This window comes from Salvelinus fontinalis, chromosome 9 (genome assembly GCF_029448725.1).
Source record: "Salvelinus fontinalis isolate EN_2023a chromosome 9, ASM2944872v1, whole genome shotgun sequence".
Taxonomy (NCBI): Eukaryota; Metazoa; Chordata; class Actinopteri; order Salmoniformes; family Salmonidae; genus Salvelinus; species Salvelinus fontinalis.
The window spans coordinates 45,486,438-45,596,155 of NC_074673.1; the positions used below are offsets into that span (position 1 = coordinate 45,486,438).

The following is a 109,718-nucleotide window of genomic DNA, read 5'->3' on the forward strand; positions in this document are numbered from 1 at the left end:
TCGTTTGTTGTTTTGTTAGTTTGTAAGTGTTTTGTTTCGTTTTTCCTTCTTCAAAATAAAAAGAAGATGTCTTATTTTTCACATGCTGCGTTTTAGTCCGTCTCTCCCCCACACGATCGTGACAGACAGTTTGAAATAACAAATGTTTATTTACGAAACGGAGCAGGCAAACGACAGGTCAAGGGCAGGCAGAGGTCAGTAATCCAGGGCAGTGTCAAGAGGTACAGAATAGCAGGCCTGATCACCCATGACAATGAGACAATCTAGAGGGAGGTGGTCAGTGACCTGATTGTGGACTACAGCGCCGCTTCCCAATCAGAAGGTTCAAAAGATTTGGCACGGTTCCTCAAATCCTCAAAGTTATACAGCTGCACCACTGAGAGCATCTTATTATTCTTTTTTTGTCTTATTTCTTGTTTGCTTCACAATTAAAAAATATTTTGCATCTTCAAAGTGGTAGGCCTATTGTGTAAATCAAATTATACAAACTTCCCAAAAATTCATTTAATTCTAGGTTGCAATGCAACAAAATAGGAAAAATGCCAAGGGGGGTGAATACTTTTGCAAGCCACTGTAAGTACTGTAAGTACCTTCCCACTGCACGCTCAGTGCCATTTTTGACATATTTCATAACTTTTGATTGATTGGACAAAATATATTTATTTAAACATTTGGTCATTTGGGGTCCCTTGTTAAAGCAAGTAGGTACATGGCATGCTATACCGCATTTTAGCAGGCAATCACTATTGTTAAGAAATAAATTAGATAAGCAGACCTGAACTGAAATAAACCGAGGAGGTGCACAGCTGTAGCCTATTGTAAGTTGTAGTGGTGTTGTAGGAGGAGCTCAAGACAAACCAGGGTCAGTGAACATAAAGGGTGTGGTCTCCTTTTAGTTTCAAAGGTCATTGAAGTCTCTGCACCAACAACAACAGTCTCTCAAGGTATGTTTAATTTCAAACTTACAATAGATTTTAGGTTGAACAGAGAACAGTAACTGCTTGTGTTGCATGTGATCTTTTCTGTAGCTGAACTGTTATACTAACTGTACTTAAAAGTTCAAATGAACTGTATCCTAAAGCCTGCTTCCTGCTGTTGAGAGCAATGCATTTTGTTCAAATCAATCCTCATATATCCATGAGCAAGGCCTCCAAATTTGGGCCATCGGGCTCAGTTGGGGTGACGATGTCTCATAGTGATTTTGGGAAATGCGTTATAGCATTGCAGCAATATGGTAGTGTGGTGGAAAAAACACTTGTAAGACATTCCAGTCTCAATATGCACGGGAAAACCAATTCAACTCGCTCTTAGTTCTCACATACATTTTTTTATAGACCCAGGATGGGTGGGGTGTTTCACATGCCATTCGTATGAGTCAGGAACTTCTGCTTATCCCTAGTTAGCAGTCCCATAGGCAACAGACAAATCATGCCAAGGACACACGATTGAGAGCATAGCAGAGAACAGAGCAATCTTACAGAAATTAAGAGGAAAAAAATGATCGGTCCCTTCAGGCCATTTAAGATACCAAATTAAATGTTCCTCTTCCACAGTTGCTTTCTCTGTGTTACCACTCATCCCTCTATCCCATACATTTTTCCCCATAGGGATTTTACCCTATGACAAACGATGTCAGTATACAACAAGTTATTACTCACCCGTTAATTATAACTTTTCACACACACAGCTAGAACAGGGTTTTAGAGATATTTTTTTAGATATAGGACCAAAGCAGGATCCACGCATTAACCCCACAGAAGCCTTTTTCCAATATGGCCACTGAACAATTCTATTCTCATCTGACCATACCAGCATGAAATATTATTGTAGTATGCCCAGTAATATCTTAAAATGTACATAGTGATGTAGAATACACAACCAAATGAGTCCAGTGTACCAGATATAAAGATGTTAAATTATTCACAGAAATGTGGTAAGAATGTGTCCTGTCAGAATCAAAGCTGTCAGAATCTGTGTTTTCTGAGTATGCTATGATCCTTTTTTGCTATATTTAATCTTCAATCATTTAAAATGTATTTATACATGTAAATAGTAATGAATGTGCGCTGATTAAAATGATATAAAATGTTATCCTATTAACTGTTTTAATTTTGAGGACTATAAACCTGCCCCGTACATTCCATTACATTGTTCTCAAATCCAATGTTGGACCTGTTATCAGGTTTTAGGTATGACCCAGATGCAAACAGTGTCAAAGAAACAAACGTTTATTTCTAGTACATTGGCAGGCAAACGACAGGTCAAAGACAGGCAGAGGTCAGTAATCCAGAGAGGGTGTAAAAGGTCCAGAATGGCAGGCAGTCTCAGGGTTAGGGCAGGCAAAACGGTCAAAACCGGGAAGGACTAGAAAATAGGAGCAAGAACAGACAGGAGCAGCGGAACAAACGCTGGTAAGTTTCATAAAACAAACTGGTAACAGACAAACAGAGAACACAGGTATAAATACACAGGGGATAATGGGGAAGATGGGCGACACCTGGAGGTGGGTGGAGACAAACACAGGTGAAACAGATCAGGGTGTGACACCTGTTGAGACCACTTATAATAATCTATATTTTTGGCATTCTAGTAACAGACCAATCTGCTATGGCCCCATAGTAAGGATACTTCTTAATTTAGAATAGCTATGTGTAATGGTTTGCTGCTCTCATCATCAAGATATTAGGTTAAAATGTATTGGTATTCCTATGGAATGCTGCAAGTTTTTAATCCTGTTTTATGAAATTTGAATAGGATAATGGGATAAAGTTGTATAGGTTATAAGATAACTTTGTACTGTATATAATTTTAATCATCTTATATCCACGAATACTCACATCTACATATCCATTTTACATGTTTGAAGATTAAATATAGCAATTATTGATCATGTCATCTTCAGAAGTCAGTGATTCTGACAACTTTTTGGGCACATTCTTACCAAAATTTTGTGAATTATTTAAAATATTTGTATACACGCCCCCCTCCGTATTAATCTGGACAGTGAAGCAAAAACTTTTAATTTGGCTCTATACTTCAGCATTTTGGATTAGATATCAAATGTTTCATATCTGTTTTACCGTTTAGAAATTAAAGCACTATGTATCTAGCCCCCCCACCCACCAATTTGAATGTCTCGTAAGTATTTGCACAAGTAAAGTGTTCATGTGTATACGAGATAATAGAGTATTTCAGGTGTACTGTACTGGTTGAGTAACTCTGCACATCTCTTAATGGTGTTACAGTATGAGATACTCAACACCAATGTATTACTGAGACTGACCTCCCAAGGACCTTTATATTTGATTTTATTTCACTTTTATTTAACTGGGCAAGTCAGTTGAACAAATTATAGGCGAGTCAGTTGAACAAAGTATTATTTACAATGACGGCCTTCTCTATGGACTTACCTTTCACCATTACTACATTAGTTAACAGTTTACTACAGCAGTCACCAAGTTGACACAGATTCTCAATCTCACCCATGTGAAGGTGGATGTAGCGAATAAAATACATCTCTAAAAAAGGTATCGTACCATTGAGTATGAAGGTCATCAAACTTGTTTCTGCAAGTGGTATGCAATTACCATTGATATGAGTGGGTCTATATCAGCATACATTTAAATGTGAAGATTTACAGTATCTTATATAGGGTCCCGCATTAAATGACGTACAGTTTATAAAGGCTTCATAAAGCCTTCGTAAAACGCTACATAAATGTGTTAAATCATCTAGAACCATATGTCATGCTTTATAAAGGTTCTTTAATGTGGCATAACTCAATCAAATGTATTTATAAAGCCTTTTTTACATCAGCAGATGCCACAATGTTCTTATACAGAAACCCAGCCTAAAACCCCAAACAGCAAGCAATGCAGATGTAGAAGCACGGTGGCTAGGAAAAACTCCCTAGGAAGAAACCCAGAGAGGAACCAGGCTCTGAGGGGTAGCCAGTCCTCTTCTGGCTGTGTCGGGTGTAGATTATAAGAGTACATGGCCATTAAGGCCAGATTAATAATCCCAGCGGTTGTAGAGGGTGCAACAGGTCAGCAGCACGACCGGTCAACTGGGGACGGTCAGGAGTGATCAGGCCAGGTCGTCCTGAGGTATGGTCCTAGGGCTCAGGTCCTCCGGGAGGGGAGGGAGAGGGAATTAGAGGGAGCATAGTTAAATTCACACAGGACACCAGATAAGACAGGAAAATTATACCAGATAAAACCCTAACCCCCTGGTACATAGACTAGAGCAGCATAAATACTGGAGGCTGAGACAGGAGGGGTCGGGGGACACTGTGGCACGATCTGACGATACCGCGGACATGGCCAACCAGACAGGATATAACCCCACCCACTGTGCCAAAGCACAGCCCCCACACCACTAGAGAGATAAACAGACCACCAACTTACTACCCTGAGACAAGACTGAGTATAGCCCACGAAGATCTCCTCCACCGCATGAGCCTGGGGGGGTGCAAGACAGAACAGGAAGATCACATCAGTGACTCAACCAACTCAAGTTGAGTATAGCGCAAAAAAAGTCTAGCACAACATGACACACCCCTCCTAGGGACCGCATGGAAGAGCACAAGTAAGCCAGTGTGCCTCAGCCCCCGTAATAGAGTCAGAGGCAGAGAATCCCAGTGGAGAGAGGGGAGTCAGCCAGGCAGAGACAGCAAGGGCGGTTCGTCATTCCAGTGCCTTGCCGTTCACCTTCGCACCCCTGGGCCAGACTACACTCAATTATAGGACCTACTGAAAATATGAGTCTTCAGTAAAGACTTAAAAATCGAGACAGAGTCTGCATCTTTCACATGGATATGCAGACCATTCCATTAAAATGGAGCTCTATAGGAGAAAGCCCTGCCTCCCGCTGTTTGCTTCGAAATTCTATGGACGGAGGCCTGGGTCTTGTGACCGCAGTGTATGTGTAGGTATGTACAGCAGGACCAAATCGGAGAGATAGATAGGAGCAAGTCCATGTAACGCTGTAGATTTTAGGGCTGACCCCATTTAGTCGATTGGGCGACTGTTTAGTCATAGACTGTTGGACAACCGAGATTTCTTTAGTGGAGCAGTAGCTAAATATGTGTTATATATATATATATATATGTGTGTGTGGGTGTGTGTGTGTATACATATATATGTGGGTGTGTGTGTGTATACATATATATGTGGGTGTGTGTGTGTGTATATATATATATATATATATATATATATATATATATATATATACAGTTGAAGTCAGAAGTTTACATACACCTTAGCCAAATACATTTAAACTCAGTTTTTCACAATTCCTGACATTTAATTCTAGAAACAATTTCCTGTCTTAGGTCAGTTAGGATCACCACTTTATTTTAAGAATGTGAAATGTCAAAATAATAGTAGAGTGAATAATTTATTTCAGATTTAACTTCCTGACTGATGTCTTGAGATGTTGCTTCAATATATCCACATAATTTCCCTCCCTCATGATGCCATCTATTTTGTGAAGTGCACCAGTCCCTCCTGCAGCAAAGCACCCCCACAACATGATGCTGCCACCCCCGTGCTTCACGGTTGGGATGGTGTTCTTCGGCTTGCAAGCCTCCCCCTTTTCCCTCCAAACATAATGATGGTCATCATGGCCAAACAGTTCTAATTTTGTTTCATCAGACCAGAGGACATTTCTCCAAAAGTACGATCTTTGTCCCCATGTGCAGTAACAAACCGTAGTCTGGCTTTTTTATGGCGGTTTTGGGGCAGTGGCTTCTTCCTTGCTGAGCGGCCTTTCAGGTTATGTCAATATAGGACTCGTTTTACTGTGGACATAGATACTTTTGTAACTTTGCTGTTGTTCTGGGATTGATTTGCACTTCTCGCCCCAAAGTACGTTCATCTCTAGGAGACAGAACGCGTCTCCTTCCTGAGGGGAATGGCAGCTGCGTGGTCCCATGGTGTTTATACTTGCGTACTACTGTTTGTACAGATGAACGTGGTACCTTCAGGCATTTGGAAATTGCTCCCAAGGATGAACCAGACTTGTGGAGGTCTACAATTTTTTTTCTGAGGTCTTGGCTGATTCTTTTTGATTTTCCCTTTATGTCAATCAAAGAGGCACTGAATTTGAAGGTAGGCCTTGAAATACATCCACAGGTACACCTCCAATTGACTAAAATTATGTAAATTAGCCTAACAGATGCTTCTAAAGCCATGACATAATTTTCTGGAATTTCCAAGCTGTTTAAATGCACAGTCAACTTAGTGTATGTAAACTTCTGACCCATTGGAATTGTGATACAGTGAATTATAAGTGAAATAATCTGTCTGTTAACAATTGTTTGAAAAATTACTTGTGTCATGTACAAAGTAGATGTCCTAACTGACTTGCCAAAACGATGGTTTGTTAACAAGAAATTTGTGGAGTGGTTGAAAAACTAGTTTTATTGACTCCAACCTAAGTTAATGTAAACGTCCGACTTCAACTGTATACTTAATTCAAAATAAATGCCTCATCCTATTTTAGATTCCTCGCACAGGGCGTCATAAATGTTGTGTCTTTACTATCATTAACAGAAGTTGTGTTTAAAGCTAACATCTGGAATTGTTTTACGATGGTCATACCAAGGATCAGTTAACTATTTGATTTTGATATTTAGGACCCCTTAAAGTATCCCCCCCAACATTCCCCAAAAATGTCAACGTCTGTAAAATACCTATTTTGAACATCAGGAAAATAAGTATTTTCAACTTTCATTCAGAATGGAAAATGAACCTGATTTCAACACCCGTAAAATACGTATTTTTCAACGTCCGAAAAACGATGCCAATTTATTTTAACCATACATAAAATAAATTTTCACCTTTCATTCAGAACCTAAAATTAACCTAACTTCATCGTCTGGAAAATACATATTTTAGACGTACTTTCAATGTCATTTTGCTTACTAGTACTATACTATTTTTGTGGTAGGCGTAATTTTTTGGTCTCGCCTATGATCGGTCCTGCCTATTGTGCCCTATTCGGACAGGATTCGTTTAACTATGAGGTCGGATAATGTAATTATGTGCACGAGCACAAAACATCACATCTGTAATTTTAGTCTGGTCTGAAACTGCCATGTCAGTAATTTGTACATGTCAGGAGAGTAACAATTCCAGCCAGAATAACCTACTGTTGTATTGGCGAACTCCAATGTATTCTGATAATAGACCCATGCGAATCGACATCCCTCTGTTTTGAGAGAATTGTCTGAGTTTGACAGGTGATGCTCGCGGTTTGGGATAGAAAACAATAACTGATTTGATACATTGAACTAAGTGATGCGCATAAGCTATATATGAATAGCCTACATTAAAAAATATATAAATAGCCTACATGTTAAATAAAGGTTAAATAAAAAATAAGTAAAAAAACATGTAGCCTATCAAGTTTCACAGTAAATGCTTTTGTTTATGTTTTGTGTGTATGAATTGAATATTGCCAAATGCATCAGTAAGCCTATTTAATGCAACTTTTGATGTTAATATATTGAAAATCAGATGCATACAACTGACCTAAATGTTTGGAAATGATAAGTTAACTTTCTAATTTATAACTTTAAAATGCATCTTAAAAGTGCAATTGCACAGTTTAGCTCACATCTGAAGCCTGGTGGGAATTTAGGACGTACTGTGGATCGCTAAAATATCCTAATGATTATGAACAAAACACTTCTCCAATTGAAATATTATGGTGACACCATAGGAAATATGGTTTGGTATGGTTTAGAAACTTTTGATTGAACATGATTTGGAAAGACACACACCTGCCTATATAAGGTCCCACAATTGACAGTGCATGTCAGAGCAATAACCAAGCCATGAGGTCGAAGGAATTGTCCATGGAACTCAGAGATATTTTAACCTTTATTTAACTAGGCAAGTCAGTTAAGAACTAATTCTGATTTACAATGATGGCCTACCCCCGACAAAACCCTAACCCCGGACGACGCTGGCCAATTGTGCCCCGACCTATGGGACTCCCAATCACGGCCGGTTGTGATACAGCTTGGAATCGAACCAGGGTCTGTTGTGATGCCTCTAGCACTGAGATGCAGTGCCTTAGACCGTTGCACCACTCGGGAGATCTGTGTCGATTCACAGATCTGGGGAAGGGTATCAAAACATTTCTGCAACATTGAAGGTCCCCAAGAACACAGTGGCCTCCATTCTTAAATGGAAAAGGTTTGGAACCACCAAGACTCTTCCTAGAGTTATATGGAAAAAGTTTGGAACCACCAAGACTCTTCCTAGAGCTGGCCGCCCGGCCAAACTGAGCAATCGGGGGAGAAGGGCCTTAGTCAGGGAGGTGGGGATATTTTTCAGCGGCAGGTACTGGGAGATTAGTCAGGATCGAGGCAAAGATGAATGGAGCAAAGTACAGAGAGATCCTTGAATAAAACCTTCTCCAGAGCGCTCAGAACCTCAGACTGGGGTGAAGGTTCACCTTCCAACAGGACAACTACCTTAAGCATACAGCCACGACAACACAGGAGTGGCTCTGGACAAGTCTCTGAATGTCCTTGAGTGGCTCAGCCAGAGCACGGACTTGAACCCGATCGAACATCTCTGGAGAGACCTGAAAATAGCTGTGCAGCGACGCTCCCCATCCAACCTGACAGAGCTTGAGAGGATCTGCAGAGAAGAATGGGAGAAACTCCCCAAATACAGGTGTGCCAAGCTTGTAGCATCATACCCAAGAAGACTTGATGCTGTACTCGCTGCCAAAGTTACGGAGTAAAGGGTCTGAATACTTATGTAAATGTGATATGTTTTTTAACTTTAATAAAATCTACAAACATTTCTAAAACCCTGTTTTTGCTTTGTCATTATGGGTATTGTGTATAGATTGATGAGGGGGAAAAAACGATTTAATACATTTTAGAATAAGGCTGTAACGTAACAAAATGTGAAAAAAGTCACAGGGTCTGAATACTTTCTGAATGCACTGTATGAGGGATACAACAATCCCAGCTCTGCAGATTTTGCTGCGAAGAGACAGAATCGTTAGATCATTTGTTTTGGTAATGTCCATATGTAGCTTGTTTTTGGTCGCAGGTTCAGAAATGGCTGAAGATTTGTTTACCTGGCGCTAACTCTGCAAATAGCACTGCTGGATGTTTTGAAAAGTCATAGTCAATTGATCAATAAAATAATAATACTCTTAGCAAAACATTTTATCTTTAATTTACAATATGTAGAAACTATGAGAATAGAAAGGTTCAGACATTTTGTGAAACGTCACAGCTCAGTTGAGAAATATATGGCAAATAACTGGATAATGTTCAGAGATAGATGGGAGGGATTGATGGTAGCTGAAAGATGGGACTAAAAACAAACAAAAGATAACTAATGTCAAATGTACTGTGTCCGTAAAATGTATATAGTATGTATAAGCTGGATGTAGAAGCCTAAGTGTTGTTGTCCATTAGTTTACTCCAATTTGGGGAGGGGAGGTAGGGTTAAGGGAAATTATTCAAGGAAAATATATATTTATAAAAAGTATATATGTATATACACTGCTCAAAAAAATAAAGGGAACACTTAAACAACACAATGTAACTCCAAGTCAATCACACTTCTGTGAAATCAAACTGTCCACTTAGGAAGCAACACTGATTGACAATAAATTTCACATGCTGTTGTGCAAATGGAATAGACAAAAGGTGGAAATTATAGGCAATTAGCAAGACACCCCCAAAAAAGGAGTGATTCTGCAGGTGGTGACCACAGACCACTTCTCAGTTCCTATGCTTCCTGGCTGATGTTTTGGTCACTTTTGAATGCTGGCGGTGCTCTCACTCTAGTGGTAGCATGAGACGGAGTCTACAACCCACACAAGTGGCTCAGGTAGTGCAGTTCATCCAGGATGGCACATCAATGCGAGCTGTGGCAAAAAGGTTTGCTGTGCCTGTCAGCGTAGTGTCCAGAGCATGGAGGCGCTACCAGGAGACAGGCCAGTACATCAGGAGACGTGGAGGAGGCCGTAGGAGGGCAACAACCCAGCAGCAGGACCGCTACCTCCGCCTTTGTGCAAGGAGGTGCACTGCCAGAGCCCTGCAAAATGACCTCCAGCAGGCCCCAAATGTGCATGTGTCAGCATATGGTCTCACAAGGGGTCTGAGGATCTCATCTCGGTACCTATTGGCAGTCAGGCTACCTCTGGCGAGCACATGGAGGGCTGTGCGGCCCCACAAAGAAATGCCACCCCACACCATGACTGACCCATCGCCAAACCGGTCATGCTGGAGGATGTTGCAGGCAGCAGAACGTTCTCCACGGCGTCTCCAGACTCTGTCACGTCTGTCACATGTGCTCATGTGCTCAGTGTGAACCTGTTTTCATCTGTGAAGAGCACAGGGCGCCAGTGGCGAATTTGCCAATCTTGGTGTTCTCTGGCAAATGCCAAACGTCCTGCACGGTGTTGGGCTGTAAGCACAACCCCCACCTGTGGACGTCGGGCCCTCATACCACCCTCATGGAGTCTGTTTCTGACCGTTTGAGCAGACACATGCACATTTGTGGCCTGCTGGAGGTCATTTTGCAGGGCGCTGGCAGTGCACCTCCTTGCACAAAGGCGGAGGTAGCGGTCCTGCGGCTGGGTTGTTGCCCTCCTACGGCCTCCTCCACGTCTCCTGATGTACTGGCCTGTCTCCTGGTAGCGCCTCCATGCTCTGGACACTACGCTGACAGGCACAGCAAACCTTTTTGCCACAGCTCGCATTGATGTGCCATCCTGGATGAACTGCACTACCTGAGCCACTTGTGTGGGTTGTAGACTCCGTCTCATGCTACCACTAGAGTGAGAGCACCGCCAGCATTCAAAAGTGACCAAAACATCAGCCAATAAGCATAGGAACTGAGAAGTGGTCTGTGGTCACCACCTGCAGAATCACTCCTTTTTTGGGGGTGTCTTGCTAATTGCCTATAATTTCCACCTTTTGTCTATTCCATTTGTACAACAGCATGTGAAATTAATTGTCAATCAGTGTTGCTTCCTAAGCGGACAGTTTGATTTCACAGAAGTGTGATTGACTTGGAGTTACATTGTGTTGTTTAAGTGTTCCCTTTATTTTTTTGAGCAGTGTATATATATTGGAAATGATGCAGACAATTACATTGATAGAAGCCACAATCTTTTTGCAATATTAAAGATGATCTACCCCCTAAAAAAATCCCCCAAAATGTATACTGTAGCTAGAGACATTCTCAGACCTCTGTTTGGGGGGGAAACTTGTCTAATGCATTTCTTAACCTTTGTCTCTTCTCCTCTCTCCCCAGCCATGGACATCATAAAGCCCATCTTGGGCATAGCGAAGAAGCTCTATTCTTTATGTGCTGAAGTGAAAGCCAATAAAAAGCGCTGTCAGCGTTTGGCCCAGCGCGTAAAAGCCTTGGCAGATACGGTGAGTATGGTAAAGGGGCTGGGGGAAGACCCTGCCCCTGTGGAGAACAGCCTGCATGAGCTCAAACTCACCCTGGAAAATGCCCAGGACATGGTTGAGAAATACGCTAGCGCCAAATACATGAACCGCGTCTTGAAGGCCTACAAGCAGGGAGAAGAGTTTGAGAGTTTGACCATGCGCCTGTACGATTCAGCTCAGGTGCTGTCGCTAGCCCTGCAGGTGGATCACAGAGAGCAGCTACAGCAGAGATTCAATGAGGAGACGCGATGGAGAGAGGATAAGGCGGACAGGGAGATCGATCATCTGGAGCTGCAGAAATGTAAGACGCTTCTACCATGCACTTTTTAGTGCAAGGTCTTAATCATGTAGCCACCCTATATATGTGTACTTTGGTCACTGCCAGGAGGTCTGGGCTGTTTTATGGCCAGTCACTGATCCTGCCGACTACACCATATGTAGCAGTGTGTGTGGCTTGACTGGGGGCAATTTCAAGCAGGTGACATTGTGCATATTTATCCCACAGTGCTACATGAGAAAGTGGAAGAAGTGCAAGGGAAAGTGGACTCCACCCAAGAAGATGTAAAAGACATCAAAGCCATTTTGGAATCCTGTAAGTAAGCCTCTATAGATTAATGTCCAAATGAATGAAACTAAGATTGTTTCATCTTTATTTGTTTACTAGCAGTACTACTTAATTTGGAATCTGAGCAATCTATGACTCGTTGACCTTGACCAGCGTCTGATGATAAAGGAGACTGTGTGTCTGTTTGCGTTTTTGTTCCTTTGTGGTTTTACCCTTCCCCATTTTTGTTTGATACTACAAGCACTCAAGTTTCACTCATACAAACTCATCCAAACTACAAAACACAGCATAGTTTACATCCTACACCAGGAAAGCACTCCATGGTCTCAATGTATTTTGCATGATGGTGTGTTTTCCTGTTGGACCTTTAGTTATGTGATATTGATTTGTTATGTTCCTAAGTTCCTGTATGACTTGCTATCTCATTGACTTTGTTGTGTGTTTCCCATTGACAGTAAAGAAGCCGAGAATTTTAGATCAAGACATAAGAGAGATCAAGCCAGAGGAGCTGATCTACAACCTGCCCAAAGAGCCCTTCATTAAAAATGACAATTCAGAGATATTCAAAGGAGAGTACAACAAATTCACAGTGGCCATCAAAAGATACACCTACTCAAGTAGCACAAGCCTGAGGTATGTAGCATAGCATACAAGACGTCTCAGAGAGTTCTTGTAATATCAGCTTTGGTGCTGAACATCTATTTATTTAATGGGTTATGTTTGTCCCACACAGTCAGGTGAGAAGCGTCTTTAAAAAGGAAGTGGAGACAATGAAACGCTTTGAGTCACCAAACATCCTGCGAATGTTTGGGATCTGTGTCCAGCAAGAGAGCGGTGAGTGAGCTTCTTTTTGCAGTCTGTGAAATACTGTAAATAGGAGACTGGATACAATCAGAATCATCTTTATTCACCATGTACACCCAGAATTTGATTTTGTGAAATGGTGCTGCCACAGTAAACAGAATAAACAAGCAGAATATAGAGGAAGAATTTACATGAATCCACATACAGTCTGTACACTATGAACAGCATAAAAAAAAAAGAATAATTGTGCATGGTATGGATGTATAAACAAATGTACAGTCCATGATGTGCAATGGAGTGGAACTACATATGCAGTCAGTCAGTGGCAGAGGGAAAATTGGCAACCGCATATGTGCAAGAATGTGCATAGCGAAGTACAGTTACTGTATAATGAGCAAAGTAATCAGGACATGATATCAAATCAAATCAAACTTTATTTGTCACTTGTGCCGAATACAACATGTGTAGACCTTACCGTGAAATGCTTACTTACAGGCCCCTAACCAGCAGTGCAGTTCAAGAAACCAAATAAAATAAAGTAAAAAATAAAATAAATAGTAACACAATAAAATAACAATAAAATGACTATATACAGGGGGCACCGGTACCGAGTCAACGCGATGGGGTACAGGTTAGTCAAGGTAATTTGTACATGTAGTTAGGGGTGAAGTGACTATGAATAGATAATAAACAGCGAGTAGCCGCAGTGTAAAAAACAAATGGAGGGGGGGGGTGTCAATGTAAATAATCCGGTGGCCATTTGATTAATTGTTCAGCAGTCTTATGGCTTGGGGGTAGAAGCTGTTAAGGAGCCTTTTGGTCCTAGACTTGGTGCTCCGGTACCGCTTGCCGTGCGCTATCAGAGAAAACAGTCTATAACTTGGGTGACTGGAGTCTGACAATTTTTTGGGCTTTCCTCTGACACGGCTTAGTATATAGGTCTTAGATAGCAGGAAGCTTGGCCCCAGTGATGTATTGGGCTGTATGCAGTACCCTCTGAAGCGCTTTATGGTCAAATGCCGAGCAGTTACAATAGCAGGCGGTGATGCAACCGGTCAGGACACTCTCGATGGTGCAGCTGTATAACTTTTTGAGGATTTTGGGATCCATGCCAAATCTTTTTAGTCTCCTGAGGGGGAAAGGTGTTGTCGTGCCCTCTTCAAGACTGTCTAGGTGTGTTTGGACCATGATAGTTCCTTGGTAATGTGGACACCAAGGAACATGAAACGCTCGACCCGCTCCACTACAGCCCCGTCGATGTTAAATGGGGACCTGTTCAGCCCTCAATTTCCTGTAGTCCACGATCGGCCCATGAAGCTTTGTTTGTTTGATGGGGTACGATTGTTCGTCTGAGGGCATAGCGGGATTTCTTATAAGCGTCCGGATTAGTGTTCCGCTCCTTGAAAGCAGCAGCTCTGGCCTTTAGCTCCACGCGGATGTTGCCTGTAATCTATGGCTTCTGGTTTGGATATGTACGTACGGTCACTGTGGGGACGACATCATCAATGCACTTATTTATGAAGCCAAGGACTGAGATGGTATACTCCTCAATGCCATGGATGAATCCCGGGAACATATTGGATGAATTCAGGAACATATTCCTGTCTGTGCCAGTCTGTGCTAGCAAAACAGTCCTGTAGCGTAGCATCTGAGTCATCTGACCACTTCCGTATTGACCGAGTCACTGGTACTTCCTGCTTTCGTTTTTTCTTGTAAGCAGGAATCAGGAGGATAGAATTATGGTCAAATAATTATTATTATTATTGCCAAATGGAGGGCGGGGGAGAGCTTTGTATGCATCTCTGTGTGTGGAGTAAAGGTGGTCTGAGTTTCTTTCCTCTGGTTGCACATGTGACATGCTGGTAGAAATGAGGCAAAACGGATTTAAGTTTGCCAGCATTAATGTCCCCGGCCACTATGAGCGCCGTTTCTGGATAAGCATTTTGTTGTTTGATTATGGCCTACAGCTGGTTGAGTGCGGTCTTAGTGCCAGCATCTGTTTGTGGTGGTAAATAAGACGGCTACGAATAATATAGATGAGAACTCTCTTGGTAGATAGTGTTGTCTACAGCTTATCATAAGGTACTCTACCTCAGGCAAGCAATACCTCGAGACTTCTTTAATATTAGACATCGCGCACCAGCTGTTATTGACAAATAGACACACACCCCCACCCCTCTTCTTACCAAACGTAGCTTCTCTGGCCTGCCGGTGCATGGAAAATCCCAACAGCTCTATATTATCCATGTCGTCGTTCAGCCACGACTCAGTGAAACATAAGTTATTACAGTTTTTAATGTCCCGTTTGTAGTATAATCTTTATTGTAGGTCATCCATTTTATTTTCCAATGATTGCACGTTGAACAATAGAACAGATGGCAGTGGGAGTTTTCTCACTCGCCTACGAGTTCTCAGAAGGCAACCCGACCTCCGCCCCCTTTTCTCCTTCTTTTCTTCAAATAAATGACGGGGATTTGGGCCTGTTCCCAAGAAGGCAGTATATCCTTCGCGTCGGACTAGTTTAAGAAAAAATATTCTTCCCGTTTGAGGTAGGTAATCGCTGTTAGGATGTCCAGAAGTTATTTGAGGGTCATAAAAGATGGTGGCAGCAACATTATGTACAAAATAAGTACACAAATAAGTTACAAATAACGCAAAAAAAAAACTAACCAAATAGCACAGTTGGTTGGGAGCATGTAAAACGTCAGCCATCCCCTCCAGCGCCATTTACCAAAGCAAAATGTGATTTCAGAATATGATGATGATGTGCCCTTGTTGCATTTAATAATCCTCTTCTCTACCGTGGTTGTATCGCAGGACCCAATCCAAACTACCTCATTGTCATGGAGTTTTGTGAGAAGGGCAGTCTGAGAGAGGTGCTGGATTCCCAAAGGAAGCTGCCCTGGGACAGAAAGGCTCGCATGAGTCTGGATGCAGCACAGGGCCTCTACAGGTAGCAGGTTGATGTTTATTGTCATGAGTCTGGATGCAGCACAGGGCCTCTACAGGTAGCAGGTTGATGTTTATTGTCATGAGTCTGGATGCAGCACAGGGCCTCTACAGGTAACAGGTTGATGTTTATTGTCATGAGTCTGGATGCAGCACAGGGCCTCTACAGGCATACCACCATAGAAATGAATGTCTTTACCCTGTGCCCTACACAAGTAGACCAGTCACAACACCTATTGCACATGACACAAAGAGCACCACCTCTATCATATTGTTGCCATAAATGTGTTAAGTCGATACAATAAAGAATCGATCTATAGTCTAATCTTTTATTTGAATAATGTCTCTGTCGGGTACCTTCCCTTTCTAATCTCCACCCTTCTACCTCTCCAAAAGTAGAAAGTCATGTGTCCTGTACACACATGAAAGGGCTTCACCAGGGCGGTGGAAAGCAACGCCAATAGCTGGCTAATAAAGTCGCACTTCTAATAGCCATGCCATGGCCAAGTGTCACAGGTAACACTGCAGGTACAATTTGGCCATATTCGAAAGAGGAACGTTAAATACCTGTTCATGTGTCTACAATCCACCTACTAAAACTTCTGTCCACCATTATTAGTATGTGCTGCTTCTTCTTCACTAAAACAATAGGTACACTGGATCTGTGCCCTGTACCTCTGTCACTAAAGTTCACAGCACTAGAAAGTGTACCCTAATCACATTGAGCTACCCTGTCAAGACTAGCTAATATCTCTATCACTATAGATTGCACCAGTCGGAGGAGAAGTTCAAAGTGCATGGATGCATCAACAGCAGCAAGTTCCTGGTAGATGCCGGGTACAGAGTGAAGGTATGAGGTTCAATGCAGTCCTCTACACATCCATGTGTGTTGGCACCACTAAGTGATAGACCCAGAAAGTAAGGCCACTGCTAAATAGAGGCAGAGGTTGTTTTGAAGATGTGTAGTTGATGTTCCGTCTATACAGTGTTGCAGTACTCTATCGCAATGTAATTGTTTTGGGGTCTGCTGTGTGTGGACAGCTGGCAGGTTTTGAGCTGGCCCAAACAGAGACGTCGTTGAAGAGGACTAAGGACAGGAAGAGGAGCTCCTTATGCTACAGCTCCCCTCAGCAGCTTGAGAGTGTCAACCATCCCTACAACAAAGCTTGTGAGATGTACAGGTCTGCTTCCAATCAGACTTACAACACACTCTCCACTTTTGTAAATTAATGAATGTCAAAATCACAGAAATGATTTTGTATGTTCAAATGTTCTCTGTTGGTGTAATGCAGGCCCTAAGTATACTGCCAGTTCACTCTGTTTGAATTGTTGTGTTCGTTGCAGTTTTGGCATTGTCCTTTGGGAGATTGCAACCTGCAAGATTCCCTTCAAAGGTGTGTCAACTCCATTAATTTAAAGGCTGTGTGTAACAAACACTATCAGCAATAACAGTGATACTGTATATCTGAAAATAGCATGGTTGGGTTTTCTCTCTCTCTCTATAAGCATGCAGTAGTTGCTCTGTCATATTTAGAAATGTATCATTCAATGTCTGTTCTCTTGTACTTCTGATCAGACTGCTCACACAAAGAGGTGTATCAGAGGGTGTGTACAGAAAAATATACTGAACCTTTTCTTGAAGACTGCCCTCAACAGTTGGGAGAATTGATCAACGACTGTCGCTCCTACGACAGCTTCTACAGGCCGACAGCGGGCGGTAATGCAACACAACTAAATGGCATATGATGAATGTGCAGGAACATACATTTCTTTCAGCTGTTCCATATGGATTCCTATTTGTCCTCTCAGTTATTGTTTCCTAATCAAGTTTCTCTGTTCCACAGTGTTGGTTGACAAACTGCGCAATGTGGTGGAGCAGTTAGAGGACGACTAACAAACACAGAGGTTCATCTCCATCTCCAGAGTTCTCAGAAACATGGCCGGAGAAGAGAAAAACCATGAACCGCTATCATCCCCACTTCCCAGGTCAAAGGAAGACCAACCAACCCCTTGCCAAAACCTTTGTTTCTGGCAAACCTTTGGCCAATTTGTTGCAAATTTGCAGCAAACTCATATTTTCAAATGCAAATTAGTTTTTGGGCAAACTGTCGCTGTAAATTTTTCACGCAACGCGTGAACTTCTGACAAAGAATCTTGGGAAACTTGTGGTGAACATTCTATTGTTTGCTGCAAATTTGCTGCAAACTTAATATGAATATGCGAAATTGGATCAGGTTTTTGGTTGCCGCGTGTTGACACTGAAATGTTGTATCTACATAAAACAAGTCACATAACTTAAAATGAACTTACTTCAAAGAGAAAAAACAACATACTAAATGTAGTAAATATGCTAAACATGTATTCTGTGTCTTAACAGATACAAATAAATCCAACTTGAAATCATTAGCATGGTATGGACGAAAAGAGCAAAGACTGGACATTTCCCAAATAAATACCTTCAATTAATTACATATCTTTACATCTGTACCTCTGTCTCTCCCCCTTTGGGTGTGTGGGTGTGGGGTGTCTTTGAAGACCCTGTTTTACACCTGTTTCACCTTTACCCTTTACCCTTTAGAGAGAGCACTCAGCTATCCATATTTAATGGTAGGCTAATCTAGGGGGTCCCATGTGGGGGGGGGGGGGGGGGGGGGGGGCTCTCCGAGTGGATGTCTCAGTCAATAATTTTTTAATCCAGAGGCCTCACACTCCTCTTTGAAAGGGTCATTGTACTCTTTAAGATGGGCTCTTAATTTATGACATAGTAAACAGTTAATTTTACCCCCTTAAAACCTTTCTGGACTACCCATCCCGGATCCGGGATCATTCTCATCAGAAATGCTGACTAGCATAGCCTAGCCTAGCGCCACAGGGAATATAATATAATATAATTTCATGAAATCACAGGTCCAATACAGCAAATGAAAGATAAACATCTTGTGAATCCAGCCAACATGTCTGATTTTTAAAATGTTTTACAGCGAAAACACAACATATATTTATGTTAGCTCACCACAATAGCCCAACACACAACGCCATTTTTACACCGCAAAGATAGCTTTCACAAAACACACAAATAGAGATAAAATTAATCATTAACCTTTGAACAACTTCATCAGATGACAGTCTTATGACTTCATGTTATACAATACATTTATGTTTTGTTCGAAAATGTGCATATTTATAGCTACAAATCGTGGTTTTACATTGGCGACATGGTCAGAAGTGGCTCCAAAATGTCCGGAGAAATTTTAGAGAGTCACGTAATCTAACAGAAAAACTCATCATAAACTTTGCTGAAAAATACATGTTGTACATATAATTAAAGATACACTGGTTCTTAATGCAACCGCTGTGTTAGATTTAAAGAAATAACTTTAGTAAAAAGCACAGCATGCAATAATCTGAGACAGCGCTAAGCCATTCTCCGCCATGTTGGAGTCAACCGAGTCAACAAAAATACGAAATAACATCATAAATATTCCCTTACCTTTGATGAACTTTCATCAGAATGCAGTGCCAGGAATCCTAGTTCCACAATAAATCGTTGTTTTGTTTTAGAATGTCCATTTCTTCTGTCAAATTAGCAACTTTGGCTAGCATGTGTAGCTCAGGTGTCCATGAAGATTTGACACAATGAACGAAAATTTCAAAAAGTTATAATAAAAGTCAAATAAACTGGTCAAATTCAGTTGAGAATCCATTTTTAGGATGTTTTTCTCATATATATCCAATAACGTCCCAGACGGAGCATTTCTTCGTGTCTACCTAACGCATTGCAGACAAAGATATGACATACCCAAGTGCGTAGCAAAATACTGCCAATATGGCTGACCTGTCACTCCAAAGATTCTAATCCGGTCCCACATAAGGCTAGACACTTCATTCCACGTTCTACTGCCTGTTGACATCTAGTGGAAGGCGTATGAAGTGCATACAGATCCATAAATACAAGGCAATTGAATAGGCGATGCCTTTCCCAGAGACCCATTTCAGAATTTTCACTTCCTGTTTGGAAGTTTGCCTGCCAAATTAGTTCTGTTTTACTCACAGATATAATTCAAACAATTTTAGAAACTTCAGAGTGTTTTCTATCCAATAGTAATATAATATGTATATCATATGATCTAGGACAGAGTACGAGGCCGTTTAAATTGGGCACAATTTTATCCAAAAGTGAAAAGGGCGCCCCCTATTTCCAAGAGGTTTTAATAACCTTTTACTGCAGTGGGCTAAATCAGGGGCACACAGAATGTTTCTTGGTAGTCTTAAACTAATTTACTGTGAAACAAAAGGACACACCTCACACACAGGGTTATGGACTTAAAAAAGAAGACATCAGTAACATCTCAGATATAGTTTAAATGTATTCATTTTTGAGTGTGTATCCCAATATGACACCTTAAATACATCACAGAAGACTGAAATGTAGAAAAATGCATATTGTGTTTATTGAGCTGTACACTGATGCTCAGTTGGTCAATATTCCCCTCCAGTGATTCCCCAACAACTTGTCAACATGGGCCCCTACATGAGCAGATATCTTACACCAATCTATCTTTATAGACATTTATCCATAACAAGGCCTAAGCGGCCCCTATATTGTCCAAAAATCTCTCCAAAATGTCATGTTTTTCCCCACCCCTTTTTTTCTCCCCAATTTCATGGTATCCAATTGGTAGTAGTTACAGTCTCGTCTCATCGCTGCAACTCCCGTACGGACTCGGGAGAGGTGAAGGTCGAGAGCCATGCGTCCTCCGAAACACAACCCAACCAAGCCGCACTGCTTCTTGACACAATGCCCATCCAAACCGGAAGCCAGCCGCACCAATGTATCGAAGGAAACACGTACACCTGGCTACCGTGTCAGCGTGCACTGCGCCTGGCCCGCAACAGTAGTCGCTAGTGCGCGATGAGACAAGGATATCCCTGCCGGCCAAACCCTCCCTAACCCGGGCGATGCTGGGCCAATTTTGCGCCGCCCCATGGCCTCCCGGTCACGGTCGGCTGCGACAGAGCCTGGACTCGAACCCAGAATCTCAAGTGGCAGCCCGGTTCAGACATTGTCTCTTCCCTGCATGATATCCCGCTCCATCCAGATTTCGTATGTTTTCTTTTCCAGGTTAGATCAACCTTCTTGCCTTTAGGCCCAGGTTCTGTCTTAAGGTTAGAATGGCCCATCGACGTAAATGTTCACGATGTTGGAAAATATTTTCCACTTGTTTCATCATGTCAAGGACTTCATGATAATCTCCCCACCTGAAGGTAAAGACAGACACAAAATAGTTGACCCCTGTGCAGGTTTTTGAAAATACATACAAACTAACTGATTTGGTTGCATTTGAACTACTGAATTCGGCACAACCTAAAATTGTCACTTTGGAATCTGGACTATATGCCACTGACGAGATTCTTATGGCTTTCAAATCAAATCACCTCTTCCAATGCGTACCCCAGCAGGGTTGTTCCACTCAGGGCCTGTTTGATCTGACATAGAGCAAGTCTTACCTTAAGACATTCTTTCATCTGCAACGCAAGAGAAAAACTCCCCTGTTTTTGGTTGAAAAAGGGTGATGAGGCAGCTGTTTGAAAATCTTCACCGTTGAATCCAGCACACCATTAAAACAATCAGGGGCATCATAAAGAATGGCTTCGATGGTTTTGTCATTGTGTTCATGACACGAAGTACACAATACACCGACAATTGGTCAAGGAGCCATGTTTTATTTATTTATTTTTTAGAGTCTTCTGTGGTTTAGTTCTCTTGAGGTTTCTTGTCGCTTGTAGTGTTCACAGATCTTACTTATACTCCGGCTGACCTACCCCGGAAATTACTGTTTCATATACAATTTCCCTAAAAAGCAGAGCCATAAGTTCACTACAACATTTCCCTACTCTTTCAAATGTTCAAACACATTCCACAGGTCAACAAGGTCACTACACATCAATCACCACTACAGCTTTAGTGCAAACACATGCTTTACTTCAAAGGAACAGCTGCACTGTCAGATTACAGAAACACTCACTCATAGCGTGAGAACATCCGGACAGGATGTACATATATGGGCATAACCACGTGACACATAAAAGAGCTCATCAATCACTTTCGGACACAAGCCGAATACTGTCCGAATAAAGTAAGGAAAGTGATGTTAGGATATAATAAAGTTAACCTGTATGAGCTTTTGTGCTGAATACATTATGTTGTTACAGATGTCAAGCTTATGGGCATGTGGCAGCAGTGTATATGAGGGAGGTTCCTAGGTGTGAGAAGTGTGCAGAAGGGCATGAGACAAGGGAATGTGTAGTATTGGGGAAAGTAGTGGTATGTGGTAATTGTAAGGGTGCCCATGGGGCTGGGGATCAGAAATGTCCTGTGCGAGAGAGGCAGGTTGAGGTTTCCAGGGTTAGAGTAGTGAAGAAAGTAGAGGAAGATGGGTCAAGGGTGAGTAGTAGATCTTTAACAGTACAAAAAAAAGTGTGATTCACATCAATGCGCTGTGTAGATATCAATAATAAATGATATCCGTATCGCCGCAAGACTACACCACAGCTGGATAATCTTTGGATGCCTACAGCAGTCGCACAATTGGAAGACATAGTTTAGACTGAAAGCCTATTCCTGCTCTTTTTCTGCAATCCATCGAACACATTTGGTGTGTCATCATAGTGGTCTCTGACTTGTGGTCAGACTCGCTCAAGTGGAACAAACTTAAACTTGTGCCTTTTTTCAATGTTGATTTGAATGTCATTGAGAAAACCGAGAAGTATCAAATATTTTTTCCCCACAAACATCCTTTCTGAATTTAAAAGTAATCCTCAAAGTAATCATCTAGTTTTTAAAAAGTATCTGTAATCTGATTACAATCATTTGGGTCGATTAAATTTGTTTCCCTATCACATATGGACTTTCTTTTTACCTTGTTTTGGTTTTTCAACCCGTCCAGTTGGTGGCGGCAAAACCATTTTTGGGGTTGTAGTCCGCCATATAACCCACAGAAGAAAAAAAAGACAATGGGGATAGCAAAGAAACTATGACTGCGATCAGATTATTACACCAAATGTTTTACTGTTCAAGTTAAAAGCAATGTAGTTGAACTATTTTCATGGTAACCCACGAAGTGTTACACTGGCAAGGATAGTTTTGGTCACTCGCAATATTTCAAGGTAAGAAGTAGATGTGAGATGCTACACTGCCCATGCAACTAATTTAAACAGGGATATTGATGTTGTAGTTTCAATGAGCAAGGCAAAAACCTGGTATGGACAGTGATGGTGCAGAGATGGCAGGAGCACTGGAATAGAGATACTAAGGGCAGACATGTATTTATTTTAGGTACAGAGAAGTCGGGGAGGACGAGAGGATGTGACAGAAGAGGCTATTTTTTTTACAAGATTACGGGTGGGACACAGTCGGTTGATTAAGACTTTACATGTGATAGGAAAGTGTGATTATTGGCAGAAAGCAGAGACCGTGGCGCATATATAGCTACAGTGTGGGCAGTATCAGAGGGAAAGAGATGATGAGGTATAATAAGAGATCAGGGGACACAGCAAATTAAATAGTATATTGTAGAACGTAATTAGATATAGTCTCATATGTTCTATTTTTTAAGAGCAACTAGGCTGGCAGGATTTAGTTTCTCCCTGTCTCTGGCCCACACTCCAGTACAGTATGTGTTGGTAATGTAATGCACTATGGATTCCAACCGCCGATAAACCCTAACGTTACATAAGAAAAAGCAATGGATGGTTTAGTTATACAAATATTTGTCAACACTGCCAGCAGCAGAGACTGATCTGCGGTGAGCTAGCTAACGTTATCATTCTAGCTAATTTAGGCTATTTCCAAAAAAGTATATAGTTATGAAAACCATGTGGTAACGTTACTTCATTGATCACGTTCGAGACTCACCAAATAATCAAGTTGTTAATGTACTTTAGCTAGCTGCTTCAAGTAGCTAACGTTACTGTAGCTAGCTAGCAGAGCGGCCTTTGCTTTGGCTTCTGCCAATGTAAACTTCGTTCACCATGGAGTTAACTTCAGCTAGTCTCTCAATGTAACGTTGGCTACTTGCCAGTTCCAAAACCTGCATCCGTAATCCTGTTCCGAGTCTTGTTTCGCACAGCTTGTGTAGCTAGCAGCCGGCTATGGCACGGTAACTAGCTATATAGTTCGCTACGTAGTTAGCAATGGCACGTGGCTAGCTAACTAACGTTATAATTGTTAGCTAATTAGCTATGTCTATTGTCACCTAACTTTTCCCTTAAAACGGCCAATCTGCAGTTTAACAATAACAAAGCGAATTCCCGCCAGTGTTTTGGTAAAAAGTAATCACGCTCAAATTCATAGACCGAGTTATGGATGTTTTAATCTTGTTATGAGGCTATGACGTTTGTTTACAAACATTGGAGTAAAACATCCGTATATTTTGGGTTCTGATGGGGTACGACAGTTAAACTAAGCCATGAGGCATTTATAGGAAAAGTTAGCATTGCATGCAAGTTACATAACCTGATTTTTGTTGTCACCCTTTGTGGCTTCAGTCAGAATTGGTTCACTGTACTCACGTTTGCTTGCAATTAAAACCTTTGGCTACGCTAGTGTCTGAGAACACTGAAGTCAAGAGGGAAATCATTTGTAAACATCTCAGGTTATCCTGCCTATTGAAGGCAATTAATTTTTAGCCCCCCACCCATAGGTTGTGAGATGGAGGTGATGGAGGCGATGGAGGTGGACTTGCAGCTGGGGGGCCCTAGTAGGGAACCAGAGCCAGATGTTGTGGCAGACCAGGTAGATCTCCCTATTGTCATCCCTGACTCTGGCAGTGAAACAGAGGACGAGGCAGACGCAGCTCCCTGTGACCCACCACGGCTCCCGAACACCTGGGCGTTCAGTCAGAACAGAGCCAGAGTGGAGGGTCAAGTTGGATCCAGGATCAGAAGGGAGGGTCATATTGAGCCGACTGGATTCCCTGTAAACTGTGTATCCATACTGGAGACATAATTGTATGCTTCATTGAGAACCTATTTCACCCCATGTTATACCCATTGATTGTACCTGTATTGTTTCTGTGTGGTTAAAGGCCAGGCCTCAGGGAGCACTACTCCACCCAGACCGCTGCGCTTGCTAGCAGCTTCCTGGATTTCCTGCTGCGAGTCCCTGCAGCCAACCAGGCCGAGGGCGACTCTGGGAGTACGACAGAGCTGAGCGAGTCGGAGGATGAGGCAGATCCCCTGGGGCCAGCAGCAGACCCTCCCAATTCGGCCGTTCCCTCCAGCCCTCGTCCAAACCCTCCAGTTACGCCACCCGAAGGCCTTTATTCTTCAGGTAGACCAAGCTCAAGACTGATCAATACATAGCCATTTTCCACTGTAACCAATAAAGAGTTAATCTCACCATGCCATCCTGTGTATAGATTCTAATGCAACCACAGAGGCTGCGAGGACTGTGACTGGAAATCAAGTGAATCCTGAGGTAAGACCACATTCATTGCCAGTGATAGGCCTACACTTTTTCAGGACCCTGTCTTTGAAAGATAATTTGTAAAAATCCAAATAACTTCACAGATCTTCATTGTAAAGGGTTTAAACACTGTTTCCATGCTTGTTCAATGAACCATAAACAATTAATGACCATGCATCTGTGGAACGGTCGTTAGACACTAACAGCTTACAGACGGTAGGCAATTAAGGTCACAGTTATGAAAACTAAGGACACTAAAGAGGCCTTTCTACACCAAAAGAAAGATGCCCAGGGTCCCTGCTCATCTGTGTGAACGTGCCTTAGGCATGCTGCAAGGAGGCGTGAGGACTGCAGATGTGGCCAGGGCAATAAATTGCAATGTCTGTACTGTGAGACGCCTAAGACAGTGCAACAGGGAGACAGGATGGACAGCTGATCGTCCTCGCAGTGGCAGACCACGTGTAACAACACCTGCACAGGATCAGTACATCCGAACATCACACCTGCGGGACAGGTACAGGATGGCAACAACAACTGCCCGAGTTACACCAGGAATGCACAATACCTCCATCAGTGCTCAGACTGTCTGCAATAGGCAGAGAGAGGCTGGGCTGAGGGCTTGTAGGCCTGTAGTAAGGCAGGTCCTCACCAGACATCGACGGCAACAACGTCGCCTATGGGCACAAACCCACCGTCGCTGGACCACTGCTCTTCACTGACGAGTCGCGGTTTTGTCTCACCAGGGGTGATGGTCGGATTTGCGTTTATCGTCGAAGGAATGAGCATTAAACCGAGGCCTGTACTCTGGAGCCGGAGTACATGATCCTCCAGCATGACAATGCCACCAGCCATACTGCTCGTTCTGTGTGTGATTTCCTGCAAGACTGGAATGTCCGTGTTCTGCCATGACCAGCGAAGAGCCCGAATCTCAATCCTATTGAGCACGTCTGGGACCTGTTGGATCGGAGGTTGAGGGCTAGGGCCATTCCCCCCAGAAATGTCCGGGAACTTGCAGGTGCCTTGGTGGAAGAATGGGGTAACATCTCACCGCAAGAACTGGCTAATCTGGTACAGTCCTTGGGGAGGAGATGCACTGCAGTACTAATGCAGCTGGTGATGATTAGCTCGTTAGTGCAGTTTTTTCTAGTAGCATTGTGTCCCATTTTAATGTATTCCCATGCACTGTCAGAAATGTCATGCATCATCTCTCTGTCCCCTCTAGGTTGTATCAGACCCACTAGCCTCCAGTGAACCGGCCCTTCGATTGTCCCAGGGGGATGAGGGGGAAGGGGAGACCTGCTCCATCTGCTTTGAGCCCTGGACCACGTCAGGGGAGCATCAGCTGGCCACCCTGCGCTGCGGACATCTCTTTGGCTACACCTGCATCGACCGCTGGGTGAAGGGCCAGGGCCAGGGAGCCAAGTGTCCCCAGGTCAGTGTCTTCATGTCTGTCTGTCAGCCTTGGTATGTCTGGGGGGAGAGGACTGGAATTGCTCCTGGTTCCACTATGATCAGGAAAATTAAAAAGGTCTGCACTCGAAAGAAAGGAAAATCTATTCCATCCTAAGGGGGAAAAAACGAGCTCCTACTTCCACTGTAGTGACTGGCACCAGATGGAATCTGTGCTGGAGGCGCAGCTTCCTCAAGCATTCAAAAATGAGTCAAAACTTAAGAAATCCCCTCTGAATTACTTAAATCAGAGGAAATACCGCCATAAAATATTACCCTCCAAAAACAATTGAGGGGACAATACGCAGACAGTGACGTGAAGGCGTCACATCAGACTCCGCCTGGCTCTTGTAATGATCTTCTGCTGTATGTCTGCAGTGCAACAAGAAGGCCAAGCGCACCGATATCGTCCTCCTGTACGCGTGCAAGCTGAGGGCTCTGGACAACACCGAGCAGGAGAGTATGAAGAGGTGAAGTAGCTGCTCACGTCTTTAGTTTTTTTTTCCTGAACTGCTGATATTGACATGAATCTGACCTGATTCACTACTGTAGGGAGGGAGCTGTTGAGAGTGAGTGTGTCTGCATGTGTTGTTGTGTGCAGGTCACTGGAGCAAGAGCATTCACTGCGTAGAAAGGCTGATCTGGAGTCAGCGCAGTGCCGACTACAACTGCAGGTGGTGACAGACGAATGTGGGAAATTGCATAAGCAGCTACAGGTACTTTATTCCCATTGCTTTTACCGGTCATCCCCCAGTCTCCCATCCATTTATCAGGTGGACTAGAATACCGAGCCCTAATCATTGAGATTAATCTACCCCTAAATCCACTATGATTGTATGCTGACTTTCAATGTTTTTCTGATCACATACTGTATCTGCTATTCTTGACTTGACTTCCATTTGTATTGAACAGTGCAGGTGGGTCACTTTTTTTTCTTCCTTCTACATCTGTCAGGAGCTGAAGACGCTGATGGCCCAGCCTGGCTGTGGGCCCTCACAGAGCTCAGGGGCTTATCTCTCTGGGCCCTTTCAGAGACAGGACAGTACCCAGGGGGGCCACTATGTCTTCTCCAAGGCCGTGCTGGTGTCCCAGGTGGGGGGATGCAGGGTGCTGTCCTACTGTGAACCCCTCAGCTGCCTGCTGGCCTCTCAGCCCTCCCCACACACTACCCTGGTGCCCGGTAAGACCTTTGATAAGCTTTGATACGCTTTCAGTACAAAATAGCTGTGAACGTTTGTTTTTTTTGCACAGATTGTATAGATGTGAAAATATCAAAGGGAAGTATTTGCTACCTCTTGTAATAATTTCTCTACCTTTGCTCTCTCTTCCCCCTCCTCCCTCTGTGTCTACCTGCCAGGCTGCGGTGTGAAGAAGGTGAGCACGGTGAATCTGAAGGCCTGCCAGTACATTCCCATCCATGTTAAACAGATCAGAGGCCTAGCCTTCAACAGACAGGCCGACAGTCTCCTGCTCTCCGCTGCCCTGGACAACACCATAAAACTCACCAGGTAACCAGATAGTCTGTGTCCAAGCAGAGAGATTTATCAGGACAGTGTGTTCCAGAATGGAGTTGACTTCATAGCCCCAGGCTCTTATGGAGAAGAGCATTGAACTTTTCTGAGTTGCAAGAACCATTCAGACCTAATATTGATAATTAAACCCTTGATGGTTAATTAGGACAGTATTTTCCCTTCTAAATCTAATATCCTAACTGTATCATTATTCTCCTGCAGTCTAATGACCAACACAGTGGTGCAGACCTACAACACAGGTAAACCAGTGTGGAGCTGCTGCTGGTGCCTGGACAACAACAACTATGTGTACGCTGGTCTCAGTAACGGCTCCGTGCTGGTGTATGACACCAGGGACACCAGCACACATGTCCAGGAGCTACAGCCGCTACGTTCCAGGTCAGTCTGACAGCCAGGCCAGGGGGCAAAGGTTATCTAGTCTGTATGCAACACCACAGTTTGAACTACACCTGTCAATATAACCTAGGTAGGGCCCAGAGTTTTACCTCTTTCACAACAGGATCTGACCAGGTACATTTCTGGGCTTAGATTTTGTATTTTATTTGTTTTGTTATTCATTTTCAAAGATGGTGGAATGAATATTAATTTATATGGTGTGTGTGTGAAATGTAATTCACATAGTGTATTATAATATGTTATACAACTTTAGAATGCAGTGTGATTTTAAAACCACAGGCACCAACCATGACCTCTGGCTTCTCCCAGGTGTCCCGTGGCATCCCTGTCCTATGTGCCTCGCGCCGCCTCCAGCTCGTTCCCATGTGGTGGCCTCATCGCAGGCTCTCTGGATGGGGGCTGCTTCTGGGAGCAAGTAGACGGGACCACCTACAGACCCCACATGTTGCCCCTGGAGACAGGAGGCTGCACAGACATCCAGGTGCAGCCAGAGAGCAGACACTGTTTGGTCACCTACAGACCAGGTGAGACTACCATCCTGGGGAGGACTATGAGGGGCAATGAAGGGCCTAAATAAGTGTGTGTGTCTATACACTACCGTTCAAAAGTTTGGGGTCACTTAGAAATTTCCTTGTTTTTGGAAGAAAAGCAAATTATACATTTTTTTGTCCATTTTAAAATAACATCAAATTGATCAGAAATACTGTGTAGACATTAATGTTGTAAATGACTATTGCAGCTGATTTTCTATGGAATATCTACATAGGAGTACAGAGGCGCATTATCAGCAACCATCACTCCTGTGTTCCAATGGCACGTTGTGTTAGCTAATCCAAGTTTATCATTTTAAAAGGCTAATTGATCATTAGAAAACCCTTTGGCAATTATGTTAGCACAGCTGAAAACTGTTGTCCTGATAAAAGAAGCAAAAGAACTGCCCTTCTTTAGACTAGTTGAGTATCTGGATCATCAGAATTTGTGAGTTCGATTACAGGCTCAAAATGGCCAGAAACAAAGATCTTTCTTCTGAAACTCGTCAGTCTATTCTTGTTCTGAGAAATTAAGGCTATTCCATGCGAGAAATTGCCAAGAAACTGAAGATCTCGTACAACGCTGTGTACTACTCCCTTCATAGAACAGCGCAAACTTGCTCTAACCAGAATAGAAAGAGGAGTGGGAGGCCCTGGTGCACAACTGAGCAAGAGGACAAGTACATTGTTTCTCAAACTAGACACTAGACTCCTCACAAGTCCTCAACTGGCAGCTTCATTAAACATCAGTCTCAACGTCAACAGTGAAGAGGTGACTCTGGGATACTGGCCATCTAGGCAGAGTGCGAAGAAAAAGCCATATCTCAGACTGGCCTATAAAAATAAAAGATTAAGATGGGCAAAAACACACACTAGACAGAGGAACTCTGCCTAGAAGGCCAGCATCCTGGAGTCGCCTCTTCACTGTTGATGTTGAAGCTGGTGTTTTGCAGGTACTATTTAATGAAGCTGTCGGTTGAGGACTTGTGAGGCATCTGTTTCTCAAACTAAACACTAATGTGCTTGTCATCTTGCTCAGTTGTGCACCGGGGCCCCCCACTCTTTTTATTCTGGTTTGCGCAGTTCTGTGAAGGGAGTAGTACACAGCGTTGTATGAGATCTTCAGTTTCTTGGCAATTTCTCGCATGTAATAGCCTTCATTTCTCAGAACAAGAATAGACTGATGAGTTTCAGAAGAAAAATCTTTGTTTCTGGCCATTTTTAGCCTGTAATCAAAGCCACAAATGCTGATGCTCCAGATACTCAAGTAGTCTGTCCAGTTTATTGCTTCTTTTATCAGAACAACAGTTTTTTTTAGCTGTGCCAAAAAAATTGCTGAAGGGTTTTCTAATGATCAATTAGCCTTTTAAAATGATGAACTTGGATTAGCTAACACAACGTGCCATTGGAAAACAGGAGTAATGATTGCTGATAATGGGCCTCTGTACACTTATGTAGATATTCCAAAAAAATACATCTGCCTTTTCCAGCTATAATAGTCATTTTCAACATTAACAATGTCCACATTGTATTTCTGATCAATTTTATATTATTTTAATGGACAAAACATTTGCTTTTTTTTCTCCAAAAACCAGGAAATTTCTAAGTGACCCCAAAATTTGAAAAGCCCATTGAGACCCAGAGTCTTTTTCTTTCAAGGGATACCTGGCCAAGAAGGCAGCAACAATTAATACATTACATAATTAAAACATACAACATGATCCAGCCTAAAAAAAGCATTTACACTCCTCCGTAACAGTCTCCCATCAATATTTTAAATTCATTCAGTGGCACTAACATATCTAGATGAAGCATGGATTGTAGACTATTCCATGCCTCTGGTGCGCAAGAAGAGAAGGCAGTCTTGCCAAATACTGTGAATGTCCTGGGGATTTAAGTAGCAACCACCTAGCAGACCGGGTATTGTAACTGCTGGTGGTGTAGGAGACCAGACTACAGAGGTAAAGAGGGAGTTTAACCAAACGGGCTTTGTAGATGAACACATACAAATGTGTCTTTCTGTGCGTATAAATTGATGTCCGACCTACCATTTGGTGAAAGGTGCAATGGTGGGTGAGTGACTTGGCATTTGTAATAAAGTGCAAAGATGCATGATAAAAAGTGTCCAGTCTCTGTAAGACAGTGGAGGCTGCATGCATATACAACAAGTCACCATAATCAATTACAGAGAGAAAAGTGTCCCAATCAAGAATATTTCTATCCATAAGCGGGAAGCAAACCTTATTACAAAAATAAAAACTCAATTTAAGCTTTGTCATGAGATTATCCACATGAACTTTAAAGGACAACTTGTCATCAACCAAATACCTAAGTATTTGTGGATGACACTTTTCCAGTGGTTAAGGCACCAGATGTGACAATGCTAACCTTCTCTGGCAGAGTTCTAGCTCTGGTAAAGGTCATGATTTTAGTTTTTTGTACATTCAAGATCAGTTTGAGAACATTAAGAGAGGCCTGCAGTGACTAAAAAGCAGTCTGGAGTTCTTCAACAGCCTGAACCAGAGAAGGAGCACATTAATATATGACTGTATCATCTGCATATTTGCTGCCCCTTCACTGAGACCAATGTTTCTGAGTCTAGCTAGCAACAATTCATGGTCAACTGAATCAAAGGCCTTTGATAAATCCACAAAGAGTTATAGAAAGATTATTTCACTTATAATTCACTATCACAATTCCAGTGGATCAGAAGTTTACATGCACTAAGTTGACTGTGCCTTTTTAAACAGCTTGGAAAATTCCAGAAAATTATGTCATGGCTTTAGAAGCTTCTGATAGGCTAATTGACATATATATTTTTTTTACCCCCTTTTCTCCCCAATTTTCGTGGTATCCAATCGCTAGTAATTACTATCTTGTCTCATCGCTACAACTCCCGTACGGGCTCAGGAGAGACGAAGGTCGAAAGCCATGCGTCCTCCGAAGCACAACCCAACCAAGCCGCACTGCTTCTTAACACAGCGCGCCTCCAACCCGGAAGCCAGCGCGATGAGACAAGGATATCCCTACCAGCCAAACCCTCCCTAACCCGGACGACGCTAAGCCAATTGTGCGTCGCCCCACGGACCTCCCGGTCGCGGCCGGCTGCGACAGCCTGGGTGCGAACCCAGAGACTCTGGTGGCACAGCTAGCGCTGCGATGCAGTGCCCTAGACCACTGCCCCACCCGGGAGGCCCTAATTGACATAATTTGAGTCAATTGGTGGTGTACCTGTGGATGTATTTCAAGGCCTACCTTCAAACTCAGTGCCTCTTTGCTTGACAGCCAAGACCTCAGAAAACAAATTGTAGACCTCCACAAGTCTGGTTGACCCTTGGGAGCAATGTCCAAACGCCTGAAGGTACCACGTTCATCTGTACAAACAGTAGTACGCAAGTGGGACCACACAGCCATCATACTGCTCAGGAAGGAGATGCGTTCTGTCTCCTAGAGATGAACGTACTTTGGTGTGAAAAGTGCAAATCAATCCCAGAACAACAGCAAAGGACCATGTGAAGATGCTGGAGGAAACGTGTACAAAAGTATCTATATTCACAGTAAAACGAGTCCAATATCGACATAACCTGAAAGGCCGCTCATTAAGGAAGAAGCCACTGCTCCAATCACGCCATAAAAAAGCCAGACTAAGGTTTTCAACTGCACATGGGGACAAAGATTGTACTTTTTGGAGAAATGTCCTCAGGTCTGATGAAAGAAAAATAGAACTGTTTGGCCATAATGACCATTATGTTTGGAGGAAAAAGGGGAAAGCTTGCAAGCTGAAGAACACCATCCCAACCGTGAAGCACGGGAGTGGCAGCATCATGTTGTGGGGGTGCTTTTCTGCAGGAGGGACTGGTGAACTTCACAAAATAGATGGCCTCATGAGGAAGGGAATTTATGTGGATATATTGAAGCAACACCTCAAGACACCAGTTAGGAAGTTAAAACTTGGTCGCAAATGGACAATAATCCCCAGCATACTTCCAAAGTTGTGGCAAAATGGCTTAAGGACAATAGTCAAGGTATTGGAGTGGCCATCACAAAGCCCAGACCTCAATCCTATAGAACATTTGTGGCCAGAACTGAAAGTGTGTGCGTGCAAGGTGGCCTACTAACCTGACTCAGTTACACCAGCATTGTCAGGAGGAATGGGCCAAAATTCACTGAACTTATTGTGGGGAGCTTGTGGAAGGCTACCTGAAATGTTTGACCCAAGTTAAGCAATGCTACCAAATACTAATTGAGTGTATGAAAACTTCTAATCCACTGGGAATGTAATGAAAGAAATATAAGCTGAAAAAAGAATTTCTCTTATTCTGACATTTCACATTCTTAAAATAAAGTGGTGATACTAACTGACCTAAGACAGGGCATTTTTGCTTGGATTAAATGTCAGGAATTGTGAAACTGAGTTTAAACGTATTTGGCTAAGGTGTATGTAAACTTCCGACTTCAACTTCAAATATATATTCTCTTTCTAATTAATTCTGCCAAGTTATCTGAAAACCAGGTATTGTACCTTCCACTGATTCTAAATTTCTTTACAGGGGCATGCTTATCACAAATGGACACAAATTTCATATAAAAATAGTCCCAGGCAGTGTCAACATCAGGAATCAGACACACTCTGTCAATATGATGGTACAGATCATGTAAGAATGCTTGCTCATCAAACTGTCTGAAATGTCTTTGAAAAATATAACGGGGTTTGGCTTTGGTAATTTTTTTCAGATTTCTAACACAAGCAATTGCACAGTGATCACTGACATCATTTCAGAATATCCCAGTCGATGTGTATTTGTGAGGGGTATTCGTTAGAATAATGTCCAATGATTTGTTAGGTGCTCTGGGATTTGGTCTTTTTGGCACATTAATTAATTGAGCGAGACTCAGGGAGTCACACAGTTCTTTAAAAGAGTCCAATACATATGTAAGCATGTCCCAGTTCAAATCTCTTAAAATAATAAATTCAGTGTCATTTAGCTAGTGCAGGATACCAGAAAGAGTTAAGCTGCTTCTCCCGAAGCCGAGGGCGGTCTGTAGCAGCCGGCTACAGTGATGTGGGAGTCCTTATATACTTTAACCGCAAGCAATTCAAAAGGTTTGTCTTTGGAAATCGAGAGAATTTCAGAGGTGTTAAACTGAGATTTAACATAAATTGAAACCCCTCTTCTTTTACTCATCCGATCAGCTCTAAAAACTTGTACCCGTCAGTAGAAATCAAGTTATTTTACACAGGGGGGGGGGGGGGGTCAAAATCAAAAGGAACAGTCCTTATCTGGTGTGGCCACCAGCTGCATTAAGTACTGCAGCGTATTTCCTCCTCATGGACTGCACCAGATTTTCCAGTTCTTGTTGTGATGTGTTACCCCACTTTTTCACCAAGGCACCTGTAAGTTCCCGGACATTTCTGGGGGGAATGGCCCTAGCCCTCACCCTCTGATCCAACAGGTCCCAGATGTGCTCAATGGGATTGAGATCCGGGCTCTTCGCTGACCATGGCTGAACACTGACATTCCTGTCTTGCAGGAAATCATGCACAGAACGAGCAGTATGGCTGGTGGCATTGTCATGCTGGAGGTTCATGTCAGGATGAGCCTGCATGAAGGGTACCACATGAGGGAGGAGGATGTCTTCCCTGTAACGCACAGCGTTGATTGCCTGCAATGACATCAAGCTAGGTACTATGATGCTGTGACACACCGCTCCAGACCATGACGAAACCTACACCTCCAAATCGACCCTGCTCCAGAATACAGGCCTCGGTGTAACGCTCAATCCTTCGATGATAAACGCAAATCTGACCATCACCTCTGAGACAAAACCGCTGCCTTACAACAGGCCTACAAGCCCTCAGTCCAGCCTCTCTCAGCCTATTGCACACAGTCTGAGCACTGATGGAGGGATTGTGTGTTCCTTGTGTAACTCGGGCAGTTGTTGTTTCCATCCTGTACCTGTCCCGCAGGTGTGATGTTCGGATGTACCGATCCTGTGCAGGTGTTGTTACACGTGGTCTGCCATTGCAAGGACGATCAGCTGTCCGTCCTGTCTCCCTCTAGTGCTGTCTTAGGCGTCTCACAGTACGGACATTGCAATTTATTGCCCTGGCCACATCTGCAATCGTCATGACTCCTTGCAGCATCCCTAAGGCACGTTCACACAGATGAGCAGGGACCCTGGGCATCTTTCTTTTGGTGTTTTTCAGAGTCAGAAGAAAGTCCTCTTTAGTGTCCTTAGTTTTTATAACTGTGACCTTAATGTAATGACCGTTCCACAGGTGCATGTTCATTAATTGTTTATGGTTCATTGAACAAGCATGGAAAACCGTGTTTAAACCCCTTACAATGAAGATCTGTGAAGTTATATGGATTTGTTTTACTAATTGTCTTTGAAAGACAGGGTCCTGAAAAAGGGACGTTTCTTTTTTTGCTTCGTTTGTCTCACTCACTACCGGTCCAAAGTTTTAGAACACTTACTCATTCAAGGGTTTTTCTTTATTTTTCTACAAAGCATAAAAAAGTAAAAAATATCAAGACTATGAAATAACACATGGAATTATCTGGTAACCAAAAAAGTGTGTGAGATTTTCATATAGCCACCCTTTGCCTTGATGACAGCTTTGCACACCCTTGGCATTCTCTCAATCAGCTTCACCTGGAATGCTTTTCCAACAATCTTGAAGGAAGATGAGTTCATTAGAGTTACAAGCCTCAGAAATTGTAGCCCAAATAAATGCTTCAGAGTTCAGTTAATACACATCTCAACATCAACTGTTCAGTGGAGGCTGTGTGTATCAGTAAGGACACCAATAAGAAGGAGAGACTTGCTTGGGCCAAGAAACACGAGTAATGGACATTAGACCGGTGGAAGTATTTCCTTTTTGATCTGAGTCCAAATTTGAGATTTTGGGTTCCAACCACCGTGTCTTTGAGACGCAGAGTAGCGATCATCGTAGATGATCGCATAGTGAAGGAAAAGCAGCCAACAAGTGCTCAGCATATGTGGGAACTCCTTCAAGACTGTTGGAAAAGCATTCCAGGTGAAGCTGGTTGAGTGAATGCCAAGAGTGTGCAAAGCTGTCATCAAGGGGTGGCTACTTTGAAGAATCTCAAATATAAAATTCCTATATTTTTTTACTACATGATTCCGTATGTTACTTCATAGTTTTAATGTCTTTCACTATTATTCTACAATGAAAAAAATAGTAAAAATAAAAACCCTTGAATGAGTAGGTGTTCAAACTTTAGACTGGTACTGTATATGTAATAAGATGTATAGGCATATTTGTCTGCTTAGTACTTAGTACTGGGTCTTTGTTGTCCTGGCATCTCTCTGTTTGCTGGATTAATTCTAATATCCCAAAGCAGGTGTTTTGTTTTAGCTTGTGCTGGGCTGTAACAAAAGCCTGTACTCCCCATTAGCTCTCCAGGACCAGGGTAGGTGACCACTAGCGCTCGTATTTAGACTGACAGTCTCTGTGTTTTGATCCCGTCCAGGGCGCTCCAAGTCATCGCTGCGCTGTGTTCTGATGGAGCTGAACAGGACTCCCCAGCAGGACGCGGCTCAGGAACCCTCGTGTTCCTGCTACCCAGTCCAGACATTCAGTGCTGGCTCCTCCTGCAAGCTGCTCACCAAGAATGCCGTGTTCAGAAGCCCGGCCGGGGAGGGCTCCACTCTGGTGTGTGCCGGGGACGAGGCCACCAACTCCACCATGGTGAGCCACTGGCATGGTTGCAATTTTGTGTGTGTATTTTTACTTTATTCAGTTAATATGGTTGAGATTCATCATAATCCCAAAAAATGTAAACTTTGACTGCATTTACACATGACCCCTCAGTCCCAATATCTCTGCCCCAGTCAAGATGATGTGCTTATTGTTCAGAAGTGTCTCTCTGAGAAGATTGGGAGTAATTAGTGGGAATCTATACTGTCTGAGAATTATTTTGGTTTGCTAATGCCCAAGTTTGACCAATATGATGGGACATGCTGTATGCTTTATCTGTTTATATGCATGGCTTTGAGGATAATAATTATACCAAAAGCAACTATACATATGTTTATTCCATAGTCTAAGTATGTATTTAAGATTTAAAGTATGATTTTAAGTTTGTATTGACTTGCTCAGTAAATTTGGATAGAATCTGCAACCATCCATCCTTTTTGTCTGCTTGTACTTTTTACCACTTAAAAATGCCATTATAGTTTCAATTTCTCTGGCCCAGAAAGTCTGAATCTTACGAGGTAATATTCTCCTGGGTCAATGGGGTCTCCTGCAGTTTTCTGAGAGGGTCTACATCATCTCTGAGATTGGTCTTAAGTGGCGCTACAGACCACAACTGTAACTGAACACATCTGAATGTTCAATTACAGGAAACTAATATAAATGCAACATGCAACAATTTCTACAATTTTTTATTTTTTAGGTCATTTATTTTTATTTTTAACTCAGTCAATTTAAATAAATGCATTAGGCCTTAATCTATGGATTTCACATGACTGGGAGTACAGATATGCATCTGTTGGTCACATATATAAAAAAAAAAACTAAAGGGTAGGGTCGTGGATCAGAACCAGTTAGTATCTGGTTTGACCACCATTTGCTTCATGCAGTGTGACACATGTCCTTCGCATAGAGTTGATCAGGCTTTTGATTGTGGCCTTTAATGTTGTCCCACTCCTCTTCAATGGCTGTGTGAAGTTGCTGGATTTGGTTTGAACTGGAACACGCTATTGATCCAGAGCATCTCCAAACATGCTCAATGGGTGTCATGTCTGGTGAGTATGCAGGCCATTGAAGAACTGGGACATTTTCAGCTTCCAGGAATTATGTATAGATCCTGGGGCCATGCTGAAACATGAGTTGATGGCTGCGGATGAATAGCACAACAATGGGCCTCAGGATCTCGTCACAGTATCTCTGTCTGTTGTCCGTAGCTTGTGCCTGCCCATACCATAACCCCACCGCCACCATGGTGCACTCTGTTCACAATGTTGACATCAAACTGCTCGCCTGCACGACGCCATACACCTGGTCTGCGGTTGTGAGAAAGGTTGGACGTACTGCCAAATTCTCTAAAACGACGTTGGAAGTGGCTTATGTAGAGAAATTATCTTAAAATTATTTGGCAACAGCTCTGATGGACATTCCTGCAGTCACCATGACAATTGCACTCTACCTCAACTTGAAACATCTGTGGTATTGTTTTAGTTCCAAAACTACATTTTAGTGGCATGTTATTGTCCCCAGTACAAGGTGCGTGCACCTGTGTAATGAACATGCTGTTTAATTAGCTTCCTGATATGCCACACCTGTCAGGTGGATTGATTATCTTGGTAAGGGAGAAATGCTCACTAACAGACGTAAACAAATTGGTGCACAACATTGGAGAGATGTTTGTTGTGTGTTTGTAAAATGTTGGCTATTTGTTATTTCATGGCCAAAAGTATGTGGACGCTTGCTCGCGGAAGATCTCAATCCGAAATCATTGGCATTAATATGGAGTTGGTCCCCCCTTTGCTGCTATAACTGCCTCCACTCTTCTGGGAAGGCTTTCCACTAGATGTTGGAACATTGCTGCAGGACTTAATTCCATTCAGCCATGAGTATTAGTTAGGTCAGGGCAGGCACTGATGTTGGGCGATTAGGCCTGGCTCACAGTTGGCATTCCAATTCATCCCAAAGGTGTTTGATAAGGTTGAGGTCAGACCTCTGCAGGCCAGTCAAGCTCTTCCATGCTGAGCTCGACAAACCCTTTCTGTATGGACCTTGCTTTGTGCACGTGGGCATTATCATGTTGAAACAGGAAAGGGCCTTCCCCAAACTGTTGCCACAAAGTTGGAAGCACAGAATCATCTAGATTGTCATAGTCTTAAACTCTACATCATACAAAGGGGCCTAGCCCGAACCATGAAAATCAGCCCCAGACCATTATTTCTCCACCACCAAACTCCACATGCATTCAAACCCAGATTTGTCCTTTGGACTGCCAGATGGTGAAGTGTGATTCATCACTCCAGAGAATGTGTTTCTACTGCCCCAGATTCCAATGGCGGTGAGCTTTACACCACTCCAGCCGACGCTTGGAATTGCGCATGGGGATATTAGGCTTGAGTGCGGCTGCACGGCCATGGAAACCCATTACAAGAAGTGCCCGACGAACAGTTATTTTGCTGACGTTGCTTCCAGAGGCAGTTTGGAACACAGTAGTGAGTGTTGCATCTCAGGGCAGACTATTTTTACGCTTCAGCACTTGTTGGTCCCATTCTGTGAGCTTGTGTGGCCTACCACTTAGCGTTTGAGCAGTTGTTGCTTCTAGACTCTTCCACTTCACAGTAACAGCACTTATAGTTCACCGGGGCAGCTCTAGCAGGGCAGAAGTTTGATGAACTGAGTTGTTGGAAAGGTGACATCCTATGATGGTATCACGTTGAAAGTCACTGAGCTCATCAGTAAGGCTATTCTACTGCAAATGTTTGTCTATGGAGATTGCATGGCTATGTGCTCTTTTTTATATATATATATACACCTGTCTGTAACGGGTGTGGCTGAAATATCCGAATCCACTAATTTGAAGGCGCCTCCACATGCTTTTGTTTATTAATGCATTGAGTCTGTTTGATCATCTACTCCGTTTTAGTTAATTTCAGGATATTTTCCCTACATCTATTGCCATTTCCATTATGACCATTTTAACCATATTTGACCTTTGACCACTTAAATCAATTTTACGTGATATCTGGCCTTACTTTGTATTACACCATTGTTTGATCTAGGATGGATGACAGCCTGCAACAACAAAAACAAGCACTTTTTCCAGGTTGGCTGGTTTATTATTAGAAGTTAGGCTCAGTTGAACTTTACTCCACTGTTGATAATGATTCTTCCCAAATGGTTCAACTGTTTTGTGGTTGAAAGAAATCCATAATAGTGAGAGGCTTGACTCTCTGGTTTGAGGCATTTGGGGGATAGTTTGAATGAAATAAAACTGTCTCGAGCTTCACATTGAGCCATTGTTTCTAATCATGGTATCTTTTTTCTCCAGGTGTGGGATGCAGGGAGTGGAACCCTGATTCAGAAGTTGTCTGCTGACCTCCCAGTGTTGGACATCTGCCCGTTTGAGGTGAACCAGGGCAGTTACCTGGCCTCTCTCACTGAGAAGATGCTCAAAATTTACAAGTGGGAATGAGGAGGAATTATGGAGGACACCACCAGCATAGAACATGTATGAGTAGCACGGCTGCTGCACTGTATAAATGGAATCCATTTAGTACAGCCTTTTCTTACCCAAAGTCACTACAGATAAACTTTTATTGGATTTGCATTGCAGTAGCGGGACTGGAGAGCCATCACATTGCTGCAGTGTTATGAAGGAACTGATAACTGGAGTGCCTGTACAGATACACTACTGCCCTAAATGTTTACATTAAGAATCACAGAAAAACATCTCAAAATTATTTTGCTTTCTTGTTTTTTGATGCATGTGACGATCAGTTAGTGTTGTCAGTTAACCATGCTGCTGACAAATTTTTCAATGTTGTGTTCCATCTCTGGTTTTAGAGACGGATCCATGAATAAAAATCAGGACATCAATGGGTTGTTACATTTCCTGGATTCTGATTGGCACAACTGATCAGCAAGCTGCATTAAAAATATTATTTAAAAAAATCTTTCTGGATGTTTCATTTTTTATTAACTTATTTTATTTCCAGAGGAAATTGTGTATTTTATATTAAATGTTTTTTTATGATTTGTAATGTAATAAAATATAAATCATTGGCTATTTTTCATCTTGACTTGTGATTGTGAATCTTCAGTTTCAATGTTTAATGTTATTTTCATAAACCATTTTTTTTTTCACTAAATAAGATGTTTTCAACCATGTCTGTATTCTGTATAGAACTATATTTTAGAGGTCAGTAATCAATCAGTTTATATTTTCATAGGTAAAATATCCGTAACAGTACAGGGGTTTGCCAAAAACAAAAGAGCTGACAGGAGTCGGATAATAGAAACAAAAGTACTAGATTATCCCATAGTTGGCTAATGAAAATGTATTAGTGGTTTAGATTCCGAACTATATTCAACTGTGTTTATTCATTGCAAGTAAAATGCTGATTGATGGTGATCCATTGTCTTTGAAGGCATTACAGAGAAACAGTAACGAAGCGGACCGTATCTGTTTCCGCAATTCGAGATTCACTCTAGAAAATGTAGATCTATGACTGAGATTGCCAACAACGCACACGCAGACGTATGCAAGAAAACGTCCCATCACTGTAGTCGTAATTTGCAGCTAGCAATCCTAGCTAGCTAGTTATCCGAAGATGGCGGCTTGTAGACGTGTTCCTTGTCTCCTGCTTTTGATGTCTATCCTTTTGTATGTGCATCCCATTCGAGAGGATAAATATCAGATCAATGGAGTCGCCAAGCCTCCAGTTAGTGTTGTTATCCCGGCTCAAAATCCAGGCGGAGTACCGGCTGCTGTAAACGGAGCTCCAGTACTCGCGGCCCTGCCACTTCGTAGACGCATTAGCGGCTGGAAGCTGGCGGAAGAGGGGGCTTGTCGGGAGGACTTGACAAGGCTTTGTCCGAAACATTCCTGGAACAATAACCTGGCTGTGCTTGAGTGCCTCCAGGATAGGAAAGAGGTATGTTGGATTGTGGGCGATATTGTGGCCCGACCAAAACTTGGGTGTGCCTTGGCTTGGCTTTACTCAAGGTAGCATATAACGTTATCCAGTTAACGTTAGCTAGCTAACTACTAGCTGATGCTAGCTATTAGTTGGCTACTTAGCGAGCATTTACTATCTCGCTGGTAGTGTTGCAAAAAGATGATATAGAAGTGATTGCAATGGATTATTCAATATGCTTTAAGAGCTTCATCATTCGACAAGTATAGCCACTGAAATAGTGCCACTTTTTTTACCAGCCATTTAGGACCGTGGTAACGTTATTAAAGTCATAAGTTTAGCTAACTAGCTAGGCAGCTACTGTAATGTTAATACCTACAGATGTGCCACGCTAACTATGTTGACCTTTGTTAAACTAGCAATGGCTAGCTTGATCTTCTAATGATCTGTTGTGAGTCATGTCCATTCCTTGTCTAACACATTTGTCATCCTATATGTACATTTCGCCAGCAATGTCCTGTTCAGAGTAAGGATAGGAGATTGTTCGATTTTAAGTGTAGATCCAGTGACCTTTTTTAAGCTTCCAGCCAATGGTTATGGTTAGGCTTGGGACAGGGAAAGTCAATCACTACAGTAATATGTGGTGAGGGGCCAGTCTACCCTAATCAGGTGTTTGCAGCCTGAGTCTCAAGGCAATGGTCCTGTTAGTTCAAGGGGCTAGTACCAGCAGTGGTCTGAGAGTAATCAGCTTTTTGGTTTGTTTTCCTTGATTGTTAGACTAGACTAGAGTATATCTACAGAATTAGTATCTATTGTTTACTTGGTCAATTCACAGAGTAGGGAGGAGGCCATGACAGTGTGACTTTACTTTCAGGACTCATGGCTTGGTTCGTTTAGTTCTGAGTTTTGAAGGTCCTCTTGAGTTCTGTGTTGTTGAAAAAGCTTTTCTGGTGGAATTTGAAGCATTTTGGCAATGTTTCTCAGGTTGAAGAGTTTCATGGCTATTTATAGTCTCAATATAGCTAAACATGCATTGTAAGCTTATAGTTTTGTTTTAAAGAAAAATCCCAAAATGATATTGTTGGTCCTTTAATGAAATAGCTTTTCATTCATTCTGACAACTGCTGTTTTGTTTACAGCAAATAGGCCTAAACGTTGACGTCTAGCCTTAATCACTGTAGGAAATGTGTTGATGACATTTCATTTCACACTATAGTTTTGTGCAGAGCGAGGTTAATTCTGGTTCTGCTACCTTGGCTCTCAGCCCATGGCTCTTCTTTGAGTGTGAATTAAGTGGACAGATATTTTCCTCTCAGCTTGATAAAACCTAAAAAAAAACTGGTCCATTCTCAAATTCACAGAAGCTCAAAATAGGCACCTGTGCAGGCGTGCACTGCTTTCATGGTTTCTGAGGTCAAAACTAAATTGGCTAGATAATTGCTGAAATGGTTACTTCACTCTACCACGGCCCCTGAGTGCCATGGAGAATACACTGAGCGCAGATTCATGATCGTCATACTTGCACCATTACTACCAAAAAAGGATTTTTACCCAAAATATTTTACTTGTGCTCCTACATTTTTCAACTTCCACTACATGACTAAATGTATGTGGACATCTGCTCGTCGAACAACTCAATCCAAAATCATAGGCATTAATATAGAGTCCCCCCCCCCCCCCTCTGCCGGGACTTGGTTCCATTCAGCGAACACAGCATTGAGGTTGGGCACTGATTTTGAGTGATTAGGCCTGGATCGCAATGGGCGTTCCAATTCATCCCAAAGATGTTCGATGGGTTGAGGTCAGGGCTCCATGCAGGCCAATCAAGTTCTTCCACACCGATCTCGACAAACATTTTTGTTTGGACCTCGCTTTGTGCACGGGGGCATTGTCATGCTGAAACAGGAAAGGGCCTTCCCCAAACTGGTGCCACAAAGTTGGAAGCACAGAATCAATTATCTAGAATGTCATTGTATGCTGTAGCATTAATATTTCCCTTCACTTGAACGAAGGGGGCTAGCCCAAACTATGAAAAACAGCTCCAGACCATTATTCCTCCTCCACCAAACTTTACAGTTGGCACTAAGCATTCAAGCAGGTAGCGTTCTCTTGGCATCTGCCAAACCCAGATTTGTCCGTTGGACTGCAAGATGAAGTGTGATTGATCACTCCAGAGAATGCATTTCCACTGTTCCAGAGTCCAATGACCGCAAGCTTTACACCACTACAGCCGACGCTTGGCATTGCGCATGGTGATCTTAGGCTTGTGTGCAGCTGCTCGGCCATGGAAACCCATTTCAGTAAGCTCCCGACGAACAGTTCTTGTGCTGACGTTGCTTCCAGAGGCAGTTTTGAACTCAGTCGTGCGTGTTGAAACCAAGGACAGACAATTTTTACATGCTTCAGCACTTGGCGGTTCCGTTCTGTGAGCTTGTGTGGCCTGCCACTTCGCGGCTGAGCCATTGTTGCTCCTAGACTCTTCCACTTCACAATAACAGCACTTAGTTTGACCGGGGCAGCGCAAGCAGGGCAGAAATTTGACTTGTTGGAAAGGTGGCATCCTATGATGGTGCCACGTTGAAAGTCACTGAGCTCTTCAGTAATGCGATTCTACTGCCAATGTTTATCTATGGAGATTGCATGGCTGTGTGCTCGATTTTATATACCTGTCAGCAACGGCTGTGGCTGAAATAGCAGAATCCACAAATTTGAAGGGTTGTCCACATGCTTTTGTTTGTATATATTAGAGGTCGACCGATTATGCGAGGACCAAAAAAGGCCGATACCGATTAATCGGCCAATTTTTTTCTATTTTTTTCCCCTTCAATTTAATTTAACGACCAAACAATCAACCAGTCGACTAATTGGGGTCAGCCCTAATCTGGGGACAAGCCCTTATATACTAATCGGACAGCATCAAATGTTCTAAAACACCAGCCAGAGAGGCTTGTAGGAAGTCAAAACAAAAAGGTTGTGACTTTATGGAAAGCTGTTTTAACATATAAAAATTATATTAATATATCAATAATTCCCACAAAATTATATAGATAATTGACGTTATCATATCTAGTAGGAAGCTAAGTGTGACTGAAAAAGTGCCGCAGGCATTGAAAAATATATTGTTTAAAAACCACTAATTGAAAGTAAGGGGATATCGGTGAACAAATGCCATGGTCAAGGGCAAGGCCACAACGGCGCCAGTGCAATGAGTGGAGTTACCTCAGATGTTCAAAAGCGCATATCAGACCGAGAGCCTAATGCTTCTTAAGTAGTTCATTATAAGTTTAATTTAGAAAACAATCTCTCACCGCAGAAGCGACAGTTACAGGGATGGTAAAAACAGCTTGATTGCCGTAGCAACATCAGGGAAACTGGACAGAAGGAAGGGGTGCTTCAAATACAGCAGTTCTGCAATGTCTTTAATTGAGCCTCTCATTCTCCTTAATTGCCGGCTCTCAACATGTTACAGAAGGAGATTAACTGTACAGGAAGCTCTGGGTACAGATCGTCTTGATAGTAGATAGACAATAAATTGGCAGACGCAAACAGACTCATCTTTAGCCGAAAACAGACCTTGAACAAAAAAAGTGGCTAGTGATTTAGTTCATACTGTTGAAACGTCGTTTGAGTTGTGTGTTCGCAGTCCCTTCTCTCTGGTATACTGGCATGCATCATTCAAGAATACGTTAAAATTGTGTGCAGCACAATGGACATATAATGCACAATGTCTCAGGAAAGGCTCTCCGGATTGGCAAATCAACATAGAAAACAAAAATCGGGCCTATAACCTGGACCGACAGTGCGTGGTGAAAACATTTTCACACAAAAATACAGGGCAACAAAGTCGCATACACTAGCTACTATAGGCCTCTACTTAGAAAAAAAGAGAAGCACAGACACACAGAAAGAAAGAGAAAAGAGAGAGAGAAGCAGCAATGAGGACTTCAGGAGACCAGGCGAGTCTCAAGTTTGAATTTATCCTCAAGCAGACTTATTCCCCCTCATTGTTAGGTTATATGAAAACGTTTATAAATGGCAGCTAAATACAGTATATAGCTTACACACTGAGTGTACAAAATATTAAGAACACTTGCTCTTTCCGTGACAGACTGACCAGGTGACTCCAAGTGACTGCCATGATCCCTTTATCCTGTCCCTAGTTAAATCCACTTCAATCAATGTAGATGAAGGGGAGGAGACAGGATAAAGGATTGTTAAGCCTTGAGACAATTGAGACATGGATTGTGTGAGTGCCCTTCAGAGGGTGAATGGGCAAGATAAGAGACAAGTGAACAGGGTATGGCAGTCCATCAAATCTTACTGAAATGCATCAATTTGTTCCCCTAATCAAGCTGAATCGCACCCAATAGTTTCAAAATATAACGTATCGTTAATGTATCGTATCGGAGCACAAGTATCTAGATGCGTATCGAATCCTTCACAAATATGAGAAATATATATAACTAGTGACCATCAACCCGCACGACCTTGAATGTCACAATTAGAACACTGGAAATCATGTGTATTACAGAAAGGGGAAGTATATAAGTACGCTAAACATTGTGACTCATTCAAAACTGAATACGAACTTCAAATGTATTGATCTTAGTTCTCTATTACATGGGCAGGGCTAAGCTGACCTTTGTTACAAGGAGCACGTACACCGAGTATACATAACATTAAGAACCTGCTCTTTCCATGACAGACTGACCAGGTGAATCCAGGTGAAAGCTATGATCCCTTACTGATGTCACTTGTTAAATCCACTTCAATCAGTGTAGATGAAGGGGTGGAGAAAGGTTAAATATAGACTTTTAAGCCTTAAGACATTGATTGTGTGTGTGCCATTCGGATTGTGAATGGTCAAGACAAAAGATTTAGTTGCCTTTGAACGGGGTATGGTAGTAGGTGCCAGGTGCACCGGTTTGTGTCATGAACTACAGCGCTGCTGGGTTTCTCACGCTCAAGTTTCCCGTGTGTATCAAGAATGGTCCACCACCCAAAGGACATCTAGCCAACTTGACAAATGTGGGAAGCATGTGAGTCAACGTGGACCAGCAACCCTGTGGAACGCTTTCGACTAGGGATGCAGGATATAAATCGTTGAACATATCGGATTGGCCAATATTAGATAAAAATGCCAACATCGGTATCGGCCCGATGTCTAGTTTAACGCCCATTTTAAATACCGATGTCAAAGCTACTGTGCATACCTATATAACATAGGTACATGACGTAATGACGGCACGTGTAATTTTGTGCTACACGTTGTTAGTGGAATTAAATAATTCCTCTAATGTACTCATTAATTAAATTCAATCTGTCTATTTATAAGAATTTGTAAGATACTTATTAACATAAAATAGACAGGATACAGTCTTATTAAAATTAGATAATAGTGTTTATTCTCGGAGCACGCTGCCATTTGATCATAAACACAGGTTTTTATACAAGATATGACGTCATAGGTTACAGAATAAATCTCATTGTCCTGACAAATAGAAAACAGGTTCAAAAGTTCATTCCAACTTCACAGGGCACTCACATGACACACAATATAATCATTTATCCTGAAGGCTCACTATAATTTATTACCACTTTAGCAGACAACTCAAGATAATGGAAGACCTAAAAAGTTACCCACAGCCTTATCTAAACACCTCAGGGCTAAGTTGGGTCAGTTCAACCAACCATAGTTTAACGACCCTTTCTGCTTATTTTATGACCCACAACACAAATCTCTTTTCACCAGGCGTGCAGAGTTCAATTTGTTATAGTTTTATCTATAGCTAGAATTTGTTTTAACTATTTATTAACAAAATTCCTAACAACGTGCAACACAGCATTCCTGACCTAGCCCACAATGTCTGCTGTGTGGATCGAGCAGTCAACAAGTCGAGCAGTCATTTGAAAGAGTAAGAACATTTCAGCGAGACAACTCAAAGGTGAAATCCATTAAAGCCAAGATAAGGGAATACCTTGCCCTTGACAATCAACCATTCTCTGTCATGGGTCATGTTGGCTTTCGCCGACTGGTCGAGCACCGGTACATACTACCAAGTGTACTATTTTTCAGATGTTTCCCTACAGGAGTTACACAGTAATAGCGTCACTGATATTAGATTCACAACATACACACTATGGATGCCGTTTGTGTCTTTGCGTGTCAAAAAAGATACAGTAGTACTCTCAAAGCTGTACAAATAAGCCTGCAAATAAGCAAACACCGGCTACGAACGACGTGTTTACAATACCGCGTTGGTAATAAAGCATAATTTGTTTGACCGCAACTTCTGGGGTAGCTAGCTTTAGCTTGGTACCTAGCTAGCACTAATGCAACCAGCCTGAAAACAACAACCAGTAGAAACTGCAGTCATTTTCTTTATTCTTAGTAAATCATTTAGGAATCCTTAAGTATTCGCTGGGTTGCCACTTGTTGTCCACCTATTGAAATTGAACTTCAGTTTATGAAAACAATAGCTAGCCAGCTACTTAACCCTGTTACCCAAAGCTAACGTTATAAGCAGCCAGCTAGCTTCTTCTGGCTAGTGAGGCTCAATGGGACCGGGTTATGTGCTGTGAAGCTAGCCACAATAAGGATTAGGCACAATAGTGGAATTTGCCTTCAAAAAATAAATAAAATGTAATTGACAGTGATACAAATGAATACAAATAGTAGAATAATGCCATACTTTTTTTTGAAGGCTATCCTCAAAGTCCACTATTGTGGCCAATCCTTATTGTGGCTAGCTTCACATAGATGGGTCCGACCTCCATTATTCAAATAAAAGCTGTCTTATAAAATCAGGGTTATTTTAGATGATGACACCTAGCTATATAGTTAGCTAGCTAACTATAGCTACAGAAACAGATGTTTTGCTATGTTTATGGGGAAGAACATTGTTTGCATCCATGAGCTAGCTAGCTTTTTTTATGACCAGCACTGTAGGTGCAAGAGACAACTTTACCAGCATCATAGTATACGTGTCGAAGAATTGTTGTGATAGTGTAATCAATGTGTAATAGCTATGCAAAATAAATAAGAACGCGTTAAATTATGACGTGCCGTCATATTCAGGTCCTGATTGGTCAAACAGTGTTTTTGACACGACAAACAGTGTTATTTGACACGCAAAGACCCAAACGGCGTTCCATAGAAATCCTGGTTGAGAATGAAACAACTGAAAAATGAACAACGAAACAGCACAGCAAGTAAGTGAACGAAATAGGTTTTGATCATGTTTTACTGGTAATGGGGACATACGTAAATGCCAACAAAATAAATCTTTGGTCAGTGTGGTGTGTGTAACCTATATTTAACTAGGCAAGTCGGTTAAGAACTAATTGTTATTTACAATGACAGCCCGGTTGACGCTGGGCCAATTGTGCTCCGCCCTATGGACTCCCAATCACGGCCGGATGTGACACAGCCTGGATTCGAACCAGGGACTGTAGTGACGCCTCTTGCACTGAGATGCAGTGCCTTAGACCGCTGCGTCCATGTTTGTGTGTGTGTGAACTATTTAACTCTACTAGAATGGCGCTAATTTTTAAAAATTAAATCGGTATGTTTTTTAGCAAGGAAAACATCGGTATCAGCCAAAAATGTCATATCGGTGCATCACTACTTTGGACACCTTGTAGAGTCCACGCCCAGATTTTTTTTTTTAGATATAGATATAGATATAGATATAGAGAGAGAGAGAGGTTGACTGATTTAATCGGAATGGACGATGAATGGACGATTAATTAGGGCCGATTTCAAGTTTTCATCGGTAATCTGCATTTTTGGACACCGATCATGGCCGATTACATTGCACTCCACGAGGAGACTGCGTGGCAGGCTGACTACCTGTTATGCGAGTGCAGCAAGGAGCCAAGGTTAGGTGCTAGCTAGCATTAAACGTATCTTATAAAAAAACAATCAATCTTAACATAATCACTTGTTTAACTAGTAATATCATCAACCATGTGTAGTTATCTAGCTTGTCCTGCGTTGCATATAATCGATGCGGTGCCTGTTCATTTATCATTGAATCATAGCCTACTTCGCCAAACTGGTGATTTAACAAGTGCATTCGCGAAAAAAGCGCTGTCGTTGCACCAATGTGTACCTACCTTTAATCAGGATCTGCTTTTTTTGGTCCTCCAATAATCGGTATCGGTGTTGAAAAATCTTAATCTGTCGACCTCTAGTTTCTTTGCAGCAATTCAACTATGAAGGCCTGATTCACAGTCTCTTCTGAACAGCTGATGAGTCTGTTACTTGAGCTCTGAAGCATTTATTTTGGCTGGTTACTCTAATGAACTTGTTCTCTGCAGCAGAGTTAACTCTGGGTCTTCCGTTCCTGTGGCTGTCCTCATGAGAGCCAGTTTCATCATAGTGCTTGATGGTTTTGCGATTGCACTTGAAGAAACTTTCAAAGGTCTTGAAATGTTCTGGATTGACTGACCTTCATGTCTTAAAGTAATGATGGACTGTCGTTTCTTTTTGCTTATTTGAGCTGTTCTTGCCATATGGACTTGGTCTTTTACCAACTAGGGTTATCTTCTGTATATCCCCCCCAACCTAGTCACAACACAACTGATTGACTCAAATGCATTAAGAAGGAAAGAAATTCTACAAATTTAACTTTTAACAAGGCACACGTAGTTGAAATCCATTCCAGGTGACTACCTCATGAAGCTGGTTGAGAGAATGCCAAGAGTGTGCAAAGCTGTCATGAAGTTAAAGGGTGGCTATTTTAAGAATCTCAAAATATAAAATATATTTTGATTTGTTTGACACTTATTTTGGTTACTACATGATTCCATATGTGTCATTTCATAGTTTTAATGTCTTAACTATTATTCTACAACACTCTGACATCTAGGCTTCTTGCCGATCCCGGTATCCGATATTTTCCATGCCAAAAAAAAGATACAGATAAAAAAATGATGGCCTCTTTAAGCATTCTAGTACAGTTAAATTGTTGAAAAACACACACACACACTGACCAAAAAGTTATTTTGTTGCCACTTGCTGACTTGCTATGCTATATCGTTGTTCATTTGTTCAGTCTCAACCAGAATTTCATCATACATGTCAAGCAGTGAAGTTTCATCTCTGTCTGTCCCTGGCGCCTCTTCCTCGGTAGGCACTGTCACTGTGTCCGTTTCCGTCTTGTCCATCTGTGTCTGTAACATTTCACGTAAACCCTGTTTCTTGTCTGCATCGAAGTAGCGGCCCTTGTACCTAGCATCGAGCATGTTTGAATCGCCGTGTCCCCAGCCAGCCCAACCACTCATATGATCACTTGGCTACGCATGCTTCTCTTTAGTATCAATATGCCTCGTCCATTACTGTCCTGGTTAGTGAGTACTGTCTTATTTCACTGTAGAGCCTCTAGCCCTGCTCAATATGCCTTAACCAACCATGTTGTTCCACCTCCTACATATGCGATGACATCACCTGGTTTAAACGTCTCTAGAGAATATATCTCTCTCATCATTACTCAATGCCTAGGTTTATCGCCAATGTACTTACATCCTACCTTACCTTTGTCTGTACACTATGCCTTGAATCTATGCTATCGAGCCCAGAAACCTGCTCCTTTTACTCTCTGTTCCGAACGTGCTAGACGGCCAGTTCTTATAGCCTTTAGCCGTACCCTTATCCTACTTCTCCTCTGTTCCTCTGGTGATGTAGAGGTTAATCCAGGTCCTGCAGTGCCTAGCTCCACTCCCACTCCCCAGGTGCTCTCATTTGTTGACTTCTGTAACTGCAAAAGCCTTGGTTTCATGCATGTTAACATTAGAAGCCTACTCCCTAAGTTTGTTTTACTCACTGCTTTAGTGCACACTCTGCCAACCCGGATGTCTCAGCCGTGTCTGAATCCTGGCTTAGGAAAACCACCAAAAACCCTGAAATCTCCATCCCTAATTATAACATTTTCCACCAAGATAGAACTGCCAAAGGGGGCGGTGTTGCAATTTACTGCAGAGATAGCCTGCAGAGTTCTGTCTTACTATCCAGGTCTGTACCCAAACAATTCGAGCTTCTACTTCTAAAAATTCAGCTTTCCAGAAACAAGTCTCTCACTGTTGCCACTTGCAATAGACCACCCTCTGCCCCCAGCTGTGCCTTCGATACCATATGTGAATTGATTGTCCCCCATCTATCTTCTGAGCTCGTGCTACTAGGTGACCTAAACTGGGACATGTTTAACACCCCAGCCATCCTACAATCTAAGCTTGATACCCTCATTCTCACACAAATTATCAATGAACCTACCAGGTCAACCCCAAATCCGTAAACACGGGCACCCTCATAGATATCATCCTAACTAACTCGCCCTCAAAATAGACCTCTGCTGTTTTCAATCAAGATCTCAACGATCACTGCCTCATTGCTTGCATCCGTAATGGGTCTGTGATCAAACGACCCCCCCTCATCACTGTCAAACGCTCCCTAAACCACTTCTGCGAGCAGGCCTTTCTAATCAACCTGGCCGGGGTATCCTGGAATGACATTGACCTCATCCCATCAGATGATGCCTGGTTATTCTTTAAAAGTGCCTTCCTCACCATCTTAAATAATCATGCCCCGTTAAAAAAATGTTGAACTAGGAATAGATATAGTCCTTGGTTCACTCCAGACCTGTCTGCCCTTGACCAGCACAAACATCCTATGGTGTTCTGCATTAGCATCGAATAGCCCCCGTGATATGCAACTTTTCAGGAAAGTTAAGAAGAAATATACACAGGCAGTTAGGAAAGCTAAGGCTAGCTTTTTCAAGCAGAAATTTGCATCCTGTAGTACAAACTCAAAAAAGTTCTGGGACACTGTAAAGTCCATGGAGAATAAGAGCACCTCCTCCCAGCTGCCCACTGCTCTGAGGCTAGGAAACGTTGTTACCACCGATAAATCCACTATAATTGAGAATTTCAATAAGCATTTCTCTACGGCTGGCCATGCTTTCCACCTGGCTACCCCTACCCCGGTCAACGGCCCGGCACCCCCCACAGCAACTCCCCCAAGCCCCAACCATTTCTCCCTCACCCAAATCCAGATAGCTGATGTTCTGAAAGAGCGTCAAAATCTGGACCCCTACAAATCAGCCAGGCTAGACAATCTGGAACCTCTCTTTCTACAATTATCTGCCGAAATTGTTGCAACCCCTATTACTAGCCTGTTCAACCTCTCTTTCGTATCGCCTGAGATTCCCAAAGATTGGAAAGCTGCTGCGGTCATCCCCCTCTTCAAAGGGGGTGACTCTAGACCCAAACTGCTACCGACCTATATCTGTCCTACCCTGTCTTTCTAAGGTCTTCGAAAGCTATGTTATCAAAGAGATTACCAACCATTTAGAATCCCACAGTCCCAGTGCACCTCAGCCACGCTCAAGGTCCGAAACGATATCATAACTGCCATCGATAAGAGGCATTACTGTGCAGCCGTATTCATCGACCTGGCCAAGGCTTTCGACTCTGTCAATCACCACATTCTTATTGGCAGACTCGACAGCCTTGGTTTCTCAAATGATTGCCTCGCCTGGTTTACCAACTACTTTTCTGATGGAGTTCAGTGTGTCAAATCGGAGGGCCTGTTGTCCGGACCTCTGGCAGTCTCTATGGGGGTGCCACAGGGATCAATTCTCTGGCCGACTCTCTTCTCTGTATACATCAATGATGTCGCTCTTGCTGCTGGTGATTTTCTGATCCACCTCTACGCAGACGACACCATTCTGTATACTTCTGGCCCCTCTTTGGACACTGTGTTAACTAACCTCCAGACGAGCTTCAATGCCATACAACTCTCCTTCCATGGCCTCCAACTGCTCTTAAATGCAAGTAAAACTAAATGCATGCTATTCAATCAATCACTGCCCGCACCTGCCCGCCCGTCCTCTACTCTGGACGGCTTTGACTTAGAATACAAGGACAACTACAAATACCTAGGGGTCTGGTTAGCCTGTAAACTGTCCTTCCAGCCTCACATTAAGCATTTCCAATCCAAAATTAAATCTACAATCAGCTTCCTATTTCGCAACAAAGCATCCTTCACTCATGCTGCCAAACATACCCTCGTAAAACTGACCATCCTACCGATCCTTGACTTCGGCGATGTCATCTATAAAATAGCCTCCAACACTCTACTCAACAAATTGGATTCAGTCTATCAGTTCCATCCGTTTTGTCACCAAAGCCCCATATACTACTCACCACTGCGACCTGTACACTCTCGTTGGTTGGCCCTCGCTTCATACTCGTCGCCAAACCCACTGGCTACAGGTTATCTACAAGTCTCTGCAAGGTAAAGCCCCGCCTTATATCAGCTCACTGATCACCATAGCAGCACCCACTCATAGCACGCGCTCCAGCAGGTATATCTCATTGGTCACCCCCAAAGCCAATTCCTCCTTTGGTCGCCTTTCCTTCCAGTTTTCTGCCAATGACTGGAACGAACTGCAAGAACTGCAAAAATGACTGAAGCTGGAGACTCATATCTCCCTCACTAGCTTTATGCACCAGCTGTCAGAGCAGCTTACAGATCACTGCACCTGTACATAGCCCATCTGTAAACAGCCCATCTATCTACCTCATCCCCATGCTGTATTTATTTATTTATCTTGCTCCTTTGCACCACAGTATCTCTACTTGCAGATTCATCTTCTGCACATCTACCATTCCAGTGTTAAATTGCCATATTGTAATTACTTCGTCACCATGGCCTATTTATTGCCTTAACTCCCTTATCTTACCTCATTTGCACTCACTGTATATAGACTTTTTGTTTTCTTTTTTTCTACTTTATTATTGACTGTATGTTTTTTCATTCCATGTGTAACTCTGTGTTGTTGTATGTGTCGAATTGCTATGCTTTATCTTGGCCAGGTCGCATTTGCAAATTTGGAGTTAGGTGTGTGTTCATGTTCTCAAATGCCATTGAAATGGCAGCAGCGATATGAGAACCAGCACATTATTGAGCATGCAATAAGGCTTTCATCAGTACGAAATCTTCGTTGACCCATGGTGCTGTCAGATTCAGCATGGTCATGGGGCTGACATCGCTGGTCCAAATGTCAGTTGTGAAGCTAATAGCAGTGACCCCCATAGCAAGTAGCTCATGGATGTGCGTTTCAACAATGCTATGTAACTCCGTTAGGGCAACATCTGAAAAATAGCACCTACTTGGTGGTGTGTACCTGGGCTCGAGGTGCTCGACCAGTCGGCGATAGCCAACATCATCCACGGCAGAGAACGGTTGATTGTCAAGGGCAATGAATTCCACTATCTTGGCGTTGTTGGATTTCGCCTTTGAGTTGTCTCGTTGAAATTTTCCTACTCTTTCAAATGACTGCTCGACTTGAATTTGTTTAGTTGTTGGAAGTGTGCGCTTATTTTCTGCTTTTGCTCTGTGTAGTGTTCTATTTTTCATGGCGTCATTACGTCATCTACCTACGTTATATATAGGTATGCACGTCAGCTTTAACATCGGTTTTACATATCAACATTAAACTACACATCGGGCCAATGCAGATGTTGGTATTTTTAGCTAATATCGGCCGATTCCGATATATCGTGCATCCCTAGTCTCAGCCACTACCTGTCACCAAGGCAGTACTCCAAGGCTCGATTCTAGGCCCCATGCCCCAAAACAAAATATGTGACTCACCACCTGGATTTGGTCTTAGGGAGCAAAAATGTAAATTGTGTATTTTTTATTTTTTTACATTGGATAAAAGTAGAGACTCAGAGCTACAAAATGGAATATCATACACTACAGTTGAGGAACAATGGGAATGTAATTATTCTTTGAAAGCTGATACTTGTACAACTCACTTTTGAGAAAATGGCCTTTGAATGTTTTAGTGTCTAGTGAAGAGCTCTTCTTTGTCTACACCCATTCAGCATCGTTCACACACTCTTAAGCTTTAGCCTCACCCATCTCGTTTCGCTCTCGGAGCGTTCAGAGCGCACACGTGGTCCCTCTGGTGGATGATTTGTTTACCTATGGATAACATGAAAACAGCCTAACCAGCTCTGCTGGCAACAATTTCATTACGCTTTTTTGCAGACGTTTACTGACACCGGCCATATTCAATGGGTGTTGTACACTTAGCTTAAGACATGTAGCTGGCTAGGTATACAATTAACCTACCTTGGTAAACAATGTGTAAGATCACACACGTAATGTTAGCTAACGAGCCAGCCAAACAACAACGAACACAGTGCCAAATCATGTCGTTACTAACCTGCTTGAATATGCTGGGAGCTAACCAACCAGGTTCAATGTTAGGAGCCTAATGTTAGCTAGCTAACTAGAAAAGCGAACGCCTCTGGGATATGAATAATAGCGCCAGCCAGCTAATGTTAGCTAGTTCAAGTTCTTGGCTCTTTCCAGAACAGCTACCTTGAGCTTGCTACCAGTAACTTGACCATTATTGGCCTGGGCCTGTCACCTGGGCCAGTGGTGGATTTTCCAGTCCTGTGGGTGCGCTCCACCACAATCTTCCTGTGCCCCATCTTCAGTGTCTCTCTAAGTATTTTCCTCACTTTGTCTTCAGACTCTGTACCGGTCTCGTGGAGATTCTGCAATTCTGTAATTGCATTTCAAAACAACAAACCAAGCTCTCTCTAAATGCACACGCTTCAATGGGGCAGAAGGCAGTGTGTTGTGATTTCTGGATGGCCAGATGGCTAGAAACAATGACAAGAAGCTTCCATGTTGGTGAAACGTATGTGGCTTGTTTCAGCTAGTTTTAGGCGATCATGTTCTTCTTGTTTGAGGTGCTTTGACTGATGTCGTGTCTATGCTAATATGGCTAAAAGTTGATAGCTAGCTGACCAACAACAGTAACAATGTATTTGAGATGTGCAAATTGATTTATGTATCCAATAAACAAATGATAGTTTACATGCGTTCAACAATCTAAGCCAACATCGTCTGTTTTGCCCTATTTGTAGCTTAACAACCAACCCGTCTGTGACGTAGTATGCAATTCTCAGAGACCACTTTTGGCTCGTGAGCTTTACTTTTTAAACTACTGGCTGAAATTATACAAAGGTTCAGCAGTGCATCTTTAATTGAGATGTTTGCCTGTTGGTCCCCCACAACACTGACCATAGCTTTGCTTAGTGACTTTTCCCCAAGATTTATGTCCTTAGTCCTAATGTGACAGACCTTTTTGTAGATTGGAATTAAGCGGCACAGAATCTCTGGGTGCATTGGTAAAGGGGGGAATATGGTCTTTTTATGATGTAGCCTAGGTGTCAGTATGGATACACAGAGTGCCCTGGCTGCTCATCGATCCTATCCATAACACAGTGTGGGTTAGTGGAGCTGGGTGATATAGACACAAATCCATATCATGATAAATTGACTGAATTCTAACGATGAAATTAAACGATACGTTTATAACAGGGTTATTCAACCGGGGGTCTGCCGGAATTCTACTGCAGGTGGTCTGTGAAAATATAAATAAAATAAGTGTAAAGAGAAGGAAAAATGCTGGGCAGTGATCAATTAAGACACTAAAATAAATAATCCTTTCAATGTTATGAATAGCAACAACATTGAAAATAGGAGAATATCTTCTTTCTAATGATGTCCACTGGATGTCTCAACCCCTAATATTGAGCAAATTTCACTCTGTAGAGCCAATTACACAGTATCTGACATAGGCTTTGAAAAAGCAGCAGCGAAAAGCCTGCAAATTATATTCTTTATGGTTACGATGATCGTTTGACTGTCTTCTCTCTTATTTCTCTCCAGGAAACGGAGATTGCTGCTGACTGCAACCATGTAAGTGTTCTGAACTCTCTCACATCATTAAACCATCCTTTCAGTATGTGTAACTGAATGTGAGTCACAATTTTAATACAGCGTTGTTAGCAGGTCTGACCACAAGAGGGTGCTATCACGCCCCTGCTTGAAATTCCCCACACACGGTTTCCTTTAACTCCTAGGCTTTTCTTTGAGCTATCAATAGACATGTTTAATCTCTCCCCCAGCTCCTTTGGAACTACAAACTGAACCTGACGACCGACCCCAAGTTTGAGTCTGTGGCTGTGGAGGTGTGCAAGACCACCATCACCGATGTAAGTTGGCTGGCTAGCTTGCTTTATGGCTCTGACTATAGGTCCCTCATGCTACTAGTGTCACTGTTCCTGGCTCCGAGCAACACACAGCATTTGTAATTGGTAGAGCACCTAGTAGCAACACACACCACTTTGAATACCCTTAAGTAGGCCTAAAGCACCCATGCCCTTTGCTGGAAATTTTTTCCTTTCGTTTCGTTAATTATGAATTCGTTTTGGCTTAATCCCTATGTTCACAGGACTTTGATGTCCAAACTAATATCCCTTTCAAACCAAGACGAAAACCTGCCTACTTTTTGTCGACTGAAAGGTATTGCCGGCAAACAAATCCTGTACTTTTATTTCTGCCAACCAACCTAGTCATGATTGCGGTAATGTATTTAAAGTTCTCGCCAACCCCTCAGTATTAATGTCCCCTTTCATCTTACCGGCTTTGGCAGGCATTAAATCATGAACAATCTATTGTTGTTGTTCGACTTGTCGTTGTTATTATGAAAAAGTAACACACAAACGGCAGTCTGCATGCAGCAGACGGTCCAAATAGCAACGTTACCCGCTCTATTGTTTTGCATCCAAAGAACTCATCCGTTTAAAAATGTGTTTAGGATATATCAATCTAGCAAGCCAGGCAACTTTCTAGACAATGTTTTGGTTTGTTGCTACTTTTTTAGATAGCCAGCTATCTATCTAGGAACCAAAGTGTTGGTCAGAGTTTCCCAGGGGACCCTTATTACATTAGAAAAATTGAAGCCACTTGCAATATGGATATTGCACATGTCAATATTGTAATTTCGATAAAAATTGGAGTAATTGTGGATCCCTACAACATACCGTGAGTCCTATGTGAATTAGGTATAAAATAAGTAATACAAATATTGTGACCATGGGAAACACAATCTGTAATTTTCTTTTCCTCCTTCCTTCAGATAAAAGAATGTGCAGCGGAGGAGAGAGGGAAGGGCTACCTGGTGTCCTGCCTGGTGGATCACCGCGGTAACATCACAGAGTACCAGTGCAACCAGTACATCATCAAGATGACCAGCATTGTGTTCAGTGACTACCGCCTCATCTGTGGCTTTATGGACAAATGTCGCGAGGATATCAACACCCTGCACTGTGGCAGCATCTCCACCGGCGAGAAGGTAATAGGCTGGCTCTAGCCTTCATACACACTGGTGTCTTTGCACATTTTCAACACCAGTACAATTTGCAGTAACCTGTAAAATCTAAGAAGATCTATAAAAACAACAAGCCACAGTCTTTTTTTAATAATTATTTTTTATGTATCAGGAATTGGTCAAGATGCTTTTTTGGAATAGCTGCTCAAGCTTTGGATTTGTATGAATCTGTCTCTGTGCTATATGTAGAGGTAACACAAAAACAGACAGGCGCAGGATATGCCCATTTTGTTTGTGCTGGTTTCTAATTTGTTGGTCTGGTTTTCAATTTCTTTTTGACACGTGTTTAAACATGACATGACTACATGAGGTTTGGGCATAGGGTGGTCAGGTTTGAATTACTGCCTTCACTGTGCTACTTTGAGCTCCAGTGTTAGGCTCTGGCCAGGAGACTAGCCTATTTGCTCTTCCTACAGTTGCATACTTACCTACAGTTGGTATTATAAGTATTCACCCCCCTTGGATTTCTTCACATTTTGTTATAAAGTGGGATTACGATGCATTTAATTGATATTATATGTCAAGTATTTACACAAAATAAACTGCAGTGAGAGTGGGGGGAAAAATCAAAAATTTCTCAGAGAAATAAAATAAAAAATACTATACCTTGATTATATATAGTTGAAGTCAGAAGTTTACATACACTAAGGTTGGAGTCATTAAAACTAGTTTTTCAACCACTCCACAAATGACTTGTTAGAAAACTATAGTTTGGGCAAGTCGGTTAGGACATCTACTTTGTGCATGACACAAGTAATTTTTCCAACAATTGCTTACAGACAGATTATTTCACTTATAACTCACTGTATCACAATTCCAGTGGGTCAGAAGTTTACATACACTAAGTTGACTGTGCCTTTAAACCGCTTGGAAAATTCCAGAAAATGATATCATAGCTTTAGAAGCTTCTGATAGGCTAATTGACATCATTTGAATCAATTGGAGGTGTACCTGTGGATGTATTTCAAGGCCTACCTTCAAACTCAGTGTCTCTTTGCTTGACATCATGGGAAAATCAAAAGAAATCAGCCAAGACCTCCAAAAAAATTGTAGACCTCCACAAATCTGGTTGGTCGTTGGGAGTAATTTCCAAACGCCTGAAGGTACCACGTTAATCTGTACAAACAATAGTACGCAAGTATAAACACCATGGGATAACGCAGCCGTCATACCACTCAGGAAGGCGACGCATTCTGTCTCCTAGAGATGAACGTACTTTGGTGTGAAAATTGCAAATCAATCCCAGAACAACAGCAAAGGACCTTGTGAAGATGCTGGAGGAAACGTGTACAAAAGTATTTATATCCACAGTAAAACAAGTCCTATATTGATGTAACCTGAAAGGCCGCTCAGCAAGGAAGAAGCCACTGCTCCAAAACCACCATTAAAAAGCCATACTACGGGTTTGCAACTTTACATGGTGACAAAGATTGTACTTTTTGGAGAAAGGTCCTCTGGTCTGATGAAACAAAAATAAAACTGTTTGGCCATAATGACCATTGTTATGTTTGGAGGAAAAATGAGGAGGCTTGCAAACCGAAGAACACCATCCCAACTGTGAAGCACCGGGGTGGCAGCATCATGTTGTGGGGGTGCTGTGCTGCAGGAGGGACTGATGCACTTCACAAAATAGATGGCATCATGAGAATGACAATTATGTGGATATATTGAAGCGACATCTCAAGACATCAGTCAGGAAGTTGAAGTTTGGTCACAAATAGTTCTTCCAAATGGACAATGACACCAAGCATACTTCCAAAGTTGTGGCAAAATGGCTTAAGGACAATAAAGTCAAGCTATTGGAATGGCCATCACAAAGCCCTAACCTCAATCACGTAGAATGTTTGTGGGCAGAACTGAAAAGGAGTGTGCGAGCAAGGAGGTCTGTCGTTGCACCAATGTACCATACCATAAACATCAATGCCTTTCTTAAAATCAATACACAAGTATATTTTTTAAACATACATATTTAGTTAAAGAAATTCATGTTAGCAGGCAATATTAACTAGGGAAATTGTCACTTATCTTGCTTTCTGTGCAAGCAGAGTCAGGGTATATGCAACAGTTTGTGCCGCCTGGCTCGTTGCGAATTGTGTGAAGACCATTTCTTCCTAACGAAGACCGTAATTAATTTTCCAAAATTATGACATAACATTGAAAGTTGTGCAATGTAACAACAATATTTATACTTATGGATGCCACCCGTTAGATAAAATACGGAACGGTTCTGTATTTCACTGAAAGAATAAAAGTTTTGTTTTCGCAGTTATAGTTTCTGGATTTGACCATATTAATGACCTAAGGCTCGTATTTCTGTGTTATTATATTATAATTAAGTCTACGATTTGATAGAGCAGTCTGACTGAGCAGTGGTAGGCAGCAGAAGGGTCGTAAGGATTCATTCAAACTGCACTTTCCTGCGTTTGCCAGCAGCTCTTCGCAATGCTTCAAGCACAGCGATGTTTATGACTTCAAGCCTATCAACTCCCGAGATTAGGCTGGCAATATTATAGTGCCTATAAGAACATCCAATAGTCAAAGGTATATGAAATACAAATGGTATAGAGAGAAATGGTCCTATAATTCCTATAATAACTACAACCTAAAACTTCTTAACTGGGAATATTGAAAACTCATGTTAAAAGGAACCACCAGCTTTCATATGTTCTGAGCAAGGAACTTAAACGTTAGCTTTTTTACATGGCACATATTGCACTTTTTCCTTTCTTCTCCAACACTGTTTTGGGGTATTTAAACCAAATTGAACATGTTTCATAATTTTTATTTGAAACTAAATAGATTTTTATTGATGTAATATACACTGCTCAAAAAAATAAAGGGAACACTTAAACAACACAATGTAACTCCAAGTCAATCACACTTCTGTGACATCAAACTGTCCACTTAGGAAGCAACACTGATTGACAATAAATTTCACATGCTGTTGTGCAAATGGAATAGACAAAAGGTGGGAATTATAGGCAATTAGCAAGACACCCCCAATAAAGGAGTGGTTCTGCAGGTGGTGACCACAGACCACTTCTCAGTTCCTATGCTTCCTGGCTGATGTTTTGGTCACTTTTGAATGCTGGTGGTGCTTTCACTCTAGTGGTAGCATGAGACAGAGTCTACAACCCACACAAGTGGCTCAGGTAGTGCAGCTCATCCAGGAATCCTAGTTCCACAAAAAATTGTTGTTTTGTTTGATAATGTCCATTATTTATGTCCAAGTAGCTACTTTTGTTAGCACGTTTAGTACGCATATCCAAAACGCTTGTGCAGGTCCAGGCAAACTTTGGAAAAACGTAAAAAAGTTATATTACAGGTCGAATAAACTTGTCAAACTAAGTATAGAATCAATCTTTAGGATGTTGTTATCATAAATATTCAATAACGTTCCAACCGGAGAATTCCTTTGTCTGTAGAAGTAATGGAACGCAAGGCGATATCATGTGTAATGCGCGTGACCAGGACCTAGCACTCTGCCAGACCACTGACTCAAACAGCTCCCATCCGGCTCAACATCACAGTAGACGCTTCATTCAACGTTCTACAGACTGTTGACACCTAGTGGAAGGTGTAGGAAGTGCAAACAGATCCATATCCCACTGGGATTTCAATAGGCGATGAGTTGAAAATCGACCAGTCTCAGAATTCTCACTTCCTGTTTGGATTTCTTTCTCAGGTTTTTGCCTGCCATTTGAGTTCTGTTATACACACGACATCATTCAAACAGTTTTAGAAACTTCAGAGTGTTTTATATCCAATAGTAACAATAATATGCATACATTAGCATCTGGGACAGAGTAGGAGGCAAGTCACTCTGGGCACGCTATTCATCCAAAGTAAAAATGCTGCCCCCTATCCCTAAAAAGTTAATCGGTTTTGGCGTTTTTTGGTCCTCCAGTTATTGGTATTGCATGGCTAACCTTTAACGAGCTAAACTGCTGTTCTAAGCGAGAAGGGTGGTCATTCAAAAATCATGTATTATAGTCCATGTAATTTGTGATTTGTTAAGCAAAATTTGACTCCTGAACTCATTTATGCTTGCCTAAACAAAGGGGGTAAATACTTATGCAACAAATATTTGTATTACATTTTTTATTCATATGAAAACATTTGTATAATTCTGTTTTCACTTTGGCATTATGTAGTCTTTTGTGTAGAAAATCACAAATATTTATCAATCCCACTTCGTAAAAATCCAAGGGGTGGTGATTTCTTATGATATCCACTGTACCTCCTATCCACGCGTCCTACACTCCATGTTAACAAATATACAGTACCAGTCAAAAGTTTGGACACACCTACTCATTCCAAGTTTTTTTTTAAAATTATTATTATTTTCTACATTGTAGAATAATAGTGAAGACAAACTATGGAATGAGTAGGTATGGAATCATGTAGTAAGCAAAAAAGTGTTGAACAAATCTAAATATATTTTAGACTTTAGATTATTTTAAAGTAGCCACCCTTTGCCTTGATGACAGCTTTGCACACTCTTGCCAAACCTCTTGACTGGTACTGTATTTTTAATCCTGGCTTCCTCTAATGAATTATTAATTTGTACAAGATGATTAATGACCATGCCCATGGAAATCAAATCCCGGTCTTCAGGGCAACACAACAGCAATAACTCCTCACACTGAATTACATTTTTATTTTTATTTTTTTGAATATTTAGCTTCTCTATATTTACTAGCATCTGTCCTCCCCTCCCCTCTGGCTCTTTGTATGTTTTTGTGGTTGTGTGTTATATTAAATCGCACACACAAATCATTTGAAAGGAATCATTTTATAACTGATTCAAGCGCTGCTCTGAGAGCTAACAGTTCTTCAGGCCTCACACAGAGATGCATCATCAGTACACAAAGGCCCATCCAGTGTTTTAGCCAACTTGAACCTATCCAACTCGCTCTCTCCCCATGTACCCATGTTCCTAAGGACGTGCACTCCCAAGGCGAGGTGATAGCGTGCCTGGAGAAGGGTCTGGTCAAGGAGGCAGAGGAGCAGCCCGGTGCCCACGCCATCGGGGCCAACTGTAAGAAGGCCATCATGCGCGTGGCCGAACTTTCCTCAGACGACTTCCACCTGGACCGATACCTATACTTCTCCTGCCGGGAGGACCGTGAGCGCTTCTGTGAAAACGTGAGTACCTTGTCTCCCTCCCTCCCCCCCCCCCCCCCCTCTCTATCTCTCCCTCCTTCCCTCCCTCTCTCTCGCTCCTTCTCTTATTCCCTCAAGTCTTTCATTTAATAAGAGGCATAATATTAAGATTCAGAGTCAGATGCGTTCATACTTTTATCAGAGTTGAACCCTCAACTCACTGAAAAGGTGTTTTTGTCACTTTGTGAATGTGAAAAATAATTGCTAATTGGATCAATTCCATTGTCTTTGATTTCTAGACTCCAGCTGGAGAGGGCAGAGTTTACAAGTGTCTCTTCAACCACAAATTTGAGGAGGCCATGTCTGAAAAGGTACTACTGCTGTTTAGCAGATTGAAATTTCCCAATGGAGAGTCATTACCAAAATATTAATATCAATCGTCTGCTACTTGTCATTTGTCCATATGAATAATGCTCTGATTGCAAGGCATTTTGTCAGCATGGTTGTCTAAAGTATAATCGAGAGAAAATAGTTAAATGGTGATGCTGTCCTTCCCCTATGTTCATTTAGCTGCTAAATCAGGACCACCACTCCCCAAAATATATTTGACAATATAATTTTTGGGATTGTAAAACTTTTCAGTGTAAACTTAAACCTGCAATATGTAACTTTTTGGGCTACTCGGAACAAATTCACATAGAAATGTGAGTTATACATCTGTCATTCTCATTTGAAAGAAAGTCTAAGAAGTGGTAGATCTGTTCTATGTGCTCTATTTCTATGCGTCTCATTCTTGAGTTTACTTTTTGCGTCTTTTACTTTCGGTAGAAAACAGTAGAAAATACAATATTTTTAGTTATTGAAAAAATACACTATATTCAAAAGTATATGGACACCTCTTTAAATTAGTGGATTCTGCTATTTCAGCCACACCCGTTACTGACAGATGTATAAAATCGAGCACACAGCCAAGCAATCTCCATAGACAAACATTGCCAGTAGAATGGCCTTACTGAAGAGCTCCGTTACTTTCAATGTGGCACCGTCATAGGATGCCACCTTTCCAACATCAGTTCGTAACATTTCTGCCCTGCTGGAGCTGCCCCGGTCAACTGTAAGGGCTGTTATTGTGAAGTGGAAACATCTAGGATCAACAACGGCTCAGCCGCAAAGTGGTTGGCCACACAAGCTCACAGAACGGGACCACTGAGTGCTGAAACGCATAGCGCGTAAAAATCATCTGTCCTTGGTTGCAACTGCCTCTGGAAGCAACTTCAGCCCAAGAACTGTTAGTCGGGAGCTTCAGGAAATGAGTTTCCATGGTCGAACAGCTGCACGCAAGCCTAAGATCACCATGCGCAATGCCAAGTGTCGGCTGGAGTGGTGTAAAGCTCACCGCCATTGGACTCTGGGGAGCAGTGGAAACGCGTTCTCTGGAGTGATGAATTACACTTCACCATCTGGTAGTCCGACGGACGAATCTTGGTTTGGTGGATGCCAGGAGAGCGCTACCTGCCCCAATTCATTGTGCCAACTGTAAAGTCTGGTGGAGGTGGAATAATGTTTTGGGGCTGTTTTTCATCATTCAGGCTAGGAGCCCTTAGTTCCAGTAAAGGGAAATCTTAATGCTATAGCATACAGTGACGTTCTAGATGATTCTGTGCTTCGAACTTTGTTACAGCAGTTTGGGGAAGGCCCTTTCCTGTTTCAACATGACAATGCCCCCATGCACAAAGCAAGGTCCATACAACAATGGTTTGTCAAGATCGGTGTGGAAGAACTTGACAAGCCTGCACGGAGCACTGACCTCAAGCCCATCGAACACCTTTGGGATGAATTGGAACGCTGACTGCGAGCCAGGCATAATCGCCCAACATCAGTGCCCAACCTCGCTAATGCTCTTGTGGCTGAATGAACTAACAACCACCAGAATAAAAACTAGACAGGGAGAGTCTAAAGCCCACAAAATGTCATCCATTGATTTTGTTATGTTTGAATCGCTCTGATTGATTGTGTAAAAACACGATATGAGCCATAGCAAAACAGGGCTTGACATTAACTTTTTTTGTCACTTGTCCTTTGGACAAGTAGGACAAAATGTTTTCTTCTCCAAAAGTTCAAGTCACTTGTCCCCAAAAACTGGTCTAACACCCTTTTTACATTGTTGTAAGAACTATTTTACAGAATACAATGCATTACTAACTTTTTTACCATAGTGAATCAGACATTAATGGAGGCTACACTCTACCTATTGGCTTCTTTGCATATTCAAGCCTGGCTCAAAATACAACACTGCCCCTTTAATCCTCTCCTGGAGGATAGTTGGCCAGCCTTGGTAGCCTTTAAAATGTTGCAACATGACAATTATTACCAAATAGTTTTTGTCTTAATAAAATAATTCCCTTCGGGGCTCAAAATTAAGGGCGTCCCGTCATCTTTGGGACAATAAATATTTCTAGGACAGTTTAAAACAGACGCTCGGAAAGTTCTGGGACGACAGATCCAAAATTCATACAACCACTGCACATATAACTTTTTTTTTTTTTTTAGCAATGAGGCTGATGCAGCAGATCAGACCGTTTTTAGTTGTATTTCTTCATATTATAAGGTCAACAATGTGCATGGCTGTAGGCTAAGCGGGAATGTTCCAAAATACAATTAGTGAGAACACTGATCTCACAAGTGCATTGCACGCGCCCGTGGTTTCATATGACAGAGATGAAAATTATATACACTGCTCAAAAAAATAAAGGGAACACTAAAATAACACATCCTAGATCTGAATGAATGAAATATTCTTATTAAATACTTTTTTCTTTACATAGTTGAATGTGCTGACAACAAAATCACATAAAAATTATCAATGGAAATCAAATTTATCAACCCATGGAGGTCTGGATTTGGAGTCACACTCAAAATTAAAGTGGAAAACCACACTACAGGCTGATCCAACTTTGATGTAATCTCCTTAAAACAAGTCAAAATGAGGCTCGGTAGTGTGTGTGGCCTCCACGTGCCTGTATGACCTCCCTACAACGCCTGGGCATGCTCCTGATGAGGTGGCGGTCTCCTGAGGGATCTCCTCCCAGACCTGGACTAAAGCATCCGCCAACTCCTGGACAGTCTGCGGTGCAACGTGGCGTTGGTGGATGAAGCGAGACATGATGTCCCAGATGTGCTCAATTGGATTCAGGTCTGGGGAACGGGCAGGCCAGTCCATAGCATCAATGCCTTCCTCTTGCAGGAACTGCTGACACACTCCAGCCACATGAGGTCTAGCACTGTCTTGCATTAGGAGGAACCCAGGGCCAACCGCACCAGCATATGGTCTCACAAGGGGTCTGAGGATCTCATCTCGGTACCTAATGGCAGTCAGGCTACCTCTGGCGAGCACATCGAGGGTTGTGCGGCCCCCCAAAGAAATGCCACCCCACAACATGACTGACCCACCGCCAAACCAGTCATGCTGGAGGATGTTGCAGGCAGCAGAACGTTCTCCACGGCGTCTTCAGACTCTGTCACGTCTGTCACGTGCTCAGTGTGAACCTGCTTTCATCTGTGAAGAGCACAGGGCGCCAGTGGCGAATTTGCCAATCTTGGTGTTCTCTGGCAAATGCCAAACGTCCTGCACGGTGTTGGGCTGTAAGCACAACCCCCACCTGTGGACGTCGGGCCCTCATACCACCCTCATGGAGTCTGTTTCTGACCGTTTGAGCAGACACATGCACATTTGTGGCCTGCTGGAGGTCATTTTGCAGGGCTCTGGCAGTGCTCCACCTGCTCCTCCTCGCACAAAGGCAGAGGTAACGGTCCTGCTGCTGGGTTGTTGCCCTCCTACGGCCTCCTCCACGTCTCCTGATGTACTGGCCTGTCTCCTGGTAGCGCCTCCATGCTCTGGACACTACGCTGACAGACACAGCAAACCTTCTTGCCACAGCTCGCATTGATGTGCCATCCTGGATGAGCTGCACTACCTGAGCCACTTGTGTGGGTTGTAGACTCCGTCTCATGCTACCACTAGAGTGAAAGCACCGCCAGCATTCAAAAGTGACCAAAACATCAGCCAGGAAGCATAGGAACTGAGAAGTGGTCTGTGGTCACCACCTGCAGAACCACTCCTTTTATTGGGGGTGTCTTGCTAATTGCCTATAATTTCCACCTTTTGTCTATTCCATTTGCACAACAGCATGTGCAATTTATTGTCAATCAGTGTTGCTTCCTAAGTGGACAGTTTGATGTCACAGAAGTGTGATTGACTTGGAGTTACATTGTGTTGTTTAAAACTTATTCTGGCTGCAAGCCCGAGGCTGGCCACAATATGACAACAGCCACTTCAAGTGCAGGGCACGAAATTCAAAATATATTTTTTTGAAATATTTAACTTTCACACATTAACAAGACCAATACAGCAAATGAAAGGTACACATCTTGTGAATCCAGCCAACATGTCCGATTTTTAAAATGTTTTACAGCGAAAACAGCACGAATATTTGTTAGCTCACCACCAAATACAAAAAAGGTCAGACATTTTTCACAGCACAGGTAGCATGCACAAAGCCAACCTAACTAACCAAGAACCAACCAAACTAACCAAAAAACAACTTCATCAGATGACAGTCTTATAACATGTTATTCAATAAATCTGTTTTGTTCGCAAAATGTGCATATTTCAGGTATAAATCATAGTTTACATTGCAGCTACAATTAGAAATTGCACCGAAAGCAGCCAGAAAAATTAGACACCAACGTCAAATACCTAAATACTCATCATAAAACATTTCTGAAAAATACATAGTGTACAGCAAATGAAAGACAGGCATCTTGTGATTCCAGCCAATATTTCCGATTTATTAAGTGTTTTACAGCGAAAACACAATATAGCGTTATATTAGCTTACCACAATAGCCAGAAACACAAGCCATTCCCCAGTAGCAAAGGTTAGCGATCGTAACAAACCAGCAAAAGATATATAATTTTTGACTAACCTTGATAAGCTTCAGCAGACGACAGTCCTATAACATCAGGTTATACATACACTTACGTTTTGTTCGAAAATGTGCATATTTAGAGCTGAAATCAGTGGTTATACATTGTGCTAAAGTAGCATATTTTTCCCACAACGTCCGGATATTTTTCTGACACTTTTTCTGACACACATATTCTGACCAAATGACTATTCATAAACATAACAAAAAAATACATGTTGTATAGGGAATGATAGATACACTAGTTCTTTATGCAATTGCCGTGTTAGAATTCTAAAAAATAACTTCATTACCACAACGCTTACGTTATGTCGACCGAGTGCCCAAAACCTGGGCGCAAAACTAATAGTACACAGTTCGACAGATATATGAAATAGCATCATAAAATGGGTCCTACTTTTGATGAGCTTCCATCAGAATGTTGTACAAGAGGTCCTTTGTCAAGAACAATTGTTGTTTGGATTTAGAACGTCCTTTTTCCCTCTTGAATTAGCAAGCGCACTAGCCAAGTGGCGCGAAGCTCTCCTTCCTGAACAAAGGCACACAACGCAACACGCCTAACGTCCCGAATAATTTCTATAATCTAATAAAACTATATTGAAAAAACATACTTTACGATGATATTGTCACATGTATCAAATAAAATCAAAGCCGGAGATAGTAGTCGCCTATAACGACAGCTTTTCAGAAGGCAATCCCCGGTTCCTTCTCGCGCCTTCCTGAAAACAGGAAATGGGTGACACGTCATTCCAAGAGGATTTATTCCAACTCAGACCAAGATAAACACTCCATTTCTTCTCTCACTGCCTCTTGACATCTAGGGGAAGGTGTATAACGTGCATGTATACTAATACGTATCATGCCCATTTATAGGCAGGACCAAGAACAGGGCATAGTTTTCAGACTTTCCACTTCTTGGTCAGGAAGTTTGTGTCAAATGAGTTCTGTTTTACTCACAGATATAATTCAAACGGTTTTAGAAACTAGAGTTTTTTTCTATCCAATAGTAATAATAATATGCATATTGTACGAGCAAGAATTGAGTACGAGGCCGTTTGAAATGGGCACCTTTTATCTTGCTACTCAATACTGCCCCTGCAGCCCAAACAGGTTAAATGTTAATTATTCTTTATTATATTTGTCAAAATGACTTGTTAAGCCTATATTTATGTAGGTAAATAAAAAGTGTCATTAAAGTTTGGCTACATTTTCTGCCACTTCCCTCATCAGCATCGATTTGGACACAAAGCAATAGCCAATAGCACATGCATATCACCTACACTTTGACATGTAGGCTTTTTTATTTATATACATGAAAAATGTATTTGAATATTATTCCAATGTTGGCCTTGATCCATCTGAGTAATTGTTTGAAATGTATTCTGAACAAAAATTTATAAACGCAACATGTAAAGTGTTGGTCCCAGGTTTCATGAGCTGAAATAAAAGTTCCCAGAAATGTTCCATATGCACAAAAATATAATTTATCTCATTGTGCACAAATTTGTTTACATCCATGTTAATGAGCATTTCTCCTTATCCAAGATAAGCCATCCACCTGACAGGTGTGGCATATCAAGAAGCTGATTAAAACTCATTATCATTACACTGGTGCAGCTTGTGCTGGTGAAAATAAGTGTGCAATTTTGACACACAACACAATGCCACAGATTTTTTGAGGGAGCGTGCAATGCTGACTGCAGGAACGTCCACAAGAGATGTTGCCAGAGAATAGAATTTGCATTTCTATACCATAAACCAGCTTAGAGAATTTTAGAGAATTTAGCAGTATGTCCATCCAGCCTCACAACCACAGACCAAGTGTAACCACGCCAGCCCAGGACCTCCACATCCGGCTTCTTCACCTGCGGGAGCATCTGAGACCAGCCACCAAGACAGCTGATGAAACTGAGGAACATTTCTGTCTGTAATAAAGCCTTTTTATGGGGGAAAACTCATTCTGATTTGGCTAAGCCCACCCATGGCTGCTCCTCGGCCCAGTCATGTAAAATCCATAGATTAGGTCCTAATAAATGTATTTCAATTGACTGATTTCCTTAAATGAACTGTAACTCAGTAAAATTGTTGCATGTTGCGTTTATATTTTTGTTTAGTGTATATATTCTTGTTCACTTAATTTATTTTATTTACTTGTCCCAGACAAGGACAAACGTTAATGTTGAGCCCTGCAAAATGTGTAGAATTGCATTTAACTAGCTTTAAAGTAACTGCCCAGTGAAAATCTCACCCTTTAAAAGTTTACTCAAATAATGTTGTTGACTCGTCCTATAAAGTATAAATTGGAGAAAAAACACTTCAAGAGGTACGCCCACACCATTCTGTTGTTGAGGTACGCCCACACCATTCTGTTGTTGAGGTACGCCCACACCATTCTGTTGTTGAGGTACGCCCACACCATTCTGTTGTTGAGGTACGCCCACACCATTCCAACAAAGAAAAGCTGCTTTTTAACATTTTGGGGAAATAACTTTCACTGCTATTGTAAGTAATTATAGAAATCTGAAACACTGGGCAGTTACTTTAAAACAGCAAAATGTTGTCTCTGTGGCCAAGGGGAGGGCCTCTAAAATTTTGGGTGGAGGCTGCGCCATTGGCAATGACCACTACCACGCCCACAAATCCTAGGGGGAAAAACTGGAATGTCTGTTCTGGTCAATCTATTTTCGTTCTTCTGGCCATTAGTCAATAAGTCAGAGTGATTGTGACCAGAGTTGTTGTGTGTTGTGGCTGTCCTCCACAGTGCAGAGATGCTCTGACCACTCGTCAGAAGCTGATTGCCCAGGACTATAAGGTGAGCTACTCCCTGGCCAAGGCCTGCAAGACGGACCTGAGGAAGTACCGCTGCAGCGCGGACACCAACATGCCCCGCGCCCGCGAGGCCCGCCTCTCCTACCTGCTACTCTGTCTGGAGTCTGCCGTACACAGAGGTTGGGCTGGCTCTTGTCTTCCTAACCTATATCTGTGTGTCCTCCTGTTCTATCTCTTATGTTTTGTAAATGTACAGTACCAGTCAAAAGTTTGGACACCTACTCATTCCACTTTAAAAAAAAAATGTAATTTATTTTTTATTAGCTATTCTACATTGTAGTAGAATAGTGAAGACACCAAAACTATTAAGTAACAAAAAAAGTGTTAAACAAATCTAAATATGTTTTATATTTTAGATTCTTCAAAGTAGCCAACCTTTGCCTTGATGACAGCTTTGCATACTCTTGCCATTTTCTCAACCAGCTTCCAATGGTCTTGAAGGAGTTCCCACATATACTGAGCACTAGTTGGCTGCTTTTCCTTCACTCTGCAGTCCAACTCATCCCAAACCATCTCAATTGGGTTGCGGTTGGGTGATTTTGGAGGCCAGGGCATCTGATGCAGCACTCCATCACTCTCCTTGTTTTGGGTCATTGTCCTGTTGGAAAAACAAATTATAGTCCCACTAAGAGCAAACCAGATGGGATGGCGTATCGCTGCAGAATGCTGTGGTAGCCATGCTGGTTAAGTGTGCCTTGAATTCTAAATAAATGACTGACCGTGTCACCAGCAAAGCACCATCACACCACCTCCTCCATGCTTCACGGTGGGAACCACACACGCGGAGATCATCCGTTCAGAGCCAGTTTCATCATAGCGCTTGATGGTTTTTGCAACTGCACTTGAAGAAACAGTTCAAAGTTCTTGTAATGTTTCACATTGACTGACCTTCATGTCTTAAAGTAATGATGGACTGTCATTTCTCTTTGCTTATTTGAGCTGTTCTTGCCATAATATGGACTTGGTCTTTTACCAAATAGGGCTATCTTCTGTATTCCACCTCTACCTTGTCACTACACAACTGATTCGCTCAAACACATTAAGAAGGAAAGAAATTCCACATCTTGACTTTTAACAAGGCACACCTGTTCATTGAAATGCATTCCAGGTGACTACCTCATGAAGCTGGTTGAGAGAATGCCAAGAGTGTGCAAAGCTGTCATGAAGGCAGAGGGTGGCTAATTTGAAGAATCTCAAATCTATATATATATATATATTTTTAACACTTGGTTGGTTACTACATGATTCCATGTGTTATTTCATAGTTTTGATGTCTTCACTAATATTCTACATTGTAGAAAATAGTACAAATAAAGAAAAACCCTGGAATGAGTAGGTGTGTCCAAACTTTTGACTGGTACTGTATATCTGCCTTTGGAGTACAAAACTCTCACATGGTGTCACTCTGGTGTTACTTTTAGTGTTTTTCTCTTCAGTTAATAAAATTATATGTCTTTCAAGTGCCCTACTTGCAGTTCTTGCATGACATTTTCTGACGTCTTTGTGTGTGTGTGTTCTAGGTCGTACGGTGAGCGGGGAATGTCAGGGTGAGATGTTGGACTACAGGAGGATGTTGATGGAGGACTTCTCTCTGAGCCCAGAGATTGTGCTGCATTGCCGTGGGGAGATCGAGGCCCACTGCTCCGGACTCCACCGCAAGGGACGCACCCTGCACTGTTTGATGAGGGTAGGCCGAGGAGACCTGGGCGCCATCGACAACCTCTGCCAGAAAGCTGTGAGTTCAGTTCACCTACAAAATCTCACCATAGATATTAGGAGATAAGTTATCAAGACTTAGATTAAGGGCACAATCATTAAGTTTGGAGCTTTAAAGAGCAGCCATGGACCAGAACGAAAATAGACATACTGTACTGTATCCTCTTCAAATAATATTTTTTGCCCAACTTTTATTTCTATCGATTGATTGGTTGTTATTGACCCCCCCCCCCCCCCCCCCCCCCACAGCTCCAGACTTTGATCCAGGAGGCAGACCCTGGGGCAGACTACCGTATCGACCGGGCCCTAAACGAGGCCTGTGAGTCTGTCATCCAGACAGCCTGCAAACACATCCGCAACGGAGACCCGATGTGAGTCACCAAAATCTTCCACTCCCCTGCTCACTTTACATAGATAATAGGAAAGAGAAGTACCAGAACAGTGATTTAAAAAAATATATATCATTTGTCTGTCATACTTCAGCTCTGGTAATGTGTGTTTGTTGTGATTGTGTAGGATCCTGTCGTGTCTGATGGAGCACCTGTACACAGACAAGATGGTAGAGGACTGTGAACACAGGCTGCTGGAGCTGCAGTACTTCATAGCACGGGACTGGAAGTAAGTGGCAATGCTAGTTTATGGGGATCCTCCACACATATGGGGATCCTCCACACATTCAAAGCCTTTTTAACTACTGTATCGTTAATATAGGAGCCTGACCAGGCTCTATATAATGTTTTTTATTATGCCTGGTCATTGCATTTTCCTGGTATGTCTTCTTCCTCCATCGTGCTCTTGCTTGCTCGTTGGGGTCAAGGCCGGAGGACTGTAAAACACTGACAACTGTTGATGTAAAAAGGGCATTCTAGATGCATTTGATTGACCGTTCCTTACACAAACGTTCTGCCTCCCAGACTGGACCCCATCTTGTATAAGAAGTGCCAGGGCGACGCCTCCCGCCTGTGTCACACCCACGGCTGGAACGAGACCAGCGAGATGATGCCACCCGGCGCCATCTTCTCCTGTCTGTACCGCCACGCGTACCGGACAGAGGAGCAGGGACGGCGGGTAGGATTGCACCCACAGACATACATGCATTCATATTTACATACTGTACTAGTCAAAGGTTTGGACACACCTACTCATTCAAAGGTTTTTATTTATTTTGATGTTTTCTACATTGTAGAATAATAGTGAATACATCAAAACTATGAAACAACACATGGAATCATGTAGTAACCAAAAAAGTGTGAAACAAATCAAAATATATTTTAGATTATTCAAAGTGCCCACTCTTTGCCTTGATGACAGCTTTGCACACTTTTGGCATTCTCTCAATCAGCTTCATGAGGAATGCTTTTCCAACAGTCTTGAAGGAGTTCCCACATATACTAAGCACTTGTTGGCTGCTTTTCCTTCACTCTATGGTCCAACTCATCCCAAACCATCTCAATTGGTTTGAGGTCGGGGGATTGTTGGAGGCCAGGTCATCTGATGCTTCACTCCATCACTCTCCTTATTGGACAAATAGCCCTTGCACAGCCTGGAGGTGTGTTGAGTCATTGTTCTGTAGAAAAACAAATGATAGTCCCACTAAGCGCAAACCAGATGGGATGGCGTATCGCTGCAGAATGCTGTGGTAGCCATGCTGGTTAAGTGTGCCTTGAATTCTAAATCAATCACTGTCAGTGTCACCATGAAAGCACCATCACACCACCACCTCCATGCTTCACGGTGGGAACCACACAAGTGGAGATCATCCGCTCACCTACTCTGCTTCTCACAAAGACACGGCAGTTGGAACCAAAAATTGCAAATCTGGACTCATCAGACCAAAGGACAGATTTCCACCGGTCTAATGTCCATTGCTCGTGTTTCTTGGCCCAAGCAAATCTCCTCTTCCTATTTGTGTCATTTAGTGGTGCTTTTGCAGCAATTTGACCAAGGTGGCCTGACTCACGCAGTCTCCTCTGAACAGTTGGTTGAAATGTGTCTGTTACTTGAAGTCTGTGAAGCATTTATTTGGGCTGCAATCTGAGGTGCAGTTAACTCTAGTGAACATATTCTCTGCAGCATAGGTAACTCTTGGTCTTCCTTTCCTGTGGCGGTCCTCATGAGAGCCTGTTTCATCATAGCACTTGAGGGTTTTTGCAACTGCACTTGAAGAAACTTTGAAAGTTCTTTGCAGATTGACTGACCTTCATGTTTTAAAGTAATGATGGACTGTTCTTTCTCTTTGCTTATTTGAGCTGTTCTTGCCATAACAATCTGTTAATTGAAATCCATTCCAGGTGACTACCTCATGAAGGTGGTTGAGAGAATGAAAGAGTGCAAAGCTGTCAAGACAAAGGGTGGCTACTTTGGATAAATTCAAATATAATATATATTTTTGATTTGTTTAACACTTTATTGGTTACTACATGATTCCATATGTGTTATTTCATAGTTTTGAGGTCTTCACTATTATTCTACAATGTAGAAAATAGTAAAAATAAAGATACCCTGGAATGAGTAGGTGTGTCCAAATCGTATGTCTTTATATACTCATGATTGACTGCACACAGGAAACGCATCAGTGCCTAATGTAGAGGAATAGTGATATAGATTTACTTACAATAATCACATAAAGAACTATTGTCTGAAGTGATCTTAGACCTGAAGTGATCTTAGAAATACCGTACATCTGTCCTCAGTACATCCTGAAAGTGTTGTCCTTTTTAAAAGGGGAATGCAGTGGAACAAACAGGAAAACAAGGTTACATTGTAAGTAAGTTCAGTGATGATGATGATTATCGTAATGTGATTGGGTTCTGATTCCTGAAGATGATTCTGGTCAAAATGAGAGAAAATGTGGGATTTTTTTTTGTTGCTGTCGAATGTCAATTTGAACACATTGCTGAAAATGTAATTATATAGCTTATCACTTGATGTATCCGTGTGCACCTTTACATGTTGAATGTGGCATTGGTGTCAGAAGTGGAATTTGGTAATGTACTGGTCTCTACTCGGGAATGATCTTCAGCCTTGCAATGAAAATAACAATAATCTTTGAATATTTGACTGGAATGGTTGCTTGGTGACATTGACAACGTTGGGATAATGTCTTAATGTGATCACCCAATCAATATACTGAAGGTACACTATAAGCAAAAGTATCATTCATTTTGATTGGACATTCCATTAGCATTGATGCTTGCTTGTCTTGTCTTGGGCTCCAATGTCCCCTATTGCCTGGTTGTCGCTTGTCCTGCATCCTCAACAGGGTTGGCCTCAATTCCATTTGAATTCAGGAAGTAACCTGACTTGTAATTGACTGAATTGAAAGGGAATTGACCCCAACCCTGATCCTGAGTACTATAATGTTGGGTTCTATTCTTTGATATTTCCTAGCTGTCTCGGGACTGTAAAGTAGAGGTGCAGCGTATCCTCCACCAGAGGGCGCTGGATGTGAAGCTGGACCCGGAGCTGCAGAGGCGCTGTATGACCGACCTGGGGAAGTGGTGCAGTGAGAAGGCAGAGTCTGGACAGGTACTGGACGAGACCACCTGCTCTCTGTCTCACACAATTCTTATCACTTGCATATTAAACCATATCATCTATTTATTGTAGCCTGTAACTGCTGGCGTGATAATTTTTCTTTAGAATTCTTTGTACTCGTTAACTATAACATGTGGTCAACCATGTTGGGCTTAGATCAGGGGCACAGTAATAATTGCATAACCAGGGTGTATGTTTTCTGTATTGAAGTCTGACATGGTATTTTTGGGTGTTCCAGGAGCTAGACTGTCTACAGGACCACCTAGAAGACCTGGTGTCAGAGTGCAAAGATGTGGTGGGCAACCTGACTGAACTGGAGTCTGAGGTAAGAAAGGAGTACCATGGACACATTGACTGGTTGCTCTGTGTGAGGAACTGGCTGTGGTAAACTATGTTTGGTCACATGGTAAAAGAATGTTCTTCTCTCCTCCCACCAGGACATTCAGATTGAGACGCTGCTGATGCGAGCCTGTGAGCCAGTCATCCAGTCCTACTGTCACGTGAGTCCAACCTCTACCCCAGCGATGAGCTCTCTCTCAGGGCTATTCATACCACCAATCCCCCCTTCAATTTCACTACCAATGACAGGGATATCTATCCTGCCAAGAGTCTAGAATTTCAAATGATCCATAATTTAAAAAGTAATGTGAGTTATAGATCTCTTGTTCTAGATGAAAGCAAGTCAAAGAAGCGGTAGATCTGTTCTATGTGCGTTATTTCCATTCTTCCCGTTTTAAGTTTAGTTTTTGTTCTTTCTGTTTTGTGTTTTGTGTTTCTACATACTGCATCTTCAACTGATTTCACTGATTCTTATAAGGACAAGAGACATACTGTATTTCAATGGCTTTGTATTCTGACTCTAACAGTACTCAAACTTTTTTCCTTATGGTCTTTGGCTCCTGACCACTTTCTATTTCTCTCACTCTCTCTCCCAGGAGATGGCAGATAACCAGATCGACACGGGGGATCTGATGGAGTGTCTGGTGCAGAACAAACACCAGAAGGAGATGAACGACAAGTGTGCCGTGGGCGTCACACACTTCCAGCTGGTGAGTCTGTGGCCCAACTCCAAATATACTCCCAGCACTGTTGTATTTTATTTGTCTTTATTTTATTTAACTAGGCAAGTCAGTTAAGAACAAATACTTATTTACAATGACGGCCTACCAAAAGGCCTCCTGCGGGGACGGGGGCTGGGATTAAAAATATAGGATAAAACACACATCACGACTAGAAACCTAAGACGACAACAACAGCATGGCAGCAACACATAGCAGCATGGTAGCAATACAGCATGGCAGCAGCACAACATGGTATCAGCACAAAACATGGTACATATCTTATTTGGCACAGACAACAGCATAAAGGGCAAGAAGGTAGAGACAACAATGCATCACAAGAAACAGCCAAAACTGTCAGTAAGAGTGTTCATAATTGAGTCTGAATGAGGAGAGACAGACAGACTAAAACTCTCCAGTTTCAGTGTTTGTTGCAGCTCGTTCCAGTCGCTAGCTGCAGTGAACTGAAAAGAAGAGTGACCCTGGGATGTATGTGCTTTGGGGACCTTTAACAGAATGTGACTAGCAGGAAGGGTGTTGTATGTGGAGGATGAGGGTTGCAGTAGATATCTCAGATAGGGGGGAGTGAGGCTTAAGAGGGTTTTATAAATAAGCATTAACCAGTGGTCTTGTGACTAGTATACAGAGATGACAAGTTTACAGAGGAGTATAGAGTGCAGTGATGTGTCCTATAAGGAGCATTGGTGGCAAATCTGATGGCCGAATGGTAAAGAACATCTAGCCACTCGAGAGCACCCTTACCTACCACTGTATAAATTAAGGACCCGTAATCTAGCATGGGTAGGATGGTCATCTGAATCAGGATTAGTTTGCAGCTGGGGTGAAAGAGGAGCGATTACGATAGAGGAAACCAAGTCTAGATTTAACTTTAGCCTGCAGCTTTGATATGTGCTGAGAGAAGGACAGTGCACCGTCTAGCCATACTCTCAAGTACTTGTATGAGGTGACTACCTCAAGCTCTAAACCCTCAGAGGTAGTAATAACACCTGTGGGAAGAGGGGCATTCTTCTTACCAAACCAAGGTTAAGGTTAGAGAACAAGGTTAAGGTTAAGGGTAGAGCAAGGTTACGGCAAGGTTAAGGGTAGAGGAACTTGTTGGACACTAAGAAAACTTTGTTGTAGAGCGTTTTTACACAAAATCCGGGGAGGGGCCAGCTGAGCATAAGACTGTGTCATCTGCATATAAATGGATAAGAGAGCTTCCTACTGCCCGAGCTATGTTGTTGATGTAAATTGAGAAGAGCGTGGGCCACTCACTAGGTGACAGGCTGTGGCTGAGACAGCAGATATACTGACTTTATACACTGCACTCTTTGAGAGGAACACCAATACTCCTTAGCTGACCAACAAGAATGGAAATGGTCTACCGTATCAAAAGCTTTGGCCAAGTCAAGAAAAATAGCAGCACAACATTGCTTTGAATCAATGGTGACGTCAATTAGCACCTTTTTAAGGTTGCAGTGACACATCCATAACCTGAGCGTAAACCAGATTGCATATCAGAGAGAATACGATAGACATCAAGAAAGCCAGTCAGTTGATTATTGACAAGTTTTTCCAACACTTTTGATGAACAGGGTAAAATAGAAATTGGCCTATAACAGTTAGGATCCGCTTGATTTCCCCCTTAGAATAAAGAATGCACTGTGGCTGCCTTCCAAGGAATGGGAACTTCCCCAGAGAGGAGAGAGAGGTTTAAAAGGTCAGAGATAGGCTTGGCGATTTATAGCAACCTTTAACTTCTTTGGGCTGCAGGGGCAGTATTGAGTAACTTGGATGAAAGGTGCCCATTTCAAACGGCCTCGTACTCAATTCCTGCTCGTACAATATGTATATTATTATTTATATTGGATAGAAAACACTCAAGTTTCTTGATCTGTGAGTAAAACAGAACTCATTTTGCAGCAAACTTCCTGTCAGAAAGTGAAAAATCTCAAATCGAGGCTCTGTTCCAGGGCCTACCTAATCATTTGCTTGAAATCTATTAGTATACATGCACTTCATACGCCTTCCACTAGATGTCAATAGGCAGTGAGAGAAGAAATGGAGTGTATAGCTTGATCTGAGGTCGAATAAGAGCTCTTGGGCATGACGTGACACCAATTTCCTGTTTTCAGGAAGGCGCGAGAAGGAACCGGGAATTGCCTTCTGAAAAGCTGTCCTTATAGACGGCTACTATCTCCGGCTTTGATTTTATTTAATAAATGTGACAATATCATCGTAAAGTATGTTTTTTTCAATATAGTTTAATCAGATTATTGAATTTTTTTCTGGAGTTTTAGCGTGTTCCGTTCTTTGCGTTTGTTCACGCTGTCGCGCCACTTGGCAAGTTTTGCTTGATCATTCGAGAGGGAAAAATTACATTCTAAATCCAAACAACGATTGTTCTGGACAAAGGACCCCTTGTACAACATTCTGATGGAAGATCAGCAAAAGTAGGACCCATTTATGATGTTATTTCCTATTTCTGTGGAAAATGTGTTGTTGTGTTTTCCGCTTTGATTTTGGGCGCTCTCTCGCAATAACGTAAGCTGTATGTCGTACTGAAGTTTTAGAATTCTAACACGTCGATTGCATTAAGAACTAAGCTATCTTTAATTTGCTGTCCAACATGTATTTTTTAGTAAAGTCTATGAATAGTTATTTGATTAGATTAGGTGCCTCTCCAAGATTTCTCCGGACATTGTTATTGCATTTTGCCTAGTATTAACATTGTATAACCACGATTTGTGCCGCTAAATATGCACATTTTCGAACAAACAATATATGCATTGTGTAATATGATCTTATAGGACTGTCATCTGATGAATTTTGAGAAGGTTAGGGAAACAATATCTTTTGCTGGTTTATTCGTTATCGCTACTGTTGGCTTGAATCAATGCTGTTGTGTTTTTGGCTATTGTGGTAAGCTAATATAATGCTATATTGTGTTTTCGCTGTAAAACACTTAAAGAATCGGAAATATTGGCTGGATTCACAAGATGTTTGTCTTTAATTTGCTGTACACCATGTATTTTTCATAAATGTTTTATGATGAGTATTTAGGTATTTCAATTTGGTCTCTGTAATTGTTCTAGCTGCTTCGGTGCTATTTCCGATTGTAGCTGCAATGTAAAACTATGATTTATACCTCAAATATGCCATTTTTTTTAACAAAACATAGATTTATTGTATAACTTGTTATAAGACTGTCATCTGATGAAGTTGTTTCTTGGTTATTTTGGTTGGTTCTTGGTTAGTTAGGTTGGTTTTGTGCAAGCTACCTGTGCTGTGAAAAATGTCTGTGCTTTTTTGTATTTGGTGGTGAGCTAACATAAATATACGTGGTGTTTTCGCTGTAAAACATTTAAAAAATCTGACATGTTGGTTGGATTCACAAGATGTGTATCTTTCATTTGCTTTATTGGACTTGTTAATGTGTGAAAGTTAAATATTTCTAAAAAATATCTTTCGAATTTCGCGCCCTGCACTTGGACGGGCTGTTGTCATAAGTGTACCGACACCGGGCTGCAGCCATAACAGGTTTTAAAGAAGAAAGGGTCTAAACCATCTGACCCAGATGTTTTTTGGGGTCAAGTTTAAGGAGCTCCTTCAGCAACTCGGACTCAGTGACCGCCTGCAGGGAGAAACTTTGTAGCGTTGCAGGGGAAAAAGAGGGAGGAGAATCGGGAATAGTTGCGTTTAGAAGTGGTGGTAGATGAGGAATTGTTGGACGGGCAAGGAGGCGTGGCCGAGTCAAATAGGACTCCTGATCTGAAACATAATAAGTATGTGTGTGATCCCTGTGAGAATTGAACCCATGCCCTTGACCGTCGATTCACTCCCATTTCTCTGCTATTTTGTTCTCCTTTTGCTCGTCCCTTCTCTTCCCTCCCAGGTCCAGATTAAAGACTTCCGTTTTTCCTACAAGTTTAAGATGGCCTGCAAAGAGGATGTGCTCAAGCTCTGCCCCAACATCAAGAAGAAGTGAGTGCTGCCTGAGTGAGAACCCGGAAATAGTTGAACACACTGTCAAACAAACGTTCTCTCTTTCGCTCCCCTCTCTCTCATTCCCTCCAGGGTGGATGTAGTACTCTGTCTGAGCACCACGGTGAGGAACGACACTCTGCAGGACATGAAAGAGCAGCGTGTGTCTGTCAAGTGTCGTAAGCAGCTGAGGGTGGAGGAGCTGGAGATGTCTGAGGATATCCGTCTGGAGCCTGAGCTCTACGACTCCTGTAAGCAGGACATCGGGCGGCTGTGCCAGAACGTGGCCTTTGGAAACGCACAGGTCAGTATTATTAATGCATGTTCTAAACACATTCCTCTCCATCTGATTCCCATCAGCCTGACGACAGCCTCGCTTCTCAGTTATGCCCTAGACAAAACCGTTTAGCAACGGTAATATCTCTACATGAGAATGATTGACGAGGATGACTATGACGATGAAGACGAGTGCCCTCTCTGTAATAGGTGATCGAGTGTCTGAAGGAGAACAAGAAGCAGCTGACCCAACGCTGTCACCACAAGGTGTTTAAGCTGCAGGAGGTAGAGATGATGGACTCAGAGCTCGACTACCAACTCATGAGGGTCTGCAAGCCGATGATCCGGGTATGTACTTTTTCACTGCGTCGTTTTAGCACACAAGAACACAGGTCCAAAGACAAGGCAAATGCAAGGAATGTAAGGAAGTCTTTAACAGTGTAGTTAAGCTCGAAGGCGCCTCAATCAAACCATGATTGCTGATTGCATTGGGTCTGAAATTAAATTTGAGTGTATTTTGTATAATTATAATTTTCTGAAAAAGAGGTTCCTGGCAGTTAGTAAAACTGTCAGACAGACAGGATGACTGTGGCTTGTGGTGCCTGTTGGTCTCTCCCATGCGTATTCTCTTCCAGTGTTTTTATAGTCCGGGATTCTTACAAGAGAAAAGCTGCATGGTCTATGGCTCCCATGCAATGAATGTCATTTATAATAACAACCAGCGTTTCGACAGCTACGCTGCCTTCATCAGGGTTCTATCTGAGTTTCATAGTGTTGTCTCTGTCTCTACCAGCGGTTCTGTACTGAGGCTGATGCCAAGAACATGCTGCAGTGCCTGAAGCAGAACAAGAACAGCGAGCTGATGGACCCCAAGTGTAAACAGATGATCACCAAGAGACAGATCACACAGAACACGGGTAGATACTGAACACACACACACACACACACACACACACACACACACACACACACACACACACACACACACACACACACACACACACACACACACACACACACACACACACACACACACACACACACACACACACAGAGGAGGCTGGTAGGACAAGCTATAGGAGGGCGGGCTCATTCTAATGGCTGGAATGGAATTAATGGAACGGTATCAAACATATGGAAACCACATATTTGACTCCGTTCCATTTCTTCCATTCTAGCAATTACAATTAGCCTGTCCTCCTCTAGCTCCTCCCACTAGCCTCCACTGCTCACAATCTAAGCAGAGATTATGGCTTCCAGCATGCAAACATAGCAAATCTGTAGCATTACTTCCTATGTCCCATCTGTTCTCACCCGATATCTAACCCCGGGGTTCTCACCCTGTCTCCTCTCCCGTGTGTCCTTTCCAGACTACAGGTTGAACCCGGTGCTGAGGAAGTCGTGTAAGGCTGACATCCCGAAGTTCTGCCAGAGCATCCTGAACAAGGCTACAGGGGACAGCGAGCTAGAGGGACAGGTCATCTCCTGTCTCAAACTCAAATACGCCGACCAGGTCAGAATGCACTGGATTAATGGTTGTTCTTTTTCATTCACCTTTTTGGGGGGGGGGGGTTGTTACTACCTTGTTGAGGCGTTTTTCTATTTTTTTTATGTCTCTGTATGGATGTGTGTACTAAACGCGTAATGTTGTCCACAGCGTCTGTCGCCTGACTGTGAGGATCAGATTAGGGTTATCCTGCAGGAGTCAGCTCTGGACTACAGACTGGACCCTCAGCTGCAGCTGCACTGCACTGATGAGGTGAGTAGGTCCTGCCTGGTCCTGCGCAATACTATTTCTGCTGTTTACGCACGTTATTAAGGGTTTTTTCACATTGGGGAAGTCACTGAGTTAACACACGCGTCTGTGTGTCAGATCTCTCGGCTGTGTCCAGAGGAGGCTGCGGCCCAGGAACAGACGGGTCAAGTAGAGGAGTGTCTCAAAGTCAACCTGCTCAAGATCAAAGTGGAGGGCTGCAAGAAGGTGGGTGGTTCTCATCTCCTCGAATGTAACAGTGTTCCGCTTTCTGGGAGTCAAGAGTCTGACAAAATGCCTCTCTTCTTCACGCCTTTCTCTACAGGAGGTGTTGAACATACTGAAGGAGAGTAAGGCAGACATCTTTGTGGACCCTGTCCTCCACACAGCCTGTGCTCTGGACATCAAACATCACTGTGCTGCCATCCCACCAGGACGAGGACGCCGTGAGTAACACACACGGTCAATTTGTATACACACCTCTGTCCATCGTACACACATCTCTTAACGCTTTGGCCCTTTTTCCTGTTGGAGCTAGAAACAGGAGCATTTCTCTGCACCTGCGATAACATCAGCAAAATATGTGTACACAACCAATAAAGTTTGATTACCTGACAGTGTGCGTTGGTTCCTCCTCAGAGATGTCCTGTTTGATGGAGGCTCTGCAGGACAAGAGGGTGCGTCTGCAGCCTGAGTGTAAGAAGAGACTGCAGGACCGTATCGACATGTGGAGCTACGCTGCCAAGGTGAACAAGACACACACACACACACACACACACACACACACACGCACCAGCAACACGTCACTAGCTTGACTAAGCACTCACACCTGAGTCCCTTCAAAACAAGTGAGAACCTTTCAGACATTGCCATCATACTTTTTAAGGCACTTACATCTGTTCGCCCCGTCCCCCCGGACGCTTGTTCATGTTTTCTAAACATTCTTCAAAAACCTGTCACTGAAATTCACACTCCTACTCAATGAATGTAACTTCACACTGTTCAGTGCATAATGGAAGACTGTATATATAATGGCAGATTTCCTCATATTTGCGAAGACTTACCTGAGATTTGGCTGGAGGAATGGCAGGAACGAATATACATAATAATATATATACAGTGGGGAGAACAAGTATTTGATACACTGCCAATTTTGCAGGTTTTCCTACTTACAAAGCATGTAGAGGTCTGTAATTTTTATCATAGGTACACTTCAACTGTGAGAGACGGAATCTAAAACAAAAATCCAGAGAATCACATTGTATGATTTTTAAGTAATTAATTTGCATGACATGAGTATTTGATCACCTACCAACCAGTAAGAATTCCGGCTCTCACAGACCTGTTAGTTTTTCTTTTAAGAAGTTCTCCACTCATTACCTGTATTAACTGCGCCTGTTTGAACTCGTTACCTGTATAAAAGACACCTGTCCACACACTCAGTGGAGAACAGGAGGGCTTCTTAAAGAAAAATTAACAGGTCTGTCTGGTTCATCCTTTGGAGCAATTTCCAAACGCCTGACGGTACCACCTTTCTATCTGTACAAACGATAGTACGCAAATATAAACACCATGGGACCATGTAGCCGTCATACCACTCAGGAAGCGTTTTGTGTCCTCGAGATGAACGTACTTTGTTGCGAAAAGTGCAAATCAATCCCAGAACAACAGCAAAGGACCTTGTGAAGATGCTGGAGGAAACGGGTACAAAAGTATCTATATCCACAGTAAAACGAGTCCTATATTGACATAACCTGAAAGGCCGCTCAGCAAGGAAGAAGCCACTGCTCCAAAACCGCCGTTTAAAAAAGCCAGGCTATGGTTTACAACTGCACATGGGGACAAAGATTGTACTTTTTGGAGAAATGTCCTCTCGTCTGATGAAACAAAAATAGAACTCTTTGGCCATAATGACCATCGTTATGTTTGGAGGAAAAGGGGGGACGTTTGCAAGCCGAAGATCACCATCCCAACCGTGAAGCACGGGAGTGACAGCATCATGTTGTGGGGGTGCTTTGCTGCAGGAGGGACTGTGGCACTTCAAAAAATAGATGGCATCATGAGGGTGGAAAATTGTGGATTTTATTTTATTTAACCTTTATTTAACAAGATATGCTAGTTGAGAACAAGTATATACAGTGTGTGCAAATGAGGTAGCATAAGGGAGGTCAATTATATTGAAGCAACATCTCAAGACATCAGTCAGGAAGTTAAAGCTTGTTCACAAATGGGTCTTCCAAATGGACAACAACCACGAGCATACTTCCAAAGTTGTGGCTAAATGGCTTAAGGACAACAAAGTATTGGAGTGGCCATCACAAAGTCCTGACCTCAATCCTATATAAAATGTGTGGGCAGAACTGAAAAAGCGTGTGCGAGAAAGGAGGCCTACAAACCTGACTCAGTTACACCAGCTCTGTCAGGAGAAATGGGCTAAACTTCACCCAACTTATTGTGGGAAGCTTGTGGAAGGCTACCTGAAACATTTGACCCAAGTTAAATAATTTAAAGGCAATGCTACCAAATACTAATTGAGTGTATGTAAACTTCTGACCCACTGGGAATGTGATGAAAGAAATATAAACTGAAATAATTCATTCTCTCTACTATTATTCTGACATCTTGCATCTCTTAAAATAAAGTGGCGATCCTAACTGACCTAAGACGGGGAATTTTTACTTGGATTAAATGTCAGGAATTGTGAAAAACTGAGTTTAAATGTATTTGGCTAAGGTGTATGTAAACTCCCAACTTCAACTGTACATCAGTGGAGGCTGCTAATGGAGGACAGATCATAATGATGGCTAGAATGGCGCAAATGGCATCAAACACATAGAAACCATGTCTTTGATAGCATTCCGCTCCAGCCATGACCACGATCCCGTCCTCCCCAGTTAAGGTGCCACCAACCTGTGATAAACATGCATAATGATCTGAATGTCATTGTGTCAGTAAAGGGAAAACACTGCATGAAACCTTTACTCTTCTGTTAACGGAGACACACACACACTCCCTTCCTCACACACTCTCTCTGTCTCCCTGACTCTCATAAACACACACACAAACTGAATTTAAGTAGCACCAGAAATAGATTTTTTACATTAGGCCTATAGGAATGCTACCTTTTCAAGCACATCTCACGAGTAGCAGACCATTTTCCTTTCTTCCTGTGCTAGTCAAATGTGCCTAAACCTACTGTCAATTTACCAGGTTGTTAGCTATCTAGGTAACGACTGAACAACACCAATAATTAGCGACCCAGGATTAGTTTAAAAACGGCCCCGCGACATGGTTTGTGAAATTTATATAAAATGCGCCCGAATCCAGACAGAAAGGAAAAAGGCACCTCTAGTAATAGGGCTCATATGTTTTTTTACCGTTTCGACTAGAGACGAGACGTTTCCTCTGCTGTAAAGCTGCAGACTAGAGCATGTGAGCGGAGTTGAGCGGTTGGAAATCTAACTAACACCCATCTATTTTTGTGACTACCTGGACCTACCATTTGGTTTTGAGGTATTGAAACCAAACCATATGGACTTGAATTAAAAGTATTTGAATAAACATGAAAAGGTGAATGTAAGAAGCAAACATCATTTCAGATTAAACAGCATATAAACACTCTAACTAGGTCAGGAGCCAGACAGGGAGCCTAAGAAGGAACACAAATGATTTATTTAGGCTGTATTACTTCAAGGCTATAGCCTACAAAGAAATGCATTTGTGAGTGTGACCCAATAGGCTGGTAGGGACATAAAGCGCTCAGCATTTAAACAACATTTCGTTGGCTTCAGTCTCATGCGATGGTGCCTGGAGAGCCGGCCAGCAGCGGAGAATATCCTCTCCTTACTTGCAGAGCCACTGGGGATGCAAAACACCCTTTTGGCCACTCTTACCAGGCTGGGCAGAGATGCAGAGTTGTTTTATTTTTTTTCTGTAGGTAGGCCCAAAGGATTTTAGGCAATTAGTTATCTACCCACCTCATTCCTTTCTTTTAGCATGTGCACGTAGTAAGTACACCATCATGCTTTCGGGATAGGTGTCTTTTCAGATTCCACAATGATTCTTCAGTTGTGGACACTACATCACTGCACTCCCTCTCTTGCTCTTGGTCCTGATCTTTGTAAGTCACCTTGATTCAGCACCTGTGTGGTCTATCAGTTTCTTAATGAAAATATTTAGTGAACTCCATGACGATAGCGAAAGCAAGGGGCTATAGCAGCACACAAGTAGACTACAAATGCATGTTGGGCCGGGCATGCCCTGAGCTCCTGAAGTGAGTTCTACTGGAGCGAAATTGGAAAAGGCCGACACTCCATCCTTTTGGGAATCTCGCTGCGTGCGCCGGTGAAATTGGGCGTGTTCCGCTCTAACTTCGCTCTGCTCACAGACTAGTCTGTGGTCTTGGTTCTAACAGGCGATGAAATAACATGTATCCACATTGCTCGCTTTGCACGCTGCTCCAATGTAACACATGTACAAATCTAACAAAAGAGTAATCTGGGTCTGCTGGTAGGGGATGCTGAGAGAAGCACGTGAGTGAGGGCTGGTAGGGGATGCTGAGAAGCAGGTGAGAGAGGGCTGGTAGGGGATGCTGAGAAGCAGGTGAGTGAGGGCTGGTAGGGGGTGCTGAGAGAAGCAGGTGAGTGAGGGCTGATAGGGGATGCTGAGAGAAGCACGTGAGTGAGGGCTGGTAGGGGATGCTGAGAGAAGCAGGTGAGTGAGGGCTGGTAGGGGATGCTGAGAGAAGCAGGTGATTGAGGGCTGGTAGGGGATGCTGAGAGAAGCAGGTGAGTGAGGGCTGGTAGGGGATGCTGAGAGAAGCAGATGAGGGAGGGCTGGTAGGGGATGCAGCTGGCTGATTTACAGCTGCCACACGTAATATGCGCATGAAAGTAAAGGGGATGTTATTAGAGCTGTGCATACCGGAGGCTAGTGGCTGTTGCTGAAATTCAACAGAATTTTTAAACAAAACTGACTTTATACACATTTTATAACAGGTGCCAGCAGGTTCTTTAGATCGGTAGGGCTGAAAAAGTATTTAGTATCATATGAAACAGTACTATGGTATTCAAAAATGTTGGTATCATGAGGTTTTGGTACGGGGATATTACTTCGTTACTGGTATACTGTGCAACACTACAGTGGATGCTTACCCTCCTATGGTCTAGCATTGAACTCACACAATTTCACATTGAAACCTCTCTACTTTTCCATAATTTGATTGACACCCACACCTGCTCCCCTCTGTCCCTCCCAGGTGGCCCCGGCCGAAGGGTTCTCAGACCTGGCCATGCAGGTGATGACCTCACCCTCCAAGAACTACATCCTGGCTATGATTGGCCTGGGCGTGTGCGTTCTCTTCCTGTTCGGCCTGCTGTGCGGCCGCATCACCAAGCGAGTAATGCAGGAGCAGAAGAACAGGTAGAGAGGGGGGCCTCAGAGGGCCCCAACGGCAAAAAAAACCCTGGACAGGGCCCTCCCTCAGCATAGCCCCAACTGCCCCCACCTCAGCCTGACTACATGTACAAACCATCTTCCCCTACTTTCTCTCCCCCTCTTTTACCCCCCAAGCCTCCTCTACGTCACTCCCTGAGACTGGGCTCTATGGGGAAGCCATTCAAGCTTCCCTGTCATCATCGCTATGTCGTCGGAGGGCCACTTTGGGGCCTGGCCTTCATTACCCAAACTCCCCTATGGTGGTTGGTCTCCCAGTTTTACTGGTGTGAGAGCCCACATGCCCCAACTGTGAGACCGACACATAACCCCTCCAACTCCACTCCAGTGTCTGACTGATGAAAGCCAAGTCTTCACGTTATGTTCTACAGGAGACGTCTAGAAGGACGATGCCGCCACCTCTTAGGCCTCTATCGCTCCACTGCTAACCAGCTAACGCTAACAGACCTGTACCGCCGGGCTAGGCCATAAGCATTATTTATTGATTTGGATTCTGCTTTTGGTTTCTTTTGCAGTGTTTTATTTTTTTTCCGCCTCATTTAGATGCAATATTTATTTTTCTTTTAAGAAATGTTGCATTTGTGGGGGGTTGGTGGGTCAGAAGGGGAGGTGGGGTTCTCAGTAAGCATGAAGGCTTTCAATGATTTCAGTACTGATACTGTGTGTGTGTGTGTGTGTGTGTGTGTGTGTGTGTGTGTGTGTGTGTGTGTGTGTGTGTGTGTGTGTGTGTGTGTGTGTGTGACAGTTGTGAAAGAGGAGTATTAATGCTGTTTTTCTATTATATTTTTGTTCTTCTGAGAGGACGAGGTGGTTGACAGACTTCAGGTTGCCGATGGGTATTAGATTCACTGATTTGCCATGGGACTGCCAGGTGTGGCGTTGAACTGTCCTCCACTGACTGAGCCTCATGGGAGAGGAGTCCTGTAGCCTACAGTATATTATATCAGTCTTACACTCCTTAAAGCTGATGATAATTATATTGATTAATCTATTCGTGTTTATGCTGATAGACCTGGCAGTGTATCATAGATGGCTCCAGTGGCAAGGATGCCTGCTTAGATAGTACAGTCTGAAACGGTACTCCAGTCACTCCATGCTTGGCCTGTGGTAGGGTTAGCATGATGCTAACTTAATGGGTGGTATGGTAGAGAAACGGTTTGCATCAAACAGACTGGCATTCACACACATTTCTCTCAAGGTACTCTGTTAACAGTGAGCATTTGACAGAGAGCTGGGTCTAATTTGTCTCGAGTGGACACAACACTGACGGATTGTGCAGAAAGATAAATCTCCTTTGGAAAACGGTCTTCGAACAAGTGTCTCATTTAGTTTTCAAGGAGTGAAACCTGTAGGGTAGCAGGTTTAAACCATGGGTATTGGTATTGAAGAATGGTTGGTGGTACAAAGGGCCAAGAATAATGAAAAAAAAAATAAGATATACAATACAGATTAACGCTTATAGAGATGTGAAGATTTTGTTTGAAAGGATACTGGAACCGTTGCACATTTTTCTGTTATTATATATATATATATATATGTTATTATATAATAACATATATATATATACACCCATATATATAGAGAGAGATATTGATATTGTTTGGTCATAGCCTTATTTATTTGTTTACTAATGGTCAAAGTTGGTGAGCCCTTTTTTGATTTGATTGTTCTCTTGTTGCCTTTTTCTTCATTGCCTGTGAAGTACCCTGTTCTTAGACCAGGTTAAGAGTAGCCACAGCCTTTCACCTTACCTTTGAGCGAAGCCTGGTAGCTGAGGCTAGGTTAAGGGAAGCGGGTGGTGGTGGTGGTGGTGGGGATGAGTTTGGGGGAGGGGCTGGATGTTGTCACTCCAGGAGCATCTTGGCTCGGTTTTAGTTACTGAACTAACTCTAAAGTACTTGTTCAGGTGGGATCTAAACGTTAACCAATCCAATCCGAACAGAGGAAAGCCCTCTCAAGGAGGAGGAGTTCAAATGCGTTCTCACGATGATTCAACAATCTCTTTCTCAAAACAAACTGTCATGCCATGTAAATGAGTCTTTAGAGTTTTCCCCTCATTGCTACTATGTCATTGCCTTGTTCTTGAATTGGTGTGAGCTGTGAGCGCTTCCCTCCTTGCTTGTAAAAACAATTGATAAATGTAATTTAAATGGCCTCCGCTGTAACCATGCAAACGGTAGATTTGTCAATGTGTGCCTATCCCCCACACTATATATATATATATATATATATATATATATATATATATATATATATATATATATATATATATACACACTAGAAGCCCCTAGCCTACTCCTAACTCCCCTTCAAACTGAGCAGAGGTGTGTGTGTACATGCGCCCCTCAAAGCTGTCACACCCCAGACTTGGGAAAGGGAAACACTCCATCAAAGGCACCTAGTTTGGGAGAACACGTTGCAATTGTTCCGTTTTTTTTTTTTTTTTACCAGCGCTCCTGTCTTGTGCTACCAAGACGGCATTGAATTCTGTTGAGTAGTTCAATCTATCAATACTTACTGTTATTTTTGTCTGTCAAAAGCTTTCATCCAGTCAATTTAATTACTATAACAATGACTATAACATATGATTAAGATTATGATGAAAAATATGTTTTGTAATTATGTTCTTGTGTATAAATGTATGGAGGTCCTTTGCTTTCATCTCTGATTATGCCATGTAACAGAATAACAGTGCATTTCCCTGGTTTTGAGTTCTGTCCTATACCGATGAAGTTGGACACTTTGTTAATAAAGTCTGCCGGTTTTTATAATGTTGTCCACTGTTTTGTAGGCACAGGACTGACAGCAGTCAGGACAGGAGGGAGGTTATAGGGCTGGGACCAGTCTCCTAGTAGAATCCCTACACTAACCTACATTACCACTCAGATTAGGTTCCAAACAAGGAAGGATCTGTGTTCATTCCAGCACACACAGTCTATGGCTACGAGTAGCCAGGTTTGATAAACAATTCTGAAGCACACCCAGTGATCACCGCTTCAGTAGACTAATTGAGAATGCCTGAGTGAAACAGCTTTTTTTTCATCTGCATGCCAGCCTACTCTGTGGGCCTGGCTATACTAGACTTGGCCATTCAAAGTAGCTAACTACATTCAGGATGAATACTCAGACATACCATATGCCAGAGGTGGTCTCAGGCCATGAGGCGGCTATGTAGACTAGTGGTTAGGATCATTGGGCCAGTAACCAAAACATTGCTGCTTCCTATAAAAGTGTCTGCTGAATTACTAAAATGTTTAAATATGATTAGTGAACTACATGTCTGGAGGGAACACGCTTCTTTGTTTTGTGCTCTACTAGTCTGCTTGCATGTGGTTAACCCTTCATGTGTCCAACCTCAACCTGCCGCAGTAGTCAGAGTTGGATAATACACCTCCCGATAAAATCATTTCTACAAAGAAGGGCCTTATGCAGAGTACACAGACATAAATGATGTCCTATTCCCCATGTAGACTAGCCTCGTGACCATCTGAAGTACTGACCTGTGAGATTCTGGATATGTGTGTGTGTGCGCATGTACATGCATGTTGGAGTTATTTCCAGCTGCATCCAGTCATGGTCAGATGGATGGATAGATGACAGTGTGGAGGCCAGAGACTGGGACCGATCCTGTGTCTGCTGTCTGACACTGGAGTGTTACATTTTTTCCAGCCTAGTTCAAAACCACCCCACTCTGCCTTCCTCTGCATACATGGGTGGATGGATAGGTAGTTTACACTCTGTAAGGATCAGGTGCACTGTATAAGACTTTTTAGATATTGTGCTTTGAGTGTTCTTTGGATGGTAGATGGAGACATTTGCCAGTTGCTGGGAGTTAAGAAAACCAGGACCAGCCCCTATCATCTGCAATTTGATGGGATGGTGGAACGATTTAATTGAACGCTCATCGATCAGCTGGCCAAGACAGCTCCAATAGTCTTGTGAGTGGGACAAGTGTGTCATCCATGTTGCCCTGGCATACAATATGATGCTTGATTACATGCACAGTGAAGCATTACATGCTCTATTGGTAATGGATCAATTTTTGTTCTATGAACTATTCAGAGAATATCCAATAAACCAAAATGGTAACAACTGAGAAATTAAGAAAAAAGGTACAGTACATATAGTTTGAAGAGGATCTGCAATCACAAATACCTTACACAAAACCAAACATGTACAAAACTATAAATATAGACGTATACCACTAAAATACGGAAATTCTTAATACATTTCTCATGTATGCATTATAGCTGATGTGGTGGTCTGCCTTTGATATTAGAGCTACAGATTCCATAGCCCAAAGAAACACATTGTATTCCCCACTGAAATTAAACACACCGAACCATTCTGGTTTATTCATACAAATACCTCAAATTCTCCAAGGTGAAAACAAGAGAGCAGCCTAAAGCCTGAGGAGTGTTTATAAACCACTATTTACTATGATCCCTCTACCGACAGACAAAGGGAGAAAAACGCATCCACATTAACAGTATGGCTGGTTCAGGACTTCCTGTAAAGGACAGAAAAAACCCACACCCATCTACACAGAGGCCTCCCCTTCACCATTATCCACAATGCTCTCCCAGTGGTTCGATTCGCTCCTCTGGTTCCACACCTGACAGTGCTCTCTCATCACCCCCTCCTCCCTTCTTCCTCCTCCTCCGTTCTCCCTTTCCATCACTCTAGAAACCGTAGGGGGAGACGAAAAGGGTGACCTTGGTGAGGTAGCGTCCCAGCAGGGCTTGTTGCTCCAGCTCGCTCATCTCTACCTCTGCCTCCAGTGTAGCTGGGCCTTGCACAGGGCTCACCAGGAGCAGGGTGCCCGTCTGCCTGCCAGAGCGCTGCATGCTAAAGTGGCTGCGGCCGCGAGTCCCCAGCAGGCCAAAGCGTAGTGTGTCACCCAGCACACGGGCCGCAGACACCCGGAAGAGCACCCTTGGTGCGGACATGTTGGAGACCACGGGCATGAAGTGGAAGGAGACGGAGTTGGGAGCCTGGGTGCAGGCCTTGTCCCCCACCACACACGGGTTCCTCTCACACCGCCTGGGACAGGGACAGAGGAAGAGGAGGGTCAGGAATAGGGTGAGAGGATGGTTCTTCTTGTTTCACCCAGTAAATATAACTGAGAAATAAATCCAAACTCACCTCCTCAAACCACTGTAATAATGTTCTTTTCTATTGTATATCTGTCTTAATTGTAGTAGTTATTTGTATGAGCAATAAAAAAATAATTGTCTAGTGCAAGGGGTAATTTGGGTGAAGGAGGTTATGTGAGCCAAATGATGGGTGGAGCTGCACTGTGGTGACAATGAAATTAAAATGTTTTTCTCTCCACAGAAACAGCTAAATTGTATGTTTGTTTTAAAATGATTGAGAGTGTAGGGAATCTCCTCCTTCATTGAATCAGTGTAGCTTTGTCTCTTAGTGCAAAACCATAACATGATTTGGTTAAAACAGGAAGCGTAGTGACACCAGATCGGATATAAGTGGTGTTTTTGTTACAGCAGTTACTCACATAGGAGAGGTCTTGATGTACGTGGCGTTTGTGATGCGAGGACACTCCACTTGCACACACTGGAACCCCCCGTACGTATTCACACACACCTGGTCCAGGATGCAGTTGTGAAGTCTGCTCTCACACTCGTCAATATCTATCCAGAGGTGGAGGGGGGGAGAAAAGAAACACAAGTAACCAAGTCTGGTCCCCACTGAGCCCACGGCACATCTCCAAAGCTTCAGTTTTACTGGAAAGACTTTATCATATAATACAGAGTTACCATTAGTTCCCATTGCAATTACAAAGCAACAAAAGCCATGGACACTAGTAGAGCTAAATATCAGAGTTGGTATCAAAATACAATCTCCCTGTAACAACCACTGGCTAAGGCCAAGGTACTGTGGTAGCTCTTATTGGTGGAACGGTCTGGTCTGTGGTCCTGACCTTTGCAGCTGCGGTGGTCTCTGGCCAGGTTGTAGCCGCGAGGGCACACACAGTGGTAGCTGCCGGGGGTGTTGATACAGGTGTGCATACACAGGCGCCCAGGCTGTGCCAGCGGAAACAGCTGACACTCATCCATGTCTGAAACACAGTTCCTCAATATATCACTGATATACAGTGAACAAAAATATAAACACAGCATGTAAAGTGTTGGTTTCATGAGCTGAAATTAAAGATCTCCGAAATGTTCCATGCGCACATTTTTTTTTATTTCTCTCAAATGTTGTGCACAAAGTAGTTTACATCACTGTTAGAAAGCATTTATTCTTTGCCAAGATAATCCATCCACCTGACAGGTCTGGCATATCAAGAAGCTGATTAAACAGCATGATCATTACACAGGTGCACCTTGTGCTGGGGACAATAAAAGGCCACTCTAATTTGTGCAGTTTTGTTGTCACACAACACAATGCCACAGATGTTTCAAGTTTTGAGGGAGCGTGCAATTGGCATGCTGACTGCAGGAATGTCCACCAGAGCTGTTGCCAGAGAATGTAATGTTAATTTCTCTACCAAAAGCTGCCTTCAACGTTGTTTTAGAGATTTGGCATGATGTCCAACCGGCCCCACAGACCACCTGTATGTCGTTGTGTGGGTGAGCGGTTTGCTGATGTCAACGTTGTGAACAGAGTGCCCCATGGTGGCGGTGGGGTTATGGTATGGGCAGGCATAAGCTATGGACAACAAACACAATTGTATTTTATTGATGGCAATTTGAATGCACAGTGATACCATGACAAGATCCTGAGGCCCATTGTCGTGCCATTCATCCGACACCATCACCTCATGTTTCAGCATGATAATGCACGGCCCCATGTCACAAGGATCTGTACAGAATTCCTGGAAGCTGAAAATGTCCTAGTTCTTCCATGGCATGCATACTTACCAGACATGTCACCCATTGGGCATGGTTGGGATGCTCTCGATTGACGTGTACGTAAGCGTGTTCCAGTTCCCGCCAATATCTAGCAACTTTGCACTGCCATTAAAGAGGAGTGGGACAACGTTGCACAGGCCACAATAAACAGCCTGGTCAACTCTAAGTGAAGGAGATGTGTCGCGCTGCATGAGGCAAATGGTGATCACACCAGATACTGACTGTGTTTTGGATCCAAGCCCCTACCTTTTAAGGTATCTGTAATCAACAGTATTCCCAGTCATGTGAAATCTATAGATTATGGCCTAATGAATTTCAATTGACTGATTTCTTTATATGAACTGTAACTCAGTAAACTCTTTGAAATTGTTGCATGTTGTGTTTATATTTTTGTTCAGTATATATAGAAAAAACTCCAGGCTACATATTTTGTAAGCTCTGATGTATTGTGTCCACTTCCAAAATCACAACTGTACACTGACTGCACTCCTATATAAAATCCCATGACATACAGATCTAAGATAATCTGGTTCTAAGAACCGATTGATTCTTAAAAGGGAAACACATGAATTAAAGGAGCCCATGGTAAGGTTTGGCCGTAGGTAAGGTTCGGCCGTACTGACCTGTGCAGATGTCGCTGTCGCGGCCGCTTATGGTGAAGCCTGCATCACAGATGCAGTGGGAGGAGCCCTGGAACTGGGTGCAGCGGGATGGACGAACGAAGGACGAGAGGGGGGCAGAGGACGGGGAGGACGTGGAGATGGATGAGGATGAAGTGGAGGGGGAGGAGGAGGAGGAGGAGAAGTAGGACGGTGTGGGTAGGGCGGTGGGGATGTTGCTCACAGTGTTTAAGACTGGGGAACATTAAGGGACCAGAAATATTACACCTCTAAGCAGAGCAAGTAAGAGCAATGAGACAGAGTCTACACATGTTACAGTACAGTATAAAACAAGGGGCTCCCCACTCATACACAGAGATAGTACTCCAGTAGTGTTGATATTACCTACAGTAATAAATGACGCACCATATCATAGTAGAATAATGCAATGGTATCATTCTAGGCACGGAGGGAGCAGAGACACAGACAGAAGTGGGCTTTGACTCACCCCTGCATGTGGGCTGCTGGCCGCTCCACTTCAGAGACGCCAGACACACTCTGGTCTGGGGCCCCAGCAGCTCATAACCTGCCTTACACACAAAGTGCACCTCGTGGCCCACACCAAACACCCTCCCCAGTCTCCTGCCGTAAGCCAGGCTCTCAGGCTTAGGACAGGTGGCTGGACAGGGAGAGGGAGAGACACACAGTACAAACAGTAATACAACCATGACACTTTCAGACGGACAAGCATGAGACAAGACAATGGCAATGGTAAGTCCAGTAACTATCAAAGTGCTTGTGCAATACTATACAGTTTAAACAGTATATATTATAAAAGAGAAAAAACGTCCATGTGCAAATGACAAACTAAGCAGTCACTGTATCTCTCTCTCACCGTTGTGCACCTTGGTGGTGTGTTTGACGGTACTGCTGTTCTTTAGGGCACTCAGTCTCTTCCTCAGGGAGCGAAGGCTCTGCTGGTAGGAGGCCTCCTGGGCTGACAGCAACTTCTCCACCTGGCGCAGAGAGCTCTGCAGCTCCTGCCTTGACGGGCAATCCTGTGGGGTGCATAGCATGGTCCAGATCATTCAGTAGACAGCCACAATTTTAAGATTTCAGTTGTGGGTGGAATTGACCCTAAATACTTTGGGTGAGTGAATGAAAGATGAAATGAGTTTACTGTGGAGTAACACTGTAGTGGGATCCAATGATTCAAATCAACATGACAAGATATACCTACCTAACCAGGTTAGTAAATTATTAATTACAGATCAGTGGTAGGAGACATATTATTAAAACCCCGTAGGACTATGTCAATAGCTTTCCTTGCACATTCTCGGGGAAAATGGATACTGTATGTCAAATGTGCTTTATTTCAAGTGCAAACTATAGACAGTCATGTTTGGCTCCATTCAATGGGAAACACCCACTGAGGTATCACCAGTGTGTGGCTGCTCACTTCACACAAACAACATTTTAAAAAGTATACGTAGTATTTACTGAAACCGGAGTAAAAGGTGTTAAGTCCACAGGTGAGGTTTTCAGTGTCAGAGCTCCTTGTGAAATGTTTTGCTCCAATTACTGAAGTCCCACCTGTGTGAAAATTTAGTGTGTCAGGAATTAGTGACCAAACACAAACAGTCTCCAAATGTGTAAGGAACACTTTCTAGTGGCTCTGCCTCAACTTAGATAGCTTTTTCAAACACAATCACACTGTTAGACTATAATGACAGCACTATGCACTGATATAAGAGAAAAGGAAAGAGCAAGGGTGATCCCGGAGGTCAGTCTTTTTATATTGGCACAATTTGCAGCTCCTAGGTGTCAGAATGCCATGGATATCTTCTTGTTTATGCAGCTGGATAAATGCTCAACTAAATAGAATCCATTCACTTCACCACAGATGCCTTTTGGTAATACGACATCGCTTATTAAAAAATGCACAATATGGATTTAGTATCAGTAATAGTTGTGCATGTCTTTGCATTACAATTAATCTTTTTTTTTTTTAAAGCAGCAAACATTTAAAAAAAAGTGGTCATTTTAAAAATCGAAGCAATATTCCATTAAAAAGTCATCAGTGAAGAGAAACAAAACCAGAGCAGTAGTTGTTGGCTAGAACACGTGTTGTACTCACCTGGCCACGTGCAATGTGGAGATGATGCAAACCCATAATCACCATAACAACACTAAACTGATTCATCATCATGGGGAAACAATCCTCTTCACACTTTCACCTTGATTCTTGGTCAATAACAAAATAAACCAATTAAAATACGTTTATATAGCCTACAAATTTTAGTTGTTTAAATATAACAGCCTACAAATATAAATAAATGCTCTTTCAGTTACAAGAGTAAGACTCATTCAAACATGACAGCGATCTGAACAGTAAAGACAGCAAACATTTCTCCCCTACTGTTTTAGAGAGCAGATGCCACATTTCTCCCCGCCCAGTTGGGTATTTTAAAGCCAAGACGAGGAGCTGAATCCACCACTAGCAGAGTAGTGGGTCGCACATCTGCATAGAAGTTAAACCGTGGCTTTGATTTCGGATACTATTGTACCAAAATAGAAGGCTAAATTATAAGGCAATGTTTCTCAATTGGTAGGTTTCAATGGGCTAATATATCTTTTGATCATCTTGTGGACAAAAAATATTTTGTTTTAATGTGTACAGTATAGTAGACCTAGGCCGGACTGCTGCTCGTGACACGCAGAATGACGATGCGCTCACTCTTTCCAGCGAGATCACACCTTTCATGCGCAAAGTCTCCCCTGTGTTTTTAGTTGCGGTGTGCTAGATGTCCACAAGGTGACGCCTTATTGTTTGGTGCCGTGTCCAGTGGATCCAGGGCTCTGAATTCTCCTGTCTTTAGGAAGATTTGAAGTAGTCGCAGAGAACTCGTCTGGTATTTTGTAATTAGAGGACAGTGTCAAGATATGATTCAGAGACTTATTGCGAATAGTTGCTATGATATTTGGATTTTACAGTGAGACAACAGCTCCAGATCTAAATCCATATTACATTTGTCATTCATTAGGCCACTGCTCTAGAGCCCCAGAAAAGGGGAGTTAAATGAGTGATGTGGAGAATTAATCTGTGTAGTGGAGTCTGCAGGGCCAGCGCGTGTGTGTCTGTTTGTGTGTGTGTGTGTGTGTGTGTGTGTGTGTGTGTGTGTGTGTGTGTGTGTGTGTGTGTGTGTGTGTGTTTATGTGTGTGTGTGTGTGTGTGTGTGTGTGTGTGCGTGTGTGTATGTGTGTGTGTGTGTGTGTGTGCATTTGCTCCTCTCCAGGGCATGGAGAACCTGTAAGCTTGCATAAAATGGGGGATTTAGACAGGACATGATAGGAAACAGCCTAACATGGACAATGACATTGGGATTAACTGTCAGGCTAACGCAAGCAATATTTTCCTGCGGAATTGAACTCAGTTGCTGCATTGTATGGCAAACTAGAATGCAATTACTCAGCCGGTGGCGATTGGAGGAAGGGATGACAATTACAATCCTCTTATGAAAACCGCTGTCTCTTAATGACTTTCAGTTCAGGCGAGCGGAGGAAGCCACTACCAATTACACACAGAATACCTTTATCAGGCCTTCATACGCACAGTCGCACGCACGCACACACACACACACACACACACACATACACACTGCATAGGCACAAGACTGAGAGAATATTTAGATAGCTAGATACATTAAGAGCAGCTCAGGTGTTTTAGCTAACTGTTCCCTCCAGGACCATAGAGCTGAATATCTCTCTCTCCATCCCAGTGGACTATCATCACCCACCGTGGGGCTGCTGGTGTTAACTGGCTCCCTGGCCTGCTGCCTCTGACAAGCCATTAGTGGTGAGCCGCTCAGCTCTGTCTGGAGGCTGTATTAATTAGGGAAGGGGTAGACAGAACCCTCCTGGAGTTCACTGATCCTCAACACCTCTGCCTGCCTGCCTGCAGCCATAAACCGCTGTTTGCCGGTTCTCTTCATTCAAGAGCCATGATGAGGATGTACTGTATGTTGTTTTCTATACAGTGCGGTGGTGGATTTGTGGGTGTGTTACTGTAAAATAATGTAGGTTTGTGTTGTTTCTCATAGGTGCTGATTGGTGGAAGACTGTCTTTCCTTCTAAAACTGTGAATCATCAGAGTGATACAACATGGTTGTACAGGTTGCAGACAATGTTTTAATCATCAAACACACAAAAAGCAAGAACAAGGTGATCTCCACTATATTGAACTCACTTGTTTGCCTTCAATGGAACTGTCTTTCAACCCTGTTTTAGTCCAGAGATGCTATATGCTTTTGAGTTGATACTATAGCAGCATATCCTCATTGGAATTCATTGTAAGTGTAGTAATGATAAGCGGTTGCTGACGGGGGTAAACTTCGTAGATAAATAAATTAACCTAAGAGAGCACAATCCACTCATGATCATCATATCCTTATTAGATAGGACGAGTTTAATTAAAATGTAATCATTTAATGGATTTTCTAATTAAAATGGAGTTCGCTGATGGTCTCTCTCATTAGCTCGACAGAGTGCAGTCGTGCGATGGCTGCTTTTATAGAACTTGAGAACTCTCTCTGTGTGTGTGTGTGTGTGTAATGTGTAGGTGTCTATTTCTTAAAACGTTGAGATGTACAGTGTGTACTGTATGTAACCGAACTGTTCTCTAAGGATAAACATATGAGAATGAAGCAGTTACTGATAAATGTCCTCATATCATTGTACAGTCTTCAAGTAAGCTCTCTATAATTAAATCAATACAATTTCTAATACATTTACATTCAACAGTAGAGTAATCACACGTTCCTCACTGCTCTTATGCTATTAGATGCACTTACATTGAGAGACTGTCATGCTTTAAAGGCCCGGAGCAGAATAAAATGGGGTTTCCCTGTGTTTTATTCAGTACCAGTCAAAAGTTTGGACACCTACTCATTCCAAGGTTTTTCTTTATTTTTACTATTTTCTACATTGTAGAATAATAGTGAAGACTGCAAAACTATGAAATAACACATATGGAATCATGGAGTAACCAAAAAAGTGTCAAACAAATATATTTTATATTTGAGATGCTTCAAAGTAGCCACCGTTTGCCTTGATGACAGCTTTGCACATGCTTGGCATTCTCTCAACCAACTTCACCTGGAATGCTTTTCCAACAGTCTTGAAAGAGTTCCCACATATGCTGAGCACTTGGCTACTTTTCCTTCTCTCTGCGGTCCAACTCATCCCAAACCATCTCAATTGGGTTGAGGTTGGGTGACTGTGGAGGCCAGGTCATCTGATGCAGCACTCCATCACTCTCCTTATTGGTCAAATAGCCCTTACACAGCCTGGAGGTGTCTTGAAAAAAAAAATCTACTCCCACTAAGTGCAAACCAGATGGGATGGCGTATCACTGCAGAATGCTGTAGTAGCCATGCTGGTTAAGTGTGCCTTGAAATCTAACTTAACCACTGACAGTGTCACCAGCAAGCACCCCCACACCATCACACCTATTCCTCCATGCTTCACGGTGGGAACCACACATGGGGAGATCAACCGTTCACCTACTCTGCGTCTCATACGTCGGTTGGAACCAAGAATCTCAGATTTGGACTCATCAGACCAAAGAACAGATTTCCACCGGTCTAATGTCCATATCTCGTGTTTCTTGGCTCAAGCAAGTCTTTTCTTCTTATTGGTGTCCTTTAGTAGTGGTTTCTTTGCAGCAATTCAACCATGAAGGCCTGATTCACGCAGTCTCCTCTGAAGAGTTGATGTTGAGATGTGTCTGTTACTTGAACTCTGTGAAGCATTTATTTGGGCTGCAATTTGAGGTGCAGTTAACTCTAACTCTAGAGGTAACTCCGGGTCTTCCTTTCCTGTGGCGGTCCTCATAAGAGCCAGTTTCATCATAGCGCCTGATTGTTTTTGCGACTGCACTTGAAGAAACTTTCAAAGTTCTTGAAATGTTTCTTATTGACTGACCTTCATGTCTTAAAGTAATGATGGACTGCCGTTTCTCTTCGCTTATTTGAGATGTTCATGTCATAATATGGAGTTCTGTATACCACCCCTACCTTGTCACAACACAACTGATTGGCTCAAACGCATTAAGAAGGAAAGAAATTCCACAAATTAACTTTTAACAAGGCACACATGTTAATTTAAATGCATTCCAGGTGACTACCTCATGAAGCTGGTTGAGAGAATGCCAAGAGTGTGCAAAGCCTTCATCCAGGCAAAGGTGTGTGTGTGTGTGTCAGGCCCGGCGCCAGGATGAAATGCCTAAGGGGGCATTTAAAATGTTAAACCAGTATTGCTTTAGAGCCCTAATAACACAAGGTAGATTGGTCCTACTACTGTTAAAATATACAAAAATGTATCTGAAATGTAGCCATACACATCTACAACCATTGCTTGATACAATAACACAAGAAAGATATGCGCCCCACTACCACATTTGTATCCATTTACATTTACATTTAAGTCATTTAGCAGACGCTCTTATCCAGAGCGACTTACAAATTGGAAAGTTCATACATATTCATCCTGGTCCCCCCGTGGGAATTGAACCCTGGTCCCCCCGTGGGAATTGAACCCACAACCCTGGCGTTGCAAGCGCCATGCTCTACCAACTGAAAATGCAGCTGTAGCTGCAGTAGGCCTAAACATCATTTGGGCCTACCAACACGCATATATCAGCTTGAGAGGATGAGCACCACTAGCTTATCAAAGATTCTTACAGACTTCATCACTTAAACTTCAATCATTACAACTACTGGCTACAATTCTGACAAATTTTTGACAATACGCAATGAGCGTAACCAAGCCGCCAGGTGCTCAATATTTTTTAAGTATGGGAGAGTTTCAGAAAAGCAAACTAAGTCAAAGTGCATATTCTACAGTCGTAGCTGATGTGTAATGTCCTACATGGCAGTTGCTAACTTGAATCTGCCGTGAATAAGATGAAATGCCCATTTCCGAGAACAACACACACTTGTTTTGAGCCCCACATTTTTAGCATGTTGTAATATATGTTTTTCATGTTATTTTGGCATCAGTACGTGTCAGTTTACAAACATTGTAAAAATAATATATCATTGAGTTCATAAAGCCGCATACAAACATGGCCTCTTTTTTGTTTTCTTGAGTAAAGCAGCTCCAAAATGCAGGTGTTCCAGCCTAGCTCAGTGCTTTCTGTGGTGGTTGGGCAAGCCCGCAGAAAATACAGAGCGTTGCGCCGTGATTGGCTCAGTGTTCTGTCACTCATGGGGACTACGTCACTGCCAAGTGTAAGAGGAGAGACCTTGAAAATTTTAGGCGTTCGGCTGCTGCCATAGAAGTGCCCTTCCAAGAAGGCTCATAGTCATTGGCCACAAATAAAATGATGTCAAATCACGTTATATGCACAGTAGCTTTGATTGGACTGGTCATGTCAACATCATACTTTCACAATCTTATTTAGCAGTCATCTTCATGAATCAAGTCGCCAATCTACTGGCAAATCCTTTTTAATCCTTGTCATATGAAGAGACATAATGAAGAAAAATTACAGATAAAATGTATCTGTGCTCATCGGCCATTGGACATAAACATTACACAACAACTTGGAAATCACAAATTCAACGATTGCGTGTGGTCTGTGTGGCTGTGTGGCCCCAAATCTGGGATTAAGGGGCTATTTTCCAAGTTTAAAATGATAAACATTCAACATTGGCCAGGCTGTCAATGATGCACTCAAAACAACTGTTAACTTGGAGGACCGCCGCGCCACCTTCCTGTTCAAGTGAGCATAGCATGAACAATGTGAGTCCAAAAATGTATTGTATTCTGCTTCATAAGTGATGTAATATGCCAGGGAGATATGTATACTGTAGCTAAGAAAGTAATACTAAATGTATGTTGTGTAGAAAGATGTTAGTAGCCCATGTGCCTCATCCTAATAATTTGGTCTATTTACCCCTCTAAATTTCGCCTACTGTTCTGACTGTTCTACTTTAGCCTACAACCTGTTTTAGAGAAATGTAATCATTGAATATTGTAAGAGCTTTCATTGTCTGCTTACAGTACATGCTCCCTTTATTTATCCTACGGTTCTGACTTGGTGTACAGGGAGAACACTGTAAGAACGGCCCATGTTCTGAATTCTGTCGCTGTACATTTCAAAAGCGCTAAACAAATAGTTATATTGACTAACGTTACGTCCGTCCTAGTCCTAGCTCATTAATGTCTTAACCAAAATTACAGATTGCCTCTTATCCGCTTGTCGTCCCCTTATGCCATAGCTTGTACATCTCAATTGTCATTAGAAACCACATTTGTTTAAGCAAGTCAGCCATACCAGCTATGTTTTTTTAAAGGCAATAAATGAGGCTGAATGAACTGTTCCGCTGCCAGACAAGGCTCCGCTGATAGCTAGGTGTAGCGGTGGTAAGATGTTGGGACTGCTTTTGAGACAGCTTTATGTAGGCCCTAACAGTTTGTGGGCACCGTTTGTCACTGTTATAGTGCAATGAATGTATTGTTTATTGTTGTGTTGTGTAGTGGCTTTGCTGGCATGCCTTACACTTATTAATTTTTTTGCCCCACCAAGATTTACATGCTAAAATCGCCACTGGATGTTATCCTAGTGCTGTTGTTGGTGCTAGGCCCTGGCTTTTCTCGATCTTGTTGGTCAGCAGGCAGCGTGGGGATGGGCGGGTATTACATTTGCTGCTAGGCTCCTCAACCTCGGTGGTCGGGCCAGCAGGCCGCTCGGTGAGCTCGACATTGCACTCGACTTTGTGGTCCTCCATTTTTTTGCTCTTGGCTGTGCCCAACCATTTTCAGATATCCATGCTGATTAACTAGCTATAATTATTCAGCTCGTGGTGACCAAAACTTAATGAAGCTAGTAGCTACTATCTAACCTATTATTAGCTGTCTGGAAAAGTGAACAGCTTTTCCCTCTCTGTAAGAAAGAAAAGTACATTTGAACTCGCCCTGGCTGGGATCCGATGAGCTTCCTGAGGTAATGAAGGCGGTGCCTTATGACATTCTGCCCAATTAAAAGGCATTTAGGGATTTGAACTACTAAATGGTACATTATTACATCCCCCCTCCCTCCCCCCTCTTCAGATCATGAGCGCACACCCGGCATAGCCTCTGTCCTGGTCTGCACCACTGGCAGGCCCGAAACGCTACATTGGCAAAACCGGTATTGTAATTCATATCCCATTTGTTATGTTTCTGGGGAAACAAAACTGGCGGGGCACAAATTTTATGCCCGACTTTGCCAGCCCTAGAGCCGGCTTTGGTGTGTGTGTGTGTGTGTGTGTGTGTGTTTACAGATGCAGGATCTTATTTTGAGCCGGTTTACTACAGCAGGAAAATAATCCTGCAGCAACAGGAAATGTGAATCATTATTGTAACGGCGTTCCTCTCTCTCTTCATAAGAAGAGGAGGTGTAGTGATCGAGCCAAGGCGCAGCGGGTTGTGAAAACATGATGAGTTTTATTTATCAGACAAAACGAAACAAACTATACTTGAATAAACTAACAAAATAACAAAACGAAAATAGACAGACTCGTACGACGAACTGACATAACACACGCAGAACGAACGAACAAGTACTTACTACAAAAAACGCACGAACAAACCGAAACAATCCCGTATGGTGTAACATCGACACAGACACAGGAGACAATCACCCACAAACAAACAGTGAGAACACCCTACCTAAATATGACTCTTAATTAGAGGAGAACGCAAAACACCTGCCTCTAATTAAGAGCCATACCAGGCAACCAAAACCAACATAGAAACAGATAACATAGACTGCCCACCCAAAACACATGCCCTGACCTAAACACATACAAAAACAACATAAAACAGGTCAGGACCGTTACAGAACCCCCCCCTCAAGGTGCGAACGCCGGGCGCACCAGCACAAAGTCCAGGGGAGGGTCTGGGTGGGCAGTTGACCACGGTGGTGGCTCCGGCTCTGGACGCTGTCCCCACACCACCATAGTCACTCCCCGTTTCTGTCTTCCCCTCCCAATGACCACCCTAAAACTCACATCCCCTAAATAAACGGCCAGCACCAGGAGAAGGGGCAGCACCGGGACAAGGGGCAGCACCGGGACAAGGGGCAGCACCGGGACAAGGAGCAGCACCGGGACAAGGGGCAGCACCGGGACAAGGGGCAGCACCGGGACAAGGGGCAGCACCGGGACAAGGGGCAGCACCGGGACAAGGGGCAGCACCAGGATAAGGGGCAGCACCAGGATAAAGACCAGCACCGGGATAAGGGGCAGCACCGGGACAAGGGGCAGCACCGGGACAAGGGGCAGCACCGGGACAAGGGGCAGCACCGGGACAAGGGGCAGCACCGGGACAAGGGGCAACACCGGGACAAGGGGCAGGTCCCGGCTGATATACTCTGGCAGATCCTGGCTGAGGAACTCTGGCAGGTCTATGCAGGCTGACGGCTCTCGACGCTCATGGCAGGCTGACGGCTCTCGACGCTCATGGCAGGCTGACGGCTCTCGACGCTCATGGCAGGCTGACGGCTCTCGACGCTCATGGCAGGCTGACGGCTCTCGACGCTCATGGCGGGCTGACGGCTCTCGACGCTCATGGCGGGCTGACGGCTCTCGATGCTCATGGCAGGCTGACGGCTCTCGACGCTCATGGCAGGCTGACGGCTCTGGCTGCTCATGGCTCGCTGGCGGCTCTGGCAGATCCTGTCTGGTTGGCGGCTCTGGCAGATCCCTTCTGGTTGGCGGCTCTGGCAGATCCTGTCTGGTTGGCGGCTCTGGCAGATCCTGTCTGGCGGGCGGCTCTAGCGGCTCCTGTCTGGCGGACGGCTCTAGCGGCTCCTGTCTGGCGGACGGCTCTGTAGGCTCATGGCAGACGGGCGGCTTTGCAGGCTCATGGCAGACGGGCGGCTTTGCAGGCTCATGGCAGACGGATGGCTCAAATGGCGCTGGGGAGACGGATGGCTCAGATGGCGCTGGGGAGACGGATGGCTCAGATGGCGCTGGGGAGACGGATGGCTCAGATGGCGCTGGGGAGACGGATGGCTCAGATGGCGCTGGGGAGACGGATGGCTCTGGCCGGATACGGCGCACTGTAGACCTGGTGCGTGGTGCCGGAACTGGAGGCACCGGGCTAAGGATAAGCACCTTCCTACTAGTGCGGGGAGCAGGAACAGGGCACACTGTATTCTCAAAGCCCACTCTATACCTGATGCGAGGTACCGGCACTGGTGACATCGGGCTGAGGACAAGCACATCAGGATTAGTAGGGGGAGAAGATACAGTGTGTTCAGGGCTCTGGAGACGCACAGGAGGCTTTGTGCGTGGTGCCGGAACTGGAGGCACCGAACTGGATACACGCACTACAGAGAGAGTGCGTGGAGGAGGAACTGGGCTCAGGAGACGCACTGGTAGCCTAGTGCGTAGTGTAGGCACTGTAGGTACTAGGCTGGGGCGGGGAGGTGGCGCCGGAAATACCGGACCGTGCAGGCGTACTGGCTCCCTTGAGCGCCGAGCCTGCCCAACCTTACCTGGTTGAATGCTCCCGGTCGCCCGACCAGTGCGGGGAGGTGGAATAACCCGCACCGGCCTATGTAGGCGAACCGGGGAAACCATGCGTAAGGCAGGTGCCATGTATGCCGGCCCGAGGAGACGCACTGGAGACCAGACGCGTTGAGCCGGCCTCATGACACCTGGCTCAATACCCAATCTAGCCCTACCAGTGCGGGGAGGTGGAATAACCCGCACTGGACTATGCACTCGTACAGGAGACACCGTGCGCTCTACTGCGTAACACGGCGCCTGCCCGTACTCCCGCTCTCCACGGTAAGCCTGGGAAGTGGGCACAGGTCTCCTACCTGCCCTTGGCCCACTACCTCTTAGCCCCCACCCAAGAAATTTTTGGGAATTACTTACGGGCTTTTTGGGCTTCCGTGCCAGACGCGTTCCCTCATAGCTCCGGTTCCTCTCTCCGGTAGCCTCTGCTCTCCTCAGTGCCTCCAGCTGTTCCCATGGGAGGCGATCCCTACCAGCCAGGATCTCCTCCCATGTGTAGCAACCCTTTCCGTCCAATATATCGTCCCATGTCCATTGCTCCTTCTTTTCCTGTCCCTTACTCCAATTACTCCGCTGCTTGGCTCTGGAATGGTGGGTGATTCTGTAACTGCGTTCCTCTCTCTCTTCATAAGAAGAGGAGGAGTAGTGATCGAGCCAAGGCGCAGCGGGTTGTGAAAACATGATGAGTTTTATTTATAAGACAAAACGAAACAAACTATACTTGAATAAACTAACAAAATAACAAAACGAAAATAGACAGACTAGTACGACGAACTGACATAACACACGCAGAACGAACGAACAAGTACTTACTACAAAAACGCACGAACAAACCGAAACAATCCCGTATGGTGTAACATCGACACAGACACAGGAGACAATCACCCACAAACAAACAGTGAGAACACCCTACCTAAATATGACTCTTAATTAGAGGAGAACGCA

The 109,718-nt window shown here is 43.0% G+C and overlaps 4 protein-coding genes and 1 long non-coding RNA gene across 7 annotated transcripts; 3 read left to right on the forward strand and 2 right to left on the reverse strand.

Annotated features, from left to right (window-relative positions):
* The first annotated feature begins 873 nt into the window (after window positions 1-873).
* On the forward strand, window positions 874-18,234 carry LOC129862689 (mixed lineage kinase domain-like protein). 2 transcript variants are annotated; one of them, XM_055934581.1, is made up of 11 exons: window positions 874-944; window positions 11,301-11,744; window positions 11,949-12,035; window positions 12,464-12,641; window positions 12,742-12,842; window positions 15,630-15,765; window positions 16,527-16,611; window positions 16,803-16,942; window positions 17,106-17,155; window positions 17,338-17,478; window positions 17,606-18,234. In XM_055934581.1, the coding sequence occupies exons 2-11, from the start codon at window positions 11,303-11,305 to the stop codon at window positions 17,653-17,655; spliced, it is 1,410 nt and encodes a 469-aa protein (XP_055790556.1). In that variant the 5' UTR covers window positions 874-944; window positions 11,301-11,302; the 3' UTR covers window positions 17,656-18,234. The 2 variants fall into 2 exon arrangements, with proteins under 2 accessions (XP_055790556.1, XP_055790555.1); XM_055934580.1 differs by lacking the exon at window positions 874-944 and adding an exon at window positions 4,633-4,930.
* A 1,954-nt stretch (window positions 18,235-20,188) lies between these two features.
* Window positions 20,189-22,985, reverse strand: LOC129862693 (uncharacterized). The gene is made up of 2 exons (XR_008760805.1): window positions 21,270-22,985; window positions 20,189-21,020 (listed from the first exon to the last, which is right to left on the reverse strand). It is a non-coding gene; the product is annotated as an uncharacterized LOC129862693 (long non-coding RNA).
* A 33-nt stretch (window positions 22,986-23,018) lies between these two features.
* Window positions 23,019-40,915, forward strand: LOC129862691 (E3 ubiquitin-protein ligase RFWD3-like). The gene is given in 13 exon segments (XM_055934584.1): window positions 23,019-23,097; window positions 24,464-24,738; window positions 24,786-25,092; window positions 25,181-25,239; window positions 26,450-26,659; window positions 27,055-27,146; window positions 27,278-27,392; window positions 27,631-27,856; window positions 28,034-28,184; window positions 28,410-28,586; window positions 28,914-29,128; window positions 36,634-36,851; window positions 40,180-40,915. Coding segments are annotated over 13 exon segments (2,253 nt in total). The 5' UTR covers window positions 23,019-23,033; the 3' UTR covers window positions 40,324-40,915.
* A 453-nt stretch (window positions 40,916-41,368) lies between these two features.
* LOC129862687 (Golgi apparatus protein 1-like) lies at window positions 41,369-92,500 on the forward strand. Of its 2 annotated transcripts, XM_055934578.1 has the most exons (26): window positions 41,369-41,785; window positions 57,525-57,554; window positions 57,764-57,850; window positions 58,777-58,992; window positions 63,973-64,176; window positions 64,434-64,505; window positions 71,881-72,067; window positions 73,469-73,683; window positions 73,914-74,035; window positions 74,181-74,282; window positions 74,579-74,732; window positions 76,389-76,427; window positions 77,055-77,192; window positions 77,440-77,526; window positions 77,639-77,701; window positions 78,137-78,250; window positions 82,158-82,246; window positions 82,340-82,550; window positions 82,733-82,870; window positions 83,316-83,439; window positions 83,893-84,035; window positions 84,180-84,281; window positions 84,396-84,503; window positions 84,601-84,721; window positions 84,915-85,021; window positions 89,533-92,500. In XM_055934578.1, exons 1-26 carry the CDS (start codon window positions 41,462-41,464, stop codon window positions 89,698-89,700), a joined length of 3,465 nt encoding a protein of 1,154 aa, XP_055790553.1. In that variant the 5' UTR covers window positions 41,369-41,461; the 3' UTR covers window positions 89,701-92,500. The 2 variants fall into 2 exon arrangements, with proteins under 2 accessions (XP_055790553.1, XP_055790554.1); XM_055934579.1 differs by lacking the exon at window positions 76,389-76,427 and having other exon boundaries at window positions 41,370-41,785.
* A 1,552-nt stretch (window positions 92,501-94,052) lies between these two features.
* LOC129862692 (fibulin-7-like) lies at window positions 94,053-99,662 on the reverse strand. The gene is made up of 7 exons (XM_055934585.1): window positions 99,341-99,662; window positions 98,099-98,261; window positions 97,712-97,882; window positions 97,228-97,458; window positions 95,671-95,808; window positions 95,245-95,380; window positions 94,053-94,772 (listed from the first exon to the last, which is right to left on the reverse strand). The coding sequence occupies exons 1-7, from the start codon at window positions 99,410-99,412 to the stop codon at window positions 94,412-94,414; spliced, it is 1,272 nt and encodes a 423-aa protein (XP_055790560.1). The 5' UTR covers window positions 99,413-99,662; the 3' UTR covers window positions 94,053-94,411.
* Window positions 99,663-109,718: the final 10,056 nt, after the last annotated feature.

What these genes read in the sequence shown, in the direction of transcription:
- LOC129862687 (XM_055934578.1), top strand. Translation starts at nt 41,462, where the DNA reads ATGGCGGCTTGTAGACGTGTTCCTTGTCTCCTGCTTTTGATGTCTATC. An exon ending in AGGAGGCCATGTCTGAAAAG is followed by an intron (nt 64,506 to 71,880) that starts GTACTACTGCTG and finishes TGTCCTCCACAG; the next exon opens with TGCAGAGATGCTCTGACCAC. An exon ending in TGCCCCAACATCAAGAAGAA is followed by an intron (nt 82,247 to 82,339) that starts GTGAGTGCTGCC and finishes CATTCCCTCCAG; the next exon opens with GGTGGATGTAGTACTCTGTC.
- LOC129862689 (XM_055934580.1), top strand. Translation starts at nt 4,837, where the DNA reads ATGGAGCTCTATAGGAGAAAGCCCTGCCTCCCGCTGTTTGCTTCGAAA. An exon ending in GCAGCACAGGGCCTCTACAG is followed by an intron (nt 15,766 to 16,526) that starts GTAGCAGGTTGA and finishes CTATCACTATAG; the next exon opens with ATTGCACCAGTCGGAGGAGA. An exon ending in ATGCCGGGTACAGAGTGAAG is followed by an intron (nt 16,612 to 16,802) that starts GTATGAGGTTCA and finishes GTGTGTGGACAG; the next exon opens with CTGGCAGGTTTTGAGCTGGC.
- LOC129862692 (XM_055934585.1), bottom strand. Translation starts at nt 99,412, where the DNA reads ATGATGATGAATCAGTTTAGTGTTGTTATGGTGATTATGGGTTTGCAT. An exon ending in CACCACCAAGGTGCACAACG is followed by an intron (nt 97,883 to 98,098) that starts GTGAGAGAGAGA and finishes CTCCCTGTCCAG; the next exon opens with CCACCTGTCCTAAGCCTGAG. An exon ending in AGACCACCGCAGCTGCAAAG is followed by an intron (nt 95,381 to 95,670) that starts GTCAGGACCACA and finishes ACCTCTGGATAG; the next exon opens with ATATTGACGAGTGTGAGAGC.